Below are 111,788 nucleotides of genomic sequence, written 5' to 3' on the forward strand. Positions count from 1 at the left end.
GTTACTCCTCGGCTCGGGGGTCGCATAACTCCAGCCCTCCCACATTTCTCTGATGAAAATAGGGACGTCCTAAGGAAAAGCGGGACATTCCGGGATCAAACCAGAAACTGGAGCAGCTTCTGGAGGCACCTGAAGAATCTTTGCAAAACTAGCCGAGGTTGCAAACCAAATCTTCTCGTGGGGGACTTTCTCTCTTCCTTCCTCCCTCCTTCCTCGTGCTCTTTCAAAGCTGACTTTGAGGTGCAGGGGTTAGAGCTTGCCTTAATGCCGTGGCCCCCACTGCAGTGGGGGGGGGGAGCAACATTGTGTAAGGTGGTGGGGAGCTTTTTCAGCTCCCCCCGCTGTCAGGCCGCGGTGTCCTGTGCGGCACATGCAACATTTCTGAATGGGGCCCTTTGTCCTTCCCGGGGAAAGCTGTTCCCTGGCAGAAGCCATGGGGAGGGGGGCCCAGTGAAGGTCTCCTTTGTCTAGGGTTGTGTAGGAGGGGAGAGAGCTTTTTTCGAAGAAAGGCAGGCTTGTGTGTGTGAGTGTGCGTGTCTCAGCGCCTCTGGACCCCTGCATGGTGGTTTGGAAACAATGGCCGGACTCTGAACGGCCTGAACAAAGGCGATAGGGCCGCTGACCCCATTCCACTCTTTTATTTCTCCCTCTCCCCACACCCTGGTTTGGCAGCAAGAAGGGGGGGGATATTTTCCTCCCCAGCTGGTTCTCTGGACGTGCTTTGAAACCTGGAAGAGAATGGCCAGCCTCTTCGCACAACAGTTGTAGAATCAGAGTTGGAAGGGACCCCCAGTGGTCATCTAGTCCAAGCCACGTCCAAAATGTGCCAGTTGATGGGCATTGCCATTCCAATGGTGTGTTTGTGCTGTGTCTTGTGATGGGTTATGTGGGGTGGGGTTTACCTGCCCCCCCCCATATTTTATTCAAGTTGGCACCACTGCTTCCAACTCCTCCTCCCTCCCCGTCACTTTTCCTCTAGTGCTGTGTCTCTTTAGAGTGTTTAAACTGTTCTGGGTGCCTCTTTTGGGGGTGGGGGCCGAAGAGCCGCATGATAAAAAAAGTTATACATAATAATGAAATAATGAACAAGTGAAACTTGGCTCTGGATGACCAGGGTTTGAGTGCAGAAGGGCCATAACAGAGGGGTTAGCATGCTTGGCATGCAGAAGGTGCCAGGTCTGGCCTGCAGCATTGCTAGGTTGGCTGGGAGAGACTGCCACCCAGTGTGGACAACGCTGAAGTAGGTGAAACTCAGAAGAAGGCAAGTTCCTGTGTTCTTCATTTATTTAGAACCATGAGGACTGCAAACTTAGTTTATTTTCAAGAAGAGGCCCATGGCTCAGTGGCCAAGCACCTGGTTGGCATGCAGAAGGTCCTGGGTTCATTCCCTGACTGCATCTCCAGACCCCCACTTGAAACCCTGGACAGCTGCTGCCAGTCAGTGTGGACAACACTGACCTCAGTCAACACCTCTGATTCAATGCAAGGCAAACTAAACCCCCAGCTTAAGCCATGAAGTTCAGTGCAGGTTTTCTCAGCTTCACCCACCTCACAGGGTCGTTGTGAATCCAAAAATTGGGGTGGGGAGAAGCCATCTTGAGCTCCTGGGAGTAAATCTGGAGCATAAATGTGGTACCACTTTTGGATCGAAAAATGCAACCATATTATTTATATCATTAAATACAATAATATTATTATATCGAACAATACAGTTTACAAATTATAAGCAGTATCTGGGATTTTCCACCATAACAAATCCCAGATACCTATATCAACAGTATATTTTATAAATCCCAGACATCTACCGTAGTTTAGAAATCATAGCGACTCCCAGATGCCTATCATCTGTCTGTCTTTTAAATTTTTTTTAATAAACATTGTTGAGAGAGAGATCTGGGATTGGCTGACAACAATATTAGATGGAAGGTAGTATCTGGGAGGGGCTATAGTTTGCAAAACTGATACCTGGGAGCCACCCTTAGTTACAAAATATTTGACCAATTATTAGACAGCAAATCCAAGATGCCTGTCTTCTGTCTGGCAGACGGAAGATAGGCATCTGGGATTTGCTGTCTTATAACTGGTCAAATTATAGAGAGAGAGATACTCGGGATTTGCTAGGGAAAATATTTTTTATATCCGGCATTTGTTAAGTCAGTTACCTGTATTAGGTATCTGAGAGGGGCTATAATTTGCAAAACTGATACCTGGGATTTGCTATCATTAACATTATTTTTTTGTTAAATTGTTTTAATTAAATCATCCAATTAACCTATCAAATCATAATCCAGTAGAAATAATTTGGATGATAATTTGGTCTTTTTTATAGTTTTTTTTATCATTAACCTTTTCTGACCATTTCTAAGACCCCCACCCCCAGGTACCTGCAGAGCCTTCCCCCCCCCCCCCCGCTCATGGGGCTAAAGTTGGCTGAGGGCGAGCGCTCCGACTTGGGGTGCTCAAACTCGCACGGGGACACCAGGCAGAGGTCCACATCATGGGGTGAGTCAGAGCGGTGGGCGCGCCGTGCCAGGGAGTGGCCGTCCAAGCGCTGGGCGTGATGTGGGTGGCAGGGCCGGACGGGCAAGGATAGGCCACCGTTGCCGACGTCCGGCTCTGGGGTGAGTCCCCCCGGGCGGGCGTTCTCTTTTTTTTTTTTTTTTAAAAAAGATATTTATTAAAGTTTTTTAAAATATAACAATGAAACTGAAAAATAAAAAGAAACAAAATATAAAATACAACATAAAAACAGTTAAAAAACAGAAAATTTTCCATAACATATCTTCCTTACACTTATTTCCCCAGACCTCCTCATACCTCCCTTCTTTGTATTCCACTTCAATTTGTTAGTTCAGCAAATCCTTACCATTAAGCTTTTACCCATTTGTAAACCTTTTTTTCGTATCTCCTAAAGCATTACAGCTGGAAACCCCTTAGTTTCTATCCAACATCCTTCTAGCATTCATTAATTTTACAATATTTCTGTAAATAGTCTTTAAATTTCCTCCAATCTTCTTCCACCGACTCTTCTCCCTGGTCTCGGATTCTGCCAGTCATTTCTGCCAGTTCCATATAGTCCATCACCTTCATCTGCCATTCTTCCAAGGTGGGTAGATCTTGTGTCTTCCAATACTTTGCAATGAGTATTCTTGCTGCTGTTGTTGCATACATAAAAAAAAGTTCTATCCTTCTTTGGCACCAATTGGCCAACCATGCCCAGGAGATTCAATGCAGGGCAAACTAAACCCCCAGCTTAAGCCATGAAGTTCAGTGCAGGTTTTCTCAGCTTGACCCACCTCACAGGGTCGTTGTGAATCCAAAAATTGGGATGGGGAGAAGCCATCTTGAGCTCCTGGGAGTAAATCTGGAGCATAAATGTGGTACCACTTTTGGATCGAAAAAATGCAACCATATTATTTATATCATTAAATGCAATAATATTATTATATCGAACAATACAGTTTACAAATTATAAGCAGTATCTGGGATTTTCCACCATAACAAATCCCAGATACCTATATCAACAGTATATTTTATAAAATATGTTGTTATTGATAAATCCCAGACATCTAGTTTAGAAATCATAGCGACTCCCAGATGCCTATCATCTGTCTGTCTTTTAAATGTTTTTTTAATAAACATTGTTGAGAAAGAGATCTGGGATTGGCTGACAACAATATTAGATGGAAGGTATCATCTGGGAGGGGCTGTAGTTTGCAAAACTGATACCTGGGAGCTGCCCTTAGTTACAAAATATTTGACCAGTTATAAGACAGCAAATCCCAGATGCCTATCTTCTGTCTGGCAGATATATAACTGGTCAAATTAGAGAGAGAGAGATACTCGGGATTTGCTAGGGAAAATATTTTTTATATCCGGCATTTGTTAAGTCAGTTACCTCTATTAGGTATCTGAGAGGGGCTACAATTTGCAAAACTGATACCTGGGATTTGCTATCATTAACATTTTTTGTTAAATCGTTTTTATTAAATCATCCAATTAACCTATCAAATCATAATCCAGTAGAAATAATTTGGATGATAATTTGGTCTTTTTTATAGTTTTTTTTAACCATTAACCTTTTCTGACCATTTCTAAGACCCCCGCCCCCAGGTACCTGCGGAGCCTGCCCCCCCCCCCGCCGCCCCCTGCCGGCCGCCCCTCTTTCCCTCCCCGAGGCGGGCGCGCGCGGGGGCGGGCGAGTGCGCGCCGGGCCGGCCCTCCAGCTGCGCGCATCTGGCGGGGGCGCGCGGGCGCTGCGGCAGCGCTTCTCGGTGGGCCGGCGAGGAGGATGGCGGCGGCGCCGGGCTACGAGGCGCTGGTGCGGCGCGGCTACGCGAGCCTGGCCGGGGCGCTGCGGAGCTGCTCGGGCTGCGGCTGGGAGCTGGCCCGCCGGACCTGGGCCGAGAGCGCGCGGCTGGCCTGGAGCGAGGCGCTGCTCTGCCTCCTGGGCGCCGTCGGCTGGACCGTCGCCCGCCGAGCCGCCACCCGCCGCCTCTTTCGGGTTCGTGGCTCCTCGCAAGGGTTAAACTGGTCCAGGGCTTTGATTTGGGGGGGAGAGGCTGAAACCCATCACGGACTCGTCTTTTTATGTGGGGAGGGGGAGAACGTGGCTTTGCGCTGCAGGGGTTAAACCCACCCTTGACTTATAGCTTTGCTTTGAAGGGGTTAAACTGGCCTCATATTTTGGGCTGGGGGTGGCTTTCCAATGCATTCCAACAGTGAAATCGGTGCCTGCCTCGTTTCTCCTGTGTGGGTGGGGGAATTAACTTTGCATTGCAAATGTTACATTGGCGCTTGGCTTATTGGGGGGGGGGGCTGGTTTTGCATTGCAAGGGCTGCACTGGTCCTTTCATTTTTTGGGGTGGGGATGATATGGCTTTGTACCGCAAGGGTCAAATTGGCTATTGCACACTGTCTTCTTTTGGTGAGGGGGGAAGAATCTGATTTTGCACTTCAGGGCTGTAAAACTGGTCATTTAAAAAACCCCTCTTTTTGAGCAGCGGTGGGGAGTGAGATGGCTTTGCACTGCAGGGAGGGTTAATAACCATCACCTTTGAGGAAGAATCTGGTGCATGTGGTGGGAAAAATGAAATCCACGGTGGAAATGGGTCAGTGCATTGCCTCCAGAAAAAGAAGCATCTCGTTTGTGCATTGATGGAGTGCGTAAAATTGGTCAGATCATTGCATGGAGGGGAACTACGTTTGTACGTGTATGGGGGGGGGCACAACCAAAAAACCTATTTTGCTGTGGTGGAATAAAACGGTCTTTGCATTCTATCCAGAGAGGCAAGTGAAATGTGCCATTGTAATTTGGGGGGGGGTGCAATGAGGGGCAGGTGAAAGTGTTTGGTCCTTTGCATTGCCAAGGGTGGGGAGGAATCAGTCATTGTGTTGTATTCTTGGGGTGACTCCATTCGGAACAGGGTGGCCTTGAAAATTGTGCTCTCTCTGTGTGTCAAAACATGTCGTCACATCTTCCTGCCGGGTGCGAAATCTGCATCCTTGACATGGCATTTTTTGCAGCAAAACTTGGCTTTGTCTGTGAGGTGGTGCTGGAACGGGGCCTTGAAGTCTTGTGGCCTGAAGCCTGTTGTTGGGTACCTATTGGGGGGGGAGGCAGGGATGCAAAATTTGCAGGGAACGAGAAGTCTTATTTGTTGTGAGTTGGCTAGCTTTTTAAAAAACCCAGTTTTAGGAGTGTGTGTTCAGATTCGAAGATGGCATCTGATGTTAGATTCATCCTCAGAGTAGACTGCCCAAAGTGGATGGACGTGACTAACTCAGTGGGACTAGTGGGGGGGGGCTCCAAAATATACACCTCATAAATGTGTGCATCTCTTGGGGGGGGGGGACAACTGGGGCATATAGGAATTTCTTCCTCTTCTTCTTCTTTTTAAAGCTTTGCATGTTAGAATAATAGAATCATAGAATGGCCGAGTTGGAAGGGACCCCAGGGGTCATCCAGCCCAACCCCCTGCAATGCAGGAATCTCAGCTAAAGCATCCTTGACAGACGGCCACCCAACCTCTGCTTAAAAACCTCCCAGGTCCATCACCTCTCGTGGGAGTCTGTTCCATTGCTGAACGGCTCTTACAGTCATAAAGTTTTCCCGAATGTTTAGTTGGAATCTCCTTTCCTGTAACTTGAAGCCACTGGTTTGAGTCCTACCTTCCAGAGCAGGAGAAGACAAGATTGGTCCATCTTCCATGTGACAGCCCTTGAGATATAGGAAAATGGCTCTCCCATCTCCTCTTTTCCAGGCTAAACATACCCAGCAACTCATCAGGCTTGGTTTCCAGACCCTTGATCATCTTGGCTGCCCTCCTCTGCACATATTCAGGCATCTCAATATCCTTCTTAAATTGTGGTGCCCAGAATTGGACACATTATTCTGACCAAGGCAGAATAGAGTGGCACTATTCCTTCCCTTGACCTGCATACTAGACTTCTGTTGATGCAGCCTAGAATAGCATTAGCCTTTTTTGCTGCTGCATCACACTGTGGACTCATGTGAAGCTGGTGGTCCACCAAGACTCCTGTTGAAATACTTCTTTTATTTAAATGATATTTTATTAAATGTTCAAAAGTTTAACATATGCACTCCAATATGTAATACATTTTTCTTTCGTTTTGTCAACTTCCCACCCCATTTCAGTTGTGTTTTTATTTCTCCCCCTCTGCTGTGCCCTGTCTTCTGTCTCTTATACTATAACAGCAATAAAATCATTTCTAATTCCTCCCATTGCTCATACTTCAAATCCTGACCATGAGTTCATCATACTATAGTATTTCTTTAGGGAAAAGCCTTCGATTGTGTGTTGAAAGCTTTCAAAAGTACTGGATACATTGATAAGATACTCCCTAATGTCATCATTGGTTTGGATTTTAGAAAGGAACATTGCTCAGTGGGTAGAGCAGGAGACTCCTGATCTCAGGGTTGTAGGTTTGAGCCCCACATAGGGCAAAAGATTCCTGCATTGTTGGACTAGATGACCCTCAGGGTCCCTTCCAAATCTATGATTCTACAGTCCCTCATGCTGAGTCAGGCCATCTAGCTCAGTATCTTTGACTCTGGGGTTGAGGAGATGATGGGGATGGAACCTGGGACCTTCTGCACGCAAAGCAGGTGTCCTAGTTCTGAGTTGCAGCCATTCCCTGTGAGTTACTGTCTTTAGATGCCAAGAGAGGTAAGGATCTAGTCCTCATGGTTCAGCGTAAAGGGCCAGTTTAAACAGGAATGTAGAGAGCTTCCTTACACTTGCCAGATAACCGTTGTGAGAACAGGATACTGGACTAGATTCCCCCACCCCTGACCTGATCCAACGGCTGCAGGACCCAGTCTTAGGTTCTTAAGAAGTTCAGAAGAGCCTCCTGGATCAGGCCAGTGACCCACCTGGTCCAGCATCCTGCCGATCAGACACCTGTGGGAAACCTGCAAGCAGAATGCGAGCTCCACAGCGCTCAGCCGTCCTGTGCTTTGCAGTAAAAATTCAGAAGGCATTGTCATTCCCAACTGCAGAGGTTGAGCAGATCCTTCATGGGGAGCTGCCATCAAAAGCCATTCCAGAATGCGGCTGCCAGACTGGTATCCTCACTTTTCACAGCTGTAGCCTGTAGGTGGTGCATGCTCTGGTCATCTCCCGCTTGGCCTACTGCCATGCGCTCTACGTGGGGCTACCTTGGAAGGTGACTCAGAAACTGCAACTAACTCAGAATGAGGCAGCTGGACTGGTGACTGGGACCATATAACTGGTCCTAAAGGATCTTCCCTGGCTCCCAGTATGTTTCCAAGCACAATTCAAAGTGTTGGTGCTGACCTTTAAAAGCCTAAATGGCCTCAGCCCAGTATACCTGAAGGAGTGTCTCCACCTCCATCGTTCTGCCTGGACACTGAGGTCCAGCTCCGAGGGCCTTCTGGCGGTTCCCTCACTATGAGAAGTGAGGTTACAGGGAACCAGGCAGAGGGCCTTCTCAGTGGTGGCACCCGCCCTATGGAACGCCCTCCTAGCAGATGTCAAGGAAATAACTATCTGACGTATAGAAGACGTCTGAAGGCAGCCCTGTATAGGGAATATTTTTTATATGTTGGAAGCTGCTCAGAGTGGCTGGGGCAACCCAGTCAGATGGACGGGGTACAAATAATAAAATGATTATGTTGTTGTTATTCATGAATTAGCTCAATTCTCTTTTAAAGCCATCCAAGCTGGTCGCCATTGGTGCCTCCAGTGGCAGTGAGTTCCATAGTTTAAACCATGCAAAGGACTTCCTTTTCTCTTCAGAACCTTCATTGGACGGCCACGAGTTCCGGCATTTTGAGAGAGGGAGAAAATGTTACAATGATCAGACGACGGAGGCTGACTCTTAATACCAGTTGCTATGAAACACAAGGGGGTCTTTTTAGTTCCTTATGATTCCTCAGTGGAGCCTCCATGGAGAGAGGCAGTCTAACTTAGAATGGGAAGAGGCTGCTGCTCTCACTGGTCTGCCGTTCTGAGGACAGGAGGCTGGACTTAGATGGGGCCCCTTGGGTCTCATCCTGCACAGCTCTTCTGCTGTCTTTGGGAGTTGTAATTCAGCCACCTATGGAGCGAGCCAGATGTTGGGGAAGAGGAAAACTGCTGCTGGCTGGATTGGGGTTGGCTAATGCTGCACCCTCTGGATGCCCCTGCCAGCCCCCACCAGCCAGCATGCCCAGTGGTCAGGGATGGCGACAACAGGCCCTTCCCAGCAGAGACAGTATGCAGTGGTTAGAGCAGGGTTTCCCAAACCTGGCTCTCCAGCTGTTTTTGGACTACAACTCCCATCACCCCTAGCTAGCAGGACCTGTGGTCAGGGATGATGGGAATTGTAGTCCAAAAACAGCCAGAGACCCAAGTTTGGGAAACTCTGGGTTAGGGTGTCAGACCAGGACCTGGGAGACCAGGGGTCAACCCCACAATCAGCCGTGAAGCTCATTGAGTGCCTCTGCGGGGAGCAGTCCTTGCCTCTTGGCCTAGCCTGCATCCCAGGGGTGTCGTGAGGATAAAATGGGGAGGGAGGAACCGTGTGCACCCCCCCCCCCGGATCCTTGGAGGAAGAAAGAGGGAAGCAACAACTGACAAGCTTGCAGTCAAGGGGAAACATTTTGACACAACCCTTTGTTTGGGGATCTGGAATGTTCTCCTGCATGTTTCAAGGATCGGGGTTGAAACATTTTGTTCTTCTTTTTATTGTTAAAAACAGTGGAAGGAAAAGGGTGGGGAGAGAAAAGGCTGAGTGCAAATGCTTAAAAAAAGAAGAAGTTAGGAAGCCCCAAGGCAGTATGGGGTGAGGAGGAAGCATCTGGCAGCCATTGGCTAAGACTTCCGTGATGTCACAGAAAGCGTGGGAGGAGCCCCTGGCTGCCATTGTGCCTGCAGAGGAGTGGAGGTTGTCTGTGGGTTGCGGAAGAGTCTGGTGCAAGGGGAGGAGATGGAGACAAGCTGGCATGTGTGCGTGCAAGAAACCAAAGTGTGCACAAGTTTTCACACTGATTGTGAAGCACATACAATAGTATTGTGTCACCTGCACGTTTTGTTTTACAAATGGATCTGCAAAGATATAGGTGGGCATGTGGACTTGTAACTTTTAATTTTATTCACCAAGCTGTGAATAGAAACTTGCCTGCTGGGGGCGGGGGGGGGGGACTTTCTTGCCTCACCATCTTTGAGGAAGTCAGGAAAACAGCATTACGTGGGACAAATTTGCATTAGGTGAAATAATTTGGCCATTATATGAATGTCCATTTCTGCAAAGCACAGAGGTAGTTTTAAGTCTTGGCTTTCACCTGCCTGTGGTTGAGATGGGACATAATATTCAGTTTCTACCAGTGGTGATTTTAATCTCCATGGGTGGAATTCAACACTCAGCCTGCTCAGAGTAGACACAGTGAAATTAAGGAATATGCCTGTTAGGTCTGTTAATTTCAATAGCCCTACTCTGAGTAAAAGCCAGTTTTAATCCCACCCCTTGTTTCCAGATGTGCCCCTTTCTCACTTTTAAAAATGGAATCAAGTTTCTAGCTGTCATTGCAGGGCTGAATTTAAAGAACACCAGGTGAGGGCTTTGGGTTGATGAGTTTGCTCATCTCTGCTTGCCAAAATTCCCTCTTCTTAGCGGTTTTGCTACAATCAAGCAGTTAAGAAGAATAAAATAAATTGGGGAGGACTGCGGAATAGAGATGTCTAAACTGAGTAACAATCACAACCTTTAAAAACTCCTTCAATGCAACTACTAAAGATACAGCAGCTCTGGCTTCTGTTGTCTCCAGTTTCTAATCACCTTCCACAAATCTCACTGTGCTTGAGGACTAGAAAGTTGCCTCCCATTTTTTTAAAAAAACTGCCTCCTAATTTCACAATAAAAAATAGAGTTGTGATTCTTTGCTTTTCTATGCGGCCTGCGGAGAAAGAGAGGGAGAAACCTTCCATCTTCAAGGCTGCCTCTGGGTTTTGTGTCGCCGGGCTCATCAGTTTTGGGGAAGGTCACCTCTGCGTGATACATGCAGTTGCGCTGAGATGACCACACAGCGCTTCCAGACACTGCAACTTGGCTTCAGCTTCTCCTCTCCTCCGGGGAGGCCGGATGGGAACATAGCACAGTGAAATGGACTCTCTCCCCATCTCTCAGCAAACTGCTGCCTCTTTCTGAAAGCTGCTCTCTCTCTCACCCCCCTGACTGCACATCCGCTTTAGTTGTTGCCAGGATCAGATCAGACCGTGGTAGTTTCAGCCTATCTGCGTAGGCTGCAGAGGAAACCGCAAGGGGAGAGAAATTGTCAGCAAAAGTCGTGGCTTCTCGCAGCCATGACCGATCTCTGTCTCAGCAAATGGGTCTTTGATCTGCTGTGGCTTCCTCTGGGAGGGTCCGCGGATCAGGGGGGTTCAGAAGCTGAGGTTGTCTTAAGGCGGCCAGGCTAGGAATGTCCCCTTCCCTGAAAGTCTGGAGATTCGCTGCCAGTCAGTGTAGGTAATACTGAGTGAGATGGAGCAATGCCCTGACTCAGTCTAAGGCAGCTTCCTATGCTTAAATTAGCTATTTGAAAGGTCCATGAGGACTAGAACCTTAGCATGACTTTACAGAAAGGCCCATACTGTTGGCATCTGTCTGTCTCAAGAGACAACGGAGTGTGCCTCCAGGGGTGAAGCTGAACCTCTGTGTGAGCAGCACCAAGGCGATCTGCGCTGGGCGCAAGCCTGTGCTGTGTCTGGAGGTCCTGGGCTGCCCAGATGACAAGACAATGTTTTCGGCTTCACTGATGGGCTCCAAAGGAAAGCAGAGCAAGACGTTTGGCACCTGCGTGGCTGGAGGAGTTTGCGGAAGGACTGCCTTAGGGATTCCACTCCAGATTTGTGGAGGGAGGTGGAATCCTGTCCCTTTTCTTCTCCCCAAGATAAACGTCAGTGGAGGTGGAGGACCACAGTTTCCCTTCTCCTAGGTGAGCTCCCTTCCCAGGCGGACGAGCTCCTGTGGGACTCTAGACAACAGAGGGATATCCTTCCCAACTGTGAGCAGGGCGGGGGGGGGGGAGGATGAAGACAAGAGACAACAATGAACCATCACGCTCTTCACTGCTCCTGCTCAGGCTGCACAGAAAATGCATTTTGGTCCCTGAAGTTCATTCTGATTGTGCAGATAAAATAAGATTCTACAGGGTGGGGTATCAGTGGGTGAAATTATTCCAGATCCAAGGATCCCCAGGCAAGCACCACCAGATGGCGGAGATGTCAGGCGCCATCCTGGAGCCCAATCACCTTCATTTGGTCTCAGGTGGTTGAAACACTGGTTGAAAGAGACCACGAGGGTCATCTAGTCCAACCCCCGCAATGCAGGAATACTTTTGCCCAACGCAGAACTCGAACCCGCGACCCCGAGATTAAGAGTCTCATGCTCTACCGATGCAGCTATCTTATGTTCTGGCAGTGATCTGATCTGTGGCAGGCAATGGAAAAAGAACCTGATCGGTGTGTCGTTGTGGCGGGCAAAGGTGTGATAAGGACCAGGGAGTGTAAAGTTAATCTGGGTTGCATTTTACACCGCAGTGTTGTGTGTTACCATCTGCCCTGCTTAGGCAGCCAGTCCTGTTAAAATGTCTTCTGCTCCAGCCAGGCAGAAGGAAATGCCTTCGTGCATTCATGTATTTCACTTGACTCTTCCAGGGTGACAGTCCTTGTCTGTGGAGCAGGAGGGTAGCAATATTTAAAACAGCTCTGTTTAATTCAGCAAAGTACAAAAAAATTAAATTTAAAAGTAATCAGGTTTCAATAGCTTGTGAGAATCAAGTGTCTGTGTGCTTTCCTTTTCCCTGACACCAAAAAAGACATAAATGTGTGTGTTTCTGCATCTGTGGAGGGAAACCATTTTTAAAGCATAAAAGCAGCACTTTGGCCAAGATTGTGGTGGATTTGCAGAAAGATGTGGTTAATTACCTAATCTAGATTTGCTTATCATGAGTAACATACAGTAACAAGGGAGATTGCTGTCTTGCAGCAGGTTATGTATTTTTAGCTTCCGCCTTCTCCAGCTGCCTCTTAAACTGAATCAAAAATTTATTGTGTTATATATAGAATCACAGAACTGTAGAGTTGGGAGGGACCTTGGGGGTCATCTAGTCCAACTCCCTGCGATGCAGAAATAGGCAGCTGTCCCTGACGGGGATCAAATCTGCGACCTTGGCATTATCAGCTGTAACCAAACTGAGCTAGCCAGGCACTGCTATATATTTCTATCATTGCTATGTGTGTGTGCATGCGTGTGTGTACATGTATTCCTCATTATTTTAATGCATTGAACACTGAAAAATAAATCACACTTCCCCCCCTATACATTTTAAAATTAAATCAGCGTCTTCAGGTAATCTTTGCTGCAACCCTGTGAGACAGATGAGTATGGTTTATGCCCATACTGCAGATGGGGAAGACTGAGGCCCAACGTGGGCTTGCTTCCAGATCTGGGGCTGCCTAGCAAGCTCACCTGCAGAGACAGGAACCCACCCCTTCCTGTTTTATAGGGCTCCGTGGGTGTACCCAGGTGCTTTTTACGGATTTCCATAATCCTGGTCTTTGGCCCAAGGAAAAAACAGTCTAGAGAGTGAGGAGAACAGGGGAGTGAAATGCCGCGGGCCATCCAGCTGTGCTGGAAGAGATCCCAAGGATCATCTAGTCCAACCCCTGCAATTCAGGAAATTAAGGGGGGACGAGGTGTCATTTAAGGAGGCAAGGCCTATGGGAGTTTGTGTTGAGGTTGGGAGATGTTTAGGGGGTGAAGTGAAATGAAGGGGGGTGTCAGGAAATCTGGGCTCATGTGAAGCCTTTTAGAAGAAAAAACCTTGGGTTGGGCTGGGGCTTCCCTGCCTCGCAGGGTTGTTGTGGAACTAAAACAGGAACATGTGTGTGGGGGGGTCATCCTTGAGCCCCTAGGGGAGGAAAGGTAAGATACAGAAATGCACTCACAGTTGCTACTGATTATAAAAGGGTGACGTTTCTAGACCTCAAGAACTTAGGGGCACCAGAACAGAAGCTCAAAGAGAGGGGTGGGAGACCTCTGAAAATTGAGGGTGGAGGAGAGAGAGAAAAACATAATTTGACACAGGCAGAGGGCTGTTTCCTCAGACGTGTTTCATATATTCCGATCCTTAATTGCAAAAAATAACCTCCCAAGACTGGGCTTTCTCCTGCCCCCGGGGAGAGAGCTGCACTGCAGCCTCGGGCATCAATAATTTCTCCTCCTCCTGCTCCTCGCTCTCATTTTTTAAAATAAGTATAGGGTAGGATACATGAATGACAGCAGACTGGTCCCCTGGCTGCCAGCCAGCTGCTGTTGCCAGGGCAACCAGCACAGGAAGACCTCTGTTGCTAGGGGCAACCGGGGACCGCACTTGGAAGAGGATGCCTTTGATGGTGGTGCCTGTCTCTTGCGTAAGAAGGCAGGCTTTGCAGACGGAGGTCAGGCAGAGACCTTGCTCTGGGAGGGTTCACCACCACAGCCCCACTTACTGACATTGGACTGCCTTCTGGCTCACCTACATCCAAAATGAGCCAAAGCATGTGGTTTTTCTTTTTTTAAAGGGCCTGGCTGGACATCTAGCGTTTGAAGAGAAAGATAAGGGGGGGGGGGAGAGAGAATAACGTCAAATAATTTCTCTCTCGCACAATTTGATGGAATAAGTCCTGCCTTCCCCCAAAGCAAAACGTGCTTAACATTAGGGCAAAATGTGTTTAACTGGGTTGCATCCAGTGATAGTCCTACTCGGAGAAGGCCCATTGAAATTAAAGGGTGTGTCGGCAGCAAGGATGTTATTGGCACAAAAATGGAAGCAAGAAGTATTACCGACGAAAGAAGAATGGCGGATGAAATTGATGGACTATGCAGAATTAGATAAATTAACAGGAAGGATTTGAAACCTGCAGGACCAGAGATTCTTAGAAGACTGGAGTAAATATACGAACTATTTGAAAAGTAATAGTAATGAACAGATTAGTCTAGTAGGACTAGTAGGAAGGAGGACTATTTGAAATATTGCAAGAAAGGCTATGAGGAGAACTATTAATGATAATTAAGAGTAATAGAGAAATTAAGAAATACAGAATAAGTGATAAAGAGTGTGTGTGTGTGTGTATATATGTGTGTATATATATATATATATATATGAAATTAAAGGGTGTGTCGAACTTGGATCCAGTCATTTCAATGGGTTGTTCTCTAAGTGGAATTTCATAGAATCATAGAAAGGTAGAGTTGGAAGGGACCCCCCAGGGTCATCTAGTCCAACCCCCTGCAATGCAGGGATCCCAGCTAAAGCATCCCTGACAGATGGACACCCAACCTCTGCTGGAAAACCTCCAAGGAAGGAGAGCCCACCAGCTTCTGAGGAGACCATAACCTGGCAGGAAGCCCCATTGATTCCTTGGGGGCCTTTGCATCTGAGGAGCCTGTGTAAAACTTGCCACTTCTAACTGGATGGATACACTGGAGAGTCTTGTGGCCCCTTGAAAGACTTACCAGATTCATGATGAGGAGTCCATCAACACTGGGGCTTTGGCTAGATGTTTTTTTGGGATCCCCAAAATGCTTCCCTCCGTGAGGGAGCCTTCCCAGACCCGCTGAAAGAGGCGGTTATTAAACCGCTTCTTAAAAAACCATCTTTAGATGCGGCCACGATGGCCAACTATCGCCCAGTCTCAAATCTTCCATTCCTGGGCAAGGTGATTGAGCGAGCGGTTGCCGAACAACTCCAGGCACGCCTGGAAGAAGCGGACCATTTGGATCCCTTCCAGTCGGGATTCAGGCCTCATCATGGGACTGAAACTGCCTTGGTCGCACTGGTTGATGATCTCCGGCGGGCTAGGGACAAAGGTGAGAGCTGTTTCCTAGTTCTGCTGGATCTCTCAGCGGCGTTCGATACCATCGACCATAGCATCCTTCTGGACCGTCTAGAGGGGCTGGGAGCTGGGGGCATTGTCATACAGTGGTTCCGCTCCTTCCTCCTGGGCCGTGTTCAGAAAGTGGTGGGGGGGATGAGTGTTCAGACCCCTGGGCTCTCACTTGTGGGGTGCCTCAGGGTTCTGTCCTCTCCCCCATGCTTTTCAACATCTACATGCGGCCGCTGGGAGAGATCATCAGGAGGTTTGGGCTGGGTGTTCATCAGTATGCGGATGATACCCAGCTCTACCTCTCTTTTAAATCAGAACCAGTGAAGGCGGTGAAGGTCCTGTGTGAGTGTCTGGAGGCGGTTGGAGGATGGATGGCGGCTAACAGATTGAGGTTGAATCCTGACAAGACAGAAGTACTGTTCTTGGGGGACAGAAGGCGGGCAGGTGTGGAGGATTCCCTGGTCCTGAAAGGGGTAACTGTGCCCCTGAAGGACCAGGTGCGCAGCCTGGGAGTCATTTTGGACTCACAGCTGTCCATGGAGGCACAGGTCAAATCTGTGTCCAGGGCAGCTGTTTACCAGCTCCATCTGGTACGTAGGCTGAGACCCTATCTGCCTGCGGACTGTCTCACCAGAGTGGTGCATGCTCTGGTTATCTCCCGCTTGGACTACTGCAATGCACTCTACGTGGGGCTACCTTTGAAGGTGACTCGGAAACTACAACTAATCCAGAATGCGGCAGCTAGACTGGTGACTGGGAGCGGCCGCCGAGACCACATAACACCGGTCCTGAAAGACCTACACTGGCTCCCAGTATGTTTCCGAGCACAATTCAAAGTGTTGGTGTTGACCTTGAAAGCCCTAAACGACCTCGGTCCAGAATACCTGAAGGAGCGTCTCCACCCCCATCGTTCTGCCCGGACGCTGAGGTCCAGCGCCGAGGGCCTTCTGGCGGTTCCCTCATTGCGAGAAGCAAAGCTACAGGGAACCAGGCAGAGGGCCTTCTCGGTAGTGGCGCCCGCCCTGTGGAACACCCTTCCAGCAGATGTCAAGGCGATAAACAACTACCTGACATTCAGGAGACATCTTAAGGCAGCCCTGTTCAGGGAAGTTTTTAACGTGTGATATTTTATTGTATTTTTGGTTTTTATGGAAGCCGCCCAGAGTGGCTGGGGAGGCCCAGCCAGATGGGCGGGGTATAAATAATAAATTATTATTATTATTATTATCCCTTCCAACCTTGCAATTCTATTATTCTTTTTGGAAGGCTCCACAGTCTGGAGAAGGAAGCCAATCATTTACAACAAAATAGTATGATAAAAAAGGGAGAGGGTTTTTTGTTTATTATTACTAGTCAGACTTTTGTGTATGAAAAATAGCGGGAGGAGTGGTTTGTCTTTGTGGATTACTGATTTGAAGTCCATACCACAATACTGGTTTCATAATTTTTGACCTGGCAATAGATCATGAATCAAGATGTGTGTGTGTGTGTGTGTGTGTGTGTGTGTGTGTGTGTGCGCGCGCTATGCAAAAATCACGATGCATGCTCCATGCTTATTTCAGACATTGTGATATATTAATATATCGTGAAGTTTAGCTGGTGATATATTGCGATATTGAAAACCAGATATCTCCCAGCTTTAGTCCTGACTCTTCTGGCCTTCGGCTTCATTGGGTGCCTGGGAGCGCATCGCCTGCTTCTTCTGCCCTTCCTGGGCATCTTTGCAGAGCAGGAACCCCGCCAGGGACTCGTGCAACACAAGGGAGCCGGAAAAGCAGAGGGAAATTCGAGGAGGTGGAAACTGGAAAGAAAAAAAAACCTGACCGTGTAACAGAGGCCACAACCTCAGCAGCTTTTGAGACGGGCTCCCTGCTTGGGAATGCTATATTAAGACCTCAGCTGCTCGGGTGATCAGTTCACAGCCGGAGCAGAACAAGCCCTGCTGTGGCAAAATCAGGGATCGGAGGAACAGCTTACGTGCCCCCCCCCGCCGCCCGAAAAATAAATCAAACTGACTTGTGGCTGTCCAAATGTTGCTGGACTACAGTTTGCCCTGTCCATTGGGCATGCTGGCTGCGTATGGAGCCTCAGCAACATTTGGCGGGATTTTGGTTCCCCTGTCTCTGATCTGAGAAGAGGCCTTCCCCTTATCTCTGGAGGGAATCTCTTATCTCTTTGAAAGAGGGGTCTTCCTCCTTCCATAGCCTCCAACATTAATTTTCTCCAATGAAAATAGGGACATCCTGGGGAAAAGCAGAACATTCTGGGATCAAATCAGAGACTGGGACGCCTTCCGTAAATTGCGGGTTCCCAGGGCCAGATTTAGGTTTGATGAGGCCCTCAGCTACGGAAGATAATGGGGCCCGTTATATGTCCAGCTGTCCTTTGTCAACAACAAATTGTTGCTTTTTTGTGTTGAATATATGCTGTGTGGTAATTTATGGACCTAATAGGTTCCTAACGAGTGATATTTTAGGGAGCAGACTGGCCCATGACTTACATCATAGGAGCCTACACAACACAAAACACTGTTGCTGTATGTAGGTTTTATTTGTTTTTTATCTTATACTGTATTGTGAAATGTACATCCAGGTTTTTTCCTTTAAAATTTTTGGGGGGCCCCAAGAGAGTGGGGCCCTAAGCTAGAGCTTGTTTAGCTTATACATAAATCTGGCACTGCAGGTTCCCCATCATCTCTCTAGTGATATCTGGCATCTCTCTAATGATATCTGCTAGCAGCTAGAGGGACGCAGGTGGCGCTGTGGTCTAAACTACTGAGCCCCTTAAGGTTGGCAGTTCAAATCCGTACAATGGGGTGAGCTCCCATTGCTCTGTCCCAGCTCCTGCCAACCTAGCAGTTTGAAAGCACGTCAAAGTGCAAGTAGATAAATAGGTACCGCTGAGGCGGGAAGGTAAACGGCCTTTCCGTGCACTCTGGTTTTTGTCACGGTGTCCCGTTGTGCCAGAAGCGGTTTAGTCCTGCTGGCCACATGACCCGGAAAGCTGCAGACGAACACCGACTCCTTCAGTCTAAATGTGGAGATGAGCGCCGCACCCCATAGTTGAATTTGACTGGTCTTAACTGCCTGGGGTCCTTTACCTTTACCGATACCTGGAGCGATAAGAGTGCCTCATCCCTGATGCAAAAAGAGGCATTTCCATCTCTTAGGAGGAAAGGCCTTTTCTAAACAGACTCATTCCTCCACCTCTTAGTTTCAGTAGGGAATGGGAAGTTTTTAAGCTGAGGTTGGGTGGCCATCTCTTGTGGACGCATTTGTTGAGATTCTTGCACTGCAGAAGGGTCGGCTGCAGCCCTGGACGCAGAATGGACCTGCGCCTGCTTGGACAGCTGTGAGTCCAAAATGACCCCCAGGCTGCGCACCTGATCCTTCAGGGGCACAGTGACCCCATTCAGGACCAGGGAGTCGCCCCCCCGTCCCCTAGAAGCAGCACTTCTGTCTTGTCAGGATTCCACCTGACTCCATTAACGGCCTGTCCTTTCTTCTCTCTGCCAGCCCTTTGCTGAGTGGTGCCAGCTGCCCCCCAAGGACGCTGCCAAGATGCCCGAGAGTGCCTGGAAGCTGGCCTTCTACACCCTCACCTGGTCGTACGGCGCCTACCTGCTCTTCTTCGCTGGATACCCCTTTTTCCACGACCCTCCTTCCGTCTTTTATGGTACGGTAAGCAGCGCAGGTCAAGTCAAGATTTGGGCAGAGGCTTCCCTCTTGCAAAACCTTTTCCCAGGGAGGCTCGGGCCCTGCGAACCTCTCTGTCCAACCCTTGAGACTCTTGCCAGGCCACCCCCTCACCTCACCCCCCCCGGGTGTTTTCGCCAGACTGGACGTAGAATCATAGTATTGGAGAGCTGGAAGGGACCCTGAGGATCATCTAGTCCAACTAGGCAGCTGTCCTTTGTGGAGATTAGGATTGCCACCTTTGTCCTGGCAAAATACAGGACAGGGCGGGGTGGTTGGGGGGCGATATTATTTTTATCTGGTGCTGAAGTGACTTCAGAGCAATCCATTGCAATCTATTGCATACCCGCCAACATTAATTTTCTCCAATGGAAATTGGAACATCCTTTATCCAGACCCTCCAACATTTTCCCGATGAAAATGGGGACGTCCTGAGGAAAAGTGGGACATTTCGGGATCAAATCAGAAACTGGTGCGGCTTCTGTAAATCTGGGGCTGTCCCTGGAAAATAGGGGCACGGGGAGGGTCTGCTATTGCAGCCTAACACAATGGCCCCTCCAGAATTTGACACACACATTTGTGATTCTGTCTGTGCTTGGCTACCTAGAGCTTAAAAACGTGACCTTTCACTTGCCTTTCAAAGATGCAGTTGGAGAGGATCCCTAATTTGGCAGAGAGAGAGAGAGAGAGAAGGCCTGGAATACAGGGCAAAACTGTATCAGTACAGGACATAGCATTTTATATTGAAATACGTGGCAATCCTGTATTACGCAGGACAGCTGCCGGTTGAACCTGCATGTCTCCTTCAACTCCAGTGATGCCTCTCTGCTTCCCTGGATGGAGGATGGATGTTGCTGAGTCTCTCGCTCCGTGTGTGAAGAAACTTGGCAAAATTTACATTTGTTGCCCCGCCTGCTTTTGGCAGCAGGAACTGTGCCGCTAAGCTATCACCCCTCCCCTAAAATTAAGATAGGGTGCTAGTCCTCAAGGTTATGAAGAGCTGGTGTCATGGGAAGAAAGGAATCTGCCTCACAGCTGCTCTTCCTTCCTTCAGCCCAAGACTGTCTACACTGGCTGGCAGCAGCAGCTTCTCTGGGGTTTCCTTCCCCTACGCAGAGATACCATCAAGGCTTAAACCAGGAACCTTCTGCACACAAAGCTCTGGTCCTTGAAAGAAAATAAAAGAGGGCCTCTTTTTTTTCTAAATAATTTTTATTGATTTTCCAAATTTTAACAAATCAAAGCAAATTTAATACAATTCTTCCAAAAACTGGCCTCCCACATTCCGTCCTCAATGTGCCCATAATTTCTTTTTGTTGCTGCATTATTTTCCTAGTTATTTCTGAGTCACCTTCCATTCTCTATAATTAATCTTATATTACAATTTTTTTTGTTGCTTTTAACTTTTTGTCCTGAACCATCAGCTGTCCACTTGTCAATTTCTGCACGTACAATATTTTAACATTTCCAATATCTACAAGGGAGGCTGTTCATCAAATTGTCAATCCACAATAGTTCAACAATTATTATTTCTAAAATAAACTTCCCTTCCTTCTGCGTGTATGAAAACCTAACAGTTCACTTTCACTAGATGTTTTCCCTTCTTAACTGCGCATTGAGCCCTTTTTTCCCTTTGCCTTTTGCAAAATAGATAATACAGGTGCCTGCATTTCTGCAGCTGCAAAATCACAGGTGTCTCTGGGGTAGGATGGGACTCAAAAGTGAATTAATCTAAATTCATTTTTTGCAGCAATGCCCCCTTGTGGTCACAGCCCGGAATGTCCATTCAGGACGCCCACTAGCTTTGTTCTTTCCTTGTTGGTATGACTGCAGGATTCTGGGGCATCCGGGGTTCCTGATGGGGGTGAGAGTGGATCTGGGGTGTGTGGCAACTCTGTCCCTTGAACTGCTTTGGCTCCCAGGAGACTGACCAAGGGAAAGGCTCTCTTCTGCCTTGGTCAGACACCACCTGGAGTCCTGTGTCCAGCTCTGGGCACCACAATTTAAGAAGGATGTTGACAAGACGGAATATGTGCAGAGGAGGGTGAAGGAGATGTTCAGGGGTCTGGAAACCAAGCCTGATGAGGAATGGTTGAAGCAACTGGGTATGATTAGCCTGGGAAAGAGGAGACGGAGAGGAGACAGGAGAGCCATCTTCCAATAGCTCAAGGGCTGTCCCATGGAAGATAGAGCACGCTTGTTTTCTCCTGCTTTGGAGGGGAGGACTCGAACCCATGGCTTCAAGTTACAAGAAAGGAGATTCTGACAGCAAAAACAGGAAAAACTTTCTGACAGTAAGAGCTATTCAAGAGTGGAATGATCTCCCTCAGGAGATTGTGGCCTCTCCTTCCTTGGAGGTTTTTAAGCCGAGGTTGGATGGCCATCTGTCAAGGATGCTTTAGCCGAGTTTCCTGCATTGCAGGGGGTTGGACTGGATGACCCTTGGGGTCCCCCCCAACTCTGCAATTCTTTGATTGTATTATTCTTGCCCCCTGGCCCTGCTTGCAAGCTTCCTACAGCCGTTGGCTCAGTTAGTAGGGGGCTGTAGATGGAAAGCCAGAGTGTGAAATCAAATTCTCCATGGCAGCTAGAATAATAATTGATTTCTGCACTGTGGGAGGTTGGGGGGTTGGGCTAGATGACCCTTGGGGGTGCCTTCTATGATTCACTGACCTTGCTTTCTCCCTTCTCCTTTGCGGCTTTCCAGGCTGGAAGAGGGGCATGGAGGTCCCGCCAGACATTGCCATGGCCTACCTGATGCAAGGCAGCTTCTACGGCCACTCCATCTATGCCACATTCTACATGGACGCCTGGCGCAGGGACTCGATCGTCATGCTCATTCACCACGTGGTGGCCCTCATGCTCATCACCTTCTCTTACATGTTCAGGTGCGTCCCCATCCCCACATGCTCCCTCCCTCCTTGTTTCCTGCCTGGCTACACCTCTGCTTGGTGGCAGTGCGCACTCTGTGCATGCACAAAGTCCTGGGTTCCAAACCAGACTAAGGTCCCTCTAGTTCAGCATTGCCTGCACTGATTGGCAGCAGCTCTCCAGGGTTTCAGACTTGGGGGTCGCACCCAGCCCTACCTGCAGATGCCGTTGGAGATTGAACCTTGGCTCCTCTGTGCTTAGAGCATGTTTAAGGCCACCAAACTCTGGTCCTTCCCCGCAGGATAAAGTAAGATTCTAGTCCTCAGGCTCCAAGCACATTTTGCACCTGGCTTCTGACCCCTTACGACCAAGTGAAGATGCCTGGGGGCCAGGATGTGGAGGTGCTTGCCTGGGGATCCTCGGATCTGGGCTGTTTTCACACACTAATACCCTGTTCTGTATAATCATATCCATTATATTTTACCTGCGCTATCAGAAAGAATCTCAGGAACCAAAATGCTTTCTTTGTGCAGCCTGAGCAGGAGCAGTCAGCATAAAGAAAAAGAGGTCGGAATAGGCCAATAGTTATGTGGACCATCCCTGGATCAAGGGACTTTTCCTCTTTAATTTCTCAAAGCTCTTATCTTAGCTCAAGGTTGTCCTCTGAACTAGGCGGATGTTCAACTGGGAATCATTTGCAGTCAGTCCATCATTTGGAAAATAAGACTTGCCCCACAATGTCCACTAGACATTCCATTTTGGCGACTGTAGCCTTGGTTTAAGGAGCCATTTGGTCCCTGGCTTATACACCTGAGTTTCCCACACTGGTCCTCATCGCCTGAAATGGGAGCATAGGGTGCCACATTGCACTAGTACAGACTACTTATAGGAATACAAAGCCTAGTAGAGGCTCTGTGGGGTCTTGGGCAGAGATGGGCCTTTCCCACCAGCTTGTTTTTTTAAAAAAATATTGTTGGCACCCATCCATCTCGAGAGACAACGGAGTGCACCTCTGGTGGTGAAGTGAAACTGCTGGAGAATCACAGTGCACACTGTGGCTGAAGATACCCGTCCCTCTTTGTAACTGCTGAGGTGCTGCTGCAAAGTGACTGGGCAGCGTGTCTGGAGGTCCTGGTCTGCCCAGACAACAAGACCCCCCTCTTGGCCTCACTGACGGCGGGGGGGGGGGCTTTAAAGATTTTCAGAGACTTTCCTTTTGAACTTGCTATGGTTTGAAGGAATTCTATAAATCGTGTTGCCTAGACACTGTTGAGGTCCCGAGGGAAGCAGAGCAAGGCGTTTGGCACCAGCTTCTTCCATGTTCCAAGTTCAAAAGTAGATTACTCACCAGAAAAAGGTGGGGTTCATTCTAGACACCACCGGCTACTTGGTGTCCAGGTGATTATTTGGAAATCAGCTGGTGCCAGCTTCAGTGTTGACTGGAGATGTAATATTTCATCCACAAAGCACTGTGGAGATTTTAGGAGGCCACGCACAAGTGACTGAGGATGCTGCCGCACCACATAATTTATGGCAGGACGTTCAGTGCCCTGGTTGCAGGGGTGGGACTAGATGACCCTTGGTTACCTTTCAACTCTATGATTCTTGTTTTGGGCGGCACTGTGGCTTTTGCAGACATCTCGGGCAGAAATTCTCCGTGCAGTATATGCACTTAAACTCTACATGCCGTTAATCGAACCCAGGTGTGCGTCAAGGGTTGTGCTGTGGCTCACCTGTGCTTGTATCCTCTCCTCCTGGCAACGTTGCCTTCAGGTACCACAACGTGGGAATCCTCGTCCTCTTCCTTCACGACATCAGCGACGTTCAGCTGGAGTTCACAAAGCTCAACGTCTACTTCAAATATCGGGGCGGGGTCTACCATCGTCTGAACGATTTGATCTCGAACGCCGGTTGCGTCTCCTTCAGCGTAAGCTGGTGAGTTTGGCTGCCCTCAAACTCTGCACATGTGCAGCCCATTCCGAGGGAGGGCGGTTCTGCAAACTCCACCCCCCTCAAAAAGGAAACCCAGCAGGAAGGCATGTTACAAATTATTATTTGGTTGCGGCTAAAATATATCGCTGTGGTGCTGCAATCCCAGTATTTTGCTGTTCAGATAGACTGCTCTTGTGCGAAGTTTTCCAAAATTGTAAATTGCTTTGAGGTTATTATTATTTTTTACAATCAAACCATATATAGATTTTATTAAGTGAACACACAACAAGGTTCTAGTCCTCCTAGACCAGGTCCCTTCTCCCCGCAGGTTCTGGTTCCGCTTGTACTGGTTCCCTCTCAAAGTGCTCTACGCCACCTGCCACACCAGCCTCCAGACGGTCCCGGACATCCCCTTCTACTTCTTTTTCAATGCTTTGCTCTTTGTCCTGACACTGATGAACATCTACTGGTTTCTGGTGAGTAGCGAGCCTCACCATCGCCTTGCCCTGCAGGAGTTGGGAACCTCCAGCTGACAGGCCTCACCAGCCTCAGTTCTGTGGGAAAGGATTTAGATACTAGGAGAGGATATGTTGTTTAGTTATTACCTTTCTCACGTGAATGAAGTCAGCAGAGGACTGTCCTTTGCAGGATAAACTCGGAAGCTAAGGCAAGGTTGATTTAACCTTCTAGAAACAATAGTCCAGGAAGCTTTGTTCGTCTTCCCAATCTAGCAACAAATGAAGATTGGCTTTTGAAAATGATGGAGTACGTGCAACTGGCAAAATTGACAGCAAAGCAAAGATTAGAGATCAAAATGATGAAAAATGCCTTGAGAACTGAAATGTTTTGGGAGGGATTTAAAGAACTACTATAGTGAGATGACCAGGACTTGAAATATGAGTGACAGCACAAATTATTAAGATAAATACGTAAAATTATGTGTATTGAATAGTATAGGCAAAATATGCAGCATTTCAGGGTAAATATGAAAACCATGGACATGGAAGTCAACAGATAAAGTAATTTATGGATTATATTAAAATATGTAAAGATTTCTTTTATGTGAAAAATTAATAAATAAGATTTTTTTTAAAAAATCCAGGATGCTTTAAGGCATACTGGATTTTGCCTGGTATTGCCGTTTTTCTCCCCCTTAGAAATAACACCCACACACATTGCTTTGTGAAAAAGTAAAAGTTGGCTTTACTTACATAGTAAATGTGGGGTGCTCTCCCCAAAGGTTCACCTGGCGCCATCATTGCATGTCTTTAGGTGCCAGGCGAAAACATTCCTCTTTACCCAGGCCAAGGCTACTCAATAATCTATTGCCTGAGAAAGTGTGGGGGAAGAGGACTGTTATCATAATGGCTATTTTATTATGTTTTTATCATGGGAGTGCAGGCCATCTTAGGCCCACGTCACCCCAGCTGGGATGAATCAGGTTCTCAGGAAAGTGGGGGGCTGGGTAATGTAGTGCAAAGCATTGTGGGGAGCAGAGAATGGGGTTCTTAATTTCAGGGTCATGAGTTCGAGCCCCATGTTGGGCAAAAGATTCCTGGATTGCAAGGGGTTGGGCTAGATGACCCTTGGGGTTCCCTTCCAACTCTACATTTCTATGATTGCCCCCTCTCCCTTCCTCTTTGCAGTACATCATCCTCTTCGTAGTGAAGGTCTTGCTGGGGCAAGTTCGGGAAGTGAACGACGTCCGGGAATATGATGTTGACGCAGCCTGCAAGAAGAGAGACCGGGAGTTTCACACCCCCAGCTGCTGGAAGGAAGGGTTAGTGTGCCAGGGAGGGAGGAAGAAAATCAAATTCGCACCAACATTCATTTCGCCTGGCTTCCCTGCTTCCGTCAGTGGGCAGCCACGCTCTTCTGGAAACCCTGCGAGTGGAGGGCAAGAGCACCCGCCCTCTCCCAGATGTTTAGCTGCCCCCCCTGCAACACCCCCCCCCCCAGCATTCAGGGATAGTTTGCACCTGAATGTGGAGTTCTTTTGATACAACTATCCTCCACAAGAATCGTCTTGTTGGATGAAACCCTTCGCCGTGGGCATCATTCTGTTAGTTTGAAGCCCAGAGGTGGAGCATGTAAACCACTCTGAGGTAGACTGTGTCTGAACGTGGATGTTCCATTCAGCTCTTTGGCATTGAAAGCAGTGGGGTGTTTTTGCCAGGGGGAGGCAGGGCCAGGCCAGGGGAGCGTGGCGACCACTATTAAGGGTTTGACAAATGCCTATTTCGTATCTGAATTTTAGTTTCAACTATTCCCAGTTGGGTTTTTGGAGCGTAAGCTTCACAAAGTGGCTTGTAATTTTAGCACGCTGAGTGAATTGCAGCCACAGGATTATAAAGCTCATTGTTGTGACATGAATTTAAAACACACAAAAGCTGTACTAAAGCTTCTGGAAGGTTGCTATATGGAAGCATAGGTGTGTGTCCTTACATTAGTCTTACTCAGAGTAGTCCTGTTGAAATGAACGAGCAGAAAAGGGCCCTTTCACTCAAGGGGGTGGATTGGCTCCCCTATGAGGCAAGGTTGCAGCGTTTAGGGCTTTTTCGATTTGAGAAAAGGTGAATAAGAGGCACCTTGATATTAAAAAATGATGCATGGCATAGAGAAAGTTTATAGGCGCGAGGGAGAAAGACCTTTTTTCCTAACACTACAGCTTGGGAGTAACTAATGAAGCTGAAGGCTGGGAGATTCAGCACCTAGTTAAACTATGGAACTCCTTGCCACAGGAGGCAGTATGACCACCAACCTGGCTGGCTTCAAAACTCACAGAGGAACGGCCACTAGCCAATAGGGTGATGCTCAGAGAGAGAAATCTTTCTGCATCCCAGATGCTGTTGTGGGAAAGGGCTCTGGGGTTCCAATCCTGCTTGCCCGTTTCGCACAACAGGCGCCTGGCTGGCTGCAGTGAGAAGAGGGTGCTGGACCAGAGGGACCCCCTGGGGCCTGATCCGGCAGGCTAGTCTTCCCTTCTTTTGACAGGGCTGACTTGGGCCCGTTAATTCCAGGGGGTTCAGCTCTCTTGCTCTCTCTTCCACAGGAAACATTTGAAGAACGGACTCGTGAAAGACAAGCGGTTGTAGACGGCGCCCGCTGCATCTCTGCTGGCAAGGACCCCAGCTTGTTTGGCAGCCCAGAGAAGAGCCCGCCCCCCACCCCTCCGTCTTGATGCCTAGAGCTGTGGGGTGGGGAGGGGGAAGCGTCTGCAGGAAACTCACTGGCGGTTGCATTGTTCTTTAAAAAAGCTCTTGCATTTGGCCAGAGTTGGCGCTGGCGGTGAGGACTCCCACGGAGTGGATTGAAAGGGGGCCTTTTTCACAGACCTGGGGTGGATGCGGCATGCCCAGCGGAGAGACCCACCAAGGGAGCGGCAAAAGTCCCTCCTCTGCCAACGCCCCCTTGTAAAGACCAGCTCTGCCCTGCGCAGCCTTCTTTGGGGTGGCCCCCGAGAGGATGCAACAGCTTTCCCCACCCTCCTCATTCTCCAGAGCCCCGACTGGTAAAGCGAAGCGAGTGGCCAATCAGATTGAGGGGGCGGGGAATAACACTTGTGAATGGATTGACAGGAGGGGTGGTGGTGTTCACCTGGGGACCGCTATCCCACAATGCTCTGCGGCACTTTATTCCTCGCCTTGCAAGCACGCACACCCCGCCTTTTTAAAATATATATTTTACTGGATATCGTCCGCAGAAGGGGGAAAGGGTGTTTGGACCTGTCTCAGGGGGTGTGTACTTTTTTCCTGTTGTGTGCAAAGGAAGTATCCAAAGCTACTGTAATTTTCCAAATTAGTTTCTGAAAACAGACTTTTAAAACATTCTGTTTGTAAGGGCAGAGGACGGGTGGGGGGAGATGATGGTGAAATCGGCTGCCTGTTTTTATATCTAAAATGTTTGTGATGAAAAAACAAGGCGGGGAGACAGAGGGGCTGGGGCTGTGTCTGCCTGATGGGGCTGCGTGGAGCCTCTGCCTTCGGAGTCTGTCTGTCTGCAAGGACTGTACCACAGCGCCCCACAAGGAAAAAGGAGTCTCTGTGAGCTAGGTGCTGCACCCAAAGAGCAGAGGCAGCTGGGCAGCTTCCTTTCCTGCCAGGGCACGTGGGTGCCATTCAGACAGCCCAAAACTTTTGGCGTCTGTCTTTCTATCCAGATGGATGGAGGTGACTCCCGTTTTGCATTCTCTCTCCTGCGAGAGAATACCTTGAAGCAGCACCAGCATGGACCTCCAGTGAAGTTTGGGTATATAGAATGCAATCTCTGGTGGCAGATTTATTATCTTTACCCTAGCCAGCCTCCAAGGATCTCACGGCACCACAAGGGTTGCAGGTGAGCAGAGGTTCGAACGTGGTTCTGCCAGTCCCAGCGCCCTAATACAGCGCCAATTGATGTTTGTGGCTCAGTTGGGCGCCCCAGAGCTGGCTTTGGGGCAGCGCTCATCCATGTCACGCTATTAACCCCCCCCCAACCCTTAACCCCAGGGAAAAGCAGAGGAAGGTGGCAAGAATCCCTTGGGGGCAGAAAGCCCGAGTGGCAAATGCACGGCTGGCAGGGGACGGAATCACAGAGCTGGGACCACAATGGCCATCTAGTCCAACCCCCTGCAGTGCAGGAACTGAGATTAAGAGTCTTCTGCTCTGCCAACAGCTGCCCCAGAGTCAGAAACAGTTTCCCATCTCCAGCAAATCTCCAAGAGATCTCCCAGGAAAGGGTTGAGCTTAGAGCATCTGCCTCACATGTGGAGGGTCCCCGGTTCAGCATCTCCGTGAAAGGACACCCCGGGTCTGGAAGCCTGGAGAGCTGCTGCCAATTTGTGTAGGCATTACTGAACTCCGCTGACCCATTGATGCAACAGAAGGCAGCTTATTGGCTTCCTATTTCAGCCAGCTCTATATTCCATGAGGACCAGAATGACCTTAAACTGAATGACCACAGCTCAGCAGTAGATCATTTGCTTTGCGTTCAGTAGGGCCGGGGTTCAGTCTCCGGCATCGCCAGTTTGGATTGGGAGAGACCCCCAGGCCCAGGAGAGCTGCACACAGTCTTGATCTTGTTTTATCCAATGGTCTGACGCTGTATAGGGCAGCTCCTGGTGTTCCTCGTATTCTGCTCACCCCGAGTTAGCAACAGTAGATGTGGACGCAAATAATTGCTTGCTAAGGTGGAAGAAGATGCAGGAGGGAGAGAAATTGGTAATGCAGATGGGGACATTTGTACCCGAAAGCACCCTGGATCCATAAGTTGCGTTTTCAGGGTGTTCACACACTACATCCCAGAAGTGTATAATCTTTGAACTTCTGTCTGTGGACACGTGGACATTTATCCACATGTATTGTTCAACAGAAATGCAGTCTGGTCGGTTTAAACAAACCAACAAGCATACACACTTTCAACACAAGTCGGGACGCTGGGGTCTGTGTGAACGAGCCCTTCTTTTGATAATTAAATCATCTGGGAAGCCATTGCATCCATTTGCCCTCTCAGCCCCCTTCTGCTTGGTGCTGCAGGATGAGGCCATAGTCACAGCAGCCTGCATATGTGTGCCAGGTTTAAAAAATCTGCCTCTCCCTTTCCCCTCCATGGAAGAATTGAAAGCACCAAGAACTGTAGAATTCCCCACTGCGGGGAGGGGGGGGGAGTTAGATTCCCTGACTTGCATAAATGATGAGAAGTTGAACAAGTTCTCTGATTTTTTGCGCACACCTGGCAGTGTTTCCCAAACTTGGGTCTCCAGCTGTTTTGGGACTACAATTCCCATCATCCCTGACCACTGGCCCTGCTGCTCAGGATGATGGGAGTTGTAGTCCCAAAAGAGCCAGAGACCCAAGTTTGGGAAACCCTGGTTTGGAGGTTCGTTCCTAGGGAAGAAGTGTGGAGCGTCGAACCCCTCCTATCACTGGGAATCATATTTGGTGCACGGCTCCTGTTTCTGAGGATTCGGGCAGACCATTGCATCCATGAGGGCTGGCAGCTTGGCTTCTCGAGTGAAAGCCGATGTTCTCTGCAAGCCAGATGCCGCAAACAATATGCTGCACTCAAACGCACCTGGTGTTCCTGCACTGTAATTTGTTTTGCACACTGTTTAGAGATTTTAAACATTAAGCAAAAGTTTAGGAATACCTTAAATAAATTGTGTCCCGTAGTGGGACTGCGCTGGTGACACGGCTTGTTCCTTGACCAAATCTGTCCAAGGCAAGAGAGAGAGGATCCCTTGCCACTTGAGTGTTGCGCATGCCTGTCCACAGCAGCCTGTTGACTTCTGGTGAGTCTTCCCTTGGAAGGAAAATAAGGCGGGGATGGATTTGTGAACCTCTAAATGTGGTTACTAAGAGCCCATTGAGCTCAACACCCTGTTTTCATGTGGCTACCCAGGTGCAACAGGGATGGGGAACTGGCGACTCTCCAGATGTTGGGACGAAAGAAGGCAGCACCCTGCCAGATATTTCCCTTAAAAAACCCCAAAGCCTGTTTTTTTTTTTTTTTTAAATAAATGTTCAGACTTCAGGAACCACACCAGGTTCTTCATCTGCAATGGGTATCCTGGAAGAGTGTAATTAGCTTAAAAGATGTGAGGATGTGTTGTCAAGTTAAATTTGCCCCCATCTCCAGTGAGTGGACAGAAATCTCCCCTTCTAAGGCTGCAATCCTAAAGGCTGGTTCAACACATTGCAGCTGACTTCTGAGTAAGTGGGGAAAGGTTTCTGGTCGCAACCGAGTGTGATGTGAAACAGGGATCACCAGAGAACCCAACAAGGCTTCAAATCCATTGGGCTTTCCGTAAAAGGGACTAGCATGCTTTGGGATCTGAGATGCTTCCGGGCAAAACAAGGTTGCAGCCAACTGAATCATTCTCAGAGTAGACCCATTGAAATGTATGGATGTGACTAATGGGCCCCATTAACTTCAATGGGTTGCTCCTGGCGGTAGTCCTATTCAGAGTAGGCTCATTGAAGTTAGTGGCCCTAGTGTTAGTGGTTGTGTTCGTTAGCTTCAATGCTGGATAGTGGATGCAGCCCATTGATGTTAATGGGCCCAAATTAGTCATGCCTATTCTCTTCTATGTGTCTACTCTTGAGTAAGCTAGAGGCAAGCTTTTTGGGGGCGGGGGTCAAATCCCATCCAGGTGGATTATGTCTTCACACGCACAAGGTTCCTGTTTGTCTTATGACAAAGCTCATTCCAGACTTCTAGGCCTGGTCCAGATCCATCCCTTGCACCCGTGTTCACACTTCCTCCCCTGCTCTTTTATGACATGTGGCTTTGCTTCAGAGAGGGATTTGTCTGTGAGAGAGGGATCTGAGGCACTGTGTTTGTTTCTGTGTTAATTTAAATGCCAACTCTCTTGTGGCGGAATCCTCATTAAAAGAAGGAGAAATCACATTTGTTGTAAGAGCTGCTTATTACCTTTCTAGCTGCTTAAAGTTGAGTGTAGAGTTCTGTATTCCTGAGTTGGGATTTCTGCTGCTGCTTGACATGTTTAAAAGGGAACAAGAGGGGGGAGAGACATAGCTGTCAACCTTCCCTTTTTTTGCGGGGAAATTCCCTTATTCCAGTGCTGCTTCCCGCTGCTATCCTGGATTGTTAGATATCCTGTAGACTGTCCCTGGGACAGGTGAGGCTGCTGATCCCTTATTTTCAAATCTGAAAGTTGACAGCTATGGGGAGAGAGCTGCATCTTAACTGGAAAGGAGAACCAAGGTTGCAAGATAATAGGTTGATAACAATTTGATTTGTCACTATTAATTTATTGCATTTATATTCCAGTTTTTTTGCTCAAGGTGACACGCTGGGGTCTCTCCCCTCCCCACATTCCTTTAATCCCCACACAACCCTGTGAGGTAGGACCAGGTCCCCAGTGAGCTTCATGGCGGAGTGGGGGGTCCCAGCCCTGGTCTCTCCCAGGCTCCAGCCTGGCACTCTAACCACTGCACCACACTGCCTCTCTCCACCTTTCAGTGGGTTCCCAGGATACCTTACAAAACATTAAAGATTATAGGTAAGCACACTGAAACAAAAAACACCAAAAGCCCCCTCCATGACTACGGGGGGGGATTTTTTTTGGGGGGGGAATCCCTCCAGTGGTTGGGCAGCCATCAGTCGTGGGGTTGGACTAGATGACCCTCAGGTTCCTTCCAACTCTACAATTCCATGATCCTGTGCAATCACCTGGGGTCTCTCAAGCTAGCCCACCTCGCAGGGGTGTTGTGAATCTTTAGAAACAACTGCATCCATATATGGAGGATAAATTGGGTAGAATAAAAGCAGCAAAACTCTTTCGCGCACCCAGGACTGAACTCTGGTTGGGGAAGGGTTAACCAGATGCGCCCATCACCCGGACCCTCAAGTCGGGTCCTTACCCAGAAGCCCCCTCGGCCCCTGGCCAGCTGCCCAAAGATCAAAGGGCCCCATTAGCCAATCAACCCCATCAGCTGCCTCTTCCTCCGCAAGTCTTGCCCCAGTTCTCCCCATCGCCAGCCAAGGGGGCTCTGAAAAGCCAGGCGCCTCCAGAAAAGGGACTAGAATGGCGCATTCGCACTATTTCCAGCTGATTCTGGGAGCAGCCGGGATGCTCTGGGTCTGGCTGGTGGGAGGGATGCATTTGCAAAGGCAGGAAAGTTTGGTGCTGAAATCTCTGGGACTCCCGACCAGGCCCAGCCCCAGATCTCCGCCTCCCGTGCCCCATCTGCTCTGGAAGATGTTCCACAAGAGAGCCGGCCTCTCTCCAGCCTCCCAGGAAGGGAGGACGCCTTGCTGGGTGGAAGAATTCGGGGTCCCGGGCAATATCATCCGAGTCTTCCCAGACCAAGGTACGTTGCTGCAAAGGTTTTGGGAGCTCTCTCTGATGGGTTTTCTGGTTTGAGGTGGCCATGATTTCCTCCCTGAGGTTAGAAGAGGTGCAATCCTACACAGGTCTACTCAGAAGAAAGTCCCACTGAGGTCATATTATAGCTTGCTTTTCTTCACCCAATAAAACCAGAAATGGATTCTGCATCCTCTTAAATTCTCCTAACATTAATAAAATCAAGCCAGTTTGGGGAATAAAAGCCCAGGATGGTAAGCAATGTCAGTCCTACTCAGAGTAGACACGTTGAAATTATTGGGCATGGCTAACCGAGGCTCATTGGGTCTATTCTGAGTAGAACTTAGTTCACCAGAGAGCATAGTCCCAAGTCCAGGACAAAAACAAACTTTGTTTTGATTGATGCTTTTTAAATAACTACTCATCAGGCCAGAGGTGTTGAAAGTAGTCTGCAATTATTATAAAAGCTGCGCTTTGTCTCAGGCTTGTCTCAGGGGGTTGGACTAGATGATTCTCAGGATCCCTTCCTGCCCTACAGTTCTAGGATTCTATGAAATCACAATAAAAACATCGCAGCTGATCATTCCTCTGTGGTATTTCCACAGTTATTCCCTGTCCTTATTTTCACCCAGGGATTTTTAAAAAAGGCATTTTACTGCATTCTGTACATCACCTTGAGACCCCTGTGTGGAAAGTGATTAACAAAGAAAGGTAAATAAATTAGCATGAGTGTGGATTGGGCAATATTATAAATAAAGACTCATAAGAAAACAATAGCCAGCTGTTCACTATATGTTCAGTTTCATAAGCACAACCTTAAAATAGAGATTCCTCTCTTCTCCCCCCCCCCCCAGGCTTTACAAACTCCTTTGATCCATTGCCCTTTATCTCTCGCAACCCTCCAGGTAATGGCATCAAATTTTTAGCCCAGGAGTATTGAGATGGTTGTATTAACACTAGTAATGGGCTGGAAGTTTGATGTCCTCGTTTGTGAGCTAAATCATTGCATTGTAAGTGTTCATAGCATCGTGGAGATGGAAGGGACCCCAAAGGTCATGTAGCTCAGCCCCCTACAATGCAGGAATCTCAACTAAAGAGTCCATGACAGATGACAATCAAAATGCATGTGACAGCCCTTGAGATATTGGAAGATGGCTATCTCCTGTTCGCCAGGCTAAACCTCCCCAACTCCCTCAACCATTCCTATCAGGCTTGGTTTCCAGACCCTTGGTTGTCTTGGTCGCCCTCCTCTGCACATATTCCATCTTGTCAATATCCTTCTTAAATTGTGGTGCCCAGAACTGGACACCGTCTTCCAGGTGTGGTCTGACCAAGGCAGAACAGAGCAGTACTTTTACTTCCCTTGACCAGAACATTAGACTGCTGCTGATTCAGCCTTGAATAGCATTAATTTTTTTGTTGCTGCTGCTGCATCACCCTGTGGACTCATGTTCAGCTTGTGGTCCACCTAGACCCAGAGATCCTTTTCACATGTCCTGCTAGTGAGCTTGGCTTCCCCCATCTTCCTGCCCGAGTGCAGAATCTGACACTTGTCCCTTTTGAAATTCATTTTGCTAGTTTGGGCCCAGTTCTCCAATCTGTTAAGGTCATCCTGAACCCCAAATCTTCTTGCCCAATAACCCTAATATTAAGAGTCTCATGATCGGTGGAGTTATGATCTGCAGACTATCAAGGACTGTCTTTAATATCCAGTTTATCACTGACTAATTTTCTCCACTATTCCACCTTCCCATTTTCTCTATTTTACCCTATTTTACACACACACAATACCTGTTAACTTAGATTTCACCTCATGCCTAATATGAAAGTGGGCTAGGGTCCATGAAAAGCTTATTCCCTCACAAATTTGATAGCCTTCAAAGTGATCATTGCATATTTTGGCGCGTATTTTGCATATGAGGCTAGTTGGAATCCTACACAAACTTAACTTGGAAGTCCAGCTGAACTCAGCGGAGCTTACTTATGAGTAGACATACAAAGGATTAAATCCCCCTGGGCCCAGTTGAGCTTACTTCCAAGTAAATTTTCTTATGGGATAGTGGCCTGGGGTTTGCCACAAGTTCTACTCAGAGTAGAGCAATAGACATGCTAATAGGCTCAATTAAGTTCTACTCAGAGCAAATCTATGCAGCCCAGTGAGCTTAGGTTAATCATGCCCATTAATTTCAATTATCAGTGCAACTCATATTGGATTTAACCCTTTGTTCCCTCTTAACCATTCCCCCTTCCTAATTTGTTACTTTATTAACTGGCTAATCAATTAATCTCTGTCTTAAATAGCTTAACTTGTTGACAAATTACTATTTTCTTGTGTGTTCATTTACTGTTCTCTGTGTGTGTGTTTATGTGCTTATTCATAAAATGCAAGCCTGATTTAAACACATACATTTACAGTATATATATATATATATATATATATATGCAGGTTTTGGTGTCCTCGGGTGTCTTCCCGTGTAAAAGTTGGGGTGTCTAGGCGACGTTTCGACGAGGTCTCACTCGTCATCTTCAGGCTGGTGCTTTCGGCTTCTTGTTACTGGAACAGAGCGGGATCTCAGTGTTTGAGTTCCTATAAATACTGTAGAGGGGTGTGGTGTATTGCCTCAAAAGTTCTGGGCAGAGGGGAAGTTCCCAGGCTAGTGTTCTTTTCTTCTTTTGTTCCTTAATTACTTGAGGGATATCTTGAGTGATTTCTTGAGTGATATTCTGAGTACCACTTAGGTGGGTCATTAGGTGTGGATTAGTTGCTAAAGCCTTCGTGTCTTGACCTCTTGAATTTGTGAAGAGTTTTTCTGGGAAGATGGCTGTACTGCACTTAGTTGTGCTTTGGCTTGGCTTCGTGTATAGGGGCGAGCTGTGGTTTTGTGCCCTGTGCCGGCCAGATCTGTGTAGGGATTGCAGGGGGGTGCAGCATCCGGAGGTGCCACTATGGTTTGGTTACTGGATGGTGTCTGTAATTTATCTGTGGAGAGGGTCTGGGTTTGGGTCTGGTGTGGTTGATTGGTGGTGGCGTTCTGTGTGCCTCTGGATCTGGTGTCGGTTTTTGTGGGGAGGGCTAATTTCCAGATGTCTGGCAGGCGGGACGTGTCGTCACGCTTGTTCATGTTGTGAGGGTGTTTCTCTATCTCGATGGCTTCCATGATTATTCTCTTGTGGTGATGTTCCATGTTAAAGAGCAATTTGGAATCTGCAAAATTAATTTCGTGTCCTGTTTCTTTCATGTGTTGGAAAAGAGAGGAAGATTTTTCTTCTTTTTTGACGGCATTCTTGTGTTCTGCGATACGTGCATTTATTCGTCTGTTTGTTTGTCCAATGTACGTGGCTGGGCAGACTTTGCAGGGTATTTCATATTCATATTTCATATTCTCAAGTAATTAAGGAACAAAAGAAGAAAAGAACACTAGCCTGGGAACTTCCCCTCTGCCCAGAACTTTTGAGGCAATACACCACACCCCTCTACAGTATTTATAGGAACTCAAACACTGAGATCCCGCTCTGTTCCAGTAACAAGAAGCCGAAAGCACCAGCCTGAAGATGACGAGTGAGACCTCGTCGAAACGTCGCCTAGACACCCCAACTCTTACACGGGAAGACACCCGAAGACACCAAAACCTACATTCCTGTACCCGTGAAAATCTACGAAAGCATATATATATATATATATATATATATATATATATATGAAGTCAGGCATGATAAACTGCAAAGCTGAAATTGCCCCCCCCCCTCTTACTGAAGGAAAACTGCTCCAACTTTGCAGGTCGTTTGTATGCAAAAATAAAAAGGGCTTTTCTGGTGGCTGGGAAATCCTTCTTCCCCGCCAGCATTTGACCATCTTTAGCAGAAGCTGCTCTGTGACCAGATGCCTTGAAGGCCTGCTCTTCTCACCTCCGTTCCTCCATCCACTGCAGAAACCGGAGCCTTGGCCTCTTCCTCCATTTCTATACCTTGGTGAGACTTCTCACAGCCGGCCGATAATGGGCCTCTCATGCCTGTGAACTCAACTGCTCTTAAAGATAGCTTTGGATGCTTGGCTCCGCTCACTTGGGTGCCACAGATGTTTCTTGGTGTGAACAGGCACATCAGAACATCTGAGGAGCCGGCAGGATCAGGCCAATGGCCCATCTGGTCCAGAGGCCGGCCATCCAAGGTGGGAGGCAGCCATGTGTCTGAGCACCAATTGCTGGAAGCCACAGGCGGAGAGATCCTGGTTGGCCCCTGTGAGAACAAGGTGCTGGACTAGATGGGGCGTTGAACTGATCCAGCAGGACTCAATAATAATAATAATAATAATAATAATAATTTCTATTATTGTTTATATTCTGCCCAACTGACTGGGCTGCCCCAGCCACTCTGGGTGGCTTCCAACAAATTAAAACACAATAAGACACAACAGGACACAATAAGATATTCAGTGAAATGGGTTTTGATACTCTTAAAATAGCTTAGAAACCCACTTGGGCAGGATTTATTTATTTTTATTTAATGCCTTATATATTCCTGCCTTTTTTCTCCAAGGAGCTTGAGGTCTCTCTCCCCCTCCTCATTTAATCCCCCACAACAACCCAGTGAGGTGGGTTAGGCTAGGAGAGGCAGAGGCCGGTGGCCTTCAAGGCCACACTCAGGAAGCTTTAAGGCCAAGGGGGAACTTGAACCTTGCTGTCTCTGAGGACTTAGTCTGATGCTCCAACCACGATACCCCAGTGGCTCTCCGAGTGCCATGCAATAGGGCTGTGTCAGGGACTGGCTGGACACAGAGGAACGGTGGGAGGAACCAGCTGGGGGACCCTCAAGGGAAAAAGGTTCAGAGCCCAGGGAAGGGTGGTTATATGTCTGGGGAAACCCAGATATGTCCTCTTTTGGGGGGGGGTCAACATGTCCCCCCGGGCTAATTTTTACATTTCAAGGGAAATGTCTGGTTTAGGGTTTTTTTGTTATTTTCAGAAGGGGTTTGGGGGTGCACACGCATGTTTGGGAGGGTGCTGTGACCCAGAAGTGGAAGCGCCATGGCGGAGTGAGGCTGTCACAGCAAAGATCAGGTAGGAGCTGGGGTCCTGCCTCCGCTTGGGCTGCTGTGCAGGTGGCAGCCGCTGCCAGCCCAAGCTGGGGAAAGAGGTACGTGGGCACAGTGGCTGCAGCCCCTGCACCAGCTCAGGCTGACCTCTTTTGTGTCCTTCAAGACATAGCAACCCTGGTGGTGGTGGGACAAGGATGAGCGGACAGAGGGAGAAGACTGGGAACAGATGTCGTCGGAAGAGGACAGGGCTTAGTGGGCTGGGAGAGTGTGAGGCAGAGAGCAGTCCAGACTCAGAGGCAGGAGCTGAAGCAGGAGAGGAGGGAGGCCAAGAGGCAGGGAGGGGAAGAGCCATGGGAGTCTCCCCCTCCTGCTGCGAAAAGCTCCCCTCCCCGCTGGTCTCCCAGGACCAGGAGAGACATGAAAAGGGCGGAGGAGAGGTTGGCTGTGCGCAGGCCCAGTCTCAGATTGTTTGAGGAAAACCCTGGAGACAGCTGTGGGGAGGAGGGACCTTTCGGTCTCAACAACTGATTTTCATGGAGTACAACCACCAGGAATGGGTTCCTGTGCTCATTAGGCCTAATACTCCTGTGCAGATCCTGTTTTTGCTAATAAGGAGTGCACCGTGGGATTTACTGCTCACTCTTGCCAGGCTGGTCCTTGCCTCAGCATTGTTCCTCCTCTCCTAGGCCAATTCATCCACAGCGACAAGCCACGGAGTTGGCTGTGCCTCCAGAAGCGGCTGTACTTCAATTTCTCCACCCTAGACAAAGGGGAGCAGGTGACGATGGCGCAGCTGCAGATCCGTTTCCGCCACAACCAGTACCAGGTCGCCAGTCCGGGCCACCCTTTGGAGCTGAGCCTGTACCAGGCCTCCCAGGCCGCTCTGCGAGGGATGTCCTCGCACGCCTACAGCCGGAAGCTCTTGGTGGAGCAAAGCTTCATCCATCTCCACAAGTCCTTTGTCTTCAACCTGACCGAGGCAGCAAAGGTGTGGCAAACCCCTGCCCGGAACCTGGGCTTGGTGCTTGAAATCGCCGGGGGGAAGCTGTGCTCTGGTGCAGATTCCTTCCTTGACACCTCCCTCCTTGTGGTCTCCCTGGCGCACGGACAGTGCGGGAGAACCCGGAAGCGGCGGAGCACCTACTACGTCCCGACAGCCGACAGCAATGTCTGCAAGCCGCGACGGCTGTACATCAGCTTCCGCGACGTTGGCTGGGAAGACTGGATCATCGCCCCCCAGGGTTACCTGGCGAACTACTGCCTGGGCGAGTGCCCCTTCCCTCTGGCCGAGGATCTCAACAGCACCAACCACGCCATCCTGCAGACAGTGGTGCACTCCCTCGACCCGGAAGGGACCCCCCAGCCCTGCTGCGTCCCTGTCCGCCTCTCGCCCATCTCCATCTTGTATTACGACAACGACGACAACGTTGTGCTGAGGCACTATGAGGACATGGTGGTGGACGAGTGCGGGTGCCGGTAAAAGGGGTGGGGTGTTCCCTGGCGTGGCTTTGTTGTGGTGGGGCACTCGCGCAGAGGGGCGTTGGCCAGCCTCTCCCTGCTGGAGCTCTGCATTGAGAACCAGAGTATCCTGCATTCAGGCCCCTTGGGCTTTAGGTGTGGAGTAGCGCTCGCTTAAACTGAGTTGTATTTTATTTTCTGCACCAAAGCAAAGACTGCACATGGGTTTTTAACACTACCTAATCGCTTCCAGATTGTTTTCCTAGGGTGGAACTATTGTAAAAGTTTTAATTCTAATAGTGAATGACATGAAGAAATCTGAAGTTGTTGGGGATTTTTAAAAAGAAATGTATTAATAGCTTCATGGGGGTTGGGGGGGTCTTCATTTTTTGCCGTTGTGGTTTTGGTGAAGGCTTTTTAAAAGGTAATTGCAATTTGTCATTAAAGCAGAACAAAAGGTGATGATTGGGGTCCCTTTAATCAATGGGGGTTAAGAGCTGAAAATGGAGAGTGATATACAACAACAACAAAGGCTGCATGTCTGTGATTTTGGTCAGTTTCTACCTGGAGAACAAACGCTAGCTTGCTGGCTGAAGGTTACTGAAGTAGCAGGTGGGGAGAGAGCTATCTTAATGGGGGAACCACCTTCTAGGTTAGGGGTGGGGGACTTGTGGCCTGGACTGCAGTTCCCATCACTGCTGGCATTTGGCCACCTTCACACAGAATCATAAAACTGTAGTGTTGGGAAGGACCCCAAGGGTCATCTAGTCCAACCCACTGCAAATGCAGGAATCTTTTGCCCAACATGGGGCTTGAACCCACAACCCTGAGATTGTGAGTCTTATGCTCTGATTGAGCCATTCCAGTGTCATCATACCATATATGATATAGGGGAGGGCAATAGATGAGGTCTCCCAACAACTCTCAGTATTCTTAAGCAAACTACAGTTCCCAGAATTAGTTGGGGAAATCCGATAGTTTATAGTAAAGGTAAAGGGACCCCTGACCATTAGGTCCAGTCGTGGATGACTGGGGCTGTGGCGCTCATCTTGCTTTACTGGCCAAGGGAGCCAGCATACAGCTTCCGGGTCATGTGGCCAGCATGACTAAGCCGCTTCTGGCGAACCAGAGCAGCGCATGGAAACACCGTTTACCTTCCCGCCGGACCTATTTATCTACTTGCACTTTGAGGTGCTTTCGAACTGCTAGGTTGGCAGGAGCAGGGACAGAGCAATGGGAGCTCACCCCATCGCGGGGATTCAAACCGCCGAACTTCTGATCGGCAAGCCCTAGGCTCTGTGATTTAACCCACAGCGCCACCCGCGTCCATGATAGTTTGTAGAGCACTTTAAATGTATGTTGAATGTGGTTGACGGGATGTTGTGCCCCAATATCTGGAATGTCACAGGAAACCCCAGCACATCTGAAGGCTATTTTGGTAACGTATCACATTGCAGAGTTGAACTAGATGACGCTTGGGCAGTGTTAGACACTCATATATATATAAGCCAGGTGCCAAATGGTTCCTTAAACCAAGGTTAGTCACCAAAATGAAACATTCAGTTGCTGTTTTGGGGCAAGACAGTTCTAAAGCCTTATTTTTCAAAGGATGGACTGACTGATGAATTCTCAGTTAAACATCTGGCTAGTTCAGATGACTACCTTGAGCGAGGTTAAGAGCTTTGAGAACTGAAAGAAAAGTCACTTCATCCAGAGACAGTCTACATATACACTGGCCTATTCTGACCCTTTTTTCTTAGTGGTGACGCAGGAATATTCTTCACAACTGTGAGCAGGGCAGTGAGGTGAGGTAAGTGAAGACAAGCGACAATTAACACTCGTTGTTCCCTGCTCCTGCTCAGGCTGTACAGAAAAAGCGTTTTGGTTCTTGAAATTCATTCTGACTGTGCAGATAAAATAGATTCTACAGGATGGGGTATTAGTGTGTGAAAACAGTCCAGATCCAAGGATCCCCAGGCAGGCACCTCCAGGTGGTGGAGACGTCAGGCACCATCCTGGCACCTGGGCATCTTCACTTGGTCAGTGGCCAATAGCCAAGTGCAAACTGTGCCGGGCACCTGGATAATTTCAAACACTGCCTTGGGGTCCTTTCCAACTACAATTCTATGTAATTTATTTATTAATCATTTGTTACATTTATCCACTGCCTTTTCCTCAAACTCAAGGTGGCACACATGGTTCTGCCTGCTTCATTTAATCCCCACATCCTTGGAGGTAGTTTAGGCTGAGAGAGGGCACCCAATGAGATTTTATGGCAGAGAGAGGATTCAAACCCTGCTCTAGGTCCGATGCAAACACTCTAACCACTACACAACACTGGTTAATTAGGCTTGCCTAGTTTTGCATGGGAACCATCGGGGTTTTAAGGGATTGGAGGGCATCCTATTTTGGATACAATAATCTGTATTTTTTTATACAAGGTGAGTCCTTTAAGAGAGGCCCCATGGATACAGAGTACACATGTTCCACGGGGCCTCTTTTAAAAGACTCACCCTGTATTATTATACAGGGGACGCGGGTGGCGCTGTGGGTAAAACCTCAGTGCCTAGGACTTGCCGATCGTATGGTCGGCAGTTCGAATCCCCGCGGCGGGGTGAGCTCCTGTCTTTCGGTCCCAGCTCCTGCCCACCTAGCAGTTCGAAAGCACCCTTAAGTGCAAGTAGATAAATAGGGACCGCTTTATAGCGGAAAGGTAAACAGCGTTTCTGTGGACAGCGCTGGCTCCCGGCCTGTGAGATGAGCACACAACCCTAGAGTCCGGACACGACTGGCCCGTACGGGCAGGGGTACCTTACACCCTGCAGCCTTCCTCTGCAGGAGCTGAAGGTGCCATGTACTTTCATGAGTGGAGTACCTGCTTGGCTTGGCAGCAGCATCAGCTGGCTTCCTGTCCAGAAATCCCTGATGAGATTGCCAGTCTGTGTAGACTGTACCGAGGTAGACTGGACAATGGATGGCGGTAAACAGCTTGAGGTTGAATTCTGACAAGACAGAAGTACTGTTTCTGGTGGACAAGGGAAGGCAGGTATGGGTCCTTCGTGGGCTCACTGTGCCCCGGAAGAACCAGGTGTGCAGCCTGGGAGTCATTTTGGACTCTCAGCTATCCACGGAGGCACAGGTTAATTCTACCTCCAGGGTGGTGGCTGTCTACCAGCGTCATCTGTTTTGCATCAATGGAAAGTTCAAAAGCTTTCCCCCTTTTTAAAAGCAAGACAACTTTATGAAGAAGTTGTCAACATTCTTTATAGATGCTCAGCCGTGAGCAAACTTATACCAAGTTTTGCCAAGGACATCTGATCTGCCACCAGCTGAGATAGGCCTTTTGTGGCATGTCCACTTCTAGAGAATCTTAGCTGTCATTAAAACAAAGGGGAAAGTTCCCTAGGAAGGTAAAAAAAGCCTAGAACATGCCAGAGGGGGACTGTACCATCAATGATGCACAAATCATGCAGAAGATTCTACAACCTTTTCCCCCTAGTGTGCAGGGAAGCATCTAAGTACAGTGGTACCCTGGGTTAAGTACTTAATTCGTTCCGGAGGTCCATTCTGAACCTGAAACTGTTCTTAACCTGAAGCACCACTTTAGCTAATGGGGCCTCCCGCTGCCGCCGTGCCACCGGAGCACGATTTCTGTTCTCATCCTGAAGCGAAGTTCTTAACCCGAGGTACTATTTCTGGGTTAGTGGAGTCTGTAACCCGAAGCATATGTAACCCGAGGTACCACTGTATGTGACCCAAGGAAGCGTAATCGTTCCTGGACTCCAATTTACCCAAAGCCAGAATATAAACTCTACAAATATGTAGAACAGCACCCATGTGTCACCCACCCCCAGCATGCCAAGGGATCATAGAGTGAAAATCCAGGTTGGGCAATAAACACAAGTGCAATTCTGTCACATGTGCATTATTTGTCTCTGAGTGTTCATTTGGAAGAAGATTACAAAGTTAAGTCTGTAAGAAAGGGTGGCTAAACTGTGGCGAGACTCCAACATCCAGCATCCTATGGGAGTTCAGCTGAATGGCCACAGATTAGGCAGCACTGCCCTGGAAAACCCCCAATAAGATTGGGTTCAACCTGGATCGGAAAACGTTCAGGCTTCTAAAACTAAAAAGTGCATATGGAAAAAACCATACATCATATTACAAAATGTAAGAAAGTCCCCAGAGGCTGAATGCAAGAGGCTCTTTATTAATTTGATGACAAACAGATTTTAAAGCAAACTTGAGATGGAAAAAAATAAAATAAAAAAAAATAAACACGGTGCTAGCACTGATGTTTTTTCTTTTTTCTTTAAATGGATTTATATAAAAACTCAAAAGGATTTCATTTTAACTGCTACAAAGGGGAGGGGGAAAGTAACCCAGCACAAAGCAGAAGCAAGCAGGTGCTAACTAGCAAAATGTGAGGAGGGGTGGGAGGAATCGGGCAGCCACAGAAGGATTTGGGGGGGGGGGGAGGAATATCTTTACTCAGCAGATCGCCTTGCACAAAAAAGAGACAAAAGCGCTTAAAAGTCTAGCTTTGAAAACCTACACAGCCAACACAGCCTACCCAGTGGGGTGGGAACTGGAGTAACAGGCCCTCCGAGCCTCCCTGCTTGCCCCCCACCTCCCTACAGGGTGTCAGGTCTAATGGATACCAAGGAGGCCAAGCACACGTCTTGCAGAAGGATGGGGTAGGGCTGCTCTTTTTCTTTGGTGGGGTGGGGGGAGAAGAGGAGGAACGAGATTCCAAAATCTCTATTCTTTTTTTTAAAAGAAAAAAGAAAAAAAAGCGCAGGGAGTTCTCTTAAGTACATTCATGTTAGGTTAACCTCGAGTTCCTCAGTACACACAAAAGCTAAACAGATGCTAAGAGCCCTTTGACTGGGGAAAATTAATTCACAAGCAGTTTAAAAGAAGGGGGGGGATCACATCTAGAAGGCAGATCAAACTGTTTCAGAGAGGTAAAGGGCATTGCGACATTTATGGATCACCGGGCTGGTGGGGGCAGGAGGTTAAACAGGAAATCCTACTTCAGCTTTTTTCCTAGAAAGCTTTTGATGCAGATAAAAGAATGCTTTTTGCTACAAGTGCAGCAAGACGGCGCTTTCCCTCCCCCCAAGGGGGGTGCCCTTTCCCAGTCGGATTCATAGCAGTTGTAGTTTGAAGGACCCCACAAGCGAAGGCTTGTGACCCCCCCCCCACCAGACGTCGCCTCAAGATTGGTTTAAATGCCTGGCGTTGAATTCACTCCACTGCCGCACTGCTGCACAAAACCCCCAACGACAACCCCCCCACCCCGATATATGCTCCAAGAATGAGACCCACTTCTCCACAGCCACCTCCCGCTCTCAGCCTGCCCGCCCCACCCAACCTGCCTCGAAAGTATCTTTGTTAAGAGTCTTTACTTCAAAACCAATATAATCCCCAGTTTCCACTACTGTTTTTGGGTGGGAGGCGAGAAAAAGCAGTGTCCTTTTTTGTTTCCCCCCTCTTGGGGGTGGGCGGGGGTGGGCAAAAGGGCACAGGCACCCACTCCCTGTTCTCGTGAAGCGCATGGAAAGTCTTACAGAAAAGAAAAACAACAACAACCACTTGTTGTCATCACACAGAGCAGAGCCCAGGCAGAAGCCAATTGAAAGCAAGACAAAAACACACACACTTGAACCACCTTCTGCCTCGCTGCAGGGATGTGCTGGCTTTCCTTGCTCACTGCTACCCTACCATCTGAAGAAGAGGCTGATTGACTGAAATCACACTGAAAAAAGATCTTAAAAAGAGTGGTGTTCTAATTTTTAAGCGTTAAACTTTATATATATATATCTTTTTTTTAAGCTTCTCAGAACAAGGATTTCCCCCCCGCCCAGGTCCACTACTAAGATTTCAGAGACAAACTTCTAAAAAAATATCCAGTGCTTCTTTTGCAAGAATCTCTTTTTCTTTTTAAGGGAAAAAAAAGGAAAAAAAGAAACACCCCATCTTATTTAAGTCCATTCAGGACGCGGGTGACACCACACACATGTGAGGTTCGAAGCTGGATCCTGGACAGCAAAACCACACATCTCAGAGTAGGGTACCAGCCGGCTGGCTTTCCCACGAGCTCGGAAGGATTGGGGTCCTCTTGGGTGGATGAGGCTGGTGATGATGATGATGGTACACTTGCTCCTTTAAGAAGATGCCAACAGATGCCACTTCTGGTTAAAAGGGGGAAAAGAGAGATGGGTACGCAAACAACTCTGAGATGGGGGTTTTCCTCTCCCCGCCCTGCTCACAAGAACAGAAGCTTGCTTCCAAGGCTCTTCTCTCTCTCTCTCTCTCTCTCTCTCTCTCTCTCTCTCTCTCTCAGTGTGTGTTGATGGGGGGGAGGACAGGGAACTCTGCTGACCACTCTGCTCTTCTGGGGCGAGTTGACTCCCCCTCCCAGCGAGGCGCCAGTCGGTCCTCCGTTGCTCTCTCTCTTCCCACCTCCGTCTGGTCAATCTCCTTGTCTCAGTGAGCTAGCAGTGGGCTCTCTCTCTTCCTCTCGCTCGCGTGCTCTTCGCTCTCCTCTCCGTTGGTTTCTCTCTTCCTCTCCCTCTTCCTCTCTCTCTCCTGTTGCTCTCACAGAGTTGCTTCAGTTTTAGCAGTGGAAAACAGGTATCCATTTTATTTTATTTTTATTACCCAGAATAAAATGCTGTTGAACTAAGCTCCACATCAGCTTAGCTCTTCTCCTTCAACCTAAGTCAGGGAAAGAAAAGGGAAATGCCATTACTGTCACAAGCCATGGCTGTGGGTTGTGAGAAAGGCTTCTCTGAGCACATAAATGGCTCAGTGGACAGAACCAAAGCTGTTTGGAGGATGCAGATTCCGTGGCTACAAACAGCCTCTACTATTAGGCCCAGCAGGTACCATTTTTTCTCCACCACTCAATACAAGACTTGTTTAAGGCAAGAGTTTCTCCACCTCCCCGCCGGTGCCTGGTGGATAATAATAATTATTAATAATTTTATTCTCTATACTCCACCCATCTGGCTGGGTTGCCCCAGCCACTCTGAGTGGCTTCCAACACATATAAAAACGTAACGTCAAACTTTAAAAACTTCCCTAAACAGAGCTGCCTTCAGATGTCTTCTAAAAGTCAAATAGTTATTTCCTTGACATCTGCTGGGAGAGCATTCCAAAGGGCCCTCTGCCTGGTTCCCTGTAACCTCACTTCTTGCAGTGAGGGAACCGCCAGAAGGCCCTCGGAGCTGGACCTCAGTGTCTGGGCTAAACAATGGGGGTGGAGACGCTCCTTCAGGTATAAAGAGCCAAGGCCGTTTAGGGCTTTAAGGGTCAGCACCAACACTTTGAATTGTGCTTTATCTAGGATGCCTCTAGGTAAAGCTCACAAGCCAGGTGGGAGGAAGATGCCTGCCTCCAGCAGGTTCTCCAGATCTGGGACTGCTGCCTCTGACTGGGGGTGACATTCAGGTATCAGGGCCAAGAGACACTCATGGTCATTCATGGGCAGGAATGACCTCCAGGTGCCACGTCTGCCCACCTCTACATCCTGTGGCAACCAAATTCCACAAGCTTACGCTGCCTTGAGTGAGGAGTTTCACAAAAGACCCCTGAATTCTGACCAGTCCTTAAGTGAAGAAAGAAATGCAAAGAGAGGCTGAGTAGATTTCACTGTTTCCCAGCATCTTAACAAAGCATCAAGGACCAAATGTCATCACCCAAGGCAGCCCACCTTCCCCCCCTCCCGAGAGCAACATCTGGATAGGCCAAAACCTCCCAGTCAAAGCCAGCAAGAACAAAGAGAACAAGGCAGACCAGTCCGCTGGCAAACGGGGCACATGTGAAAGGAAAACCCCAGTTCCAATGCTCATAATTTGGAGAGAGTGGGGGCATTAGCACAGCATTCAGATCCCATTCGACAAAAGACTGAGCCGGGCGTTCAGTGGCGTGTGCACAGAGATGAGGGGTGCTGATGAGACCGCCACCCCTGTTCTCTCCCCAACTCTTATTATCGGAAAAGCACCTTACACTCTAATATTGTGACAGTCCCGTCACTCCGTGTTGATATGCGCGTTCCCCCTGGTAAGTAGAGTCCTGCGACAGGGCCACGTCGATCTGAGATTTGAACTCGTCACCAAGGTAACTATCCTGAAGAGAAAAAGTGGGAGAAAGGAGAAGAGAGATTATTTTCCATTTGAGAGATTGAAGTGGGAGTGGGGAGAGAGAGAGAGGGAAGACCAAAGAGAATACACTGAATAGCAGAACGATTCAGAGTTTAAACAGGCAGTTCAAACAGAAATACAATTTTAGTGCCAGGTGGATGCATATCTCATACTCACCTGTGAGGCAGAGAGTGGAAATGCTCCTGACCTCCAGTTCAAGGAAGGGGCCATTTCTTTCTGGCCTCAATTCACCTCCAGAAGTGTTGATGTAAATATCTCTGCTCAGGAGCACACACAATACACCAGCACCTTAAATAAGTTCCTTTACCTGCGACAGCTCCGGCTGGGACAAGCCTGGCTGGCTCATCTGAGACGGCTGGCTCATGGAGATGTAGCCCTGAGTCAAAGGGCCCTGAGAGAACGGCTGGGAGACCACGTCCTGGCTGGCCTGGCTGTTGGGGAGGTTTGACTGACCGGCCCCTGGGATCCCAAAGCGGTTTTTCTGGCGCCCACCACGGCTGGTCTTGCCTTTTGGGTTCCCACGTCCTACAAGAGAAAACAAATCTCAACACAGAGAAGGCACTCATGCAGTCAGCACGACCCTGGGGTGCCCTTGGGAGAGCAGCCAGGCTGGAAAGTGGGCAGAAAGCGTCCTCTGTATCTGATAAATATATAAACCGTTTCACTGTATGAAATTAATCCGAATACAGTCTGTCTGTCAGTATGCCTGTAATGTGCTTATAATTTTGTACACTGCCCTGATAAAGGGTGGCATATAAATTGAATGAATAATAAAGTAAGTAAAAATCTATGTAGTTATTGATAAGGAATCACAACTAATTGACTGGGATTAATTCACTATATTTAAGCAAGACTGATAAAAGAAAGAGCTTCTCCATGCAGTGCATAGTTCAGTTATGGAACTCTCTCCCACTGGAATTAGTGATGGCCACCAAATGGGATGGCTTTAAAAGAGATGACTATTGATAGCTAGTAGCCATGATGGCAAATGCTCTGCCTCTGCGGCTGGAGGCAGCAAAATCCAAAAACTCAGCTTTCACTACCTCTTCAGTTGACAGACAATTGGGTACCTCAACTCTCTAAAGCAGTGGTGTCCAAACTTTTTCAAAGAGGGCCAGATTTGATGAAGTGAAGGGCCATGGGGGCCAACTAAAGGGCCAACCAAAGTTATTGAGCTTTTTTAGGGGGGTTGGAGTTAGTTGTTGAGCTTCTTTTAGGATTGAAGTTGTTGAGGTTTTTTTAAAGATTTTACCCCAGGAAATAAACAGGGGCCGGATTAAACCAACCAGTGGGCTGGATTAGGCCCCTGAAAAGGACTTTTGACCAACCTGCTCTAAAGTATCTGGCCTTGTAAGCACCAAAAGACAACTAAAGAAGCCTGAATTATTCTCCTGGTTGTCCTCAAGCAGCAGCAATAAATCTCAATGTAAACTCAACTGAGGGAGGATGCCCTTCCATCAGCTCACAATATGGATTGCTTCTGCCACTGGTGTGTACATGGAGGAGTATCTCCACCCCCATCGCCCAGTCCGGACACTGAGGTCCAGCACCAGGGGCCTTCTGGTGGTTCCCTCACTGCGAGAAGTGAAGCTACAGGAAACTAGGCAGAGGGCCTTCTCGGTAGTGGCGCCTGTCCTGTGGAATGCCCTCCTGTCAGACATCAAGGAGATAAATAACTATCTGACTTTTAGCAGATGTCTGAAGGCAGCCCTGTATAGGGAAGTTTTTTTAATGTGTAATGTTTTATTATGTTTTTATATATGTTGGAAGCTGCCCAGAGTGGATGGGGCAACTCAGCCAGATGGGAGGGGTACAAATAATAAAATTATTGTTATTATCAAGAGACCTGCCTGATGAGGTTTTTCAGACACACACTGCTGGGAGGATGGAAGCTGCTGCAAATTACCCCAAAATCCCTCCCCACCCCCTTCCTTGCCACTTAGCACTTCAGAAGTCATACAAGCCACGGGAGTGCCTGTCTGTGCGGCACAATCTCTTACCAGCAGCAGGCCCATTGGCCTGTCCAAAATAGCCAGGTGGAGGCATGGGAGGCATCACCAGGTTGAAGGGGATGGGAATGTTCATGGCGGTGACATGGCTGGGCCCGGCACTGATCATCCCGATCTGGTCGTGTGTTTGGAAGTACATGTTGGAGGGCCGGCCTGAGGGAAGAGGGGGGAAGAGCTCAGAGGGAACAAGTCCCAAGACAGCAAGGAGAGGGAACAGCGACGTCGCAGGCACAAGGCTCTCTTCACCAGGCCTTTCAACCCACCACAGATACATGGTCCATGGAGGTATCAGAACAGCTCTGGAGTCAAAAGCCGCCTCTCTTTTGGACCGAGGAGAGATCCCCCTACCCGGGTTCTCTCACCTTGGCTGCTGCGATCATACACCGATCCAGGGATGATAGCTTCACGGGCATCGTACATGGCAGTTGTCATGAACCGGGCTCCCTAAGAAAGGGGGGCAGAAATTAAAGATCACTTTAAAATATGTTCACACAAACTGTTTCTGGTGGCTCACATGAGGAAGAACTTTCTGGAACTTTCTTTCCTTTAGCAAAGAGGATGGCTTTTCCCTGCCTGCCAATCACAGAGGCCTTCCGAGACCCTGCTCCACATTCTACCACCAAGAGAGGCATGCCTGGTGGGAACAGAAGAGGGACAGGTCCTTATTGGTGGCGGCACCACAACTGCAGAGTTTCCTCTCAAAGAGGGTGGATCAGGTTCTCCTCTGGCGTCTTTTCAGGCAGATGGCTCAAGGATTGCATGAAGCTATTTGTGTTCTTTAACCTTGCCTGCTCTGTGTTGTGGATTGACTTTTCAGCTGTTTCACCTTGGCTTGCTTTACTAATAATAAACTGGATCATTATTGCTGCATTATTATTATTACCACCACCACCACCACCCCACTGCAAGGTTGTTTACAGATCCAAAAGGCAGGACGTTTGGGAATGGGAACTCCTTATGGGCAAAATATTTCAAGCTGTTTCCCCTCCCCTTATTTCGCCTTTCACCTGTGAAATGGGAACCCTGTCTGAAAGACCTGGGCAAAAGGTACTCCAAAAGTTGCATCGCTGAGTGTGAGGCAGCTGAACAGGTTTACTCATATGGGAGGGGCAGTTTACAGCCTCAGCAGTTCTAGGGTGCTGGAGAAGGGCAGTGAAGCCTACTCTCTAAAGCAGGGCACAGGTGTAGGGTTTCCAGCCCCACCAGTGGCACTTACGGGGTTGATGGTATTGACCAGCTTCCGAGGCTTGCTGAACTGCATGAGGCTCTCGCGGAGGTTGTTCAGGGGCCCCTCGACCAGCACTTTCTGCTCCTTGTAGTAGTTCAGCAAGTGGTTCCAGAGGGGCTGCTTGGAAAGCGCTTTCGGGTTCCCAACAATGATGACACCATACCTTAAATGAATGAATGAATGAAGTCCACACCAAAGCACTGCTGCGTAGTTCACCACCTGGTTGGCACTCAGAACCTACCAGTACCCTGCAGCCACCCGAAGGACCACTTGCAGCCGTAGGAACCCGCCTAAGTGCTCCACTCGCTGTTGGGTGCCAATCTCCATGGCCTGTGCCTTTTGATTCCAGGCAGGCAAGGGGTGTTCTCAGTTGTGACACCCTGGTGATAGTTATACTTTTCTCCCAGGGGGCACTAGCCTGGTGTCCAGCAAAGAGCCTCCTATTTGGCTCAGGGCTTCCTGCATGCCCCCCCGGAGGTTGGTTCTCGTTGGATGGCTTAAATTTAATCTTTAATCTTTAAAGATTTCAGTACTGCCCTTCATCAAAACTGATTCCAGGGTGGTGCACTAAATTATGGGCAGAACGCTGAAGCCCAATAAGACACATGAGTGAAATATAGCAGATTATAGATTCTGGAATGGTAGAGTTGGAAGGGACCCTGAGGATTATCTAGCCCAACATAAACAAATTAAAAAATGCCTGCATAAATAAAAATGTTGCAGCCTGGTCCCAAGAAGTTTGCAAAACTGGGATCCGCTTTAGGGAAGTGGGCCCCTCTCCTGGGCTTCTCTCACACACTGCTGATTAGGAAGGCACTTGGAAAAGGACCTCAGGCAATACATGCTGCTCTATTGCATCTGCTAGATTTAAATTCTCCATTTCAGGCTTTCTCAGCTGGAGAACTGCATTTGTGTTGTCATGATTTTGCAAAAGGCGCTCTCAAGAGTTTGCTAGCTAAGGAGAGACATGAATCCAATTCATGCAGAGCGCAGTTTATAATAATAATTTTATTATTTATATGCCACCCATCTGACTGGGTTTGGAAACTTAAAAGCCTTAACACAACACTGCTGAACTTCTACGCAAGACTGGCCTGCACAAGCCAGTTGGTTTATTATCAGCTCAGCTGTTTGTAGCTTGTACCAAGTCAAACACTGAGAAAACTCACTCCAAAAAGCCCATTGTTCTCCCCATCCTGACTCTAAGCAGAAGGGTAAAAAAAAAAAGTTGCAAGTGACCTGCACCTTTCTCCCCTGCTGCAACATGACAATAATTTCCTTAGCTAGATAGAAGCAAAGGGCTCTTTGGGACTGGCAGACATAGCTGTCTCACACTCAGTGGCTTCCGCTGTACCTTGCTCTGGTGAGAGCCACATTGAGGCGCCTGGGGTCATTCAGGAAGCCGATGCCTTGATGCTCGTTGGCTCTAACACAGGACAGGATAATGAAGTCCTTCTCGCGCCCTTGGAAAGCGTCAACGCTGGCTATTTCCACTTCCTGGGAAGGGGACAGGGAGAGAAAAGGACTCTGTTAAAGCACGTTCTAAATGACTCACATCTCTAGAGAGTTTCCTTCAGAGAGAGTGATGGTTAGCCAGGAAGCATTATATGATGCCCACGTGGTTCCACCTCCTGAAAATCAATTTCAAACTACTTTCCAGTCCTGGGGATAATCTCCTGCCTCGCTCCCACTCCGTATTTGGGGAGGGAGGCTAATATACCTAGCTGTCCATAAATTTACTGCTATGCAAGTTAGCGATTTCTTGGCTACCCAGTTTGATTAATTCAGCTGCCTTTCCCTTCCTTAAACTGGAGGTGGCGAAGAAGGACTACAGAGCTCTCCAACACAAGTATGAGAAGGAGCAGCCCACTCTCCATATAACTCTCTTCAGCAGGTGAGGCTATACATTTACGGAAAGTCCTGTTTGGTACTGTGCTGTATGGTATAGGGGGGTCAGGTTTCTATGCACCCTGCCTCCAAGTGAAACATTTGCAAATACAAGTTGGGTTGCTCTGAACCAGGGAGCAGGGAGAGAGGATGGGCTTAATGCTGACTTGGGAAGGTTGCACGAAGCCCAGAGACAACACAGGGAGAGCCGTACCTGGTAGAGTTTGGTGTGCAGAGAGCCGCTGAACTGCATATACTGCACCAGGTAGGAGCGCTGGCCCTCATAGGGGGTGATGATGCCAATCTGATCTGGCTTCGCACCAGCCTTCAGCAGCTTGGTGGTGATCTTCTCCACGTTGGCGGCCTCCGTCCTGCAGGGGGAAGAGAGGAGTCAGTCCCTCCCCTTGAGCAGCGCCCAAGAAACAGTCTCCAAGGTAACCAGAATGCCTCAGAGCTTGTTCAACACCATAAAGCTATGTATAATGCCCAAATTCACTCTGCTACAAAGATGCAAAATGTTTAAGTATTTGTTTTTAAAAAAGTAGCAAGGGAGGAAAAGAAAAGTGCATCAGACAAAGGAAAGGTCACAACAGAAGCTACACGTGGCACATTTCTGGGCATTATTCAGGTTGGAATAATGGGCCTGGGCGTGTGCAGGGTATCAGCCACAACCCCCAAACGTCCTATTCCAATCCTACTGAGTAGAGTCTTCAGGCACAAATGGAATGAATTGACTGGCTCCCTTTCAAGGTTCCAGGCCACCTTCAGCTCACCAGAGAAAGATCTAGCTACCTGGAATAGTCTCCATTTGACAATACTAATCTTTTTTTGGGGGGCGGGGCGGCGGCGACTGTATATGGGTGAGAGATGCTACTGCTAGACCATGTCCTTCCTGTCCGCTTCCCACTCTTTGGACTGCAGAACTAAAATGCTTGGCCTCCATCACTTCTCCAGCCTCACCTCCTTCACTCTGGGATGACCTTGAACTACCAATCCTATCTTTTTAGAACTGTTTTAACAGTCACGCCTTTTAACCGGCTTCATTTATTGTGGGCTATTTTAATTAAGGATGCTTCAGTTGCTTTGATGGAACTGTTATTGGGTATTTCAATTATGTATGGATTTTATAGCTTAATATGGCTTCCAAAACATTAAGTTATAAAATCCACACATAATTGAAATAAGTCGTGTTGGCATATAACTGGTGTATAAATTAATGAATAGTCAAGAGAGAGAGAGACGTGATGTTTGTCCAAGCAAGGCATCCACACATTCTGTCCCAGAGACTTGGCTGGACCCCCTTCTCCTCTTCCCCACATGACTTACCTGTTCAGATAAGAAGTCCCAGAACTTGCAATCTCTTCTTGCCCTTGGGTCACATAGAAAAACATGGGCTTGTCTGGCTGGGGCCACTGGAAGTCAAATCCCTTCTTCACACGGTCCGCTGCAGAGCGACAGGGAAGTTGCGTATGTTAGCGTATGTTTCTCCTGTGGAGGCCTGGGTCTTCCTTTGGGTAGATCAGTGGTTCCCAAACCATTTAGGTCACTGCCCCCTTGGTCCCATAAACTCATCCCAATGCCCCCTACCCTATAAAAAGCATTGTAGTGCTTTGCACAACACACTAAGGAAGACTGTAACACTGTAACATACCAAACAGCAACAATTAATTGCATATTGATTCAAAAGTATTTTAATTAATTAAAAAACAAAAACCCTGATGAACTTGAACCAGTGGGACTAGCTTTTCAAAGTCCAATAGCCACCTACATCTTCAGTGCTCCCTGCCTCTTAGTGCCTCCCCTGCTAATCCCACGACGGAAGGGCAGTACATACTGCCCCCTTGGGGAAGCACAGAGCTAGATCCTAGCCTTCAAATGGAGTCCTTCCATCCTGAAGAGCAGGCTGGAACAGCAGCAAGAACCACCTATCAAAATCCATAGACCTACCAACACAAAGACTACGGCAAGGATTGATATGAAGCGGTGGTGTTCAGTGAAATTTTTCATAGGGGAACAGTTACAGCCAAAGGTGCCAGCCTGTGAGGGCGATATGGGGGGGGGGGCAACGCTGCCGTGCATTAAGGCCTCGTCTCCTGCCCTAAGCCAAGCAGAAGCTTCTGACAGAATGCTGGAGCCCTCCCGCGTCCTTCCCAGAGCTGGGTGGGCTTTGGGAAGGTGGCAGGAGGGCTCCTGGAGCCTGACAAGAGCACTGTGCCTCCCTCCAAAAGCCGGGCAGAAGTTTCCCAGGCTTTGGGAAAGAGGCGCCAGGTTTCATACTCTGATAGTTTACGGGGAACATTTAGGAGACTAGCCTAGTCCCCCTATTACACTGACTTGTACACCACTGATTTGAAGCTACAAAGCCCACTTAGAGGTCCTGAAGAGGACACTGCCTGGCACTCCTGCTGGCCCCCTCCGTCACCCACAACCTCCCCCTGCCCCTTCTTACCTGCGGTGACACCATTCTGAAGAGACCCCTCATAAAAGATGTTGGATGGGAAAGCGCTCAGGGCTGGGTGCATACGGTACTGCACCTGCAGGCGGATGGGCCTGATGCCCAGAACCACCAGCCGCTCAAAGAGCGACTGGGACAGGCCTGCTTTCGCCGCCTTCTTGCACATCACAACAGGGCCAAGCTGGCAGTGGTCGCCCACCAGGATCAGCTGGGGAAATGAAGCCCAAGGTCAACAGGAGGAACCGCACACATGAGCGTGCACACACACACAGCCAGGCCAAGCCCCTGCTCCATCCCTAGAAGGCTGGAGGTGATGGCCTACAAAAGGGAAGGGCAGCTTGGGGATCTAAAGCCTGCTTGAGGGAAACTTCTAGCTTTCTGAGGTCAAGCAATTAAGGCGCTGAAGTTGGAGAATTATCTGCAGAAATACCCACACCCCACCCACTCAAGCCTTTCCATTAGCAATCCTCCTCAGCAGTTCCACCTCTGTTCTCTACAAGCCTCCAGAACTCTTGGGATTTCCCTTCCACAGCTTGCATTTCCTGCTCCTATTCATAGTGGGCACAAGACCTCACGGGCTGTGAATGCTTTAAGTCTTCTTCCAAAGGCTTGAAATGCAAGCATTTAAGACAATGCAGGAGGGCTTTAAAAGCTCACACAGACCCAAGTTGCTTGATATATAAAGATGGTGGCAAACACCGGAAGAGAGTGTTGCCTCCACCCCCCTTGGCAGCCCCACTTTTGAGCTGCTTGAACCTACTTGCTTTGCCCCGAGGACAACTGGCACCATGCACTCTGGCTCCGTGGCCTGGGTGCTCTCGTCAATCAAGATGGAGCGGAACTGCATCTTCGCCAGTCTTGGGTCCCCGGCTCCCACACAGGTGCAGCAGATGACGTCTGCATTCTGAGGGATGAAGCAGCAAAAATTCAGGAGCTACAAAACTATCTACAAAAGGAACACAGGAAGCAACTTCTACATTAAGACCACTGCTCTGCATGGAAACCAGGTGCTCTGCACAGTGCTATGGCCCTTTCCTTAAAAATAAAACACCCCAGTTCTCAAAGTTCTGTTTAAAGGGGGTGATTTTAATTAGGAACACAAGAAGCTGCCTTGTACCAAGCCAAACCACTTGTCCATTTGGCTCAGTACTGTTTATAAGGACTGGAAGCAGCTCTCCACAGTTTCAAACAACTGTATCTGGAGAAGCCGGAATCGAGTTGGACTTATTGCACAGCTTAGCTATGATCCTACAGCCAGTCTTCAGCATTATGTGAGGGGTTTTGTGTGTGTGTGTGTGTGTGTGTGTGTGTGAGAGAGAAATTTCTGTTGCAGCCTCTGGGATTATTCATTGTTTAAGGTAGGGTCATCCCTTTGCTGTTACAGAACCGATGTTGAAAAAGGAGACAAGTCGGCCTCCTGAACACAAGTAGCACACCTGGTCTGACCAACAGTAAGCAGCAGCCCCTGTATAAGAGGTAGGAAAAAGTCACCATGAGCAACTCCCGCTCCGCCGTCCGCTTCAGGGCCCGGTAGCGCTTCTCATCTGCAGAGGACAGTTCCCCAGTCTCGTCTTTCAGCTGCTGCAGCTTCTGGAGCTCAGGCATGCTGAGGATTAAACAGACATCTCTGGGATGCTATATAATGTTCTGGTTACAAGATCCCTGCTTAAGGATCCTATACTCCACTATTGAATTTGGCGACAACGAACTTCCAAAGTGGCTATGAATGGACATCAAATAAATATTTTTAAAAATAAATCCACATAGTGGCTGATGAAAAATAAAGGCAGTATTGGCAGTGCCATTAAGTGAAGCCGCTAGATTATTTTTTTAATAAAAAAACCCACCCATCTCTGCACTCCCCAGAAAAAGGAAGGCTGGCTTCTGGCTCAGCAGCAATGGGATGAGGAAGTGTCTTACCTATCCATGTTCCTGATCTGGTTGTGCAGGGCGAGGAAGGAGACGGGGGAGTCAATGGCCTCACGACTCTTTGCACACAGGCGCACCACCTTCAGCCCCGTCTGGTGGATCTTCTCAGTCAGCTGGTCCACGGCTATGTTGCTCGGGGCACAAACCAGCACGGGCCTTGGAAACAAATGAGACAAACAGCAAAAGATGAAGCCAAATAAAACAAACCCCTGCAAAGAGTTCTTCCTTCTTTATCACTGTAGGCGAGGGCTAAGGGTTAACACTGGCATCACTCTGGAACCATGGATATCATGCTCAGAAGACGCTGAAGTGGATTAGGCACTCCATTAAGACCTAATCGGAGGCTGAAGTTGATTGTCAACACTGGCCAATGCTCTCTTGGGTTAAGGGTAGCAGAGGCATAACCCATAAATGCAGTCAATGTCATCAGAGGGGAATTTATGCATGAGAAGAAACTGAAAGTCTGAGAGCCAGTGTGGTGGAGTGCCAGCCGAGGAGCTGGGAGACCAGGGTTTGAATCCCCACTTGGCCATGGAGCTCATTGAGTCACTTACTGTCTCAGCCTAACCTACCTCACAGGGTTGTTGTGGGGAATAAATGAGATGAGGGGAGAACCTTGAACTCCTTGCAGAAAAAGGTGAGATAGAAAAGCAATCAATCTATTTATCAATCGCATGGGGTGTTTCGCCTATACCAGGCTGTAACTTCCAGATGGGTGCTAAAATTATCTCAACAGCCCTTGAAATGCTGCACTCTTTTGACCAAGAAGATTCAAGAGCAATCTCTGCTCCTGCTCTTACCCATTTCCTTGCCTAGCCAGATGGTACACAATGGTGGCCGAGGTGACAGTCTTGCCTGTTCCAGGAGGGCCCTGGATGAGACTCAAGGGACGCTGCAGGACAGTCTTCACAGCATACACCTGGGAAAAGAAATTGCATTAACTCCACACGGGGGAGCACTGTTTGCGAAACTGACACTGGAAGCTCTTGGACCCAACTCCTGCCTTTGCTGTTGGGCGGGATAAGGTTACCTGAGAATGGTTGAGGTCAGGAAGTCCTTGTGCTGTGAAGCGCTTCGGCAGCTGACATTTGATAATGACATCCTCCACCTCGTGACCCAGGAGCTTGTGATAGATGTAGCCAGAGACGGAGGTTTCATCCACAGCAAAAGTCTTGAGGGCACTCTGCATCCTGAAGAAGAGGTGGACGCACAAGCACAAACCAGGTCATCCCTCAAGCATTTATGCAACCGGCTTCTCAAGACAGAGAGAGACGCTGCCTTCACCCACCTGTCAAAGGAAGTCGACTTCCACACAAAGTCCACTTGGAAGTTGTGGGTCACTTCCACAGGGGCTCCGACGCTGCTCCTCAGCTCGATCGCAATTTCGTCACCGTAATCTTCAAAACCTCGTTAAGTAGCAGTTTCGTGGAACAGTTGCAAGCTTCTTTTCAGAGTCCCACCCCACCTCCCACCTTCTGCCCACCACTACCTCTGGGGACTGTTCTAGTGCTGCAAGTCTACAGAGAAGGTGTCAGCTGAAGGCACACCACCATTTCAACTGCCCAAGCTAAGCTGGATATCCCTGCTAGTTGCCTGGATGTGGAATCAGCCTGGGAATGGCATGGGAAGGGGCTTTGATGTCTCTCTGTGTGTGTTTTTTACACAAACCATAAATTGAAACCTTTTGCTTCTTTTGTGCCACCAGATACACACAGCTGTTCTAAGGGAGCACAGGAAGAGTTGTCCATTCTCTCCCACGATTCTGCTTCAAATGCCAGGCATTCAACATGTTCTAAGGGCTCCACTTGACATAATCTCAACTGTGCAATTGAGATGTTGGAGTCCGCCTTACAGCCTCATGAAATTAAAAGGATACTATCAGGAACTTTAATCACGTGGCCGATTCCTTTCCACAGCGGGGCCAAATCCCCTTTGTACCTCAGGCAGATCTCATCCCCCTGCATCAGGCGCATATCTGAAAAGAGGAGTTAGAAGCTTTCAGTTCTTCCAAAGCAAACACCAGTTCACTGTTTGTGAATGTTAATGGTGTTCAGAGTCTGCCAATCGAGAGATCCTTGAGCCAGACTTCCTTTACTGATTTCCTGTTCTTACCTGAATCCGTCTTTGGCAAGGTGAAGTAGGCAATCCTTTTCTTGTTCAAGCCCAGATCCCATCTCACAGTGATGTTGTCCTGTGTCTAAACATAAAGAGAGATATTCTAACTTTACAAACACAGACAAAAAAGGTCCTCAAGAGCAGACCTGGCCCTCTGCTTCCTGCCTGCCTGCCCTCCCTAGCACTGCACAGCTGGCTTGAACAATCACAGGAAGAGCTGCTAAACCACCCCTGGCAACACTTCAAAGCTAATGCTGATTTAGCAGTTGCTGGATCCCTAAGAGGAGCTACCTTTAAGGAAATAGGGTGGGCTGATGACTCTACAATTTGTCAAAACTGTTCCTCTTCCGGGGAGAAGCAACTGAGCCTTCTTCAGATCCAGCCCTTACCCTACTCCAAAGCAACTGTTGTGCCCACTGGGCCATGCCATTTCAAAGTGGCTGCATCCTCCTTGGCCTGAATCTTACCTGGGACTCCTTCAGCTTCTTGTCGTAGTCGGCCTCAAGTTTGACCAGAGGCCCAAATATGTTTTGGTACTGATAAGCATCCTCGTATCGGAGGAGGACGTGCTGTGGCTCTTCGTCAACGCCAGGCTTCTCCAAGTCTTCGAGGGTGGCAGAGGGGTTCTCCTGCAGTCACAAAGAAGAGGTGGTTAAATAGAACAGACCAACTACAACCCTCCCATCAGCTGGTTTCAGAACAGGTCTTCCTAAATCAAGACTAAGGGAAACTAAGGGAAGGTATTTCCAAATCCAACCATTCCAGGATGCAACTGGATAGCTCAGTTGGTTAGAGCAGGGTGCTGATAATGCCAGGGTTGCAGGCTCAATCCCCGTAGGGGACAGCTGCATATTCCTGCATTGCAGGGGGGGTTGGACTAGATGACGCACAGGGGCCCTTCCAACTCTATGATTCTATTATAAACACAGCTATGCTGGGGTAGGCTGACTGGTGGCTTTGGTGAATTTGCAAAGTTTGTCTATTTTGACTACCAATTGTGTCTTGTTGTAACAAAAAGAAGGTGTTTCATGAAGAGACAGGCTCTCTCTGTTGGCAACTGCACAAACATGCCCAAAACATTTTAAGAAGTATGCACCCAATCTTAAGATCTGTGCTATGGCAAATACTGCAAGCTGTGCTCAGTTATGCAGATTTGTCCAACTTCTAATATTGTGCTAGACTGAACCCACAACTCTCAATCTTATTGAGTCTCCTCTCTAGATTTCTCACAGATTTCAGCTTCAGCTTCAAGCCGTAAACCCAAGGCTTCGTACATTTTCCAAGCTGTATGGCCAAGGCCTCAGAAAATGACGAAGGGACCTGGAGTTGTCAGGAAGCTGAATTCCACACCCAACAGCACACCCCTATACAGATCTGCTTATCCCCTCCTGGGCTCTCTTGGTCGTCCCTCTGCTCTCTGCTGCAGACACTTCCACACACCTTCCAGAGCTCTTCCAGCTTGTTGATTTGCTGGGCAGTGATCTGACGCGCCCTCAACTGCTCCTGCTCGGAAGGGATTTTGACCAGCCAGGAAAGGAAGCAGCGGTCTTGAATCAGAGGCTGCCACTGAGAACTGTCCCAGTTGATGTCCTTCAAGCTGCTCTGACTGGCACAAGGCTGCCTGTATAGTCAAGATAGGGGAGAAGAGTTTTATTAGACAGGCACACGTAGGGGATAAAAAGAGAATCAACAATATATTTTTTAAATGCTTTCAAAATCAATCGCCCATTAAGACTCGAGACCGACCAGCAATTTGCTTCAAAAATAAAGAGAGGAAATGTCTCACCTGCACAGCAAGACGACCACAGAGTCTGCCTTAGCAGGGATGAAACCCAGGAGGAAGACGTTGCGGCAGCCACAGTTGTAGCACTCCAGGACCGTCTCACCCAGAGGGCCATCCTTATGCAGTGTCACTTCCTTACATTTGGCTCTCACAAGGTGATTCACAATATGGCTGGCAAGACACAGAAGAAAGGCAGGCTGGGTTGAATGGCAAATTGGCTTTCCTACTGATGTAAAAATGCAAGCAGGAGCATGGAAGGATACCTCTGATTATCAAGGGAGAGCTTTTATACCTACTCTGTGCCACCTCATGCCTGGGAAATCTTATCAGAAGTCCTGGTGTGTGTGTGTGTGTGTGTGTGTGTGTGTGTGTGTACAGTGGTACCTCGGGTTAAGTAATTAATTCGTTCTGGAGGTCCGTTCTTAACCTGAAACTGTTCTTAACCTGAAGCACCACTTTAGCTAATGGGGCCTCCCGCCACCGCCGTGCTGCCAAAGCACAATTTCTCTTCTCATCCTGAAGCATAGTTCTTAACCCGAGGTACTATTTCTGGGTTAGCGGAGTCTGTAACCTGAAGCGTATGTAACCTGAAGCGTATGTAACCCGAGGTACCACTGTATATGGATGACATGGGGGGCACACTGGTTTTTCAGTCCGAATTCCAGGTTTTTAAATATGTGGACATACTGCTCTTTTTAAAAAAATGTTGTCAAGCAGTGTATTTTATTATATTGTTGTAATTCTTTATCTCAGGCATAGGCAAACTCTGGCCCTCCAGATGTTTGGGAGTACAATTCCCATCATCCCTAACCACTGGTCCTGTTAGCTAGGGATGATGGGAATTGTAGTTCCAAACATCTGGAGGGTCGGAGTTTGCCTATGGCTGCTTTATCTGGATTAAACTGTGTGAGCAGCCTTGATGGCTTTTCTGCTTAAAAGTCAGCAAGGAAATGAACGGTGACGTGTAACAGTACATGCATGAGACACATACACACACAGCGTGAGAAAAGATCTCACATCCAATCCCAGCCACCTTATGTAGTACTGGGCGATGTGAACTAGTGACCTGGCTCACGGTGTGAGGCAACCGCCTAAGGTTCGTATCCAGCGTTCATCCCACTCAAGAACAGACCCAGAATGCAACGGGCACGACAAACTTCGGCCCACTAATTTCAACAGGTCTACAGTGAGCAGAACGTAGCTCGATACAACCCCAATGCTTCATGCCATCACCACTTCTGTGGCTGCATCGCTCACCTGCCAGACGTATTCCCACGCCCATTGCAGAACCACTTCTTGCTGGTGTTGCAGTAAACGACGCAAGCTGGGTCATGGATGCCACAGTAGCTAAGGAAGAGGACACATTGTTAGGTTTTGCTTCAAAGGCATGGCAAGCCAGGGTGCTTTCCCTTTGGTTCTCTCTAGTTCAAGTTGACACAGATCAAAACCTCCAAATTTGGTTGGGCTGCACCCTTGCTTCACCTATTATTATTATTATTATTATTTATTATTATTATTATTATTATTATTATTATTATTATTATTATTATTATTTATACCCCGCCCATCTGGCTGTGTTTCCCCAGCCACTCTGAGAGGCTCCCAACATAATTAATGAGAATTAATTGAGAATTAATAATAAAAAAGTGATAAAACATCAGACATTAAAAAACTTCCCTAAACAGGGCTACCTTCAGATAGACCTTCTCTCCATGCTGCTGAGAGCTGGCATTAAGCAATACAAGTCCCAGTTCTGCTTTATGACACCACAGTGCAATCTGCTAAGTCGTCACAGGACATGCACATTGTCAGAGTGTTGAATAAACCAGCATTGAAAGAGAAATGCTGCAGCATCTGAACAGGGTTCAAGAAACCTGTGGCAGAGGCCAACAGCTGCCCATCTGTGCTCTCTGGCAAAAGTACCAAGAACGCAGGAAAATAGGGTTTAATTGGGATAAATAAAGAGGGTGCACTGTTTTGCATGAATAGAACACAGCAGTTTAGCTAGAAAAGTCTTCAGAAATCTCAGAAATGCCACTATCACCACCTTGTCATCTGAAAGACATCCTGGAATGCCCAGGACTCCTAACTTATATTGCTGCATGGACACAAGAGGATTATTTGTACAAAGTGTGTGGTTAATTCACATGAAGGTTTAAATAGAGGGGGGAAAGGCAAGTGAGAGGACCTCCTCCAACCAATAGAGCCATTATTTGCCCACATGTGGCTCCTAGACTCTGCTTTGAATTTCAGATTATGTACACACACACACACACACACACACACACACACAGTCTTACCTGCAAGCATGCAGTGGAAGGTCCTTGGTGTAGTAAGTGTCTTCCTCGTCTTCCTCAAAATTGAGTTCAGCAAGGAGCTGGCTGGTCTTAGGCACATTATCATCCACTGCTCCATTTTGCAGGATGCCGTCAGGCCCATTCACCTAATGCAAAACATGGACAGGGGTCAGCAAACTTTTTCAGCAGAGGGCTGGTCCACCGTCCCTCAGACCAGACTAGATTTTGAAAAGAAAAGAACAAATTCCTATGCCCCACAAATAACCCAGAGATGCATTTTAAATAAAAGGACACATTCTACTGATGTAAAAACAGGCTGATTCCCGGATCATCCGCAGGACGGATTTAGAAGGTGATCGGGCCAGATCCAGCCCCCGGGCCTTAGTTTGTCTACCCATGGACTAGATGTTCACAGAAGAGCAAGCTAGGAGTGATGAAACTGCCAAATGTCAGGTGCACATGAACAAAACACTTGGACACATGGGTTTGTTTAAAACCCACCAACAACCAGATTTGCAGGTGGAAGAGCAGACCCAGCTGCTCCATTCTGGCTAATGCTATATGAAGAAGGGCAGACTTGCAATGCAGCCGTTGGCCCATGTAGCAATTTATTAAGCTGCGCACTTTTGTTGCCTAAAGACAATTCTTATGCACAGCAGTCAAGTGCATAGAATCTTGAATTCATCACCGTAATGCCTGATCAAAAAGGCATTATAAAATAATATTTTATAAAGACTTCCAAAAAGAGTTTATTACGAAAGATTTAGTTTAAAGTTAGTTTTCCCACTCCTCCACATAAGTCTTATTTCCTTCTGGCTCTCGTTATTGCCCCTCTCCCCCCACCTCCATTCCCTTTCAAACCACTCCCCATGACGCGGTCAGTCGCCAGCCTTGAGCTTCAAGAGCTGCACATCACAAAACACGGATTCCTCGAAATAGCCACAAGTGCCAGAAACACTTTCCCAAGCCAGACTGTGCTGTGACAGGCCATCTAAGGCCCCACTTTTTCCCCTGTCATTCCTTATCTACCCTCAGCACAAGGTTCAGCTCAACATCATAGGCCACCAAAGCGCCAATAAGAACACAGAGAATTTAGAGAGGAGGCCACTTGTCCTGTAAGCCAGAGGTTTTCAACTTTTTTGAGTCCACAGCTCCCTTAACCAACTACACTCTTTCTGTGGCACTCCTGTGGGGTTCAGGAGCCCAGTTATGTCACCCCTTGCCTGCAGAGCTGGCAGCCTCATACCCTTTTTTGAACACCCTCCCTTGTGGGGGTGTTCCCTCAGCCTCCTCTCCCCTTTCCTTGAGAGCCCTCTGGGCAGCTGCTGCTGTTGCCCCGGTCTCTGAGCCGCCGCCCCCGCCCCAAAGAGAGATGCGTCTCAGAGGCACCATTCACCTGCGGAGCTTAGAGCCAGGGCTTCTGCAATAAACAGCTGTGCAAGCCTTTGGGAGGCAGACATGCAAGAGGGCATAAGAGAGAGAGAGGGAAAGAAAGAACGAAAGAAAGAAAGAGGAACAGTGGCCAGTGCTGCCCACGGCACCCTTGACCTTCAGGGCACCATAGCACACTGGCTGAAAACCACTGCTGAAACCAATAAAAGGGGAATTTTCTCACCTACAAAACAAGCACAGCAAATTTTACAGCTGCTCAGCCTACCGCTGCCTGGCAAGCCATTGTTTTTTAAAAGGGGCTAAGCCAGCAATGCGTCTCCAGATGGTAGGCCAAAGGGCCCCTTAATATGCCCCCCCACCGCCTAGTTGAGCAGCAAGAGAAGCTTGGGAAGAGCCCTTGATTTTCGGTGTCTCCATGGCGCACAGCTTCAAGTCTTGACTTGTGCACAGGGATGATGCACTTCAGCTGTTCCTAATGGGAGGGCTCTTCTAAACCCTTTTCAACTCTTTAGCAATGTGTGCACATATGTGAGGAGATTCCTTTTTAGGGCTGCTTGTAATAAATCAGCAAAATGAAATTTCATCATTGTACTGGAATCAGTGAGAGGGCATGAAAGGAGGAGTATTCCATAATGGATATGGAGTCAGTGGGCAGCCATGTTGAGGTAAAGGATGCCTCTGATTGGATTCTAGCACTTGTTTTCATACACTAATACCATTATCTGTAGAATTCTATCAGTTATATTTTACCTGCACAATCAGGAACCAAAATGCTTTTTCTGTGCAGTCTGAGCAGGAGCAGTCAACCTTCAGAAATATATATATGTGGACTGTCTCTGGATCAAGTGACTTTTCTTCTTTAAGTTCTCAAAGTTCTTACCTTACCTTAGCTCAAGGTTGTCATTTGAACTATTCAATGTTTAACTGAGAATCAATCACAGTCAATATATAATTTGAAAAATAAGACTTTAGGGCCGTCTTGCCAAAAAAACCACAACTGGACATTCCATTTTGGTGACTGTAACTTTGATTTAAGGATCCATTGGATGCCCAGCTTATACATCTCCCTTTCTAACACTGGCTACAATGTGGGGGTTGGGGGGAGCCATTCCTGCAAGTTCATCACCCTAACGCACTAAGTAAATACCTCAAAAAGCAGATGGAAACATGTATTTGTATAGGACACCAGTCCTAACTAGTCTTTGACAGGACGTTCTGTGACTGGGTGTTTTAACAGTACTTTATAGTTTACATCTCTGCAACATCCTGACCTGGTTGGAGCCTCTGATCAGTCCTGGGAAGAGGACACTTGATCAAGACCACCCCACACCCAGAGTGTGCAGGGCTATCCATATCCACCCTCAACACTTTGGCTGGTCAAGCATGATTACGTTTAAAGGCTACAAAAATCCTCTTAAAAATCCTTCCTAAAACACAAAACCGAAACACATTTTATACCCTCAAGTATGGCAAATGTCTTGCAAAAAGGACATCAGCACACCGGTGAAATGAAGGAGAGGGCACAGAGCAAAAAGGAAGTGCTAATTACATTAATTTCATCTTGCTAGCTGCTCAAATATATGCCGATGAGATTTCCTTCCAAATTACAGAGATGGATTCTGCTCACTTCTTTTTAAAGTGTGAAAAGTGGCTGTCTGCTTTTAAACCTGAAAAGAAACTACTAAGATCCTTGGAGGAAAAGAAAGCAGGCAAGATTGGCTGAAAGAGCAGCAGCCCTATACAACCTGAAGAGATAAGAAACCATAACACCCAATCTGAAAAGATTCTTTTACCTTGGCTTGCCACTGAGAACTCCTTGAACCAATATATAGAATCTGCAAACTATAAAAAACCCAGGGTGATTGTTTACTATGTTTAACTCTTTCCAAACAGGTAATTAGATTATATTCAGCTACACACCTGTTTCTTTTCAGTTTTACTAGCAAACTGGAGGTTAAACCAACCCCTTTCCAGCCATGTTCAAAACTCCCATTGTTCTAGGTGCTTTTTGCGATAGTGGATTTCATTAGCGCAAGCAGTTTCTGAGCTCTGGGCTACTGAAGATTCCTGGAGGAGCCAAAAGAAAGCAGGCAAGATTGGCTGAAAAAGCAGCAGCCCTGCGCCTAAGATTTCAGATTAAAACTGCATAGTGGAAGGAAAGGAGGACCTTTTTTTCTGCCTCCCCACTTCCAGCTACTCTCTGAAGACTGGAGAAGAGACCCCCTTAAGAATAATAGGGGGTGGGCAGGGGAAGGACTAGACCATTTGAAAAATGAACATAATATTTTAGCTGCAGTTCATTCATTTTCAGCTTTGTATTCTTGTTATAAAAAAGTGTGCCTAGACATTCCATTGTTGCACCCATAACCTAGGTTTAAGGCGTCATTTATCTCCTAGCTTTCACAGGTTTCTAACACTGCTTTCCAGCCCCTGGAGGAACACGGGGAGCATTTGTATGACACTACACACTGCAGCCGACACACTAACGTGTCACAACACACAATTTGGAAAGCTCTGAGCTAAGGTGTGTGTGTATCTGTCTGTGTGTGTGAGAGAATGACTTGTGCACAGTTACAATGGAGACAGCAATGTCCACATGGATCCTGGAAAAGGCAGCAGCTGTTTTTGGGGAAACCCAGCATACTAAAACATAATCTGACTATGTACTGCCTGGTTTGCAAAAAACACCCAAAGCTTTTCAAAAACAGGAATCAAAATACAAAAACCACAGACCAAGAGCTCACTCCTCATTAGCTGTTAGGGCTGCAAATCCTAACCCCACTCAAAAGGCAGTAAACCCCATTGAATTAAATAGGACTTACGCCTGAGTAAGAATAGTTAGGATTGCAGCCCCAATCTCTCTTTCCACACAGTGAAGACTACCTACTACACAGAATCACCAGTTACAGCAGGTGAAATGGGTGGGGGATTCGCTATGCACTTTTTAAACATAACTTACTTTTTTTATAAAGGGTATCCTTTACACAGTGGTACCTCGGGTTAAGAACTTAATTCGTTCTTGAGGTCTGTTCTTAACCTGAAGCACCACTTTAGCTAATGGGGCCTCCCGCCACTGCCTAAGCACGATTTCTCTTCTCATCCTGAAGCATAGTTCTTAACCTGAGGAACTATTTCTGGGTTAGTGGAGTCTGTAACCTGAAGCGTATGTAACCTGAGATATCACTGTACTGGTAAATCTTGGGGTTTTGGGGTTTTTTTTAATAGATTAGAAACTGGACAGCCAAGTTTGACTACCATCCGACCAGAGAAGAGGACTTCACTTTCACTCTCTATTTCTTAGAAGGTTCTGACATGCGGGTGGTGGTGGTAACAACAACAAACAATAAGCAGGAAGAAAGAAAATATGCAATGTAAAGTTTGCTGCTGTGTGCGATCTCTAGAGCAAACACAGTTCAAGAGAAATGTTATTGTCCAGATTACTGACAGGCAAGGCAGTCGGGCCTCCTCTCCATCCTCCAGCCAATTATACAGTAGGCTACATATGCTATGACAAGGATGGAAATGCTTACTAAGCTGTCAGTTTCAAAGCTGCAGGTGGCTTGAACTGGGTGCTACAAGTGGGCTTCACAGCTGCTTTGGTCTTCTTGCTCCACACAGGCAATGCAAGCATCTCACTTTGGTACTTTCTGGCCAGCAAGGCCTTTGATTTTCAGGAAGGGGCATGGATGTGTTTACCCCTTGCATCTAGTTTATTCCAGCCTTCACCAACCTGGCACTCCTTCCAGATGTTTTGGACTACCAATGCCTGCATCAGCCTACACCAGCAAAGCCAGGCTCATATCAGTCCCTGCCTTATATGGCTGTTGCTTCTGGGAAGAGTGTTTCCACAAACTGAATACACCAGTTTCAAACTTGTGTCTGAATAAAGTTCCAATGGAGTTTGGGTCACTTAATATGATTTAAACAAACACTTGGTTCAAGGGAGCACTACAGTACTGTACAGTGGTACCTCGGGTTACATATGCTTCAGGTTACATACGCTTCAGGTTACAGACTCCGCTAACCCAGAAATAGTGCTTCAGGTTAAGAACTTTGCTTCAGGATAAGAACAGAAATTGTGCACGAAATTGTGCAGCGGCGCAGCAGGAGGCCCCATTAGCTAAAGTGGTGCTTCAGGTTAAGAACAGTTTCAGGTTAAGAACGGACCTCCGGAACGAATTAAGTACTTAACCTGAGGTACCACTGTATTAGGGAAATTAGCTGACAGGGCTTTTGGCTTACATTTTAAAAACACTTTTTTTTGGTTACAAAACATTCTTTTTGTAGGAGCAGTAACAGACCAAGATCCACTTATTGGGGAAGATAAGCAGTGCATGAAATTATTCCTGAATCTATACGGTCAAAAAAGGTGGGTGGGGTGGAACCAAGTGACAATGCCACGTGTGATCTATCTATCAAGCTCTATTAATGCACAGGCATAGAAAGGCAAATCACCAAGGTTACCTTGTAACGTGTGAGGTGAGCCAACAATTTGATTCTTATAAAGGAGTGACAAAGTTATCAGAGAAGGCCTGCGAAAACACACACCTGTACAGACAGAAGTTCTACCCTTCACAACGAGAAACTTCAATTGCCTTTAACAACCCACACAAGGCAGCTAAACTCTCCTCCAAAGGAAGGACCCATAAGAAAGCCTGGTTTGAGAGCAGAGCCCTCAAACACAGCCAGGCAGGGGAAATCCAGAGAGCAGGCTGGGAATCTCCTCTTAGCCAGCTGGGCACTTGTGCGGGGAAGATGTGTTCATTAGGCATGAGTGCACCTTGCCCCCCGGTTCACACCACACCCAGTTATTCAGAGGTTCAGCTACTGTTCTCCGTGTTGCTGTATCCACAGAACATTAATAAAGCTCTTACATAGTTTGGTAAGAAACCATGTCCTTACTGCAGGAGCATGACTTAATCCAGGAAGTGCTCATAAGCATTTTATGACTACCTTGTACACTACTGCCTGCCCTGCCCCCAGTATTAATATTCCCTCGTCTCTAAAAGGTTGCTTTAACTACAAACGGTTATGTTGTATTTGCCACGTATTTGTTCCTCCCTGCTCCCTCCAGTCTCCCCCCCCCCACTGTTTCCTGCTCAACCACAAAGTACTCTACACAACTATACTCTGCTTTTGTAAAGAGTCATTTACTCAGTCACCTGTGACAAGTAAGAGTTGCCTTCGGATAATGAGACAGGGAAGCCTTTAAAAAATGGGAGGGACCTGGGTCAGTGACAAAATGGCTAGAAGTTAAGCGATAATAAGAAGCAGACTAGTAACAGCTTGAGGACTTGTGACTTTGGGGGACTTATCTGCAAGACTACTGAATTCCTCCAATATTTTATGCCTAGTTTACACACAAACAGGAAACGCTTTGTTAACCCCCACCCTAAGGCTCTTTAACACAAAGTTACAAACACTGGTACCAACTCAGCTACAGGTTAGTGGTGACCAAGTTCCACTGAAAAGCCACCATATCCTTCTCTCAGGAGCATTAATATTAATACAGAGACATACCATATTTCTTTCCATCAACCCTAAGAAGACAGCTTTCAACCAGGAAAGGTTACATACACGCAAATGAAGCTCTCTTCCACATTATTTCTTCTCCTTCCCCCATCTTTAAAACTAGACACACATACTGCTTTGTATTCCTTCACTTTCCCCTGCAACTTGGAGAAGTTGTACATGTCTGTTATTGACAACCCCCTCCCCAAGTATTTCTTAACTTGCCCAGTAATTCTCATTAATACTTGGGGACAGATACTCATAGTTCCCCGATATATTTTCCACCTCCTCTCTAGAAAACACTGCTTTTAATTACAAACTAATATACACAGGCACACATTGTATATGCACTACCCCCACTATTGCCTTCACCTCCTCTCCTTGTGGGTAAAAATACTGGCTTGCACCCAATGCTAGCCCTACTCAGAGCAGACCTATTGAAAATAACAGACAAGACTAATTTAGGTCCATTAATTTAAATGGCTCCGCTCTGAGTATTTTTTAGTTGAATCCATTCCACTATTTTTAACCATAGAAGGTACATACACACTAACAATTTTGTGGGCACATTTCTTTCATATTCCTTTTGCCTACCACCTAGAGAAATAAGTGTTGTTTTAACCAAGCAACGCCTTGCATACACTTCCCCAATATTCCTTTCTAGAAAGTTACTTTTAACCACATACAAATGTATCTGTGACACACAAACACACATGACATAGCTCTATACTGAGATGTGCTATACATTCTCCCATAATTCCTTATGCCTCAACTCTAAAAATGATGTTTTTAATGGTAAAATGCTACATAGGCATGTATCTATTTTTAATAGTGCACAATGGTATTAAAAATCTGCATTTGGCCTCTCCCTTTGTGGGTCAAGAAAGGCCCTTCCCTTGCGGCCTCCCCAAGTGCCACACAAAGGATTACTTGAGTATATGTCCAAAGAAGGGCTGGGGGATTTCTGTTTCTCTCCAGATGTTGTTGGAGGACTTCAACTCCCTCATAAGAACATCAGAAGCTGCCTTAGAGTCAGACCACTGGGTCTCTCTAGCTCAGCACCGCCAACAGCGACTGGCAACAGCTCACCAGAGTTTCGAAGTGCTCTACTACTGAGCTACAGTGCCAAAAGCCACCATGGTCAGTGACTGGAGTTAGGAGCCCAACAATATGGGTTTAGTGCCTGGCCAGGAGGCCTCTTGGGAAGTACATGTGGGTTCCATGATGGAGAAATCTAATGTTGGTCATAATCAGAGCAGACCCCTTAAAGAAGGTAATGTAATTAGATCCACTAATTTTCAATAGGCTGTATCCAACATTAGTCATACCTCAGAGTAGATCAACTGAAAGTAATGGGCTACATCTAGTATTAAGCTTATTAGTTTTGTCCATTAACTTCAATGAGTCTAACTCTGAGTAGGGCTAATGTTGAATACAACCCACCCCCTTTAAAAATACTATATTAAAGTATTTATAAAAAATAGGTGGTGGCTGGCACAGACCAACTGAAATCAATAGGCTACTAGTAAAGGTACCCCTGCCCGTACGGGCCAGTCGTGTCCGACTCTAGGGTTGTGTGCCCATCTCACTTAAGAGGCCGGGAGCCAGCGCTGTCCGCAGACACTTCCGGGTCACGTGGCCAGTGTGACGAAGCTGCTCTGGCGAGCCAGCACCAGCGCAGCACACGGAAATGCCGTTTACCTTCCCACTATAAAGCTTTACCTATTTATCTACTTGCACTTTAGGGGTGCTTTCGAACTGCTAGGTGGGCAGGAGCTGGGACCGAAAGACGGGAGCTCACCCCGCCACGGGGATTCGAACCGCCAACAATACGATCAGCAAGTCCTAGGCACTGAGGTTTTACCCACAGCACCACCTGCGTCCTAGGGACTTCAAATGTCTAAAGTTCTACTCAGAGAAGGCCTACTCTGAGCAGAACTTACTTGGCCCCGACCCACTGAAATTGATGGACATGACTAACTTAAGTGCATTATTTTCAGTGGGCCTACTCTGTGTAGACTTAATTGGACACAACCTGACATTAAAAGACATGACTTAGGCCCACTGTTTTCAATGGGCCTACTCTTAGCTTACCTTACTTAAATACAACCCACTCAAATTAATGCAGCTGATGAACTTAGGTCCATCCTTCTCAATGGGCTTACTCTGTGTTCAACCTAAATGGATTCAACCCACTAACAATGGACATGACTCACTTAGCTACATAATTTTCAACAGGTCTGCTCTGAGTAAGACTTGAACACAAGCCGCTGATATTCTTCCTTGAGGTCTTTAAGCCGAGGTTGGATGGCTATCTGTCCTGGATACTTTGGCCAAGATTCCTGCATGGGGGGGGGGCTGGACTAGATGACCACCGTGGTCCCTTCAAACTCTACAATCCTATTATTAATGCAACCAGCATTTCCAACGGGCCTACACTGTGTAGAACTCACCTTGGGCACAAGCTATAGCAAATTAATGCACCTGACTAAATAAGATGCAGGTCTGCTCTTAAATGGACACAGCCTATGGAAGCTAACAGGCACCACTAACTTGGGCTACTTTTCGACGGGGCTACTCCGAGCAGGACTTTCTTGGCCCCAACACATCGGCGTGGACTTAGAGGCGTGTTAGTTAGGCGTGTCATGCCTAAGCGGGCACCACTAACTTAGGCCCATTGCTGCTAATAATCACCGTTGTTGTTATTATTAGTAAGTAATTTTATTATTTGTACCCCCGCCATCTGCCTGGGTTGCCCCAGCCACTCTGGGCGGCTTCCCACATAAGAAAGGCATAATAAAGCAATGGGTCTTCTCCGAGTAAGTACCGCAGTCGCAGGCCTCACCTGGGCGTCCAGCTGCCCCGGCGAGAGGGCGACGGAGGGCGGCCCGCCGGCTCCTCCTCCTCCTCCTGCCGAGACTCCTCCGGGGTTGCCTTGCGCGGAGGCCCCGCCGCTTCCTCCTCCTCCCCCGGGCGGCGTCTGGGTCTGGCTGGGCAGCGTGAAGTCGGTGAACTCGAACTCGGAGCCCTGCGTGTCGGCGCCCAGCAGCTCGGCCTCCTCCGTGTCCAGGAAAGTCAGCGTCTGGGAGCTGGGCCCGTACGCCTCCACGCTCATGATGGCGGCGGCGGCGGCGGTGGCTGAAGCGGCGGCTGAGGCGGTGGCTGGGGCGGCTCCTTCCCCTTCTCCCCTCACGGAGGCGGCAAACGGCGCGGCAGAAGACAAGGCCTCTTCACCCCTCAGAGCGAGCGACTGAGCGAGCGAGCGCGAGCCGCCTCCTGCGCCTGCGCGGAATGCCTAGGCCTCAACCGCCGCCGCCGACCGGACGCTCGGACGGAGCCAGCCAATCAGCGGGCGGCCCAACGTGCGCGGCGAAGTGGCGCGAGGCGGCGAGGGGCGGAAGGGGCGGGGGAGGAAGAGGAGAAGAATAGTCCTCGGTGCGCAGGCGCGGGGCTTTCCAGGGTCGGGCGCGCGTGAAGAGAGGACGCATGCGCGTCGAACACAACCGGTTCGGGGTCCTTGATTGCTCTCAGGTACCAGGCGAGGAGGAGGAAACACGGGGCGGGGCAAGGCGTCCCTTAAGCGCCGCCTCATTTCAATTTAACCCAATCAGGATTCTGTGGCTCGCTCTTAAAGCCCGCCTCTCCTCAATTTAATCCAATCAGGGCCGTTTATTCTGAGGCGGATGCACGATTCGAAGAGGGGATGGTAAAACAGGCGGGCAATCAGGATAATCATCATAATAGAGCGGGGAGGGAGGAAAAGCGCGTAAAGGACGGAGGGGGCGGAGAGAGAGAGCGAGTCTGGGCACACGAGCAAGGCACCCTAGCAACCAATCAGAAAGTCCGGAGCCCGTTCAAGCTCTTCCCCTCCGGCCCCCACCCCGGGGAAGGCGGCGAGGCCGCGGAGGTGGAGGGTGTTCCGCGTCGCGAAAGCGCGACACAGCGCGGCCCTTTTACGTTCGGGCCTGAGAGAAAAGTGGCGTGCGGGCAGTGCGCATGCGCGAGCCCCCCCCCCCGCGGACGGGGAGCGCCGGGTTTCCTCGCGGGAGGCCAAAAAGGCAGGGGGGGGGGTTTACAAGAAAAGCAAGTATTTTGAGGCTGCGGACAGATCAATGCATTACTAAGGCCAGACTGAAAGCACCCCATTAAAGCAATGCTTTATTATGATTGGAGCTGGTTAATGAGGTTGGGGCTGCAGCCTGTGCTGCCTGGATCTGGGGGAGGCCAGAAGGATGCCCCGGGCTGCTGTGCCCTTCCGCTGGCCTGCAGGATCGGGGCCCCTGCTCTGCGGGCGGATCCCTCCTCCATTCACTTTTTATGACAACCTCGCCGGTGGCGGCCATCTGTTCAGGGAGCAACTCGGCGCTTTCTTCCTGCCCCGCCCCGCCCCCTCTTTAAGGTCCTGGAGAGGCTGGGAAACAGTTCAAAACAGAAATGCTTGCAGCTCGGGCAGCAGACCGCCTCTTTCCAAATTATTTGTTGTCTGCTGAATTGCAGAGACTGGGCGCATCACAGCACTTTCTAACATAAGTTCAAGACATGCACATAACAATATGCACGCTTAAAGGCGTCCCCTGAGCCTTTTTAGTCATAGCCACTATGTTGCACTTGCATGTTCGAGGGAATGGGAGCTGCTTCCTGGAGCATCTTCTTGATCTTCCCTGTGCAATCCCCTGTGGCTTCCACCAATAAAAGTTCAGGCACCTGGGCGGTTTCCAACAAAATATAAAGGGACAGAACAAAACATCAGACATTAAAAGCTTCCCAATACAGGGCAGTCTGAGAAAGGTCATATAATTATTTCCAGCATAAGGTTTTTATTTTGTGGTAAAGGTGGTGGTGTTCAAGATCAATGGATTCAAGTTACCAGAAAGCAGATTCTTACTAAGCATCAGGAATAAAAATCTTTTTCTTTTAAAAATAGTATTACTTAGATAAAATTTAATACAGTCTACACAAATGAATGATGATAAGAGCCAGTTGACTGTGGAACGGAGTCCTCAGGTGATAGTGGACACTTCTTGGAGGTTTTTAAGCAGAGGTCTAAGCAGGCCATATGTCATGGATACTTTGGTTGAGATTCCTGCATTGCAGGGGGTTGGACTAGATGACCCTCGGGGTTACTTCCAACTCTACAATTCTATGAAGACCAAATGGAATCACAAGACAGAACCCAGCCACCAATAGCCTTATCCCCTATGAATTGATCTAGCCTTTAAAATCCATTTATGTTGGCGGTCATTACTGTCTCTTGGGGGAGCTCAGCCCAGCCAGAGTGTTAAGTATGCGTTGTGTTAAAAGTTACATTTTTTTGGCCTGAATTGGATTCCAGCATTCAGGGCTGTATCTAATGCTAGTCATAGTCAAAGTTGATTCAATGAAATTAAAGGGCATCATGTACTTCGGGTCCATTGAATTAGATGAATGCACTTTGAATGAAATTTGCTTGGCCAAGCCATTCTGCTTCCCTGCATAGCCCCACGCTCTTGTCTTAGAAGAAAGGGAGACTTTCTCCACCCCAGGAATAATCTTAGGCATCCCGCTTGGCCGCCTGGGTGGCATGCATGCCCCTGCAGGTCCGCAGTGGTTTTTTGAGTCTGCTGCAGGGAGTCCCCCTGCAGCCTCCCCCTCAGCTGTAGGGCGGCTGGGGGGGTGGTGGACACAAGCCCCATTCTGCCCGAGCCGGCAGGTGCCTGAGCCCCCGTGTCACTCCCAGGAGAGATGCATGGCTTGGCACAGTAAGTGCCGCCCCCCCCCCCCGTGGTGTGGTGCCCAGTGCCCCCCCCCCACTCCCCCAACTACGATTCTGCTCAGTCTCCCTATCACATTAATAGTAGAGGGCTACTAGTAACCTCCAACTTCCGTCACAAATCTGACGGTTCTACATTTTCCAAGAGTCAAGGGTTCATGAGAGTAGAAACTGGAACTGCATGATGGTGGCTTTGAAAAATCTTCTTGCTCTCTTCCTAATGACTTGCAGGATTTGCACCTCAAATGTGGTACAGAAAAGAGAGAAAGACACCAGCTGTGTTTTTGTGGGTTGTCCTAACTGGCTGTTATCCAGTTGCGACATGATTTAAGCAATTAATATAGGTTGCCATATTTCAGAAAGTGAGAATCCAGACACAAAAGTTGTTGAGCTTTTTTATTGCAAAATCTAAGAAAAACCCCAAGCCTACTACTCTACTACTACTAGCTGCCTGTATATTAGCTGAAACAGCATATAAAAATGCAAGAAATTTGCTTTAAAATGATGAAGAATTTTTCACATGGATCTTTTAAAAAAAGTAATTTGCAAACTGGTGGGGAAATGTGGGGAACTGCTTAAGCATGGGAAAAAACTGAGAACATTTAATCAGCAGACCTCCTAAGTTTAAGGCATCTTCTCGTGGGATGATTCACAATTTGGTACACTCACCATCTCTATCTGATTGCTGTTTTAGCGGGTGATCTATGGTGTGACTGGCCAGCTAAGCTTTCTGACATCCTTCTGCCTCACTAGATCACAGTTGTTGATGGATGCTGTGGGCTCTTCTCTCTGCAGGGGGCTACCTGGGGGCGAGGGGTCAGTTCTATAATCTCCACTATAGACACTATAGAAGATCAAATTTTGGGCTGCTCTCGCAGTTTGGCTGTTGCGGTCCTGCCACAATCAAGCCACTTCCATCATCTCACAATCAGATTGCCGTTTTAGTGGGTGATATATGATGATGTGACCGGCCAGTTAAGCTTTCTGACATCCTGCTATCAGATCGCAAGCCTGGCCGTTGGGGCTTCGGGGGGGGGGGCGACGACGGTGGTAATAAAAGCTATGGGGCCAAGGGCTGGACACTGAAACACCAGGCATCTCCTTCCTTCCAAGATGTGGAGATTCCAACAGCCTCCCCACCTCTTCCTCCTCCTCCTCCTGTCCTCCTCTCTGGTCGAACCAGGTGAGTTCAAAGACACACCCCACCTCTGCTGAACTGAGGTCTCCTATTCCTCTGGGCCAAGCCAATCTCATTCCTTCCATTCCTGATGCTCAGGCTGCCCTTTGCAGGAGGTTTGTAAGCAGAGGCAGGGCTCATAATGCTACAATGGCAAAGCCCTGCTTCATGGATCCTGCAGGGAGAAGCGGGTTGGGCTATAGGACCCTTCCAACTCTGACAATTCTTCATTTTCCAGAGTGAAGCTTAAACGTGGTAGGTTAAGTCTGAATCATACATTGGATTCCTTCTAAACTCATGATCCTGTGTCCTTGAGGTAAAACCAGTAAGAGGAAACTCGTTCCTTTGTTATCGTTGTGGCTTTGGCTGGCCAGTTAAGCACTGTGATTTACAAGTCCAGGGTGGGCCTTTTCCCTCCTCGTCTGGTTGGGGGTGGGGAAGAACAACAGGTTGAGGTGTGCTGTGCATGTGCGTAAGTTTTGTTGTCTGTTGGTTCAAGGGGAAATATGTACAAAATATAGAAGAGAGAACTCCAGGATGCCAAGATCCATGTTTGAGGCAAGTACTCTGGTGAGAAAGCCCCAGAGATTTAACATTGCAAGATATACAGCAAAGTATAGCATAGAAATATAGGATGTTAGAGCTTTAAAATTTGACCTGATGAGTTCCAAAACCTCCCTCTTGGCATAAGAAAAGGACCACACATGTAGTAAGTTAAAAATGTTTTACTTACAAACTCTCCAAAGGTCAGATTCATGTGCATGTCCATACATCAGAAAGGCTTCATGGACAGTAACACTTAGTTTAGTTCCAAAGTGGTGAAAGTTCCTGAATGATTGGTATTGGATCTTGAGAGTGGCTTGTGAGAGCAACCAGCTTAACATTTTTACGCACTACGTTCATCAGGTAGACTGGGGGGGGGGGGGACAAAGGCTTGATTACCTAGTTGCTCCGGTGGTGAGGGGAAGTGCCCTTCGTTAAGCCTGACAGGACAGCTTGCTCTATAGTATCCACCCCTTCATACATTCACTAGGCTTAAGCATGTTTGTTATATAAGGCTGATTATTACACTAATTTTTGGCTGATGCTGGAAGCTGGAGAGAAAGAGGTTTGCATTGCTCTGTGCCAGAATTCGGGCTTCCCTGGAACCCTAATGAGAAAGCAAGATTTATGGGTTGGTTCTGCTGATGTTCATTTCAAGGAAACCGAACGCTGGGTTAAGCGAAGGGATCCCTGGAGTCACTTGATGCTCAGAGATTGGGGTAAACAATATCTGTAACTGCATGTGCAGACATCCCATTTCCAGTCCCCTGGCTCCCTTCCCTTCATTAACTCCCTGGCAAAGCCGATTGTAAGCTGACTGGGGTGCTGTCATTTTTCTGCTTTGCAAAGATGGATGGTACCCATAAGCTAATAAGGGGCCGTGGAAAGCCGCTGATCTCCTCTTACGATTCTTACAGCTCTCTTGCGGAGTCGCATCATCGGAGGACATGAAGCTGTACCTCATTCCCGACCCTACATGGCAACACTCAAATCTGAATTTGGCTTTGGGTGTGGCGGGTTCCTTGTGGCACCCCAGTGGGTAATGACAGCCGCGCATTGCATGGAGTAAGTATCTGAAAGCCCTCCCTGATGTGTAGCAGTGGCATTATTGCGGTGCCTTTCATTCCATTTGCAAATTGTTCCCCACGATACTTGATGCAGGAGGAACATCTTAAGGCAGTAAAATCTTTAGGCAGAAAAGAGAGTCGAGAAGGCACCTTTCTGACATGCAGGAGATCCAAAGAACAGGTGGAGGAAGGCTTAGTGAAACAAATACATATCTCAGCGAAAATTGATTACCTAGTTGCTCCGGTGGTGAGGGGAAGTGCCCTTCGTATTATATATGGGGAAATGGCAGAATTGCATATAAAAATGTGCATATTAGGACACATTCACCCTAAAATGCTGATGAATTTTGAGAAGGGCTTTTTTTAAAGCAACATAAATACTGCAAACGGATGTGGAAATGTGAACAACTAAATTTAAGATTGGAAAGATGAGAAACTGAGGAAAATCAAAATTGGCCGATTCCCCACCCTTCGGACCCACCCAAGAGAGAACAATAGCTAAGGATTAATTCCAGGTTCTCTGATGCTCTTGATTCCAGAGACATGACGGTCGTCTTGGGGGCGCACGATCGTTCCGCCATTGAGGACACTCAACAGGTGATTGGCATTGAGTCATACCACATGCACCCGGAATATAATGACGCAATGTTCTCAAACGATATCCTTCTGCTCAAGGTGAGTTGCTCTAAGCTCCCTCTTTCTCAGCACCTCAGAAGGCAGGGATCACGAGGAAGAAGGAACATGAATGAGCCCCAGCCCGCCGTCCCTCTCTGCCCAAAGTATCATAAAAGCCGATTCTCAAATCTTGCCACCTGACACATCTGCATGTGTCTCACCAGGGACTAGCGGCATGGAGCAGGTGATTAAACTGGAACCTCATTAAGGAGTTTCAACTTCAAAACTAGGAAGGTAGATTAATACAGGGACAGTTCTCTCTCCCCCGCCCCTTCAAAACAATTAATTCAGAACGTTACAGATTACACCAACAATGGAGGTCTATATCAGGGGTGGGGAACATCAGGAATGGGAGTCAAATGTCCCCCCCCCCGGTCTCTTTGCCTGGCCCATGGCATTCTCCCCAGGCCAAAAGCTATTGCCAGCCCTTCTCTACAATCTGAGTTCTTTTATTATCTCGAATTCTGCTAATGTTTCTAGTCTGCCCTCCTCTTCTTGCCTGGATGAAGGGTGAAGTGAAGTCTATCTATCCAAGCCAGCTTGCTTTTGAAAGTTAAACTTCCTTTTGGTGCTCCTCCCTCTTTTGCCTCTGCCCCGCCCACCACTCACATGTGGCCCTTGGAAGGTTTCTCGGGGAGGAGCGAGGCCCTTGGGCTCCCCACCATTCTGCCCCCTCAAAAAGCAGTCAAAAAGAAATGATGCTATCCCTGCTAATGCCTGCAAAGATGACACACATTTCCATAAAAATTCCTTATGGCCATTTCTGTGTGTGAGAGGCAAACTGAAGGTGGAAAAGTGCCCTGTAAACAAAGCAAAACCCAGGTATAGGACTGCCTTCTCACACTTTGGGGTGTCAGAACCCCAGGTCTGAGCAGAAGTCTCCAGGATTCCCTGACCCCCTCCAGGCGGCAGGTGGAAGGTTGAATCTCCAGGTGGGCAAAAGTGCCTTTAACAAAAATATGCATAGAAATATTTAGAAGACCCTGCGTGTCACTTGCAAGCTTCAGCCCAGCAAGAGCTGGCTGCAAATGATAGCCCATACCTTTGGGGGGGGGGGTCTGCCCTCCTCTTCTTGCCTCTCCCAATTAACTTCCATCTCAGGGGCGCCTTACTCTCTGCAGCCTCTCTTTGCCTTTTGGGTCAGGCTTGCCCCGGGGATGGAGCAGCCGCGGCCAGCAGCCATCTCTGCACATGGGGCAGCCCAGTTGAGGAGAGGGGCAGCAGCTCTTTGCCGCTGACTCTCCATTCGCACACCGAAGCCAGGCTCTGATGGGAGCGGGGGGAAGGGGACGGACCTGGTCAGCCCCCCACCAGAAAACACACCTGGTGGATAGCGGGCTGAGTGGCTCTGGCGGGGCTGAGTGTGACGTCATGGGCCCCCCGCAATGTGGGGCGCAACTCCGTGCACCTGCCAGATGACGTCATTGGGGGCTGCCCTGACTTCTCAGGTTTGGGCCCTGAAATCTCAAGGTCTGAAATGCTACTGACCTGGCAGCCCAGACCCCAGCAAAGTCCTGAGGCTCTGCCATGATTGCAGCTTGATACAACTTCCAAAGGAAGAATAAAATTACCGTAAATTTTGCTCTATAAGACTCACTTTTTCCCTCCTAAAAAGTAAGGGGAAATGTGTGTGCGTCTTATGGAGCAAATGCAGGCTGCGCAGCTATCCCAGAAGCCAGAACAGCAAGAGGGATTGCTGCTTTCGCTGCGCAGCGATCCCTCTTGCTGTTCCGGCTTCTGAGATTCAGAATACCTTAATTTTTTTCTTGTTTTCCTCCTCCAAAAACTAGGTGCGTCTTGTGGTCTGGTGCGTCTTATAGAGCGAAAAATACGGTAATTGCTGCCTCCATCAAAGAAAACAATGGCCCAGAAGTTCTAGAGAACTTTATTTTCTGTCCCCTTGCCCCACCTTTCCATTGACAAAATGCCACCCCCCGTTTGTTCCTTCCATCACATGTCAAGGAGATAAATAACTACACATCCAAAGGCAGTCCTGAGTAGGGAGGTTTTTAATGTTTGATGTTTTATTCAGCTTTTATATCTGTTGGAATCCGCCCGGTCAGGTGGACAAGGTACTACTATTGTTATTGTTACTGGCAAACAGGGTGGTGATATTTTGTGTGTCTGCAGATTTACCTTGGCACTTAGCACCAAGAACTATGGCTCACACACATTCATTCTTCTGCATTTCCATTCTCACGAGGACCAGCAACCTGCTTGCTCTTAATCAGAGACATATACTCCCCTCCTGCCGCAGCTGCTGTCCCTCCATCAAAGCAACCCACATTCCAAAGGCATGAGTTCCATCCCAGGTCCCTGGGAGGAGAGGGTTGGACTAGAGAACCTTGGAAACCCCTTCCAACTCCAACAGTTCCTTTGGTCCACCTGGCTCCGTGTTGTCTACACTGACTGGCAGAGGAACGCCAGGTCTTCAGACGGAGGAAATTCTCTGTCCTGCCTGGAGATGCCCACCTTGAAAGAGGGACTGATGAGCTATGGCTCTTGCTCTAGACATAATGAAACCCTTGATTTGTCAGTAAAAAGCTTTGAAGCAATAATGGGCGTTCCCAGAATGAAGGTCCACCTAGATCAGAGTTGTTGGCACTGACTGACAGCAGCTCTTCAGAGTTTCTGTTTCATAGAAGGGTCTCTCCACAGCCGAGCTGGAGAGGCTGGGGGTTGAACCTGGGACCTTCTGCATGCAGAGCAGGTGCTGCACCTGCTGAGCTACAGGGACGGGGGGGGGGATGTGTGTGTTCCAGGGAAGACTTTGTTTTGCAAGGGAGATTGCTTGACTCTTCTCCTTCACAGCTGGTCCACAAGGCTACTTTGAACAAAAACGTCCAGATGATTCCCCTGCCCACATCTAGCAGCGACCTCCCCGATGGGACCCCCTGCAGCCTGGCAGGATGGGGCCTGATTGATGACAACCAGGACACGGAGAAGCTCTTTGAGACCAACATCACCATCTACAGTCGTAGGAAGTGCATGAAGTTCTACCCAGTGCTGGACGACACCATGATCTGCGCGGGCAGCTACAACCAGCTCCGGGATACAAGCCAGGTGAGGGTCAGCAGCAGAGAAATCTGGGGCCCTCCAGGTGTTGCTGGACCCAAACTTCCACCAGCCCCCCGTGGCCATTGCACAGGAATGGTGGGAGATTTCTGGTTCAAAGCATCGGCCCACTTGCTCTGTATTGTTGACAGGCTGGCGGGGGCTCTCTGAGGTTTCCGGAGTGGCGCATTCCCCATCCCACCTTAGGATCAAACCTGGGTCCTCCTGCAGATCCTCTGCCATTGAGCTGTGCCCCTTTGTGAAGGGTGTGGGTGTCTCCAACCCCTGGGAAGGGGGAGGCAGCTCAAGAAAGCAAGCCAAGTCACAAGCTGTCAAATCCATGTCTGAGGGCACTAGTGAAGCAAAACTCTCTCCTCCCCTTTCTCTCTCTCTCTCTCTCTCACACCCCCCCCACCCACCCACACCCTGCTACACTTCCTCACACATACGGACAAAAAGCTCTCTTTAACTTTCTTTCATACCACTTCCTGGTGTCATAGAAATTAAAGGAATAATAAAATTTAAAGTTGAAATGTGTGTGAGAGAGGCTGAGCAGGCGATGGTTTGGAATGTGAAGGTTGTGTTTACCGGAGAACCAGGAGAGAAGGACAAAACTACATGTCTGCACGAGCTACTGCTCTAGCAGCTGAGGACGAAGGAAGAAGAAAGAGATGGAAGGCGCTGTGCCCCAGGCTTAAAGGCAGCGCCCTCACATGACGGCCCCTTTGCTTGCGTTCATATTTGGGGTGCCACCCCTCAACTACTTGCCGGTTGAGGCTGTGTCTCACTGGGCTTGCAGTGCCCTAGTAAAAGCCCTGTATGGCTGACAATTGGAGGCTGGGTCTTCCTGAAATCTGGAAGAGCCACTGCCAGTCAGTGTCGACAGCACTGAGCTAGATGGGCCAACGATCTGATTCTCACCCAAGTCTCATTCTAAGGCAGTTTCCTTCCTCACTCGGTCGCAGTTGTTGACGGATGCTGGGGGCTCTTCTCTCCACAGGGCGATTCCGGAGGCCCCATGGTTTGCAACGGCGTGGTGCACGGAATCGTCTCCTTCGGCAACCACTTTCCTCCTGGAGTCTACTCTCGCATCGCCCACTTCCTTCCCTGGATCAAGAAAACCATGGAATCCTGAAGAGAAGAAGCAACCACCAGCTGCGGCCTGGCTCAATAAGAAACCTTCTGCTTGCTATATAACCTGTATGGCTTTCATTCTGCAATTCCACCTGCCCCCCCCCCCAATGCCGCAAAGACTCCCTCCTCCCACTCCTGTTGAAACAACTGGATCCAAAGGGACTTGAGTTCAAAACTGCATTTTCGTGCCATCTCCCCAGGGAATTCTGGGAAGCGTAGTTCTATGGGGTGAAATGTGGATCTCTTAACAACTCTCAGCCCCCTTAACAAACTACAGTTCTCCAAATTATTGCTGGGCATGGCTGTTTAAGTGCCCTATAATGTTTGAGATCCCAGCCAATGGCCCTGTGTGGTTTCGATCTGAGAGCGTTTGTTCAGGGCATGATCCTTGGATAGAGAGGTGTACCCTGAACACAAGAGAAGCAGAATTTGGAAATGGGGGCGGGGGGGGGGGGAGAGAGCGGATTGAGTGCCTTGACCTGTCACATTCTGACCCTCTTGCATTGCAAAATAAAGCAAATGGTTGAGCATCAGTCTTGCGCTTCTGTTAGCCTCTCTGAAATGAACCTATGAACTGTAAGAAGGCACCACGACTTCAAGACCATGTCTTGGGTTATGGAAATGGACAGAATGGCCCACCCCTAAGTTCAAAGCAGCCCCCCCCCCAACATTTGGCCATTCCCCCAGTTTGGCACATTCTTCCAATCGGCATCCATCCCTCACCATCTCTCTATCAGACGGCTGTTCTAACGGGTGATCTATGGTTGGACAGCCAGTTAAGCTTTCTGACATCTCACTTTTCATTTTGATTGCAAGCCCAGCTGTTGTGGCTACCTGGGGGCGAGGGGTCAGTTCTATAATCTCCACTATAGAAGATAAAATTTTGGGCTGTTCTCACAGTTTGGCTGTTGGGGTCCTGCCACAATCCATCACCTCACAATCAGATTGCCGTTTTAGTGGGTGATCTATGATGATGTGACCAGCCAGTTAAGCTCCTTGACATCCTGCTATCTGATCGCAAGCCTGGCTGTTGGGGCTTGGGGGGGGGGGAGGAGGAGTCAGCTGGAATCTCCAGATCTTGAAGTCCCACTTGGCAAGGAAGGAGAGGCCAGGTGTTTCAGTGTCCGGCCCTTGGCCCCATAGCTTTTATTACCATCGTCCAGCTGATATTTAATTTAACTGTTTACCATTATATTCTAATGGATTATTTAATATTTCTTTATTTGATGTGTTGTTTCTTTTTTAAAGTTATTGTGACTTTTTTGTATTGGATTAGATTGCTATTACATGTGTGATCTTTGCTGTCTATTTTGTTGTTTCTCCAGCATGATGTAAACCACCTTGTGTATAAAAAGTAATATAAAATTGTGGTATACAAATTAAAAGTGAAATGAAATCTTCCATGTGACAGCCTTTTAGACATTATATTTTATATATATTATATTATACATATTATACTGTACATAGAATTAACTGTTGCATTTCCAAGCAACTAGCAACAAAATCGACCCCTCAAAGCAGTTGATGGGGCCAGTTGAATCTTGTTAGCGAGTCCTCCAAAGTCCTGTCAAGCCCTAACTGTAAGGCTGCATCAGTTTGGCACAGGTCCCTTTCCCCTAAAACAGCCCCCAACTGTTAATCTCTTGCCGCACAGAAGAGAAAGACCCAAAGTGGCTTTCACACAGCAGTTAATGGGCTTGAAATCTGCTCAGAAAATGACAGCTGTACCAGTGGAAATGTACTGATTGGGGCACTTGATACTTGCAAACATTTATCTGCAAGTTCTCATTATCTTTCTTGCTCTATTTTGACAAGTAACTCATGAAAATATCTCTGTTGTCTTCAGATAGATAGATAGATAGATATTTGTGTGTTTTACAGACTCCCACAAGAGGTGGTGGACTCTCCTTCGTTGGAGGTTTCTAAGCAGAGCTTGGATGGCCATCTGTCATGGATGATTTCGTTGAGATTCCTGCATTGCAGGGGGTTGGACTACTAGATGACTCTGGGGGGTACCTTCTATCTCATGTTTGGGTGCCAGCAGATTCTCAGTAGAGATGGGCAATTTTGCTAATTCTTGTTTGTTCTGGGAAGCTTGAAGTAGGTGGGGTTAGCAAACTGAATTTCCCCCATTCCCTACAGAGAGTTTAGGTGGGTCCTATCACCTCTAAGAAGGTGATCCAGATCTGGATCCAGATCGAGGCCCCATCTAGGCAACACATACAGTATAAAGCAGTAATATGTGACATGCCAAATGTTCAGCATTTTAATTCAAGTTGCTCATGATATATTCCACATTTAATTTTGCAAAATATGCACATATTGGCAAAGCAATTTCCCCTAAAATAATGCAGTTTGGTATGTTTGTTTTCAGTATTACATGCATTAACAGACACACGTCACTTGTGCACAATTACTTGGCTGGAGACCTACGCGGCAAAATTCAGAGAAGTTTACAGCTACAGCTTAGCTGAACTAAATTTCTACAATCCATCACATGTACCCTTAAGTGGCTTGGTGTGTGAAATGGTAACTGTAAACCCCCATTTTAAGATGTTGTGGGTGCCAAGGTCTTTTGTAAAAGTGTCTAGGAATCCTAGAGGTGAGGAAGGTCTTTTGGGGGCTGAGGAAATGCATCCAGGAAATCTTCTAGGGCTGAAATAAAATGACACACGCCACCCACCACCTCAGCTGAATGAGACAACAAAGTCCCACAGTTCACAACCTTGAGTGGCTTAACATGAACCTGTCCTGGAGTGCAAGGCTCAAATGGCAGATTTATGGGGCTCTGGGTCAGATCTCCAGGCTTAAGCAAGAGGATGTAGGGAGTGAGGGAGTGGAATCATCTAAGGTGAGGCATAGGCAACCTTTTGGCCATCCAGATGTTGCCGGACTCCACCTCCCATCAGCCCTAGCCAACATGACCAAAAGCCAGGGATGATGCGAGTTCCAGTTCAACAGCCTTATGTGGGCCACAGGCCCCCATCCATGCACGAGGGGAAGCAAGGGAGAATGGGACAAGGCACTTGAGGGAGCTGGAGATCTATGGAGCTCTGAGAGGGAGAAGTGGCTCCCCACCTGCCCAAGTACCAAGACCTGCTGAATGCAAAGGTGGCTCTTGATAGGAAGATTGCCACTTACAGGAAACTGCTGGAGGGAGAAGGGAGCAGAATCGCAAGGCCCATTTTTCCAGATTAGGGAGGGAGAAGGGGCAGAATAGTTTTAAGGGAGAGGGAAGACCTCTGGGCACCGGAGGATGGGAGAAGTGGAACAGCAGAGGTCACCGGAAGAGGTATGATGGGAAATAAGGGTGGGAAGAATATGGGAGGAGGCTGGGGGATTTTCTTGAAGTGGGTGGGAGCCACTGCAGGCACTTGTGAAAACACAATCCTGTACTAAACATCTGGTAGATGTATCATATTCCTTTGCAGCCCTTGAGGGGTCTCTTTGCAGAATGCAAGCCTAGCAGGCAAGACAGGAAGCAGAAGCATTTGAAAAAGAAGCAGCAATGATGCCACTGCTGTTGCTTCTTCTCTTCACAATTCCATGACTTCCTTGATCCAGGAAAGGTAGTGGGTGACACGAGTGTAAATTCCTGGAGGAGAGAAAGAGTCGCCAAAGGAGACAATTCCTTGTGCCACGCCGTCACACACCAAGGGGCCACCCGAATCCCCCTGCAGGAGGGAGAGAGAACAGAGATCACATTTGAGGGAAGATCGGGATCCACCCTGTGGGGAATCTGGGTCTTGAACCAGGACAGAGACCTAGCAGGCTTCCTGGCTGAGGGAAGATCGGGATCTGTCAACTTTGCTTTCTAATTATTCCAGTGTAAAATTTGATTTGCCACTTTTCGTGGATCACTTTGCAGTCTCTTTGAGTCTACCCAAAATAAATATTGATTGCATTATCGGCCGCCTTCTCCAAGGAGCTCAAGGTGGCCTCCTCCTTTCCTCTCCCTGTTATCCAAAAAACAAACAAACCCCACACCCTTGTGAGGGAGGCCAGGCTGAGTTAGTGACAAGCCACCAAGGTTGCCCAGGGAGCTGAGTGGGGATTCTTCTGCATGTTTCTCTTAAGATAATTTTTTGGTAGACAATTTCCCTATAATGTAATGCATTTTTGTACATTAATTTTACAAGTATATGCATTCCCACGGGTGGTTTCTGCTTAATGTGCACCATTCTTTGTAAGTGGACTTTGGCACGCTATCAAATAAGCTTCAAAGGGTAGCTCAATTTCGGTTCTGTTTTGAGTTTGGGAAGGGCAAATAAAGCTCAGTTTACGTTTAAAATGTGAACCAGACCTAGAGTTGCTACTCCAATAGAAGTCAATAGACATGATGAACATTAATTTCAATTGGTCTACTTTGAGCAGGACTTAGATACAACCCCAAATAGCCGCAACACCTCCACATTCTGAGCCCCCTTGCGGCACAGAAATGAACAGCAGCCTTTGACAACCTCATATGTGGATTGCCGTACAGCAGGCATGGCCAAACTTGGCCTTCCAGATGTTTTGGGACTACAACTCCCTTCATCCCTCGCTAACAGGGCCATTGGTCAGGGGTGATGTGAATTGTAGTCCCAAAACATCTGGAGAGCCCAGTTTGGCCATGCCTGGCATATAGGATCCAGAGCACTGGGCTGGTCAGGCCAAGTCTAAGTGTCTGCCCATGTCCACCTTGCTGGACTGCAAAATTATCCCCTTTATCCCTCATGCCCCATCCCCAGAATCTCCAGCTATGACTAGGAAACACTCCAGTCGAAAACCTTGCCAGTCAGTAGACAATACTGAGCGATTTCAGTTTCTATTTAAGTCAGCCCCTTAACCAGAACCATGAGGGCTAGAATCCTAGATGGCTGGATGGCCATCTGTCATGTAGGATCTGGTTGAGTTCCTTGCGCTGCGGGGGGTTGGACTAGATGACCCTCGGGGTCCTTTCCATCCCAGTTTCTGATAGATCTGGGAAAGCCTGAGCAGGATGGGCCCAATGGCCTGACTCAGGTGCCCAGGCTCCCCACTTCTGATCCCATCACCTGCTGTTTCTGCCAATCCTCACCTCGGAGGCATCCTGAGGTTGCCTGTTGTCACCTGCGCAGATCATTCCATCATCCATCTCTGGCATGAACTCCTGGCACTTCTTACGGTCATAGAGGGTGACGGTGGCCTCATAGAGTTTCCCTGGGTATTGGCTGTCTTCAATCTTGCCCCAGCCTGCCACGCTGCAGGGCGTCCCACCGGGGATGTCGCTGCTGGATTCTGGCAAGGGCAGGAGAGCGACGTCTTTATTCAGAGCAGCCTCGGAATCCAGCTTGGGGAAAGGAGAGGGAGATGAGGAAGAGATGAGCACCTTAGCATTGCGACAGGAAGCCCTGTGCCTCTAGAATATGACTCTAATAATAATATTAGTGATTAATGGCTTGGAGAAAACTAAATGGTTGCCCTAGCAGGAGTCAGTGCAACGAGTCCTGTTAATGCAATGGAGGCCCCCGCCCTCCCCCCCCCCGCACCTGTAATTTAGCTTTGGGGTGCCATAAAAACCCTGAGAATAATGCCTGGGTAGAAAAGAGGGGAGACTGTTCCATCAGGCCAGCAGAACGCCTTGTGTTGATGGAGCAATCTCTGAATGCTATGTTGAATAACATTAATAAGTAGCAAGAGCAAAAAAGCCTTCACTGTTGCTGCTAATGGTTACAAGGTCTGGAAGATTTCACTGCTGCCCTCTATGAAATCATTCTCTGAAACCGTCCTCTCTAAATTCTGAAGCTGCTTAGCCTCAGAGCGCCTGCCGCTGGGTGAATTAAGTAAGCGTTGGCCTCTGCCTGTCTCGAAAGACAATGGAGTGAGCCTCGCTGGGAGGTTGCAGCGCCTGCTGCGGCTGTGGAGACTGATGCAGGAAAGACAGGTTTCACTGCAGCCGGGGCAGATGAAGGCGTCTGGTTGTGCTGCTGCAGATGCGCCAGGGCGTTTCTTCTCTCTGCGCTCCTCCCAGCGGTCATTCCTCCTCTGGTCACTGCTAGGGATGCACCACCTGGTGGTCTGTCTCCAGGCACTGCGGCCGTCTGCAAGGGATTTCCACATGGCGGGGTTGATGGTGCCAGCCTTCACGTCACATGGACATGACCAAGCCAGCATAGATGTCGCTGAAGGAGGAGTGCAAACATGCTGGGAATGTGTGCACATCTTTCTTTGTCCTGCCATGTGACACTCAAAATCTTTCTGGTGCAGCGCATGAGGAAGGCATTGAGGTATGGCTCCTGGTGGGTGTTAGGTTCCCCGTGATGTAATGGCAATTAATTCAATTTGTAACCTACGCCTTTCTCCCAAGGAGCCCGGGGCAGCAAATTTGTCAGTACTAAAACAATACAATTAAAAATCCTAAAAACAATTAAAAACCATCTTCTAAAAAGCAGATAAATTTCAGGGTATCTGGGGACAGGATTTTGTCCTGAGTAAACTGTCCCTTTTCTAGCTCATTATGGTGCGTGTATGGGATGGAAGGAACCATTTGGCTGCTTCTGCCTTAAGGATCCCTGACCTCTGGGAGCTGATAGAGTGAGAGATTTCTTGGACCAAGCTACCTTAAGCAGAAGGATGTCGTTTGAGTATGTGACCTCATTATATTCTGGATGTGGATGGGAAGCTGCAACTCTGATCTCTTGCTGAGAGTCCTCTGAAGCGTAGATATCATGTGCACCCAAGACGACTCTAGAAATACTGGGAACCAAGCGTCAGTTAGGGTTGCATCCGTCAGGGTCAGAGCTCCCAGGCATCAGTCCCCTCCCAGCCCCTGGGCAAAAGACCAGACTCCACACCTTGGCCCTTCCAGCTTTACCCTGGACTCAACTGGGCTGGGATGGCTCAGTCGGTGGAGCATGAGACTCTCGATCTATGTTTTGCAGAAGATTCCTGCATTGCAGGGGGTTGGGCTACAGCTCTACAATTCTATAATGTTCATCACCCCTCCTAAAAACCAGGGAGGGATTTGTGATACTTACCCGTACTTTTCGCAGTGTGCAGCCGTCATGACCCACTGGGGCGTCACGAGGAATCCGCCACAGATGAAATTGCCTGTGATGTTCTTCAAGGCAGCCATGTAGGGTCTGGAGTGGGGCTTGGCTTCATGCCCCCCAACAATCTGACTCCGCAATGGATCTGCAAGAATCGTATTGCAGAAATCAGCTCCTGCAGCTCCTTCCTGGAAGTTCTAGGGTGTCACCCACATATGCAGAGTCAGGGGGGCAGCAAAAGGCCACCGTCCCATTGGGCTTACAGTCGATTACAATCTGTGCTGCCAGTGAGGAAGCGGATGAAGGGGAAATAAATAGGAACATGGGAAGCTGCCTGTATTGTCTGCACTGACTGCACCTCCTGGCTCAGACTCTTCATCTCAAAGTCATGAGAAGCCCGCGGTCTTCCCCTATTGTTCACCCCCAGGCCTGGGTTTCATCAGGTATTCTGGTCCTGAAGAGGGAGGCTCCATTTACCCTTCATAACAAGCCACTGACGCACCTCTAGTCATTTTTCCGTCCCTTTTGTTTTGGATGCCCTGTGAAGTCTGGAAGACCGATAGGGAGATGGGTGGGAATCCTGGTTAGCTGGTGAACCAAGGGTCATTTGTCTACTCTTTTTTTGGGGGGGGGAGCGCTGTAAAGCCAGTGGGCTTGGGATAAAGCCTGGATGAGTGAGAGGGTGGATTCATCAGAGACCAAGAGCAGGACTCTGGGTCAGACGTCTCCAAGACAGGTGAGCTCAGTTTCTGCCCTCGCTGCTGCCACCTGCCTCTGGTGCTGCTGCCTTGGTGACCTAAGCACCAGGCGGAATGAGGTGGGCTTGGCCCCAAAGGTGCTCGAAATGAGCTCATAAGTGGGGGTGGGGTGGGGGTTGCACTCACCTGTTTGGGCCAACGAGAAGGACAGGAGCAGGAGAAGAGGCTGGTGGAGTCTCCACATTATCTCGATGCTTGAGGTTGCCTGGCACTCAGCTGCCCAGTCCCTCCGTCCCCCGGCTTTTATCACCCCCCACCCACTGGACTCCACCACCTGCAGGAAGCCACAGTCTAGACCTGAGATCTGATAGATGGATCTCAGCTGAGATGGCGGCCATGTGGCAAAACCTTGCGAAAATGGCAATCTGATAGTGCTGGTGGGTTCAGATAAGGAGACTGGAAAAATATGAAACCGAGATAACCCAGAAAGTGCTCAGGACCACAATATCTCAAGAACTACCTCTCCCCATATAAACCGTCCTGGACTCTGTGTTCATCTTCTGAGGCCCTTCTTCACACGCCTCCTCCAAGAGAGGTCCAGAGGGTGGCGACATGAGAACAGGGCCTTTTCCGCAGTGGCTCCCCACTTGTGGAATGCTATCCCCAGGGAGGTTAATACTGTAAAGCCTTTGAAATGTGTTCTTTGGAGGGACAGGGTTGCTATTGTTTTTGTTTTAATTACTTATTTGTGGTTTTATTTTGTATTTTTATCTTGTGAACCACCCTGAGATATTTGCATGAATGATGGCATATAAATCTAATAAAGAAAAGAAAAATGGCAGAGCTTTGCTGATGGGAGTTGGTGTTCAACGATGTGGGGAAGGCCAAACCTATGACCCATGACCTTTGTCATTAAATTGTTTTTAACTTACTAAACATGTGGTCGTTTCCTATGTGGCTGGAAGAGGGAGCAGCACAGGGGCCGCTGCGGCTGCAGAGACGGGAATCGCCCCACTGCTGCCTCCTGCAATGTTTCTGCCGTGTTAGTAGCGCTCAAGGGACCTCTCCAGGCTGCAAGCTGCCTGGTCAGTTTCTATGGAGGTCCTGGGCTGGCCAGATGACAAGACCCCCCCTCTCGGCCACAATGGGGTGGGGGGTCCAAAGGAAAGCAGAGCAAGATGTTTGGCGCCAGCTTGGCTGCAGGAGTTGCCAGAAGGAGGCAGACAAGGCGCCGTCCAACCTCCAATCTGGGTTTCTGTAGGGGTTCCTCTTTGGCCTTTTCTTCTCCCTGTTAACGGAGAAATCTGAGGGCTCCCTTGGACAAAAAAACAAGGACACCAGCCAGGAATACCAGCGCAAAACAGCAGCCAGTAGGCTTGGTCTTTATTGAAGACTGTCGCGACAGGAGTCCCACCTGCCACCAGGTGGAACAAGATGGAAGCCAAGAACAAAAGAAGACCCTAACTTTTATTAGTTACTAATCCCCCAAACTACACCCCTAAGACTACATCACAACTACAGCACAACTACTGCACAAAAAGGAGGGGTTGAGGGAGGAGTTGTGGAGGTAACCTGAGTATCTTGTCACCTGGCTGGTTCCCCCTTTCCCCCTCCACATGAGTACTTTCCAGGTGACAGAGGGGAGTTTGCAGTTTCCTGCCCCCAGAGGGAAGAGCTGATCATTGTCCTTTGTTCCAGTCCATGCTGAATCCACTCCTATATGCAAGTTCTTTGTGATCTTGATGGTCTTCTGTCTAGGACCATCAGGGTTGGCATAGCAACTGGGCAGGGCTCCTGTGGATGTGCTGGTATGCTCAAGGGATTATGGCTGCCCTGTATCAAACCTTCCCCATTTTGTAGTTCTTCCTTCATGGCATAGCTGTCAAGTGTCCCTTATTTGAAGGGACAGTGCCTTATTCCAGGGCCATGTCCTGCTGCTGTCCCTTATTGATGGATGTCCCTTAAATGTCCCTTAAATGATGTCCCTTAAATTTCAAAGGAAGCAGCTCCTCTCCCTCCCTCCCTGCCGGCCAGGGAGGAGGAAGGCTCTAACTGTGTTGCTTGGCTGTGTTGCTCACCCAATAAGGAGTCTAAGAACGACTGGGGGGTGGAGCTTGCATGCCTTGTGTGTGGCTAGTTAATGCAAGCGGAGGGGGGTTTTGAATGCTGGACGCCATTTTGTTGCACGTGCTGCTGCAAACTTTGCAGTGCAAAGCCAGGCCGGGGAGCCATCTTAAGTTGAGGCTGCATAGGCCTTGTGGTGCATGTGATTCAGATTCTATTCAGTTGAACCTCTGGTTACAAAGTTGGTTGGACAGTGTTCTCGAAGCTACCAGCATGAGTTTGACCAGACTGCAGGAGGACAGGAAGACTGGAGTGCCTGGAAGAGGTGAGGCTGCAGGTCCCTTATTTTCAAATCTGTAAGCTGACAGCTATGCTTCATGGAGTAAAATAAAAGTGGAACGGAGCAGATGATAATAATAATAATAATAATAATAATAATAATAATAATAATTTTTATTTATACCCCGCCCTCCCCAGCCAAGGCCGGGCTCAGAGCAGCTTACAAGCAATAATAAAAACAAGTTGAATGATTACAACTTAAAAACAAAATTAAAATACAGCATTAAAATATTTAAACATTAAAATATTAAATGTAGCCTCATCGCAGGAGGAGAAGGAAAAGAAAAAAGAAAGAGGGAGGGAATCAAATTGGCTCCAAGCCAAAGGCCAGGCGGAACAACTCTGTCTTACAGGCCCTGCGGAAAGAAATCAGATCCTGCAGGGCCCTGGTCTCATGAGGCAGAGCGTTCCACCAAGTTGGGGCCAGAGTTGAAAAGGCCCTGGCTCTGGTTGAAGCCAATCTAACTTCCTTAGGGCCTGGGACCACTAGGGTGTTGCTACTTATGGATCTTGAGGCTCTCCGTGGGGCATACCGGGAGAGGCGGTCCCATAGGTACGAGGGTCCTAGGCCGAGAAGGGCTTTAAAGGTCAAAAGCAGCACCTTGAACCTGACCCTGTACTCCACCGGGAGCCAGTGCAGCTGGAAAAGCACTGGGTGAATATGCTCCCATGGCAGAGACCCCGTGAGGAGCCTCGCTGCAGCATTCTGCACCCGCTGGAGTTTCTGGGTCAGCTTCAAGGGCAGCCCCGCGTAGAGCGAATTACAGTAGTCAAGCCTGGAGATGACCGTCGAATGGATCACTGTGGCCAGATCAGGGCGGGAAAGGTAAGGGACCAACTGCTTGATGCGGCGAAGGTGGAAAAATGTCGCCTTGGCTGTTGCTGTAACTTGCGCCTCCATGGAAAGGGAGGCATCAAGGATTACACCCAAACTCTTAACGGAAGGCAATGGCACTAATTGGGCCCCCCCAAGAGAAGGGAGTTGGTCCCTCATCCCCATTCTATCCCGACCCAGCCAGAGGACCTCTGTCTTTGAAGGATTTAGTTTCACTCAGCTCCCATGAAACCATCTAGCCACAGCTTCCAAGCATCTGGTCAGTGTGTCCGGGGCCGAGTCAGTGTGGCCATCCATCAGCAGATAGAGCTGAGTGTCATCAGCATATTGGTGACAGCCCAGCCCAAAGCTCCGGATAATCTGGGCAAGGGGGCGCATAAAGATGTTAAAAAGCATTGGGGAGAGAATTGCGCCCTGCAGCACTCCACACACCAAGGAGTGGCGCGACAACATTTCCCTCCCTAGTGCCACCCTCTGTCCCCAACCAGAGATAAAAGAGCACAGCCAGTTACAGGCTATGCCCTGTATCCCCACGTCTGCGAGGCGGTGGTCCAGGAGATCATGATCAACCATGTCAAAGGCTGCTGACAAATCTAAAAGGATCACCAATCCTGACCCGCCTCGATCCAGTTGTCTACGGAGATCATCTGTTAGGGCAACCAGAGCGGTCTCGGTCTCAAAACCAGGATGGAAACTGGACTGAAATGGATCTAAAGCCGATGTTTCCTCCAGAAACCTACCAAGCTGTTCAGCAACCGCTCTCTCAATTACCTTACCCAGATATGGAAGATGCGATGTATGGTTGATTTTCTATGAATTTATAACAGAAGTGTCGCGTATGTCGTGTGTGTGTGTGTGGAGTTTATACAAACTGAATGATTGCGGGGGGGGGGGGGGTCCTGCGACATCCCGAAGATGTCCTGCAAGGCAGTGGGTGCTCGTGCAAGGAGATTAGATAGATAGATAGATAGATAGATAGATAGATAGATATGTATGAAGAATTATGGGATGCCAAGATCCAAGTTTGGGTCATGTACTCTTAATCATTGGACCCATCCACTCTTCGTCCTGTCCACTCTGTCTGCTGGAGCCTGTCTTCACACGCAGGGGAAGTCCCTAACTCACCAAGAGTTGGAGACCCATTGGTTGCCCTCACTTGGTTTAGCTGCCCAGTTCCCATGCTGACAGCACTTAGGAGCCACAGGTGAGAGCAGAGTGCAGGGTGGGGACCAAAGGTGGACAGAATACCCCAGAAGGAGGAATACAATAGAGATACCGCCCCTCCCCTAACACCCTATACAGCTTACTGGGGCTGGTGGGGCTGAAATCAGGGAGCGCAAACAGTAGGGGGCAGCATATTCAAGATGCTCATTCTACTTTTGCCTCCTTACTCCACCTGGCTGACTTCTCGAAGGGGCCATGCAAGAGCTACAAGCATAGTTAGGAAACAAATGCTCAGGCTGTTATGGTCTCTGTCATCCGATTTGTCCACAGGTTAAGAACCTTTGGCCCTCCAGACATTATTCTACTCCATCTCCTTTCAGCCCCAGCAAGGGATGGGCAGACCTGCCAACTAAGTTCTCTCAGTTCCTCATTTTCCAGGTCTCCTTATCTGCCCCTGCCAGGACCAAAGCACACAAACCATCTCACTATCTGATTGCTGTTCTAGTGGGGGGATCTGTCACGTGGCCTGCTGAGATTCACCTATCAAGATCTCAAGTCTAGACTGTGGCTTCCTGCGGGAGGCAGAGTCCAGTGGGTGGTGGCAAAAGAAAGCTATGGGGTCAAGAGGTGGGAGAGCTAAATGTCAGGCACCTCCCTCCTTGGCAAGTATCAGGATGTGGAGACTCCGCCAGCCTCTTCTGCTGCCCCTGTCTTCTCCTGTCCTTCTCCTTGGCCCAACCAGGTGAGTCTCAATGAGTCCCTCTCCAGGTGAGTCCCTCTCCAAAGTGGTGCGTCTGGCACCTTCATTATACAACTTGTGGAGAAGGCTGAAGACATACCTTTACTCTGGTGGTTTGTGACACTTGAGGTGCATAGTTCTAGGACCCACCTTATATCTTTGATTGTAGATTGTTTTAAGCTATTTATAATACTGTGTTTTGTTTTGTTTTTAAATCATTTTTATTGATTTTCCAATTTAAAAATCCAGTTAATATATCCAATCATAATACTCCAATTAAAATAAAAAACTAAAATAAAAAGACCAAATTATAGTCCAAATTATATTTATTAACTTTTTGGAGCTCCTCACAGTCTGGATCTCTGAAGCAAATCTCCACACCTTATTCCTGCTTCTCTTCGTTGTTTCCATATTTTCCACACCTCGATTTTGACGCTTTATAATTCCCATCCCTGAGTCCACGATTCTCAATCATGTCAAACATCATATACTTTTATCCGTCGAATACAGCTTTGTTAGTATATATTTTCCCAACTGTCTTTTTATCAGCGCAGCTTCCTCAGACTCCGTTCCAATCCGGGATGTTGTCCAAATCTGATCTGAAGTTTTAATGGCGCAGCTACTCCCAATCATTAATTGTCCAAACCTTCTTTTTGAGCTTTATTGAACCAGTACCTTCCAAGTTAAATTGTTAAGCAGACCTTGTCTTTTAATGTTGTAACTTTCCCTGGGTGAAGGGCGGGCTGGCTGGCACCCATCTGTCTCAGGAAACAATGGAGATGTGCGCCTTTGGGGGTGAGGTCAAGCTGTTGGAAGGTTGCAGCTCTTGCTATGGCTGTAGAGACCCACGCAGGAGAGACATGTTTTGTTGCAGCAGGGGCAGAGGAAGGCGTCCAGTTGTGCAGTTGCACCAGGGCATTTTCCCCCGCTGCTCTCCTCCCAGCCGCCATTCCTCCTCTGCTCACTGCTGTGGATACATGACCTGTCTTGTCTCCAGGCGTCTGCAAGAGATTCCCACAGAGATGTTGCCAGCAGACATCTTTGTAGCACAGAGTTGGTCTGTCAATAACCATAAATTGTTGCTACTACTGATGATGATGGCGACACTGGATAATTCCTTCTGTTTCCTATGTTCAGGTGTGGGTGGATGTACCTTGGCTAATGTTGCCAAAATGGTGCCACCCATGAACCAGAGGCAGGAAGCAGCTGTGGGAACCGAGGTGAGCTGCCATTGACAGGTAACAAATGCAATCCAGAGTCATTCCCTTTGTCTCCAGTGAATCCACTCAATTCAGTGGCTAACCAGGATTCCCTTTCGGTCTTCCTTGATTTATTCCAAGCCACTGGATTTCCAAAAGAACGGAGTAGATTAATTCATGGGGATCTATCAATGGTTCCTTTAGGAAGGAGAAATGGAGCCTCCACCTTCAGAACCAGAATATCTGATGAAAGCCAGCTTTGGGGGTGGGGGGGTGAACAACAGAGGAAGACCGTGGCCCTGCAGGTAACATGGTGGCGGACTATGGCCCCTTGTGGTGATGCAAGTTTATAGCTTGTCATATTATCTGCATTTTCCTGCGCAGATTTCAGACCTCAGCAGTGATATGACAAGAGGGGAATCTGCCCTGAATCCGTCTAGGGCTAAGACAAGGGCTTGATGGGATGGAATTGCTACCTGCTCAGGTTGAGTAAGATAATATTTGAGGTAATGATATAACAAGGACTGGAAACAAAGTGAAATGTAAAGATGTCAAGGTTGATTTTTTAAGCCATCAGACGGGAGGAAGTGTCATGTGACCAAGACCCCTGAGAGCCGAAGCCGCAAAGCAGGCTGGGAAGTCCTTGGGGCTGAGTCCCAGGCTGGGAAGTCCTTGGGGCCGGACTAAGTCCCTGTGGAGCAAAATGAGCGCAGCCGGAGACGGGAGCAAGATGCAGAAGATCCACGTTTATTGCGCAACAGGTTCAAGGCAAGATTGAACCCCGAGGATGGGGTGACATGAACATTTAAAACTTCCCTCCCTTACCCATGATACAGTGCAGAAGCATCATCAATACATCACAGTTACATCATGAATATATCAAGAAAGGGTTGGGTTACACAGGATTAACATATGGAGGAGGGAGGGGGAATATGCAGAGTTGGGGATATGCACAGATTAAAATGCTGGGACAGATTCTTCGGCCGTATATAAGTATATGCCACCCCCGGAGCATTTTATGGTGGCATTTAATTTGGAGAGCAAATTAAATTCCGTACCACAGCCATTTGAGGTCACAACTTGCTGCATTCTGAACTTTATTGGGAAATGACACGGTGTTTAAAAACAGGGTTTTGCTTCATAAATCGTCCATTCATAAATGGGGACGTTGTGCCAGAGGTGGAGGGGCAGCCCCCACCATAAAAGGGGTCTCCTCTCCCTTGGACAAGGCGGATGGAGGGTGCCGCGTTGGACAGCCATGTGCCCCCATCCAGCCCCCCCTGCGGAATCTGGCCCCTCAGGCCTCCTTGGGGCCCCGGCTGGCTGGATTCTCCCCCTCCCCCTTACGATATATGATAATATCTTTATTGTCACTGTCCCATGCAGGACAATGACATTGAAAAAACTACATAAAACTACATAAAAACTGCATAAAACTACCACAAAACTACATATAAACTACATAAAACTACTACAAGTGTGGTGGAGTCTCCTACTTTGGAGGTCTTTAAGCAGAGGCTTGACAACCATATGTCAGGAATGCTCTGATGGTGTTTCCTGCTTGGCAGGGGGTTGGACTCGATGGCCCTTGTGGTCTCTTCCAACTCTAGGATTCTAGGATTCTACTTTTACCTTATCGTACCACAAATATGCATGCCAACCAAATACATTGCATGAGGTTCTTGCAGATCCATTGCAGAGTCAGATTCTTGGGGGGGCACAAAGCCAACCCCGACTCCAGACCCTACATGGCTGCCTTGAAGGATCCCATAGGCCATTTCTGCTGCTGCAGATTCCTCATGGTGCCCCAGTGGGTAATGACGGCCACATGTTTAAGTATCACAAATCCCTTCCTGGTTTTTAGGAGGGGTGAAGATCACCAAGGGCAAAGCTAGTTGCTATGAGCACCAAGCGGGGCGGCGGGGCTCGTCTTTTGCACAGGGCCTGGGAGGGGATGGATTCCTGGGGACTCTGACACTAACTGATGCTCAGTTTCCAGCAATTCTACAGTCACCTTGGAGGCACATCACATCATCATTCAAGAAACCCCTTTAGCAAGTGTTTGGCATTTAGGCTAACTATCCGCTCGCAGAATATGATATCCTCACCCACTCAAATGTTAACGGTCTTTTCAAGGTAGCTCACTCCAAGCAATCTGTCCCTCTAGCAATACCCCAAGGTCAGTGATCCTGAAGGCTGACCTCCCCTAGTTATTGAATCCCACCCTTCTGAAGGATCATTCCCTCATCCAGCAAAATGGATGTCAGCCTATTCCAGTCACTTATACTTGGCCTGTCCAATCCCCGGGTGCGGATGCTGAATGCTGCTACCCACTTCAGTGCTTTAGGGGGGCTCGAAGAGCTTTAAAAACCCTGTAGGAAGCTGAAGAGGCAACAGGGTTTAGTGAGCAGGGAGAGGCTGGGGCAGAGAGAAGTTCAGAATCAGAGGCAGAAGAGGAGTCTGGAGAGGAGGGAGGCCAAGAGGCAGAGATGAGTCTGGCTGGTGAAGAGTCACGGGTGTCTCCCCCTCCTGCTACAACAAACTCCCCTCTCCCCCCCCCGAACCAGGAGAGGCATGAAAAGAGCGGAAGAGAAGTTAGCTTCACGCTGTCACAGTCTCAGATTGCTTGGGAAAAGCCCTGGAGAGGAGGGAACTTAGACTGCTGTGGGAAGACAGGGAACTTCAATCTCTGCAACTGCTTCACGGGGCAAGGCACGCTGGGATGAGTTGCTGTGCTCATCAAGCCTGACATTCCTGTGTTGATCCTGTTTTTGCTAATAAAGGGTTAATTCCAACTTGCTCAGTGTGATTTATTGCTGGCTTGCTCCTGTCAATCCAGCAGGCTCTTGTGGTGCCTCAGGCCAGTGGCGCATCTAGGCTTGATGCAAGGTAAGAAGAGGCTGCTGGAGAAGTCAGAGAGGAGAGCAGCAGGGGGCCCCAGAGCCCAGAGAGAGGCAGAGAAAGATGGGTCTTCCTTGCCCAGCTGAGTTCTAGGACAGTTACAGAGGAGGAGGAAGAGGAGGAAGCCAGAGGGGATTTTGCAATGCAGTTCTCTAGCCGTGTAATGTGTCCCCAGATGTACACACCAGGGTATAAAATGCATGCACTTATGAAAGTGACATACAAAAGTGCCTTATAGATGAGGAAATTGCTCGGGGGGGGGGGGGGGACAGGACACCAGGCAAAACTTCATACAAAAATGTGTGTTTTAGGAGAAAGTTGCACTAAAATGAGGACCATTTGTTTTAAAAAATCAGAAGCTGACATGGAAATGTGAAGAACTGAATTTAGCATTGCAGACAGCAGGGAATGAGAAAGTGAGAGAAATTGAAACTGACCGTTTTGCCCCTGCCTAACGACTCCCCACCCTGGAAAACCGCCATTTGCTCTTACTCAAAGCAGAGACTTTCGTTTCTTTATCACATTGATTTATTCTTTCCTGCCTCCTTTCCAGCTGGAGGCCTGCTCAAAGCAGCTAACCAAGTTTTAAAACGGTGAGTGTTGAGTCCAGCTAAGTTCCAGGAACACAGGAAGTTGCCTTTATCCCATCATGTACTCCCATTCACATAAGCTCTTACTAAATAGGTTTGTGTTTAAAGCAGGCCCCTTTCATCCAGAACCATGAGGACTGGAATCCTTATTTTTAAGAAGAAGGCTAGACCTCAGTGGCAGAGCATCTGCTAGGGTTAATTGTAAACCTGAATGCCTATATCAGTGACAATAATGCAGCAAAACCCATTACATTTGGCAAAATTGTGGAGTGATATTTCTGTTTTAAAACTAAAACAATTTAGGTAATGTAATTAAATAGACATTTGATGTTTCTGTGAATACTGATGGTTGTTTCTTGGGTAAATAAGGGGAAACAAGAAAACATTTGTCCCCACCCCCGCACCCCAAAATATGGAGAACTGACTTGAAATAGGAAGAAATGAGAAACTGACACTGCCAGGTTCACCTATGCCTGCTCTCGAGTAGACATGCCTAGGATTGTGCTGCGAGGTGTCCAAGGTTTTGGGAATGCTGGGTCGGTGGGATGAGCAAAGGGGAGGCAGGGCGTCAGAAGGATGACAGAAGTTTGCAATGAAGTTTGTTTATTTCAGGAAACAAGACAGCAACAGTAAGCACTAGCAGTACAGAAGAAGGCAGAGGTTTCTCTGGGGAAAGCCGGGATCGATCCACAGGAGGAGGAGTTGCCTGTGCATCTGACTTCACAATGACCAAGCGCGTCTCTCGTATCTGACTCTCTCTAGCAGGGGCAGGAAGAATCCAGCCGGGAACAAGAAGCTGCTGGCTGCTTTTCTCCTTGCTGGAGAGTTTCCCCCTCACCCTTCCTTCATTGTCTCTTTGATCCAAGGGAGATAGGCGGCGACACGCGTGTAAATTGATGGCGGGATTTGAAAGCCGTAGGAGACGATTCCATGGGCCACTCCACTGCAGACCAGGGCACTCCCGGAATCCCCCTGAGCAGGAATGGTGGGGTTGGAGGGGGGAGAGAGAAACTTAATTCACATTATTATTCACCATTGCATTTCTATCCCGCCTTTCCTCCAAGGAGTTCCAGGCAGCTGGCGCAACACTTCCCTCACAACAACCCTGCGAGGTAGGCTGGGCTGAGAGATGGAGTGACTGTCCCAAAGTCACCCAGTGAGTTTCATGGGCTGCTGCCAGCAACTCCTCGCTGGTTGCTCAGGAAAGTACAAAGACAAGCGAGTGTTTCTTACCAACCACTTTTTATCCAGTATTTACAGAGAGGGCTACAGAACCCAGCCTCTTGGATAATGGCGTTGTCCTGAGTGAATCTCCACCCCCCCTCCCACGTCCTCATTCGTCTCCCCCATGGGTGCTGCTAAGGGCCCTCTGTCTTTGAGCTCTTTGTTCTCCTACTTTCAAGGCTTGCCGGGTTCTGGGAGAGGGGGGTCTGGAATGCTTTCTAAAGACACAGTGTCCATCAGCTGTCGCCCCCCTGGTGCTTCCTCCTCTCCCATTATTTCTCAACTTTCCCCCTCATCCGCCTCTGAGCTGTGACCCCCTGATGTGAATCTGAACAGTCTTCCTCTTCCTCTTCCTGGAAGGGTCAAGCTGGGCAGGGGGTCTCCACCATTCCTCCTCTGCCCACTCCTGGACAGCAAGTGGGGATTTGAGCCCTGGTCTCTTGGGTCCCAGTCTGAACTGAAATCTCCAGGTGTGCCTGCCTATCCCACTCAGGTGAGGGCTTGAACATCTGGGTGGACGAGAGCACTGGTAGATGATAGATAGATAGATAGATAGATAGATAGATAGATAGATAGATAGATAGCTTGCAAGCTTCATCCCGGCAGAAGCGCCTACAAATTAGTGATGGCCAAACTTGGCCCCCCAGCTGTTTTTGGACTACAACTCCCATCATCCCTAGCTCACAGGACCAGTGGTCACGGATGATGGGAAATGTAGTCCCCAAACAGCTGGAGGGCCAATTTTGGCCACCACTGGCATAGACTCTTGGGAGGGCATGGTCTCCTCCATTCCCTCTCCCCCTCTCCCACTTAACCTCCATCAATGCCAGTAGCCCCACCACAAGCACAATCCTGCCTCCCCCTGCAGAAAAGGAAGTTTGATGGGGGTGGATTCAAACAGTTGTGGATTGAGCAGTAATGGGCGGGGGGGGGGAGGAAGCTGCAGAAATATAGATCTGCTTCTGTAGGACTGAAACCACTCACATTTAGAGCTCAGTGAATGCACAATTAAAGCACAGGCTTCTTCCAGTGAACCCTGGGACCTGTTGTGCACCCTTCTCAGACCTCTGATTTCCAACCCCCTCCACAAACTACAGTTCCCAGGTTTCTGTGGGGGACGTTGTGTGCATGTGACTGATAATCTGTCATGCAAGAACAACACAATCCATTTTAAAACGTTGGCGTAAAAGTCTTCTGAAAGATCACAGAAGGATGCAAAGTGGAGACATTTTTAGAGTTGGGGCATTTTTTGTGTGAATTGCAAGAAGCAGAAAAACCACTAACATGGATTCACCCTTGCTCTTCGCCTTGCCCACAACAGGCAATTGCACTCTGTTTCCATTTAAATCACCACAGGGATCGCCCAAGTGGCACCCGTGGGTGCAATAGTACTCTTCCGGTCCTCCCGGGGTCTCTGGGTTCTCGCCCCACCCCTTAGTGCTGGTGACTGCCTTTTCCTCCCTTGAGAAGTATACAGAGCTGAAAGGGGTCAAGGGGGGGCTCCTTCCCCACTTCCTCTTTCAACTCTATGGACTTTGCAAGGCTCAGATGAATTCCACCGGAAGGGACCAGAGGTGGCGGCACCAACAGCCCTCACTCAAAGATCCAAAGGAGCCCATGGGCCTAAAAAAAAGATGTTGGCAGCCCCAAAACTTTTAGTAAATATTTCTAAAAATTGCATCTCTGCATACGAATTAGCATGTGCACTTTTGTAAAATGCATGGGCTTTTGTTCTGCATTCTCCTTGTTTTTTACAATGACATGTGGGCACCCTTCTTACGTTGCTGACGTCGCAGAGCTTGGCCCGGCTGCCGGCGCACACCATCCTGTCGGTGAGTTCCGGAATGAACTGGAGGCACTTCCGGCGGCCAAGGGCGGTGACATTGGTCTCAAAAAGTTTGGAGCTGGCTTCGTATCTCGCATCAATGCGGCCCCATCCAGCTACAAAACATTCTGTGTCTTTGAGGAGGTCGTTTTCGTTTTCCGGTAATGGGATGACTTGGACGTACTTGTTGATCTTGGCTTCACGGTCGAGCTTCAGGGGAGGAAGGAGGAGAAGAGGGTGGTCTGAAATCGGCGTGCTTCCAGAGAGTCAGGAGACATCACAGAGAGGGCACTGATAGCTCAGGGTGGGGGAGAAACTTTATCCACTTAACGTTTAACGTTAATTTAATCTGTGCTTTTGGAAATAATGGGTGGTATCTAGCTAAGTTCTAGATTGATAGATTTAAGTAAATCATGTCCTTTAATTTTAATCTGCCCAATCCAAGTCTAAAGTTGGATACAACCCAAGTCATTCATCAAAACATGGCCTTCCTTTGAAATTCATGCTTCTCTGAATTTTGCAGTGCAAATTTCCACAGCCAAGTAATGTGCACGTAGAGTGGAAATATGTATATACCAGGGTAAAGTATGCATACAAGTGCATATAATCGTGAAAAACAAGCCTTATGAGGAATGGTTGAGGGAGTTGGGTATGTTTAGCTTGGAGAAAAGAAGACTGAGAGGAGATATGAGAGCCAGCTTCAAAGAGCTGAAGGACTGTCACACGAAAAACGGAGCCAGCTTGTTTTCTGCTGTTCCAGAGGGCAGAACCCGAACCGATAGAGTCAAATGACAAGAAAGAAGAAGAGTTTGGATCTGATATCCCGCTTTATCACTACCTGAAGGAGTCTCAAAGCGGCTAACATTCTCCTTTCCCTTCCTCTCCCACAACAAACACTCTGTGAGGTGAGCAAGGCGGAGAGACTTCAGAGAATGTTCAGAAGAGTTGCGTGGCGAGTTCCCAACCCCCCCCCCCAGTGAAATAATGACACGTGGCACAATTATTGGTTACAGGTGACGAACGGTACTGGTCCTAACCGACTATATATGTCTTCAGCCCGTCTACTTGAAGTCCGGGAAGGGTAAACCACCAGTCGGGGGAGTCCTGCTGATGCACATCAACTAGGAACTGCCCCGGGGTCATCGATAGGGGGCGTTCCTTAGGCCCTCACCTCCCTAGGCTTTCGACAGGCCACGCCCCCTGGAAACCTTTACCGGGCTACCCTTCAATATGTGGGGCAGGCGATGGTGTTACCTCCCGTCTTCCTTCTACAGAACAATACCAATGCCTAACTGCCAATACCAAGAAAGTTGTGACGGTTTGCTACGATTTGCTAGGGAAAAACCAAGTGGTTGTTGCCAATTTGCCAAGTGCAAAAATTCCTACCAGGCCGCTCAACGGCGACCAACTGAGGTCCATAGCAAGGTCAAGGAACAAAAACCTTATAGAGTGGGAGGGTGGGAAACAGGAACCGCTGGCAGGCGGGAAAAGAGGGAGATCCCCGACTGCGTCCTGCCTTAAGTAGGGCAGGCCACGCCCCCAGAGCCAGCCAATTGGGGATGACGCGGCTGGAAATTCCCCCAATCGCTCCAGCACATGGTGGGGCCATGAAGCCCACAACTCCGCCTCCTTTTAGGGCGGAAGGGGCTCTGTTCAACAAGGGAACCTGGGAAAGTTATGGCTCTTGCTTTGCAGGGGGCTGAACTGGGTGACTTTTGGGGTGAGGCCTCCCAGCTCTACAAGTCTATGATCCAATGAAAACAGCAAAACAAGAATGCCTTCTATTAGGGGGAAATTGGGTTAGGGAAATGTGCATATTAAGCAAATTTAAAAATGTCTGGAGGAATTAGGAAAATAAGATATGCAGAGGAATTAAGAGGGACAGATTGCCTCCCTGCTGGCAACATGCCTTTGTTGTGATTTTGGAGGTTTTTGTTTGTTTTCACTGATCAGATAAAATGGGGGGTGGGGTGGAATTTTGATGGAAATGTCCTCCGATAGACACTTTACCTGAGTATATGTCTTTCTGTAGACGTAACTTGACTGGAGAAATATATTGCCGGTTTCAGAGATGTGCTGATTTTGAAAAGGTGGCTGTGTTTGGGTTTATGTATTATTCCAAAATTGCCAATAGGTATGTGTGCCTGTACAGTGGACCTTCGGCTTACGTTACCCTCAGGTAACGTAAACTTCGGTTGCGAAAGCGGCAAACCTCGAAGTGCTTCGCCCCACGCGCATGCGCAGAAGTGGTCTCTCCGGTTGTGAAAACTTCAGGATACGGCCGGATCTCTGGAACGGATCCCGTTCGCAACCGGAGGTACCACTGTAAATACAATTTTTTTTGAATTTATTCCCCACCCCTTGCAAGTTGTGGGCTGCATAGACCATCAACCTACTACCTATTTGACTTGACTTGTCATCTTACTTTTCTGTATGTGGATACAGAACGCTATTTGCAACCTGAAATTTGACAGTTCCATAAATAATGACATATGCATTTCGGGCGAAAGCACCAGTTGACAATCTTTCTCCATACCTTTAAGAGAAGGATGTCGTTGAAGGGGGTTCCAGCAACCACCATATATTCCGGATGCTGATGGTAACTTTTGACTCCAAACACCTGCTGGGTGCTTTCGACGGCCTTCAGGTCGTGAGCACCCAGAATGACGGAGATATCTCTTTGAACAAGAAGAGAATCAACAGAAAGCCACAGCCCATTACCCCCCCCCCCGGCTTCCATATGTAATCACATTCACCTTAGCATTTCTCCATCACCCTATTTACCTTCTTTTTATGCATAGAGAAATTAACTTTAGTATTTGTAAACCGGTATCAAAAATCAACATTACAAAATATTTTAAATCAAAGCTGCAAACATTTTCAAATCTTTACAATGTTCTTTCATGTACTGTATACCGTACATACAACGGTGTTTCAGTGCGCTGCTCTGGTTCGCCAGAAGCGGCTTAGTCACATGACCTGGAAGCTGTCTGTGGACAAACGCCGGCTCCCTCAGCCTATAGAGCGAGATGAGCGCACAACCCCAGAGTCAGTCACGACTGGACCTAATGGTCAGGGGTCCCTTTACCTTTACCTTTATACAGTACATACAGTACATTTTTAATTGTTTCTATGCAATTTTACACACGTTCTACTTACCCAGTCTAAAAACCTTTTCAATTCCAAAGTCAACTTTTTAGCCCCCCCCCCCATTTTTGGAAGCTGAAAGTCTAAAAATTCAAACCCACTCTGCGTTACCCCGACTCACCCATTGCAGTGGGCTGCAGTCAGGACCCACTGAGGGGCCACGAGGAATCCCCCGCACATGAAACCTCCGCCTCCTTTCAGAGCTGCCACATACGTCCTTGTATGTGGCTTCGATTCACCACCCCCAACGATCTTGCTGCGGAGGCTGCCTGGAAGTGAGAGACCAGAGCCACTGATTCCACCACACCGTGAAATGGCGTCAATATTGGAACCGTCAAGGTAGGACTTGGGAGAGAAGGAGTCTTGTGAAGTGGGCTTGTCGCCTTGTCTATCCAGCATATCTTTTAAGAATCTTAGCCATCCCAATTGGTGACCCTCACCATCTCCAGTGGGAGGGAGTTCCATAGTTTTAACTATGTGCTGAGTGAAGAAGCACTTTCTTTTATCTGCCCTGAATTCCTCAGCATTTGCCTTTATTGGATGTCCACAATCTCTAGAGTTACGAGACACCGGGGGCGGGGGGACCTTTCTCTATTGTTGTTCTGCTTGCATGTGCCATTTTAAACACCTCCATCCAGTCACTTGCCTTTTGTGTAGACTAAGAAGTCCAAAATGCGGCAACCTTTCCTCATAGGGCAGTTGCTTCAACCCAGTGATCATAGAATCGCAGAATCCTAGAGTGGGCAGTGACCCCCAGGGCAATGCAGGAATCTCTACGGAGGCATCCCTGACAGAGCATCCTCTGCTTAAAAACCTCCCCTTCCGAGGGAGACGGCTCTGGCCATCAGATTGGATGAAGTCGCTACTCACCGCCAGTGTCCAAGTGGGCAGACAAAAGGGCAAAGAAGAGGAAGCAGAATCTCCCCGGCTGCTCCATCGTTCTGCCTCTGAAGTTGAAGGAAGGGACCGGACTGGCTCTCTTCATGGGACATCATGTTTTATAGACTGGCTACCGGCAGCTGGAAACGGTTTTGCACGACCCCCTAATCTTCCTCTTCCTTTATCTGTGATCTGGATCCGACAGTCGTTGGTACAAGTGGCTTACTTCTTGGAAGGGAAGCGCTGAGCAAGATAATAGAGCTGGGCTGGGGTCGCGTGTGGCCCTTGTGACTCTCCTCTGGCCCTGCCTAACACCCTCCGTCAGTCTTTTGGCTAAACATGGGCCCTTGCTTGCCCGGGTGGAGCATGAAGCAGGTGAAACTTTTTTCAAAGAGGGCCAGATTGGATGAAGTGAACATGCGTGAGGGCCGACCAAAGAGCTTTTTTTAGGATTGAAGTGTTTGGGCTTTTATTATGATTTCCCCCCAAAGTTGTCCCCTGGTCTAGGAACTACCCTACAGAGCAAAAGTAGAATTTGCATTTGTTGCTCCGCCCACTTTTGCCTCAGGCCCCGCCCACCACTGGGATGTGGCCCTCGGAAGGCTGCCAGGACATTGGCAGGGAAACCGAAATGCTTGTTTACAAAGCTATTGTACTACCAACCTTGGACCACTTATAAACACCATCTCCAACTCTTTGAAAGATTCAGTCAACAGTGTTTCCGAAAAATTGTACACATCACTTGGGAAGACAGGCGAACTAATATCAGTGTCCTGGAAGAAGCAGAGATCACCAGTGTTGAAGCAATGATTCTTTAACATCAACTTCGTTGGACTGGTCATGTTGTGCAGATGCCTGATGATCGTCTTCCAAAGCAACTACTCTATTCTGAATGCTGGTGGTCAACAAAAGAGGTTGAAAGACTCTCTCAAGGCAAAGCTAAAAAAATGTAGTATCAACACCAACAATTGGGAAACACTTGCCTTCGAGCGCTCTAATTGGAGAACAGCCTTTTCCAAAGGTGTCATGGGCTTTGAAGACACTCGAACTCAGGACGCAAGGGAGAAACATGCTTAGAGGAAGACATGCTTGGCAAACCCTCACCGGGATCAACTCCCACCCGGAAACCAATGTCCTCACTGTGGAAGGATGTGTGGATCCAGAATTGGCCTCCATAGTCACTTACGGACTCATTGTTAAAACCGTGTTTATGGAAGACAATCTTACTCGGCTACGAGGGATCGCCTAGGAAGAGGCCTTGTTCTGAGTCATAGCGCTGGCCCACTGAGCCTTGTGTTGCTGACCCTGACTGACTGGGGACCTTCCCAGTCCCAACTGGAGATGCCACTGGATGGTGAACCTGGGATGTTCTGCATGCAGTTGCTTCTAGAGCTCTGGGCACCTGTGCGCACCAGTCTAGTGTCTAGGCACCTATTCCCGGGTCTGCGCTCCAGGAGCAGCTGCAGCCACAGCGGACCACTCTCCCTCCCCCAGAGACGGAGACTGCGCCTGCACAGAAACCGCCTCTGCTCTCCCCTCTTCAGTCCCCTCCTGGTTCAGGGAGACAGTGGTACAGGAGAGGGTTGAGAAGCCCCTGGCCCTTCACTCGCCTGACCTGCCTCTTCCTCCTCTTCCTCCATCCCACTCTGTGTTCCACCCTCCAGCTTTGAGGCTTCTGCCGCCTTGCTCCCTGGCAAACCACAGTGCCCCACAAACCACTGCCTGCCTCTCCTGAGCCAGACTCTAGCCCCACTCCCCCCCCCCGGCACACTTGTTGGCATCCTGCCAGTTTGTGACAGAGCTTCACCGTTGCGCTTTGGCTAGGGGTGGACGGATCTGTCCATTTCTGTTCCCTTAGTTTCTCATTTTTCCATGCTGAATAATGTGACGTGCCCAGGAAACCTGCAACCCTCCAGATAGGCTCCAGCTCTGACTCCTGTCACTCTTGAACGTTGGCCACATTAGCCGGGGCGCAAGAATCTCACCGCATCTGGAGGCCCAAAGGTTCCCTTTATCAGCTTGATGGAATCATGGTGGGGCTGTCAGAAAACTGCCATTTCCCGTCCGATAACAGTGAACATCGTGCCCTTGCTTAGATACACTTGCAATATAAATTATTAGGTTTATTATCAACATCTGCAGGCTTTTAGCGGTTTGCAATGAGTGAATAATAAAAAAGCAGTGAAATAGCTCAACACAAGTGGTTCCCCCCAATTCAGATGAAACTGCAACTTATTCTGGCTTCTCCAGTCTCACCATTATTCAGTCCCTTCATGGCAAGTGCCTTCAGTACTTAGTAGAGCAGCCTTTTGCTGCTATGACCTGCTGCAAACCTGTTGCTCGGTCCCTGCTCCTGCCAACCTAGCAGTTCAAAAGCACGTCAAGAGTGCAAGTAGATAAACAGGTACTGCTCTGGCAGGTTTCCGTGCGCTGCTCTGGTTATGCTGTCCACATGACCCGGAAAAACTGTCTGCACACAAACGCCGGCTCCCTCGGCCAGAAAGCGAGATGAGCGCCGCAATCCCATAGTCGCTTGCAACTGGACTTAACTGTCAGGGGTCTTTTACCTTCTTACCTACCTAGGAAGTCTGCTGGTCTATCTAGCTCAGTACTGCCTACACTGACTGGCAGCAGCTCAGCAGGGTTTTGGACAGGGGGTCTTTCTCTCCCATCCCTACCTGGAGATGTTGGCAGGGAGTGGACCAGAGGTCTCTTGCAAGCAAAGCAGGTGCCCCGCCACTGAGCTGTGCTCCTTTCCCTGAAAACAAAGCAAGATTCTAGTCCTCAATATTCTCAAATTAAATAGGAACATGGGGGAACTGCCTCTTGGGTCCATTTGGCTCAGTATTGTCTACTCTCTGGGTTTTGGGGCAGGTAGTTGAGTTGGGAACTGCATGCGAAGATGGGCTCTGGCGGATGGAGCGGATGAGACCAATAGGGGGTCCAACGGCCAAGCAGGCGGTTTCTGCCCGTGCCTTAGAGGGAAGCGAGCGGCAGGTGGGGCTTGTCCACCTAGGCCCTAAACCTCTGCCGCCTCATGGCTACACTCATTTGTGAGAAGGGCTTCAGGAGTAAACCCGAACAAAAAACACCCTGGTGGTTATCACCAATTGAAGCTTCATTACTCAAACCAATCGGTAAAACGGGGAAATGGCCAACATCAAGAGATCAAGAAAGAAAATGGAAATTAAAAGATTATGGGGAAATTAAAGACCATTTTCAGAGTTGGTTGCACTACAATTACATGAGATGTATAAGGAAGATAATAAGAAAGGGTTTAGCTATACAATTTCTAGATTTCAAAAGGAAGTTATAGCAGAAGTGAAGCTACTGAAGAAAGCATATAGTATTCTGTTAGAATGGGGGGGGGGAGATGAGGAGGTCAAATCAGTCATGATCAAATGGGCGCAAGATATAGGACATATATACAGTTTGAGGACTGGGGAAAGCTGTGGAAGGTAGACCTGAAATTTACAGATTGCTCTCTGTTGAAAGAAAACTATATGAAAATGATGTATAGATGGTATATCACACCAGTACAAATAGCAAAAAAGTATAAAACTGGCTCAAACGTATGTTGGAAATGTAAAGAAAAAGAAGGTACTTTGTATCATATGTGGTGGGAATGTAGAGAAGTAAAAAAAAAATTGGGAAATGATATATAATGAATTGAAAAAAATGTTTAAAATGACATTTGTAAAAAAAAGAGAAGCATTTTTGTTAGGGATTGTAGGACAAGACTTGCCAGGAAAAATAAAGAACTTATTTATGTATGCTACAACAGCAGCAAGAGTTAGCACAAAGATGGA

General features: G+C 48.4%; 6 protein-coding genes across 12 annotated transcripts; 3 read left to right on the forward strand and 3 right to left on the reverse strand.

Moving 5' to 3' along the window:
- Positions 1-4,264: 4,264 nt before the first annotated feature.
- On the forward strand, positions 4,265-31,276 carry CERS1 (ceramide synthase 1). Its single transcript, XM_083484092.1, has 7 exons — positions 4,265-4,504; positions 18,908-19,067; positions 21,795-21,975; positions 23,732-23,893; positions 24,219-24,366; positions 25,537-25,670; positions 26,943-31,276. The coding sequence occupies exons 1-7, from the start codon at positions 4,292-4,294 to the stop codon at positions 26,983-26,985; spliced, it is 1,041 nt and encodes a 346-aa protein (XP_083340218.1). The 5' UTR covers positions 4,265-4,291; the 3' UTR covers positions 26,986-31,276.
- Positions 31,277-32,368: 1,092 nt separating this feature from the next.
- GDF1 (growth differentiation factor 1) lies at positions 32,369-39,797 on the forward strand. Its single transcript, XM_083483522.1, has 2 exons — positions 32,369-32,703; positions 38,418-39,797. Exons 1-2 carry the CDS (start codon positions 32,418-32,420, stop codon positions 39,209-39,211), a joined length of 1,080 nt encoding a protein of 359 aa, XP_083339648.1. The 5' UTR covers positions 32,369-32,417; the 3' UTR covers positions 39,212-39,797.
- Positions 39,798-43,379: 3,582 nt separating this feature from the next.
- Positions 43,380-73,366, reverse strand: UPF1 (UPF1 RNA helicase and ATPase). 3 transcript variants are annotated; one of them, XM_083483649.1, is made up of 24 exons: positions 72,812-73,366; positions 63,067-63,209; positions 62,024-62,113; positions 60,770-60,937; positions 60,424-60,604; positions 59,451-59,612; positions 58,981-59,065; positions 58,745-58,843; positions 58,157-58,265; positions 57,899-58,058; positions 57,669-57,787; positions 56,860-57,024; positions 56,431-56,545; positions 55,700-55,843; positions 54,934-55,147; positions 53,811-53,928; positions 52,699-52,855; positions 51,952-52,094; positions 50,586-50,760; positions 49,732-49,813; positions 49,361-49,522; positions 47,668-47,885; positions 47,206-47,325; positions 43,380-45,912 (listed from the first exon to the last, which is right to left on the reverse strand). In XM_083483649.1, exons 1-23 carry the CDS (start codon positions 73,079-73,081, stop codon positions 47,209-47,211), a joined length of 3,396 nt encoding a protein of 1,131 aa, XP_083339775.1. In that variant the 5' UTR covers positions 73,082-73,366; the 3' UTR covers positions 43,380-45,912; positions 47,206-47,208. The 3 variants fall into 3 exon arrangements, with proteins under 3 accessions (XP_083339775.1, XP_083339773.1, XP_083339774.1); XM_083483647.1 differs by having other exon boundaries at positions 58,157-58,274; positions 72,812-73,350; XM_083483648.1 differs by having other exon boundaries at positions 58,157-58,268; positions 72,812-73,254.
- A 13-nt stretch (positions 73,367-73,379) lies between these two features.
- Positions 73,380-84,763, forward strand: LOC310697480 (mast cell protease 1A-like). 4 transcript variants are annotated; one of them, XM_083484173.1, is made up of 5 exons: positions 73,380-73,497; positions 78,353-78,500; positions 79,018-79,177; positions 81,989-82,240; positions 83,232-84,763. In XM_083484173.1, exons 2-5 carry the CDS (start codon positions 78,412-78,414, stop codon positions 83,364-83,366), a joined length of 636 nt encoding a protein of 211 aa, XP_083340299.1. In that variant the 5' UTR covers positions 73,380-73,497; positions 78,353-78,411; the 3' UTR covers positions 83,367-84,763. The 4 variants fall into 4 exon arrangements, with proteins under 4 accessions (XP_083340299.1, XP_083340300.1, XP_083340297.1 ...); XM_083484174.1 differs by lacking the exon at positions 73,380-73,497 and adding an exon at positions 73,504-73,672; XM_083484171.1 differs by lacking the exon at positions 73,380-73,497 and adding an exon at positions 76,790-76,898.
- Positions 84,764-85,606: 843 nt separating this feature from the next.
- LOC310697444 (mast cell protease 3-like) lies at positions 85,607-92,513 on the reverse strand. 2 transcript variants are annotated; one of them, XM_083484122.1, is made up of 6 exons: positions 92,006-92,513; positions 91,260-91,529; positions 90,364-90,520; positions 89,980-90,082; positions 88,425-88,676; positions 85,607-87,039 (listed from the first exon to the last, which is right to left on the reverse strand). In XM_083484122.1, the coding sequence occupies exons 1-6, from the start codon at positions 92,010-92,012 to the stop codon at positions 86,902-86,904; spliced, it is 927 nt and encodes a 308-aa protein (XP_083340248.1). In that variant the 5' UTR covers positions 92,013-92,513; the 3' UTR covers positions 85,607-86,901. The 2 variants fall into 2 exon arrangements, with proteins under 2 accessions (XP_083340248.1, XP_083340247.1); XM_083484121.1 differs by having other exon boundaries at positions 89,947-90,082; positions 92,006-92,484.
- Positions 92,514-101,490: 8,977 nt separating this feature from the next.
- LOC310697468 (mast cell protease 2-like) lies at positions 101,491-108,629 on the reverse strand. Its single transcript, XM_083484154.1, has 5 exons — positions 107,971-108,629; positions 107,222-107,369; positions 106,490-106,631; positions 103,909-104,163; positions 101,491-101,876 (listed from the first exon to the last, which is right to left on the reverse strand). The coding sequence occupies exons 1-5, from the start codon at positions 108,083-108,085 to the stop codon at positions 101,739-101,741; spliced, it is 798 nt and encodes a 265-aa protein (XP_083340280.1). The 5' UTR covers positions 108,086-108,629; the 3' UTR covers positions 101,491-101,738.
- Between the last annotated feature and the right edge of the window lie 3,159 nt (positions 108,630-111,788).

The sequence above is a fragment of the Podarcis liolepis genome, assembly GCF_965112155.1.
Source record: "Podarcis liolepis genome assembly, chromosome: 18".
NCBI classification, from domain to species: domain Eukaryota; kingdom Metazoa; phylum Chordata; class Lepidosauria; order Squamata; family Lacertidae; genus Podarcis; species Podarcis liolepis.

Bases quoted from the DNA above. Each gene is read 5' to 3' on its own strand.
- UPF1 (XM_083483647.1), bottom strand. From the start codon at position 73,081: ATGAGCGTGGAGGCGTACGGGCCCAGCTCCCAGACGCTGACTTTCCTG. The intron at 56,546-56,859 runs GTAAGACACTTC...TTTAATCCTCAG, and splicing joins CAGATCAGGAACATGGATAG to CATGCCTGAGCTCCAGAAGC. The intron at 49,814-50,585 runs GTAAGTGCCACT...CCCCTTTCTTAG, and splicing joins TGGTCAATACCATCAACCCC to GGAGCCCGGTTCATGACAAC.
- GDF1 (XM_083483522.1), top strand. From the start codon at position 32,418: ATGGCGCATTCGCACTATTTCCAGCTGATTCTGGGAGCAGCCGGGATG. The intron at 32,704-38,417 runs GTACGTTGCTGC...CTCCTCTCCTAG, and splicing joins CCGAGTCTTCCCAGACCAAG to GCCAATTCATCCACAGCGAC.
- LOC310697480 (XM_083484171.1), top strand. From the start codon at position 76,829: ATGTGGAGATTCCAACAGCCTCCCCACCTCTTCCTCCTCCTCCTCCTG. The intron at 76,899-78,352 runs GTGAGTTCAAAG...CGATTCTTACAG, and splicing joins CTCCTCTCTGGTCGAACCAG to CTCTCTTGCGGAGTCGCATC. The intron at 78,501-79,017 runs GTAAGTATCTGA...GATTAATTCCAG, and splicing joins ACAGCCGCGCATTGCATGGA to GTTCTCTGATGCTCTTGATT.
- LOC310697468 (XM_083484154.1), bottom strand. From the start codon at position 108,085: ATGAAGAGAGCCAGTCCGGTCCCTTCCTTCAACTTCAGAGGCAGAACG. The intron at 107,370-107,970 runs GTGAGTAGCGAC...TCTCACTTCCAG, and splicing joins TGCCCACTTGGACACTGGCG to GCAGCCTCCGCAGCAAGATC. The intron at 106,632-107,221 runs GTGAGTCGGGGT...TCTTGTTCAAAG, and splicing joins ACTGCAGCCCACTGCAATGG to AGATATCTCCGTCATTCTGG.
- LOC310697444 (XM_083484121.1), bottom strand. The intron at 90,521-91,259 runs GTGAGTGCAACC...CGATTCTTGCAG, and splicing joins CTTCTCGTTGGCCCAAACAG to ATCCATTGCGGAGTCAGATT. The intron at 87,040-88,424 runs GTGAGGATTGGC...TCCCTCCTGCAG, and splicing joins AACCTCAGGATGCCTCCGAG to GGGGATTCGGGTGGCCCCTT.
- CERS1 (XM_083484092.1), top strand. From the start codon at position 4,292: ATGGCGGCGGCGCCGGGCTACGAGGCGCTGGTGCGGCGCGGCTACGCG. The intron at 4,505-18,907 runs GTTCGTGGCTCC...TCTCTCTGCCAG, and splicing joins CCACCCGCCGCCTCTTTCGG to CCCTTTGCTGAGTGGTGCCA. The intron at 21,976-23,731 runs GTGCGTCCCCAT...CGTTGCCTTCAG, and splicing joins ACCTTCTCTTACATGTTCAG to GTACCACAACGTGGGAATCC.